At 34.6% G+C, this 144,179-nt stretch overlaps 5 protein-coding genes, 1 long non-coding RNA gene and 4 other non-coding genes across 10 annotated transcripts; 6 read left to right on the top strand and 4 right to left on the bottom strand.

Moving 5' to 3' along the window:
* Positions 1-15,433: 15,433 nt before the first annotated feature.
* LOC135071974 (slit homolog 1 protein-like) lies at positions 15,434-44,265 on the top strand. The gene is made up of 11 exons (XM_063965880.1): positions 15,434-15,792; positions 23,223-23,323; positions 28,589-28,773; positions 29,282-29,450; positions 32,516-32,625; positions 34,945-35,057; positions 36,874-37,010; positions 37,799-37,951; positions 38,948-39,128; positions 40,569-40,708; positions 40,970-44,265. The coding sequence occupies exons 3-11, from the start codon at positions 28,600-28,602 to the stop codon at positions 41,242-41,244; spliced, it is 1,452 nt and encodes a 483-aa protein (XP_063821950.1). The 5' UTR covers positions 15,434-15,792; positions 23,223-23,323; positions 28,589-28,599; the 3' UTR covers positions 41,245-44,265.
* A 7,149-nt stretch (positions 44,266-51,414) lies between these two features.
* Positions 51,415-54,426, top strand: LOC135072280 (uncharacterized). The gene is made up of 3 exons (XM_063966220.1): positions 51,415-51,560; positions 51,965-52,187; positions 52,490-54,426. Exons 1-3 carry the CDS (start codon positions 51,499-51,501, stop codon positions 54,299-54,301), a joined length of 2,097 nt encoding a protein of 698 aa, XP_063822290.1. The 5' UTR covers positions 51,415-51,498; the 3' UTR covers positions 54,302-54,426.
* An 11,505-nt stretch (positions 54,427-65,931) lies between these two features.
* On the top strand, positions 65,932-82,192 carry LOC135072279 (troponin C, isoallergen Bla g 6.0101). Its single transcript, XM_063966219.1, has 6 exons — positions 65,932-66,150; positions 66,287-66,314; positions 68,048-68,191; positions 70,019-70,138; positions 74,197-74,328; positions 82,020-82,192. The coding sequence occupies exons 1-6, from the start codon at positions 66,148-66,150 to the stop codon at positions 82,052-82,054; spliced, it is 462 nt and encodes a 153-aa protein (XP_063822289.1). The 5' UTR covers positions 65,932-66,147; the 3' UTR covers positions 82,055-82,192.
* Trnat-agu (transfer RNA threonine (anticodon AGU)) lies at positions 70,536-70,609 on the top strand. Its single transcript has one exon. It is a non-coding gene; the product is annotated as a tRNA-Thr (tRNA).
* Trnat-agu (transfer RNA threonine (anticodon AGU)) lies at positions 70,844-70,917 on the top strand. Its single transcript has one exon. It is a non-coding gene; the product is annotated as a tRNA-Thr (tRNA).
* On the bottom strand, positions 71,074-71,147 carry Trnat-agu (transfer RNA threonine (anticodon AGU)). The gene has a single exon. It is a non-coding gene; the product is annotated as a tRNA-Thr (tRNA).
* Positions 74,778-81,010, bottom strand: LOC135071968 (uncharacterized). The gene is made up of 3 exons (XM_063965874.1): positions 79,951-81,010; positions 79,381-79,563; positions 74,778-78,739 (listed from the first exon to the last, which is right to left on the bottom strand). Exons 1-3 carry the CDS (start codon positions 80,306-80,308, stop codon positions 78,675-78,677), a joined length of 606 nt encoding a protein of 201 aa, XP_063821944.1. The 5' UTR covers positions 80,309-81,010; the 3' UTR covers positions 74,778-78,674.
* Positions 82,193-93,327: 11,135 nt separating the features above from the next.
* On the top strand, positions 93,328-96,247 carry LOC135072277 (troponin C, isoallergen Bla g 6.0101-like). Its single transcript, XM_063966218.1, has 6 exons — positions 93,328-93,402; positions 93,492-93,519; positions 93,866-94,009; positions 94,887-95,012; positions 95,294-95,425; positions 96,062-96,247. The coding sequence occupies exons 1-6, from the start codon at positions 93,400-93,402 to the stop codon at positions 96,088-96,090; spliced, it is 462 nt and encodes a 153-aa protein (XP_063822288.1). The 5' UTR covers positions 93,328-93,399; the 3' UTR covers positions 96,091-96,247.
* Positions 93,890-136,510, bottom strand: LOC135072278 (uncharacterized). The gene is made up of 3 exons (XR_010257391.1): positions 136,398-136,510; positions 135,764-135,911; positions 93,890-93,975 (listed from the first exon to the last, which is right to left on the bottom strand). It is a non-coding gene; the product is annotated as an uncharacterized LOC135072278 (long non-coding RNA).
* Positions 94,584-94,655, bottom strand: Trnah-gug (transfer RNA histidin (anticodon GUG)). Its single transcript has one exon. It is a non-coding gene; the product is annotated as a tRNA-His (tRNA).
* Positions 136,511-144,179: the final 7,669 nt, after the last annotated feature.

Below are 144,179 nucleotides of genomic sequence, written 5' to 3'. Positions count from 1 at the left end.
CAAATATTAAAATTCAGGTAATCTTTTACCAGGCTTGAGTTTGTGCTTAAGTTATATGCTTGGTTTGAACTTTGTTTCATGTAGAGTTGTACTCATTTTGGTAAAATTTGTGCATTATGTGTTGATTACGAAATTGGTTATGTACCTACTTGGTGTTTGGTATATATGCCAAAATCAATGGAATAGTGACTAAAATTCATTCATACAGCAGTAATTATTATATGAAAATAAATTTTAATATAAAAATGGGTAGTGGTAACCCTGAAAATAATCCCACCCACTTGACAATCCCGTTGCCAACTCATACAGCCTGCCCTTCAAAGGTGCGTTCTCACTAGAGCACAATAATTGTTGCGTGCGTGAGATCTACTTGTACATCATGTTTATCTTTTTTTTGCACGTAGTGTACAAATGGCGGATTTAATAAAAATAGGCATTCCACCAGCCAACTACATATTAGTCACATGCTGCCTACGAGCATCAAACTCTATTTTGACAGACATTTTAGAAGCTGTCCCGGTATTACAAGACTCTGTCTCACATTAGGTACTTGTCTACATTATTATAGCTTTGTCGTCTACACAATTAACCCATTTAGACCTACCGTACCCTATGTGGTACGGTAAGAAGACAGTTGCAAATCGCATTTAGCAACCGAAAAAAACTGTGCAAATTACAAAAACATGGCTCATTTCTCCGGCTTTGAAGAGAATGTGAGCACTGTATTCGCCTTACGTCCCGTCCCCACCATACACACTATTACACACGGCTTCCTTTGAAGCAGTACAATGACAAGCTTCGGGTTTGCTGAAGCCATTCGTGCGACTCTGTCTAGTGTCTACCCTTATGGTTCAGTCCTCTCCCACTTTTTGCCTCACCGAATGGCTCTACTGGAAATGCGCCTTTATGTTGCAATATTATCTTTCCATTTGACCAGGCTAACTGACAGTTTTCAGTGACGGAATTTGAGAGGGTGGATGACCGTACTACACAAACAAGAGTGGACAAGAGTTCGTACTACACATTGTTTATTTTATGAAACCGACGCAGTAACTTTTTGTTATCTTTACCTATTTTTTGACGGCAGCTCTACCCAAAATGTGTCGCTTTATAAATACAAGCTCGTTATTTTATTCTCAAATATTTTACATAGTTCATAAAGTACAAATAAAATAAAGCATTGCAGAACTTAAAAACCTTAAAATCATAAAACGGATTTGAGAAAACTAAACTGAATTGAGTTCACACAAATTGAGTTCATCAAAGATCATTTTATCAAAAATGGAGTTTTAACACATTCGAAACATTTTCTTTTTTGGTTTTAATCCCAAATAACGGCAACCCGAAATGCAGACTAGTTAACTTTACGCCCCGAACTTTCATCGGATGTTCTAAAAATAAAAAGGTCAACTTTGGCATTCCGCCGACCTTCTCGTCTCGTTCATTATAACATTCGTTTGCACGCTTTTATGTAATCTATTTTTGCTTAATAAAGTTAAAGCATTGCTCGCTAAAATATTTTATGCTAATAGATGAAAATATTGAAATGGCTAGGATTTTTAGAGGACTTTTTACTGAAATAGCCGACATTCGGCGGCTTGGTGTCTGCGATAATATTTTGCATATTATTCGATACAATATTGCTATATTATCCCAAATATATCCGCAGACAAACAGCTAGTGATGCATTCATTACTCTTTACAAAGGAAAAATACAAGTTAATGTACTAAGGTTTCTAGTATCTGTTCCTTAACTATTTATTTCTGTAAATTTTACACGTACCGGAAAGCGCAGCGTAGGACATCCACAAGGTGGACCGACGACCTCATAAAGGTAGCGTGAAAGCGCTGGATGTAGGCCGCCACCAACCGGCTATTGTGGAAATCATTTTGGGAGGCCTATATTCAGCAGTGGACGTCCTATGGCTGAAATGATGATGATGATGGTCCTGTAAAATTGCACAAAAATGCATTTAAAAAAATATAGGGAGAGTGAGAAAAGCTTTTGTTACTCTGTAGTAACTGTCTGAACTGTTTCAGACACGATATTATTGTATATACTTTGAGGTATGTATTTATACAGGCCGTCCAAACTGCGCAACCAGTCCCTCGTAACACATAAAATAATAACCCAGGCCGTCCAATTGAATAATTCTCACTCATAACCGCTAATAGAACCAATATATTTCTATAACCCTTATAATACGTCACCGGGACAAATTCGATTGGATATTAACGGGTACGCTATTTTCACGGCTAAAAGCTTTTACATCGTGAAAAATATACACAAGCTGACATTCTCGTATCAACGACATTACGTTGCGTAATGCGGCCGTCGTTGACCGGAATAAATCCAATTCAGTGTGTTCCCATACCCGGGAGAGGAAAAGTGGCATATTTAGAGACAGTCAGGGAACAAATAATTGCTTTTGCCTGACACAGGAAATCGAGTTATGCTGACAACGTGCTTCGAATTTTCGGGATTCTATGTGGGGAAGAGACAAAAACGCTTTAGAAATCTTGACATTGATATTACAATGTTGAGAATAGTTTACAATTGACTGTTCGATTTTATTATTTTCGTTTGGAGAAGAGAAAATTACATAAATGTCATACGCCATACATAAGGTATAGCTTTATACTTTATGGAAATAAAAATAAATAAAACTTTTAAGGCGAGATAGGTATATAAAATTATATTCTACTTTATATTTTAACTTAATATTATTGAAGTTTGTAGTTTAATCAAAATTAGTGTCACGAAAATAACTTACTTTGAAAGTCTTACCTACCTTTGTAACTAGAAATTTAAATTATATTTAGGTATATAATTTACCGGTCATGCGCCGCCCGCATCTTCCGATCTTTGTGGAAATCCTTGGGGAGGCCTTTGTCCAGCAGTGGACGTCATTCGGCTGAAACGAACGAACGATATAATTTGAATTTCACTATGTAATGAAGTTGAGGTTATACCTTCGTACCTACTTATTTCAACCGCGAAGCTGAAAACGGAAGCGGTAATACTCGTTATTTATTATTTAACTGACCAAAAGTGTACCGTTCAAAATAGCCTTATTACAGACCAGAGAACTTTCCACGATCTCAACACTCCTAGGATTTTTAAGGTAAAACGTTCCGTAGTGCCCTCCAGAGAGCTATCCCGACTCGTGAGTTATTGTTGAAGAGCAGGTGTGAAACTTCTAAATGAGCCCTACCTTTCCGAGTAGTTGTTTTAGAGATGAGTTGTGAACTAAACAACTCATTAGTATTTTGATGTTTACTTAAAGTTGGCATTAGGCTATTTGCCGGAATGTTGGCAACTAGTTTGAATTGAGGGTCAGATTTAGCCAGGTAAAATTAATTAATTACAATTTCTGTGGTGAAATCAACATGTGTTAAATTGGAACAATAAATTGGTAAAATGACGGCGCTACTTTTTAACGGAGTAAAGCGTAACAGATAAAGTTTCATAAATTACAAATTTCGGAAGTCAATCGAGTTCGCTCGTTCAGTTTAATAAAAAATTTAAAGCTGTATTTAGTTCACGTGATATTTTTAAATTTAAGCCTGTTGAATTTTAAATTTCAGGACACGTTTCCAACTAAAAGTACCTATGTAAAATACTTAAACAAACAGCATGATTAAAATTTTAGCTCAATATATTTGCTGAAAAGATGATAGTAATTTAAAATTTAACGCTCTGTCATCAATGGATGAGGCTGTCGAGAATTCTCGTGTCCCCATGTGATCATTGCCGGCTGTAATTTTAATTGGTCATTGGAATTTTAACGATGTATTGGTATGGCGAGTGTTTTCATAAAGTAAGTAGTAAGTAGGTACATATTAAAATGAGTTGAATTTCATAAAAGCATGAGTATTCGTTTATTAAATACTTTTAAAAAATCTGATATTTTTAAGCTCTATTAATCTAAATTATGAATGCGTGGATATGAAAGTCAAAAAACTCGAGCTTAGTCACTGCTTCTTAAGTCAAGAATGCATTACATAATAAATATTATTTAGAGTTTATAAATTCGTAATCTTGTCACATTACACTAAAGTTTTCTACCTAAACATGGAATATCTTGCTTCTAGTTAAAATAAATTAGTGCAGTGGAATTATTCAAGGAGTGCACTCAAAGGACTCAAAACGCAATACCTTCTTTGGCGGGCAAACAAGCGGCTGTGGCGCATTTGCAACGGCTAAATGTTTTGATGGCATTCCGTAATTGCATCGCAGGTAAATCGCAGCGACAATCACTATAGAAACAGTTTATTGTCTTTGGAAAGGCATAAGATCGTGAGTAAATAAACAGTATTTATGTATGAATTGTTGGTTTTGAACTAGACGATTATTCTTACAAAACAGAAGATTTCCAAAGATATTCATTTCTCACAGATAGATGGACGTAATAAAAAGTACTATTGTTAGTACCATTTTTGAGTTTTTTTTTTATTTCAACACAAATAGAGTCAAGGGTTCTGAAAATATCGCGGCACAGGCGATGTTTTTGTTGGATAACAAATAATAACAAGTGAAGGTCTCAGCTATCGAATCTACAAAAACTTGTTTGTCTTGGCGTGAAAATATAAAGCTAGTCTAGATTTATTTTTTTCACAATAGGCCCAACAACAGCCTGAACCTATTTTTGGTCTCCATGGCATCAAATTCAAGAGCAAAGTTAAACAAGATACACAGTAAAGGTTCTGAAAATAAGCGCGCTATTGCCAACAAACCACGCCCCGTTCGTGTCGCGCTGCGTTCGCAAACATGGCTCCGATGTAACTGATGCGTATCACTGTGTTGTGATAAAACTGGGTGCTATTTTTAGATTCCGTATTGAAGTATGTATTCAGCACATTCTAAGGTTCTAAATAAGAAGGTAGCTTACTTTTATATCGTTTAGAATTGATTTACTCGTAGATCTATCTGAATTTTTAAGGTTGTTACACATGTAAAATTGTAAAGTTTTTTAAAACGAGGTAATAAGTAGGCGCTTTTTACTTGTTAAAGTGTTAACGAAGATATTACATACATTTACGAATGCAGATGGGTTTTTAATTGATATTTTTATTCCAAAAATTCGTCGCAAAATACGTGCGCTACAGCCAAAACAAGCCGCCACTCGCGCGCTCTCAAACTTGCCTGCTATTGAATGCTCGACATTTCAATACGACCTGAAAGTCGAGCTGCGAAACTGTTTTCAATTCTTGCGACGCTTCTGATAATAGTTTTGCTTCGGAGAAAAATTGTTTATAGTGAAAAAATATTGGGAAACATACCGGGACTAGGTATTTTTCTAAATTAAAAGAGTAGGTACCATTTGGTAAATAACATATTTTTTAAGTGTAAAAAGACTGATTAGAAATGTAGGTTTGTAAAGATGTCATTGCCGTACAAGCCAAAAGTAAAATTTTTCTTTTTGAATCATAAACGCGGCAAAGTGCAGTATTTCTCTGTGATAAAATATGCTGACGTTTATTATTGAAAGCTTTACCAGCTTCACGTTTCGTGCTTTGTTTTTATCGAATGAGTAGATATGGCTCAAAAATTGCATCTGCCTCGTATTTTTAGAATTCCCATTCAGGACGCGGTATGAAAACAAAAGTCTGGGTGTTTATGTTTTATTCATCGGTCAGTTTACGGGACCGTCGTTGTGAGCGTGACGTGGGACAGGAATACTGAAACATCCGACTTTTTCAGTGACACGCGAAAAAAAAACTGAAGTGATCTTGCTTTACGGCACATATTTATTCGCAGGAGGCAGAGTTTATTTTGTGATTAAAAATTGGGGACTTGCAGCGGATTTTGTTTTACGGCATTCGTCATTTTTTAATCGTTTCAGCGTAAGTCGAGCGAGAACATACACATTCGAAATGGAATCGAATTGTTTTCCGTGTCATGTGGAATTACACGAAAACAATGAGTAAAGCAATTTATATTTTTCACGTAACTTGAAAACTTTCATGTAAGTAGTTATTTTTAAGAAAGTAGGTAATTTAGGACTTATATTTTGTTAAGCCTGTAAAATAATGTTGTCACTTATTTTGATTACGCAACTTACTTCATGAAATATTCGGTAATAAGGTAAACAAGGAAGAAAAAAGCAAAATCGTGTTTATACGGAGCTGAAAAATTTCCGCTTCTTATGATGCCGTTGCCAACTAATGGGCAGCTTCTGGTGTCGGGAAACGTGGTGAAAAAGAAAATAAAAACAATTTCTTAGCAGCCTCGCTCCGTACTGGGGCGTGACATTTTAAGGTGTATCCAGGATCGACTACGTCTTGACCCACTTCACAACTTTTGAATTTTAAATTCGTGCTCACTGACAGAATGGGAAATCATTGGGGCAATCTTGTTTTTTTATGTTCTTAGTCTGTAGTTCCTTACAGAAGAAATAAAATACATACGGTGTTTAACACACTGATATAATATTTAGCGACTAAATTATCACGTAGGGGAGACCTAGGAGAGTTGTGACAGAGGTGAGTTGTGACAAGGACGATTTCTCCTTACTTAATATAGTTAGGAAGCTGGAAAAAACGCTTGTTTGTCGCTTTTAACACGCTCTTCTTGACTAAGTACCTGCGGGCGGCGCAAGAGGCATGGTTACGTAAATATGACGTCTGTGTACAAAAAAATGCGAAAAGTAAGTTTTTCGTCAAAATTTTATTTCAATTTAAATCATGTCTTAGTATATGTGCACTGTTGTGTTATTTTTTCTCAAGTTGCATGGTTATTCAAGTCTCAAAATGTAGCACAGATATTTTGTGTGCGCATCGTGTTTAGAAAATAAAAATTATTATTCGAACCAAGTCGTCATTTTAAACACCTAGGAGAGTTGTGACAGCCTGTCACAACTCTCCTAGCTTACTTAATTTTTCTGATGGGCCATTTCCACGATGTTTTTAGATGTTTTTTGTGTGTTAGTAGGTTCATAATTAATTTGAATAATTGCCTGCTGCTACTTTTTTGATTTTGAATGCCTAATGACTATACATGAATACCATATCTGATAATACCATATCATATAGAGGAACTGCTTGCTGGAGTCGAAATATAGGACCTGACTTATGAAGACGTGATTAGGTTAAAAAGGGTTAAAGTTTAAGATATGCTGCGACCTCTTACAATCTAAACGTGTAAAGATATGTTAAGAAGAAAGAGGCTTATCAAGTAAACCCAGAAGGCGAAGCTCCGTCTATGGATTATACCACCGAGACTATTTTATTTTTACAGAAGACGAAGAAAATATATTAAGTGACTATTAGCTAAAAAATATAAGTAATTAAAAAAATCCAGTGTCGTGGGAGAAAAATGAAAGCTGGAGAAATGGGGCTCAATCTGCGTAACGATATCCTATAACTATTTGTTTTAATTGGACTAAAGGATGATGAAAGTACTTTTTTGCTAAAAAATAATATTTGATTGAGTATTATGGTATTTTTATATCTAATAGATCAAATACAATGCTGTCACAACTCACCTCGGTACCTGTCACAACTTACCTCGGTGCTAGGAGAGTTGTGACAGAGGGAGTGGTCTAAGATTTTGGTGATTTTCTTAGAAACCCTAATACTTTAGTTAACTTTGGTTATTGTTTTGAAAACAGAAGGAATGGTGCTACATTAATTTGTATGATTCATAGCTGTGGAATGTTTTTTGAGCGAGATATGGCCTCTAAAGTAAAAATTGTCACAACTCTCCTAGGTCTCCCCTACAAAAGTTAAAGAATAAGCACTTAAGAAGAACATTATGCTTAGATTATGATCTCGTGCAAATCCCATACAAAAATTTCTGAAAAACACCACTACGAGTAAGTAATGGTTTTACGTATGAAATTTTGTGAAGCTCAAAAGGATAAAATGTCAACGTAGAAGGAGAAATAAATACCTTTCTGAGTAAAAGGTGAGAGACGGCGACAAATTAGGTAAGACGCACAATAATGAAATGTTCTTGGTACATGGAACGTTACGTAGACCAAGGTTTTCTGAGAAAACCTGATTCTTAAGATAAGTTAAGGTTCAGTTGCCAATAACACAATTGAGCGAATCGAGATCGGTGAACCTATTTACTCCGAAGTTTGAACATACCGTAAACTTTTTGTCAACATTTTTATTTTATGTACTCACTGTACTTTTGACCACCCTCCGAGTTTTACTGAGTTTTACCTCCCCTCGTAGGGAATTAGATATGTATGTAGTTATAACTAATAGTTAACTTTTTGTCGATCTGCACCACATTTTGACTACTTTTGACTGTCATTGGATATGTAGTAGTAATAGCTAAGTTGCCTAAAATAGAAAGTTATCAACATAACCTTCGGAAGTTAAGCGATGCAACTTTCTGGGACGCCTCATATAATATTAACGAATAATCCGGTCTACATGATGTTGATTAATTGAACTTTGGGCTTCTTTGGCGGGTAGGTGCCTAAATTAGAATGTGTACTAAATATCGCCCTTTGTTGTACAGCTATTAATATAGGGCTTTCAAAGAGGTGCTTTCAAGGTTATTACGAATTATGACGTCCTGACAGATTGCGGTCATGGCAGCTAATGACTGATTATGATACAGAGAACTAATAACAGCAATTCCTACTGAACATGGTTACCAAAATACAAATTCTAAAAATAGTTGTAATGACAGATAGGTGGAACATGTCGGGAAAGGCCTCGCTACACCGGCTCTCACCTATGCTCAGCGAGACGGAGATGGTGGATTTTTAGTGGGTGGAGACGGGTATGCAACTCAATGCATTTTTACCACCGAAAAAAAAGGGTAGTTACTAGCTATTGGACAAAATAAATACCATTTGAACGTCGTTATTAATTTTACTTCAAACAAAAATAACAACTTAACGCCTTTAAATCTATCAGCTGGAATTACTTAGTTTTGACATAGAAGTGCTATTTTTAATACAATAAAATTACTGCCCAATAACTCGACTACTTCGTCCAATGACTGGATTTTCGCTATTGTTTATTTCTGTTAATAATAATAATATTATACTGAAAATCCTCTTCTCTCTCCTTCAGGTATTTGTTGAGATTAAAGACACTAAAGTGTCTGCAAACTTCGTAAAGTTATACCGTCATTTGAAGCTTCTCAATCTCGATCCAAGTTGAGAACTTTCAATCAGTCGTCTCACCTTACGACTAGTTACGACTTAACTCGAAGCGCTTAAGCTAGCTGATATTCAAGATACAGTTAGGCTAGCAATTAGTGGTACTAGTAATAGAACTAAAGCTTCAACCACACCAACGCGTGCAGATCGCCATCGCCAGCGCGATCACGGCGCGATCCTAGGCTAATGACAGGTCGTGCGAACTGTCATGGGTCGCGCGACCTGTCATTGGCCTATGATCGCTCCGGCGATGGCGATCTGCACGCGTTGGTGTAGTTAAAGCCTTAGGCATACACACACTACGAATTTATCGAAGCGATTTAAACGCCATCTAACAAAAAGGTAAACTGCTTTATTAGTATTTATAAAGAATTTTAATAAGACACTTTGTAGTAGTTGCCGATGTATTTTTACCTACTTTGTTTTGATTGTCCCAGTTGACTTGACCACAGATCGGCTTCTATTACATTATTTGCTTACTTCTTTTTTTAGCCTACGTTCACGTGTAGGAAAAACAAATGACGTCACTCGATTCACGGAGAAATTATGGGATAATTTGTTTAGTCACGAGACGCGCTGGAATTAACACAATATTGTACACTGTAACTCTTCTACGTGATTAAGCCTTCAGGCTATAGTTATAAGTATTTTATTAGAAATTGTAACATGACCAAGCCTTCAGCAAATTTTCAGTATTTAGTATGTTCACAGGGATTTTGAAATCGTTGGCATCCTTTTATTTTAAGACTCTACTCATGACACATAATGCATTCCCCAAATATGAGACAAATCTAATGAGATTTTTTGTCATTATTTTTACTATGTATTTGTATTAGTGTGCTCTTCTTATGATGAGTTTAAAACTATTGTATAGTCTTGTACACGTACAGTCAATATCATGTCAGCAGATTTGGATAGGATTATGTTATAAAAAATACATCAAAACCATCGTGCTCCTGAATCCACATAGAATAGAGTCTTATCAAGCCTATTTCATACCAAAAGTAAATAATTCACATACAACTACGACTACAAAGTATTGGACATACCTAAAAAACCTTCTGCCTTTTCTTATTTTATAGCTCCTGTAAGACGTCCCAACTTACGTCATGGTAACGGGTAGACAAATTATTCACATCTAGCCTACAGGGACGACTATAAATTAGGTGACAAATCCCTCACATACTGCCCGTCTATTTACCCGACTGCTCAAGCAGTTGTAAATTAGAGATCACAAATATTTCAGCAGATAAATAAAACAAAGTAAATGAAATAATTATGTGTTATAAATAACTAAAACCCTAATCCCCTTATTATAAAAAAGTTGAATCCGGGACAGAATGCGTAATATGACAACAATCAAATTTTGTATACCTCGTATATCAAGCTTTATAAACATAAAAATATCCACCCTGGGAAATACGAAAAAATATAAGCTCTCCTATGGGCTTCAGAGAAGATATTGAAAGTGAGTAATATTTCTACGTCTTATGGAACTATCTTTACGTCATATGTAGGTAGGTAGGCTATAGGAAATATTTCCATTAAGTACTCACTTGGTAATTTTCCATATCTAAAGCTTTAGATTCCAAGATAAATGTTAAAAAATTAAGACACCTTTATGGCAAAAGACAAGCCAAGTTAGTAAAATCTCAAATATTTTTCTTTATAACTCCAGATGAAGTATTTGCAAGTATAAACTGGGAACGGTAGGTGTTCAATTTACATTTTTTCTGAGTTTGTTTTTATAACTTGTGTGCACCGTATCAGGAAAGTTTATAATTGCATCTGTGGCTGTAAAATGTATGTTTTTAAAAGTTACCTGACGAACATTCATTAGTATAAGAACCAAAATAGAACTTATTTAAGTATGAAAATTAGCTTTTCCCACCTAGGGCGTATGAAAAATTATTACACTGAAAGAAACGTATTACTTATAACGGAGTGAGACCATACTTTGTATAGGTAATTTGCTATTCAATTGGTAGTTAAATAAATTCTCGTAGTATTTTCCAAGAAGTTGTCGCGAGCTCCACACGCGATTCTAGCACTAGCGTAATCGCTTCGAACATCGGTTGTGCTTTTACAATCTTAGGGTTAGACCGAGCGGCCTTCAGATAGGGTTAGCACTGAATTATTCACAGAAGTCCGGGTTTTTAGGGATATCCGAAACCGGTAAAGTGCAAGTTGGACTAGCTCGAGACGGGTTCCGATAAATATTAAACACTAAGGCTGGGTTGCACCATCTTACTTTAACTTTGACAAATGCCAAAAATCTGTCAAACTCCATACAAAATACACCGGTTATCATTATAGTTACGGTCAAAGTTAGGTGGTGCAACTCAGCCTAAGTATGTAATTTACGCTGCATTTTTAATGACCAAATTCCACCATATTCCGCTTATTCCACCATAATAAACAGCTTTCACCACGCAAGTTTATAGCTCATCTCCTTCATAAGACTACAAGATGGGGCGGCAGAAGTAGCGGTTTTGGCCATAATTGCATCGTTTTTGGCCACTCTATTTTAACAATGCAAAGCATTATGAAATTACAAAAATATTGATATACTAATTTGTTTTTGTACTTATTAATTTCTACTTTTAACTATTTATTCATATCACTTTTATTATAATAGTCGTAGGACTTTATGATACTGATTAATTTCAGAGTTAAGTTAGTGGTCAAAAAAGGTACAGTGGCAGTAGCTACCTACTTACATAAGTAATATAGTTACTGTTGATAACCCTGGCTAGCTGACGTGTCGTGCTTCGCCTCAGTAAGACCTGCGATCAATAGACGCTATCTGCATCTAAAATTGTCTATAAAAGCTGTTCTCAAACGTTTTGGTAATCTATCATGAGTGTATTGTTGAAACCGAATTATCTTTACTATTTCAATAGAAGGCATTTTCGACTTACGAAGTTCCGACTAAACCAAGGTATATGAATCCCGATTTAAATACGTAGGGGACACCGAGGACAGTTGTAACAGAGTTGAGTTGTAACAAAGTCTATTTATCTGCACCTATAACAGTAAGCGAGCTGAGAATTTCACGCAAACAGTGGAGTGTCACAAAAGCAATGAATTCGCGAAGTTGCTAACACGATAAACTGTCATAGGTTGAGAAATATTGACTTTGTTACAACTCTCCTCGGTCTCCCCAACAGTTATACGTAAATTGCAGACAGAATTAAACCATAATGTCGGGAAAGAAATATGATTCCCTGAAGTACGGAGAGCACGTTAAGCCGTCGGTTTACGTCAGACGCCATAAAGTCGACACCGGGGTTGTGTTGTCAATTACAACACACGGTGGAAAAAGATCATAGCAGTTAAAGCTTTGAGTTACTCTTATATCACAGCCGTTATAAAAACCACAGTTTGCGAGTAAAAGAAATATGAAATTTTACTCGTAGTCTTTAAAGTTGTATGAAAATTATAAACGTTTGAAATAATGTAAGAAAAATCGGAGTGAGGGTAATTTTTTTTTCCTGCAAACGATGAATTCTTACAACGCACTTCCTTTATAATGAAGGGGCTGATGAATAGATAGAGCACGCTTAATCACTGAGTGAATATCGAGTCACCACACCGTGAAAAAATGTTTTAATTCAGTTGACCGTTATTTACCTTCTTTTCAATCAGAATAATCGGACAGTAACTGTGTTGTGTCAGGTGTTTGAATCTTATTAGTTAGTTATCTTTCGCTAACTTAGTTCAAAAATATAAAAAAAAACTGCATGCTTGCTACTACGATAAGTTTGTAGGTTATTTCTGCACAAATGGGGTACAGCTAGAATGTTATTCAAACATTTTGACTTCACGATAAGTGTAGACTTATACATACAGGGTGTTAGGTAAATGGGTATATGAGCCGACACTAGCCCATGTTAACATGGGCATATAAATGGTATGGTGAAGTCAGAAATTTGATATCATCATTTTAATTTTTTTAATTTACATACAAAATAAATTTTATAAAATCCGATTTGTATGAAAAATAAAATAATTAAAATGAAGATATCAATTTTCTGACTTCACCATACCATTTATATGACCATATTAACATGGGCTAGTGTCGGCTCATATACCCATTTACCTAACAACCTGTATATATATAGGTAGCTATATTTTGACAATTACAAGATGTCTGGAAGAGATCGCTTCATAACGCTAAATTATGCCATCTTTGGTATATTTTCATTATTTTCTTGTTTTGTGTGGTACACAATAAAGTATACTCAACATCAAATAAATCGCACCTTCCGCGACGCGGACTTTAAAGATTTTCTTCTGACATAATCATGGTGCCCCAACAATATTGGTGTTATTTGAAAGCCCAATAAATATCGTTAAAGAAAAACACATTCAATTTATTAATCAATGATTAACATATACCATAAATGTGACTTGAAAAAATACCTCACTTTGGGCTCACCTCTGGGATCAATTAGACCATTTTTTATGGTTATAAAACCAAATAATGATCTCACGTGTCCTCTTTAACAGATGGATAGCGATTAATCTCAACTTAACAGTTTTATACCCATAAAAGTTGGCTCAAGCGTAACTACCTATTTTTTCAAGAAGTGACTCTGGATCCTTCTAAAGACACATTTTTATGGTAAAAACCTTTCCCATAGTGAAATCAAGTTTGGAACTAGGCTTTTAAATAGTGCCAATATTGGTGGGAAGTGGGGATGCATACGTTTGAAAGTGCTTGTCGCGCGAGGTGCGATTTATTTGACGACGAGTGTATTTTTCTATCTATTTAAGTACATACTTACCTACTCTACTTTCGTATCCAATTTAATGTTTTACACGATTTTAACCAGTTCCCTAGCGCTACACCAGTAACCTGTTAAGACATACGAGCGCCGTCGGAATTCAGGCAGCAACTAATTCGTCGATGTACCGCAAGTCGGCGCGGATAATTTTAGGCGGGATATCGATCCACGTACGGCCATGCTCCCGTAGCGCGGAAGTGGCCACCGATGTAAAGGAATTTCTAGAATCTAGAAGGTGTTATTTCGTTATTGTATTTTCGTTGTCTATCGTTATTAACTAGTCGCTTCTCAAATTACATTTTTAATAAACAACTTGAAAAAATCGAACTGCCTAAGGCGGGAATCGAACCCACGCGGCCGCAACAGCTAATAACTATGAAGAGATAAAAAAATACATTTTCGGTAATGTAAAATCCCAGCTCTGCATTGTCTTTTTTTTTTGTTAGTAGGTACATGACGTCTAGTTTTCAAAAATTTACACAGCGTCTTGTAAAATGCTTATTTATTTGCTTCTTTTCCATTGGAGATTTTTTTTGTTTCAGAAGTGAAAACTTAGGCACCTACTATCATTCATACTACCTATGATTAGTTAGATTTATTGTTTACACGATATTACATTACTAATATTAATTTCTCCGTTACCTACAATACTTCTATAGGTGGGTATCTACAAGTTCATTAATCTCTGTCTGCACACAGATTTGGGAGTTCCTTGTGCGAGATGATTTTTTGCTTCGGCGAGCACAATAAGTCAGTCTGCTCGACCTATATCAAATTTACTTCGTGTAGAAGCTGCTAGAGATAGGTATCATTGTGAAGACTATCTTTAGACGCTTAACTTAAGACAGCTTAAGTTTCTCTTGGATAAACTCCTCACTGATTGGCTTTGATAGTGGCCGGCTGGCACTGGCTATTAAGAGCTGCAGTGGTGGGAACGAGAGGCGGGAATAGTACCGTATGACTTATAAAGAAACTAGTGGTCACTGCAGTATAATTTTAGAGAAAGAACAGATGATAATAAGACTGTGTTGTTATTTAATTCGGTTACAGGCTATCTCTACCACATTGCAGTTTTAACACGGTACAATACAAGTCGTCCTAAAAAGACCACTCAATTTAATTATGGGAACTCTTAGTTTGCATCCTCAGTTTCAGATGTTTGTTAGGTTAATTATTTAAGTACGTGACTGGCAATAAAAAAGAGTCAATATTTAAAAAATACTTAAGCAATTACAAACATCTTAAACTTGTTTTTTTGTTTACATCGTTTTTAACATTTAAGTATTTATAGCTGTCGTGCCCATTTTGAAATAAATTCAAACACCTTTTGTTAAATTATAGCTTAAGTTTATAAAATACACGATGATTAATGGCATAATGGAACAACATGCAATCGTGATTGCCAGTCAAAATAACGGTCTGTTTGCCGAAGATTTATTGTTTCCGATTTCTTCAAAACTGCTGACGTCACCCCCAAAAATCCTTTCCAGAACTCGTGCACTTGAAAACACGAGTTCACCGACTCAACACGATTCAAGAGCGGCATCCGTGTCACTCTCACAATAACGCGACCTAAACGGAGGTGGCCCATCAAACTATAACGAATGACAAAGGGGCCCGGTCACTCGCGGGCTATCTGCGCAGAACTCACTATGAATCCCTATAAACAATAGTGCCAAGTGATCTTCTAATAAAGACTGTGTGTGACTAAAAAGGTGCTGTGATAAAATCGGAGATACATAAAGTGCGCGTTAAAACCACTGGTTGGTGTGGATGGTTTCAAAGGTTCACTCTGTGGCTGTGAAAGACAGTGTTTTGTTTTAAGTGAAGTAAACAGGATACGATCTATTGGGCGAGACGGCGGTCACGTGTAGGTGAGTAAGTTAAAAGGTTGAATTTAATGTTACATAACAGTGATTGCATTGTAAACATTAAAAACCTTTTGTGGCGAACAAAACTGATTAGAACTGTTAATATTGAAAACAAAAACCTCTAGAAACATACAAATAAAATGTAAAACATTGGGATACTTATAATACTGATAAACGATTCGTGCGTATTTCCATAACAAAATGGCTCCAGGATGAACGTCTAAATTGCTTATTGAGACCTCAGAACTAAACATCTGAGGATGCCCTTGAAACTTCATATTACTTACAATCATGGAAGCACTAAGTATGTAACAATTAGATGTAACACTGCTGTATGCTTAAAACAGAATTTTAATTACTTACATTAATTGATTGTTAGGCGTTTATGCCTATTGCATGATTGTATAAAACTAGCAAGCGTGCAAGCGAACTAGAATCTAAAAAGATTTGAAGTAAGCGCCCCCTTTCACAAGGGGCATTGTATTTCACGCGAAAGGATTTTGGTATACGAGTAGAGCTCGTTCTCAGAACTTTAACTAAGAAGCACTTCATTAGTTAAGCAAAGAAGACTTAGCAATATTATAACCTGAATATTCTATTAAACTTCCTCTAGAAATTATAGAGCTGTCCCTACAGCTTTGGGATATTTTCATCTATAGAATGATTTCAATAGAAAAAATCTACCGCCTTATGTGAGACTTCTAACCTTTACCTTAACTTTTTAAGACTGGATTTTACACCTTTTTAGACACCATCTTATTTTAACTTTGACAAACGTCAAAAATCTATCAAATCCTATACAATAAACACCGGTTACCGTTAAAGTTACGGTCAAAGTTAGATGGTGCAACCCAGCCTAAGTGTTTGTTCTTAATATAAGATAATGAAGCATGTGTATCCTAGTTGAAACAAGTGGTTTAATTTGGAATTATTATAACCGTATTTTTCCCAAAGTGAAATATCATGTTTCAGTTATAAATGAAAATTTCCCAACAAGCATAATATTGGTGTAATGAAGGCTATTTACACCGAGCCCTGCCTTAATACTCAAGTTCAATGGAGCAATTTGGAGAACATTTTTGCGCTAATACCTTTTCTGCTTGAGTGTACAATAGAAAGTATAGAATTTTATCTAAATAAACTTACTGAATTGTACTTCGAAGAATTTAGTTAGAAACATATGTGATAAACTTTTCTTGATGAACTTTTATTGATTTCTATAAGTGACGTTGCTTCAAACTATCGAATAAAACTTATGCAAGATTTATTCTAGATTTCACAAACATTTTTATTTATTTGAGCATAAATAAATACTTTCTTTTAAAAGCAAAATTGCTCACACCATGACTTTAGCAGAATCGATGTTTTAATCACCTGTCAGCAGTAAATGATAGGTTCCAAGAAATTAAATATTTAATAATTAACTTTGGCACCTGCTGCTTAATGTCAAGGTCATGTTTTTTTCTTTTTGTCTACACTATGATCATGAAAAGGAAAGATTTGATTGATTTATTGTTTGTATTGAATAAGCTTCAAGACAACTGGACCAATTTGGAAAAATTATTTCACCGTTAAAATCCACCGCGTCAGCTAGTTTAGTACAAAATTTTTCAATCATGTAATATGCGACTTATATTCGTTTTACAAAAAGGGCATTAATTAGCAAAATTTCATATCAATAACTTATATTACTTCCTATACGTTTAGATACATTTGTTTATTTAACAAAGGCTAACGTCGGCCAGCGTGTATTCCGAGGAAGTTTCCCAGTTAACGACAAGTTAGCACAAATTTAGACGCGCTGTTAGCAGTTTGCTACGCTCTATACTCGTATGATGTTATGAAAATTGAGTAACTGTTGCTGAACTTACATGATTAATTAATATACTAAGTTTCGCATAATTTAGTTTAATGTCCAAGCTATTGCAACTGCTGTGACCAGTGAGATCCTTGGCCATATCCTTGGACATTTTACACTGCGCTTCTAGTCCCAAACTAAGCAAAGCTTGTACTATGGGTACTAGACAACGGATATAAACATACTTAAATACTTTTTTTTGTAAATACATACTTATTATACATAGAAAACACCCAGTCCAATGTTCATGCACACAAATGTTTGTACTGTGCGGGAATCGAACCCGCTACCTCCGGAATAGTAGTCCGTTTCGAACCACTACACCCGACAGATTGCAGCAAACTCAAGGAATTGATTTTTATGTTGTGAGTTACCATTAGTTTTAGTATAAGTACATTCTCATCAACTCAAGGCATTTTTCTGTAATATATTTTCATTAAAACCATGTGCCTAACTAAAACCTTTCACTTAGCTACAATTTGTCTGAATTGACATCATAAGTTATCGTAAAAGATGCACATTAATTTCAGTCATCTTTATAAAAATATGTAACACTATTGTCACAGAACACATTACAACAATACACATTCCCTGTTCATTTCGAGACAGTCATTCGTATCTCCAAAGTGTCTATTCGTACTGTTACATCCAATAATCGTCCGGCAAACAGGACTCGTAAAATGCAACGGCCTGTCCGTATTACACGTCTCAGCCATGTGGCCCTCGTTTATTGCTTCAGGAATAAGCTTCATGACAATACAGACATTTTCAGAGTTGTATTACAAGTTGCTGTTATTTTGGTGTTGTGGTAAATTAGTTATGTTGCCGAAACTGAAAAGACGGCTGGTAGTTTCTTGTAATAATTTTCCAGTTTAACATAGTATTTAATACCTGACTATTTATTTCTTATAATACATATATAACTTTAATGATTATAAATAATACTATAGTGAGGATATTGAAAGCTTCAACTGGAGTTCATTATTACGACAACACAAATTAATGATTGGAAGAAACAAAATTAAATTAACTCCTTGTTGAGGTTGTAAGCTGTCCCACAATTAATTAAAACTTAAAAAAAAACAAGAGTTCATATAAAATGGAATTTGTAAAAAGTTTCAATATCTGTTGCAAACAGATTTGTCTTCCACTTGACATATTTTATTTGTGGTTAAAAAAGTTAAAAGTTCTTCGCGCCTTTTTATCGGTACCGTAAGCATAAAATTAATAAAAAGTTGAACAAAATTGGAAAAAAAGAAAACAGAATAAACTGTACAGATTGTGAAATTAGTAATTAGTAGTGTAGGTAGGTCTTGAAATGTGTCCAATTTGCAATCAGCTTATTTAAATCTAAACTCTCTTTTTGATACTTACCAGATCCTCATTTCAACCCCCGAAATGATGGTGATGACGTAAGTTGTACTGATTACGACCCAGCCGAGCAAACACAAATGATACAAAACTCACGATCGACATCTTTTTGTTACGTAAAGAGTAGGTCTTGAAATGTGTCCAATTTGCAATCAGCTTATTTAAATCTAAACTCTCTTTTTGATACTTACCAGATCCTCATTTCAACCCCCGAAATGATGGTGATGACGTAAGTTGTACTGATTACGACCCAGCCGAGCAAACACAAATGATACAAAACTCACGATCGACATCTTTTTGTTACGTAAAGAGTAGGTCTTGAAATGTGTCCAATTTGCAATCAGCTTATTTAAATCTAAACTCTCTTTTTGATACTTACCAGATCCTCATTTCAACCCCCGAAATGATGGTGATGACGTAAGTTGTACTGATTACGACCCAGCCGAGCAAAGACAAATGATACAAAACTCACGATCGACATCTTTTTGTTACGTAAAGAAAGGACATACTCGAGCCTCCGCCTCGAGGATCAAATGAAACCGGGTTTTTTAAGCTTGGGTAATTTGTCATCAAAACGTTTGAACAAGGTCAGCCGGGTGTGAAACTCGCAGTTTAACAATATATTTAGGGTTCGTTTGCCAGGATTCGATAAATTTAGAATAATAAGGACTACTTCTTCATTCACGCTTAGAAATACCGTTTTGAGAAGGTGAGAAAATAAATTGATTGTGAGACGGGAACAGTGCCTATAATAACGGGTAAAATTTATCCAATATGTACTTATTATGTATTATTAGCTATTAATTAACTACTTACTATGAAAAGAATAGGTAACTTGGCTTTACTTCAAGAAAAAAAACCGGCCAAGTGCGAGTCGGGCTCGCACACCGAGGGTTCCGCCGTACAAACGTAGCGGTTTACAATTTATGACGTATTAAATCAAATTACTTACGAGATTCCGTTGCGAGTAGTGGCGAATTTCAAAATATGCGGTATGATTATTTTTTATTTATTTATTTTTCCTATATTTGCATTATAGGTAGGTACCTACCTCAGCGTTTTGAATTTTTGCGTTGATTTAGAATTTCTCACAGTTTAGAGGCAATTAGATTTAAGAAGTGTTTGATATGAATTTCAACTTTAATATCTCTACGCGTTCATGTGAAAAAGGGTAGGTAGTAAGTTTATAATTATTAAAAAAATATTTTATGTCATGTAAGCAAAAATAATATTTTAAATTTTATATAACTTCAAATTTATCATTTTCGCAATTTTTCCTTTATCTGTACTATATAACGTTGCTTCGTGCCGAATTTCAAGATTCTGAGTTCACAGGAAGTACCTTGTAGGTTTTGATTCCCTAGCGTGTGACGGAAATTCGTCTAAGGTGTCGGTATAAACTGCTGTATCTTTTGATCGCGTTAACTTAGAAGTTTGATTTTTTTACTTCTTAAAGGGACAATAGATCTAGGTATTTGGTATAAATTTCAATTTGATACCTTTATTCGTTCGTGAGAAATAAGGTAGTAAGTTTCATTTTATTAAAATATTTTTATTATATTATATAACTAAAAAAATGAAATTTTCGCAATTTTTCCTATATTTGCATTATATGACAATGCTTTATGCCAAATTTCAAGATTCTGAGTTTACGGGAAGTATCCTGTAGGTTTTGATTCCTTTGCGAGTGTCGAAAATTTGTTGAAAATATCGACATAATCGGCTGTATCTTTTGATTGGCTTGGCTTAGAAGTTTGATATTTTCACAGCTTAAAGGGACAATAGACCTGAGTATTTCATGTGAATTTCAGCTTGATACGTTCACGCGTTCTTGAGATAAAGGGTCTTGACAGACGGACGGACGGACAACAAAGTGATCCTATAAGGGTTCCGTTTTTTCCTTATGAGGTACGGAACCCTAAAAGCAAGTTAACTTTCAAACAAACTTTCCTACGGGCTTCCTTCAATAATGTTTTTGTCAGTGAAAATTGAGTTCAAACTGCACCCATTGAACTTTTGTTACAAAAAGTTTGTCCACTTTGGGAACCTTTTTAACCAGTTCCAAAGCGTGTCACCGACTTTTCTTTGTAAAAAGAATAATCAAGTACCCTCTTAGCATCCCGGCTGTCAATGGTATTTTAAGGTAAGGATTTTTGATATTGTTTAAAAAAGAATCCAGAGCCTTGTGTGTTTTAATAATAGGTAATAGGTATTCATGTTCCGCAATTGTCATGTACTTAGTTTTAGATGTATCAAAACTTAATAACAGTTATAGAAGATTCTGCTGAAAATCGATTTCCACACATGCGAAGTAGCAGGCGTAGTCATATTAATAAATATAGTTTGCATGCATGCAATAATAATTTTAGGTTTAATGGCTTGCCCAATTTATAGTTACTTGTCACGAAACCATTGACTTAATACAGAAATTACGAAATAGGAATAAATTATTATTTATATTGAGCAGTGTTACAACATAATTTTCTTCTGACTTTTTTCTACGCCACTATTACATGAAATTCGATTGATACAGGGTGTCATAAAAGTTAATTTTAAAGTTTATAGTAGTCAAACCAATGTTCATATTAAGGATTAACAGTCAAGTGTGAAACTGAACTCAAGATTTTGCTTTATTACTTATTTTTAACCGACTCAAAAAGGAGGAGGTTATATGTTCGGCTGTATGTATGTTTTAGTGCTTTCTTTTCAATATTAGGAATTATTACTGCTGACCAATAAAATAACCACGACACTAAAAGAATTCAGTGTATATTTTACCATAATAGAAAATAAATATCATTCCAATTCGTACATGCGTAGTAATTCTTTGTTCCATTAAATCCACTCAAAGGAAGATATGAAAGAAAACCTTTCACATCTTAAGTAGTCCCCAATAAAGATTAGGATTGTTTTATCTACTGAAATAGTCTATCAACTATCTTGACCTTTATTCTGTCTAAAATTGGTAAGAAATAGTCATAGATATTTTGGACCATAGTTGCCGAATAGAATAACAAAGAAAACGTATACTTAATAATATTATAAAGCTGAATTTCAGTTTGGTTGGAGTTAAAAAGTCTTTGTGCTGGTCATTTATCGATAAAGGCTTTAGGGCATACACGAATTACAAGTAGCTTTGGGCAGTTTTGCATCAATGAAAAATGTTTCAAAGAGGGAAAAAAAAATTGTAATAACATATTTTCACGCCTATGAAGTCGCGGCACATCTATGTTGATAAAATATTTTTTTTTCAGGAAGATTTTCCACTGTTATCTACTCGCAAAAGAGGTCTGAATTATTGATTATTACAGTTTTTGGCAACACCCTGTATAAGAGATATTAATAAATGTGTAATCAGCTATCTTTATGACCATTTTCAAAGTAGTTGCAAGCTGTTCTAATTAACGGTCAGATCGCATGTGCGATAAGTATAATGGTTAATTTTAAACTCGTTAGTTAATTACTGGTTAACGTTAGATGTAAACATGTGACAACAAAACTGTTTTTATTACCGATTGCTTTTAAATTTTGTTGTGAGATAAGCACGATTTGTGTGAATCAGCTTTTGTATTCTCTATTTTATGAATTTTTAGATTAAGTTAGGTTGTTCGCTTAAAAATACACCAAACCACTTACTTTATTTTTTAGCCAATATTTTACGTTTTTAATATAAACTATTAAAATAATAAACATCTTTTTCATTTAAATTACTAATGAAAAAGTTAATTAATCCTGTGTTTCGTTTTAAAATTTTACATTATCAAAGTTGAAAGTTTATGTTCGTACAATTTTCTAGTAACCCTAGAGGTCATCTAGGTTTTAAAATTATTATTATGCTATAAGTTGTTAGACAGTATAGATTACTAATTTGTTATTGTCGAATTTTGACTGAAAGTACTAGAGCAAACAATATTTTGCCAAACAATTTGAATTGCGTATGATACCACAGAATAATAATATATTACCATTTTTATACCTTTGAATGTAAGACCTAAATAGTGCGTTTCTAAAGCTTATTGGTTTCGGTAATGCTGTGTGTTAAAAAAAGACACGGTGGAGCTTACATTATAAACTATCGACCTAGACCTTTGCTAAATTAACGAGCTGTCGTCATATTTAGTTTTCAAGTGTTTCTACAACATCTTCGTCTTCAAATCTCGAATATTACCTTGGACTAACAAACTCAATGTCTCGTTGTCCCCAGGGCGGCTGTGGTACACCGGCGAACATGACCTAGTGCCCCATGACAGCGGCACTCCTCGCGCCACGCACCCGCTCGCCGACCTGACCGCACACAATACACACGTGAGTTCTTTTTTTAAACCGGGGTCTATTTAAAAAAATAATACGGCAGTTCTTTTTTAAAACAACAAAAAAAAAATCTCACTTGAGAAATACTGGCAAGATATTATCAAAAAAAAAAAGAAGACAACAACTTTTTTGCTGATGTCGCTTTCATCGATTCCAGCCAGTTGCATCGAGAGAAATAAGTTTGTACTATAAATTGTTTTGCATAAATCTACCTACCTACCTATGAGTAGGATTGAAATAATTTATTGTCAGATCGGGATTTTAATCTGACCTACGCATATCCAATTTTCTTCAAACAATGTACATAATTTTACAGTAGCTCACGTTTAATAAAAAATCTCACTGTCTTTAATGTTTCGTAGAATTGGAAATGAGCAATCCGTTCTCATTAAGCTGTGGCGCAAACGCAGTTCCATTTACGGAATCGATACAGCAACATAATTGGGGATTTGTCCGTTTGTTTAAAACATGGAGTCGTGCAATCCCATTTGTTGGGGCGCGATCGGCACCTGTGGAATGAATTGGGTCACAGAGCTTTGATGGAGTTCGTAGCTTATGCAGGCGGTTTTTGTAAAACTGTGCGTGGGAGTTTAAGCCTTATTGCTAACACAACGTAAGTAATACTTTTGCCCTTAAATGAGTGATGTTTTGTTATCAAAAAGGTTGATTAATATACAGACGTGAGATTTATACACTTGGAATAGAAAAATGTTTAGGTTGCCTTTTGCAATTATCTCAGGAAAATAAGAAGGAAGTTATTCTAGGTACTATTATGTATTAACTTCAAGAAAGGGTATGACCCTTTCGATTTCTTGTCGAATAATATGGGTTAATAAGTTTTCAACCAAAATATAGTATTTTTATTTCACAGCCAATTTTAATTAACTATTTATTTATGCAGAAGGTGCAAAGGAATTTCATCATTCAGGCGGTTGAAAATTATGAGTGATGAAAATGAATTTTCCCCTTGTTTTATTTACTTAACCTTAGCAAGTCTGACTCAGTTATAAAAGGTCGGGCTTTCGAAGTAATTAAATGAGTGTTAGATAAGCAAATTATGAAAGGATAACGAGTAACAGGAAGTGAAACTTGGCGTCCTTGACCATTCAGAAATAATGAACTCTGCTAACGATTACAGTCATTTTCTTCGAAAGAGTTTCGGATTTTATTAGGAGAGAATTTTGAACCGGTAACTGGTCGAATATTTTAATTTTTCTTCATTCTTCAACATAGATTTAAATGAAAGTTAAGTTCGTATTATGAAAAGAATCGTGATTGATTTCAAATTCAAGCTTAGATTCATACCTGTGATTGATCTATTCCTATTTTATGATTTATTTGTAAGTTTATTTTAAAATTGGCTTATAAAATTTCTATTTTACATCATTACATGTTTCTAAATTACATCGTTTCAGAATATGGAATGAGTTAATTTAGAATTATTATGATTATACCAATAGCTAGAAGTTATAAAAATAACACAATGACACCTGTACCCACTCTAGATCCTTGTTGATGTTGTTCATAAAATCTATAAAGTAACTAATGCAATTTGTTACGTTTTTACGGTTTTAGCGATGAACCTAAATGAAATTACGACGGTTATTTACAAAATAAAGTAGGGTGAACAAAAGCGTAAAACAAAAGTTGGACTCTCTTGTTTATAGCATTTAGGGGCCCACATTTTGTGCCTAGGACCCAAAAGCCCTCTGAGAAATACCAACTTATCAACTTTGAGCTAGATTTTTCGCAATTTTTCTGTCTATTGTGTGAAGTGTTTTTGTTAAAGAAGCGAGGGTAAAAATTTCCTGACAGAATGATGTTCAAGATGAAGAGTTGTAGAATTCTCACTATGACAAAGCAAATTATATATGCTTTTATTTAACTTGCAATTCCATACACTAAGAGTTACCTACTTTAAACAGTTCCTCATACACTTTCATAGATATAACTGACATTTTTAAGTTATTAATAGGCTATCGAAACTTTTACTAGCAAATGGTGAAACGTCCATAATGTATTTGGTTAAGTCAAAGCACTATAAAAATATTCTACATCATTCCCACTACTTCAACATGTATAGTGAAGAGTTTTCCCACCAGTCACACTTAATCAATTTAGCTGGAAATTTCTGGGACACTTACTTTAGTTAACTTGCTGCTATTCGAGACTTTTCTATGTTGAATAATCACTTCGAGTAATTTCATTTATTTTCACACACTTCAGCAATTTTCATCAAAATCTAATGGCATATCAAGCTACCTGCGGTACCTTAGATAGTTTATTACCAGATAATTAGAGATAAATGTAGATGTTGACTTTCTTAAATAGTTTTTTTTTGAGAGAGTGTGGAATAGTTTCTCGCTATTTTGTACGAGCAAACTGTAAAAGTACGTGAGACAATATTTACAAAAATGATGATTATGATGATAGTTATATACAAACCTTAGATAGTTAGATTCACTATGTTGTTTATGCATTGTAAACTGCTGCGTGCTTTCCTAATAAATAAAATAAATCAAGTTTTGAAGTAACTTTCATAATAAGTGGTGTTTTTGGGAGAAAATTCAGTTACAGAACCCTCAGATTCAACCTATTTACCCTTGTCCGTCTTTTTATTAACCTGTTTTACCGCGATTAGGGCGATTTTTGAAGGTTCTCCAAGTTACAGGTTTAACTACGGTCCGTAATGAATCACTTGATGAGCCCGGAACAATAGCAATTGAATTAGTCAAGACTGTCGACTTTGCAATCCATGAACTTAATTTTCAGCTGTAAATTGTCCTCAATTTAGGTCAATTGGGCCTCTTTTTCTTGAGTTGAATGGGCGGGTGTATTTTTGGAACAGTATAGCATTTATTTATGTTGATGAGTTAATGATGATGTAAATGGATTCTAAAAATACTTTTAGGTTTACCTTAGAGAAATAATATTCGAGGTTTACACAAACGAAACGTTTAAAATTGAAACCCTTTATCTACTTTTTAGGATATGTACAGATATGTACTTTGTCCAGCAGTGGACGTCATTTGGCTGAAAAGAAGAAGAAGGATATGTACGCAGACATTTTAAATGTAATTCAATCCATATTGTCAATGTGTATCATTCCATTTTAAGGACCAAATAAATATTTTTTCTTTCTTCCAAAATGGGTTTTTCGGGACATGGAAAAAAAATACTTTTCAGTTTGTTTTGTTAATTGCAGGCTTGAATTACTCTGATGTTTCCGAAATTTTTTTTTGTACTTTTGCGTAAAGCCGCAGTCAGTCCGATTCAGCTATATCTGATGCACCACTGACGGATTTCGGATTCGACACCACTAAAAATATGATGTCAATTTAGATACCACAATCGATAGAAAAAGAAAACAAAGTTTGAACATACGAGAAACTAAGCTGTGCGACTTCGATTACGCGTGAAAATAGTTTGAATAAAAATTCCCGTTTTTGCAACATTTTTCTTTACTGCTCCGCCCCTATTGGCTGTAGATATTGTTATATAGCCTAAAGCCTTCTTCGATAAGTGGGCTATTCAATACAAAAATATTTTTTCAAATCAGTATTTTATTATTCGTATATGTTACAGGAAATGTATGAAATCCGTCATTGTATACAATTCCTAGGAATTGTATAGAATTCCTAAAATCACCCGGAAATGTGTGATGTAAATTATATTACACACATTTCCTAGGAAATTTAAATTTACTATAATTTTACCAGGTCTAATTTAGCAACCTTTTCTGCTGTCTTATAGAGTTGTTAAGAAACTAAAGTTGCAAAGTCAGTACCTCCATTAAGTTTGCTTTAATTGTACCTGGACGGCTGCCAGACAAGGCTATTTCTTAATCACTTTATTTTCAAACTAACGACTAGAGTCTAAGTTTTCTTTAAGCCACAGTAAAGTTTATTCAATTTCATTTCTAAGTTTTGCGATTTTAATTTATATCTTTTTTTAGATAACCGTTCTCTTTTATCATTATTAAAATTGTTGTCTACTTTTTAACACATGTCCAAATAATGTTTAACTTATTTGTAGAATAAAGAAATTGTGTCGAAGGTTATAACGTACGAGGACTTAAAGCTATGATCAAGAAACTGAGACAAATTGAATTGTATAGATTATGTACACGAGGCCTGAAGAAATATAACAAGAAGAAAAATATAAGTAGGTATTCCATGGAGGCAAGGAATTAAGTATCTACGCGAAATTCTTTTGTTTCAGAATTTCTAATTTTACCAAAACAGTACAAAATGAATTTTAAACTTCTTTAGCAAATTATAGCTCACGTGCATAAAAATAAACGAAACGTCATGATAGGATTTGCCAAAATTCCAGCCAGAAATAATCAATTGACTAGCTAACTTGATGAGCCCATTCATATTCGGTTTATTAGTATTCCCCCGCCGTTTCTATTCCTTCCGCTCCCCATACAATTTATACTTGGAGCTCGTAATATCAGCAAATAGCGGATATAAGGAAAAATGGAGGGAAACAGAATTTAAATATTCATTAAGGGGCACTCACCAAAAATATTGTTTTCACAAACACATTTAGAGCTGCACTTAAATTCTTTCAAACTCGATACTTCTTGCTTTACAAAAGTTAGAAATACGAGTACTTAAAGATAGCTATTATAGCTTGTACCTACAACACAAAAAAAGTCTTTCTCCAGTAAATTGAGCTTTATATCTCTAGTTTAAGGTTCAAAATAATTGTAGATTTGTTTGGTTCGACTCTACAAGAAAAATAAGAATTCTTGCTTTACGCTCCCCATAAACAAGGTGATGGTGTTTTTATGTGGTTGCTTGTACATTCGTTATAAAATTGTTGCAGCTGGGGTACAAGGATTTTCTAGAGATACGCAAGTCATTGCTGAAATATTATCTCGCTTGCCATTCTTCTCTATTATACAACGAGAATATTGAAGCTAGAATGAGTAAGCAAGAGCTGAAAAGTGTGTAGTAATTGTGCAAACAGATTTCTGTTTTGATTTAGGTATTATGATATAAATTATCATAATAAAACAAAAAAGAAATAATATTTAAGGGCAACACTACAAAAAATTTTTTAAATTCATCTCTTTACTTCTGCACTGATAACAAAATGTTCATCACGACCCTTTATTCATTTATCTGACTCTTGATAAGCCTCAAATATTAAGTACGGGAATACTGCTAGGATTATCTTAAGTAACCTTCCATGAATTTATTGCTTTTAAAAATCTAACAAATACACTAATGAAGCCCATTCTCCTCCCAGGTAGCCTAACGATGTTGGCGCGCTGGCTGGTCGCCTGCTGCGTGGTGCTGTGCGCGCGGCCGGCATACCCTCAGGGCGCACAGCAGTGCCCCGCGCCCAACACCATGACGCCTTGCAGCTGCACCGTCAAGAAGAACGGGCTCGACATCCTCTGCGAGTTCACAGAGCAGCAGCACATACAGAAGGTGAGGCTGTCACTGTAAGAAGTAAGCTTGCTCCAAGTGTATTACATCTTAGAGGCTGGTACACCCTCAGGGCGCGCTGTAGTGCCCCACGTTCAACACCATGACGCCCTGCAGCTGCAACGTCACAAAGAACGGGCTCGACATCCTCTGCGAGTTCACAGAGCAGCAGCACATACAGAAGGTGAGGCTGTCGCTGCAAGAAACAAAGTTTACCTCCTTGGAAGTAAGGCTTGTGTGTGTAAACACGAAGCGAAGGTGAGATAACTAATAGTCAATCGTTCGTGATTTCAAACGACTTTCCTGTTATAATAAACCTTCCTGTTTTACGAGTAGGTTCACCCTCAGAACACCTTTGTTTTTTAAACAGAAAGCTTTTGAACTGACGTCGTAAAGGGGTTTATTATTTATCAATTACCAAATCTGACCTTGCCCTGGCCTTGGCTCACGTCATTAGTCACATGGAAACAATATTAGTCGACATTTGAATAAATTATTGTTTTGCTTGCAGGCTATGAACACACTTCGCTCCAAACCGATGATAATTTTCTACTTGAAGCTGCGACACAACAACCTGGCAAAGCTACCGGCGTATATTTTCTTGGGCCTGGACATCCGCCATCTTACAGTTCACAACAGCAGCTTAGCTGTCATCGAAGATTCCTCGCTGAGTTCCATCGGTAAGAGTTTACACGTAGTTTGGTTTCAGATGCTAAAGTGCATTCAATAAAAGGCTATGTGACTTTTGATCTAACATTATTTTTTAACCGACTGCGCCAGGTTACGTTTTTAGATATAGGTAAGTATTTGCATTCGTTTGCTGGATTAATATAAACGACGCAATAGAACGAATTAAAGGCCTATTCAAACCTGAGCGATATTCGCTGCCGCTGTAGGTAGAGGTACATACCGCGCGGGTTTCGCTCAGGTATTTAGTATCAAGTACCTATCGCGGCTAGAGCGACCTGAGCGATATTCGCTGCCGCTGTAGGTAGAGGTACATACCGCGCGGGTTTCGCTCAGGTATTTAGTATCAAGTACCTATCGCGGCTAGAGCGACCTGAGCGATATTCGCTGCCGCTGTGGGTAGAGGTACATACCACGCGGGTTTCGCTCAGGTATTTAGTATCAAGTACCGCGGCTAGAGCGTTTTCACTGCCGTAGACGGTAGCGAATATCGCTTAGGTCTGAACAGTATTATTACCGCATACCCACTGGGTTTTCTCTGCCGCAGACGGTAGCGAATACCGCTTAGGTCTGAATAGGCCTTAGTTAATAATTTTCTCCACCATTCGACTGTTAACACAGGCAAACATTTTTGCTTAGTTTAGGTATACTACCTTAGTTAACATATTGTTACTAACCAAATAATTTCATAGTCCCATTTAAGTTTCTTGTATTTAGGCTAAGTTTTTATTCAATAAATTTATCTTATCTTATCTTAACAAATCAACCAATTTCCTTGTCAGCGGACTATAATCTACCAGATTCTAATTAAATAAAATCGTCAGATATGATAGCCAGATCTTTACAACTATTAACATAACAATTTGGCGTGTAATTATATCGCTCACTCATGCAAATTGGGATTAACCAGCAAGGCTCATTACGCGCTGGAAAATTCCCTGTAGTGGCTACGATTATCGGAAAATATTGAGCAGACTGCGGTTGTGAACTGAACACGCTATTTTAATTGATGTTTGTTACTATTTGGTTTAATTTTACCTTTAATTATCTATCATTCACTAAGCCCAAATCTCCAGTCTAATATTATTTAGTAGTTACATCATAAATAACGTAAGCTAACAGCAAACCTAGCGGTAAATGTCACTTACGTATTTTTTCAATTCATTAGGAACAGGAAAATGTAACACAGCAGTGTCTTTTGTCCAAATTACATACATCACAAGAACCCGTTGTTTTATGCTGGTACTTTGTTTAACAAGGATGTTTGACAGACACATTGTGTTGTGAAACAAGAGTAATGTAACATTTATTTTTCCTGGTGTACGTCAACATAATTATACATTTTTTTCATCGTTTTTGGTTATACCTACCTAATTAAAAAAAAAATTAAAAAAAATGTAACAGGTAGGTACAAAGTTTTGTTTTATCTCTTTTTATGTATTAAGCCTCATTTATGGACCATATTTATTTATATATATAGGAGAAGTGGCTAATAGATCTTTAGTCAGCCATTTATTTTGCCATAGTTTTACTATTAGTTAAATTAAAACGAATGTGAGATCACCAGTAGACTACTAGCGATAAATAATAACATTAACTTGCGTGTACGTACATAATTTACAAAGGCTATATTTATGGATGAAGTCACTCAGACAGAATAATGTCACTCACATAAAAAGGATAGCAGGTTTTTGTCACTAACATAGAGAAATATCCAGTAAAATAACGGAGTGATGCCGTTTTCTCTGCCGTGACAGTGATGAAACGCTGTAACATTCCTCAATTTCAGCAGGACGACGGGCAAAGCCTGTTAATCTGCAAATAGCTTTGATGTCAGCATTCTGAAAGCGATAAAACATAACAACGGCTTTTGGCATAGAAAAACAACCGGGATAATCCAAATGTGTCAAAAATAGCGCGTTTGAAACACCAGTTTACTGTATATTTATCTGTGTGCTTACCATGAGTTTACGTTAGGTGTGCTCGCTAGCGACTGCGTAAAAAAATGACATTAATTGTATGACATATTGTGCAGCGCCCCTAGCGGCTACTTTTAAGAAAAAAATGCTTCATAGAGATTTTTGACGTATTCGCTAGCGAGCACACCTAACGTAAACTCATGGTAGGTACACTGAAAGTTAAAACAAAAAGGTATAGGTAGTATTCATTGTAGAGTTTTTACGCGTTCCTACTCGTACTTTGTGCATTTGCTATATTGCTATTCGGTACTTAACTATGAAATAAGCGTATATTAGGGAACATTAAAAAACAACTCATTCGACATCTGGATTTTTACAAAAGTAACATGACAGTAATTATAAATAAACAGTATTAATTACGACTTAATTATGAAAACAGAAGAACGAACTGCTCTTTAAAATGTAAATTTAATTTTCAGTGGGAGGCTGTATCGAAAGTAGGTTCATTAAATGAACCTGTCACTTAGAGTCCGAATTCAAATGGTTTTCAAATAATTTATTCGTTGATCCAATATGCATGTGATAGCTGAAAGCTGCGATATTCTAAGCTTAATTGACTCCAGCTGATTGGTTAATAATGCAGGAATCCGTTAGCTCGCCTGTATAATCTAATCGGGCTCGTGTTCCGAGATTGTTTACTCTATAGTTAAGTGTTGATTAAACTGCACCGTCTAACTGTGATTAATGACAAGGGTCAGATGTCGCTGTAGGTCTAGGAAAGTTATTTGATTAGGACATGCAGTTGGTGATTAAAATTTATTTTTGACTGTAAGTAGAGGCAACGACACATTGAGCTAATTTCAGGCAGCTAAATAGGCGCAATTTTGAAACAAAAATGTTAAATTCGTATTTTAGAGTGTATTGATACAACATTGATACAGATCGTAGTTATAGCAATGCTATGCCAAGTAAAGCATTTCAAAGTTTTGAATAAGATTTAGGTGGTTCTTAGGGGACATGAACTTTGAGAGTTGACGGGAATTTTGCAGAACAAATTAAGCTTTCATCCTAAAGAACTATTCCAAAAGAATTTAGATGGAAAATCATCAAAATTGTTAACCAAATCGTTATTCCCACAGGAAACAAGCTGACGCAACTGGACGTGTCCCAGAACAGCCTGGCTACGATCCCGACCTCGTCGTTCACGCATCTCAACCACTTGCTCATCTTAAACATGAACCACAACAAAGTATGTTTTTTTTGTACTCTTATATTTGACTGAACAATGCATCTATACCACTTTTATCTTGAGTCATACTAGTAGACATTTCGAATGCAAGAGTCTAATGCCCGTTTTCACCATCAATGCCTAATTTTTAAGGGACACCTATGAAAACAAAATTCATGTTATGTGTTACTATAGGGGCCACTTAAAAATTAGGGGATTGATGGAACCCCTTTTGGTAATAAATGGCCAGAAAAACGGAAAACTCTCTTTAGAGGATGTCCGACCGGCCCCTTCACCGTTCGGCTATCATGGCTTTAATTTTATTACATTACTAGTTAGGTACTCCTCCAAGGTTTTCCACAATGCACGGTCCTGCGCTGCCCGCATCCAAGCTCTTCCCGCGACTTTTACCAGCAGTGGACGTCATTTGGCTGAAACGAACGAACGAACGAACTAGTTACTACACTCAAACATGCAACTACCGTGCCACAGAAGTCTTCCATTAAAATAGTCATCAAAATCCACGTCACTGATAGCAGAATTACCTATTATGTAAATATTTTTCAACAGAAAAGTTGCGTTAACTCCGTAGCATGTTAATCTTTGTTATTAATAGTCCCTAAAACCTTAACTTAAGACTTCAGTCATTAAGCCCGCCGTGTTCATTTAACTCGCTTTAATGACTCCCATAATTGCGTGTAAGAGAATCCCTGAACACGATGTCTCACACTTCGGTAATTATTTACTGAGTGATTTAACTTGCATAAAGTTCTATTGCCGTTACCAACCGGTCAAAATAGAAATCATTGCAGGAGGCTGATGTTCAGCAGTGGACGTCCTGTGGCTGAAAAGAAGATGATCAAAGTTTTTGTGATGAAACGGAGGCAGCCATTGCAATACAAACATTTCTTTACCTACAACGGAGAAGCTTTTGTCTTGCATCTCACCTGATAAAAACTGATCCCAGTTTAATATACATTTTGCTTTTAAAAGTTCATGTGATTTTAGTGAACTACCAGAAACATAAATTCGTAACAGACCATTAGATTATGAAAATAAATGAAAGTTAATATTGATAAGCGCTTTTACAAATTATCACATTTACTATTATCACCGAAAGCAATGTCCTGGGACTGTGAACTATTCTAAAGATCCGATACGATATTATCAATTTCATTTTCATATAACACTTTATTGCTAACAAACTTCAACCATTTTAGCTTAGAGTTGGGGTAACAAAATGGCATCAAATATTTAACCTCAAAGTCCTCAAACCTACCCGTTCTGTATTCAATTAATCTGCCTGTCAGTTGGTTAGTTAGTTACAGAGGCTGAGTTGCTCCACTTAGGCTGGGTTGCACCATCTTGCTTTAACTTAGACAAACGTCAAAAATCTGTCAAAATCCATACAAAAAGCACTGGTTATAGTCAAAGTTACGGTCAAAGCTAGGTGGTGCAACTCAGCCTAAGCTTTGACCGTAACTATAACTATAACCAGCGATTTTGTATGGAGTTTGACAGATTTTTGACGTTTGTCAGAGTTAAAGTAAGATGGTGCAACCCAGCTTAGTATTGCTTCAGTTATTTCTGAAGGTGCTCGCTGAGAGCACTGGCGTGTAATATTAACAAAGCTGAAATAGATTTTGATTGTTAATGGTTTTGACAAGATGTTCAAACTCTATTTTTGCTTAATGATGCAGAAATTGATGAAACTTTAGAAAATGAAGCTTACAAAGTAATATCCACGTTGTGTCTTTTTCATCTTGAATCTGAATTTTGTAAAATTATTCAGAAAACTCTCAAAAGGTAAGTAACAAAAGTTAGTCTATTGAATTTATTGAGCTTATGATACGGGATGATAAAAAGAGGATAAAAGGATGAAGTCTCTAAGGTCACAATCTTGAAAGGATATCCAAGCATAATGATGTGTTCATATGCTTGGATATCGACTCAAGAATGTTTGTAATCTACGCTGAGTTTAACTAAACATTTGAGCTTCATTTCCTAAAACCGACAATAAAGTAATCGTATCGTCCTCACAAAACATTTCTCCTACACTCATTTAAGGCTGGGTTGCACCATCTTACTTTAACTTTGACAAAATGTCAATAAGCTGTCAAAGTAATAAACTCCAAACGAAGCAATTATAGCCAGAAACTTAGGCAAAGCTGATTTATTTTCACTTTTTCAAAAAAAAATGTTTTTGTTTTCGCGCTTTATTTTTTTTTCATTTTTTTTTAGGGATAGTACATTAGTAGAGCTACCTCCCCTTTTAGTTTGATTCACCCATTCTGGGACACCCTGTATAACTGTACATACAATATGTTTGTTTGTTCAAAGGTAACCGCGGTGCACAACCGCGCCTTTATGGGGCTAGACACGCTGGAGATCCTGACTCTGTACGAGAACAGGATATCTGTCGTCGACGGCGAGGCTTTCAAGGGGCTCGAGAAGTAAGTACCTCCTGGAATACCTTTCAAGACTGCGTAAATGCATTTTATGTTGGAAATTTTCTTGTATTGCTTTACTAAAGCTGTTTGCGCACTGTTAGTCAAGTAGGTTTTACTCAAGTTTGACGTTACTCTTAGGGACTTTCATGCAATTTATAATCGGATACGTACCTATAAGAAACAAATTAAAATAACTAAGATTTTGCTTGCAAACTACATATTTATTGCCTGTTTCTAATGGTCTCCCGATAACTTCATACTACGCGTAAAATCCATTGATTTCAAAATTTACTAAAATACTGACGATTTAAAACTATGAAAATATATTCTTTTCAAAAAACATCATATCATAATCGTTTAGGGCCTACACAGGCACAGTATCTATACACGAAAATACACGCACTTGCCACGTAAAGTGCCCATTACATTTTATTGACAGATAAAAAATCTCGTAACAACAATGTTACCTACTACAAAAAATCGCAAATCGTAGCACATTAACTTGACATATTAGTGGAGTTTTATATGTAATTCAGGATAAGCACACAGTAAAATAGAATGACAAAAACCCCAACGTTTCAAAGTGGTCTCTAAACATTATCGACTCGAAAACAAAATGTTTGCAGTAAAGCCACACGCTGTCCAATGAAACGTGAAATACTACGATCGAGTACGTTACAGTTTCAACAAACGACTGTTTAACACCAGAATGTATGGAGCCGGGTGTCCCTAACGGTTTTAAAGCAAAACGTGTCACACTTAACTGGTCAACATCAAATTATACGACAAAACCAATGAAAGGGAATGTGGCTATAGCCCTTACAAAATAGATATACTTGCGTGGAATGAGACACTAATAAATAAGTTCATAGTTTAGTTGGACGTTAAGCATTTTTTACTGTTGTAACTTGTTGTTAGAAGCGACAATAGCCCAAAGATGTCGGGTCAGATCCAATGAACGCTGGTTTGAACCGCTCGGCACCGCTGGACTATTGTGGTGAAACCGTAACACAAATTTTTAGCTAACCTCGAGGGATAACAAGACTATTCTTCGAAAAAAAAAACTGTAATCGATTTTTTTTTATTGTCAAGTCTATTGTATTTGAATAACATTTTGGTCTTTTAGGTACTTACCGTTTTTCTACCGTCTTATTGATTTATATTATAAGGAATTCCAATTAACTTTATACATTTATTTACTTGTAAACGTATTAAGTATCTTAATCGAAAATATTGTCAGAGCTACTGGCAACTGGAAGGAATAAATTACAAGTCAAATTCAGCCGGATCTGTCTGCACGAGCTCTTCAAATTGCGTCGCAAAATGTACAATTTGCTCAAAGTTTTATGGCGGCAGAAATGAGATCGCGGAGTTTGTTGGACGTTGCTCACCGACATGCCGATACTTGGGGAAAATTGTCAAGAAAACTCACGTAGGAAATATACGAGATGCTTTTTGATGTTGTTAAATCAAATTCGCAATGAAGAGGTCTGTGATTGCTAAGAGTATCTATACCTAAAGGTAGGTACTCTCAGTATTAATACAATTTATCTTTCCAACTAGAAAGAGACATTTTATTTTGTCTGTGATTGATGTTACGAGTACTACGAGTATTTAGGCAGAATAATCAAAAATTGGAAAATCTAAAATGTTTTGATTACTTAAGTTCTAAAAATAGTGTAGAACCTATTTAAATGTTAGGTACCTAAGAAGGTACTCGTTTTTGTCAAAGAATTCTCAAGTCCTTTAAAACGAAAGCTGAAACACAAAAACTTTCAAATGCATTGCAATGGCGCTTAACCGTTTATCTTGTTCTTAGGAAGCTGAAACGACTGAATCTTGGCGGTAACGACCTGACGGCGGTGCCGCAAAAAGCGCTCGCCTTGCTCGAGAACCTCAAGAAACTGGAAATGCAGGAGAACCGTATCGCTACCATTACGGAAGGAGACTTCGCCGGTATGATTTAGGAATAAATTAGATTATTACTTTTATTATACAGGGTTTTTGGTGAGAATTTCGGAAAAAATTAAATAAAACAAAAAGTAGCTCACTTAGGGTCAAATGGGCGAACTTGTATTCTCAAAATGACCTTACCTATACACCCACGAAGTTTGTCTAACCTTCCGCCAAATACCCTGTATACTTCTCTAAAGATACCGTCTATTGGGATACTGAAATAATATCGTAAACTTGATTCTTTGTATTGAGATATTTCATTCTGTTTTTATATTTTGTCGTACCATACCGTATACACGTGTATCGATCGACAACTACTGAAATCTCAAATTCAGACCAGCAACATCTAGTTACTCCAAAGTCGACATAATATTTTGTCTATTTTTTCCAGGAAATGAAAGCCAAGAATCCAATTCTTATTCGCTATGTTTTGATAAGTATGTTTTTCTACAGAACGAGGGAATATTTGCAGACACTGCTTTACTTATTACCCAGAAAACTAATGTTATTAATAAGCAGCTGAGCTTGAAAAAATCCACAACTTTTAAGCACAAAAAATATCAAAATATCTGTATAAAGTGCTCGTGATTATGTAACTATAAAGTTCCACGTCTTCCCTTGTAACTATCCGAATAACTTCCAAAGCAAATTGAAACGTGTCCCGAAATTACTTCGCCGACATAACATTAAAGTGCCGTCTCATTTCATTAAATCCTCGTCAAAATTAGCAACTTCAACTCTCAAATAAAACCTGAACGGAATTCATAATTAATGCAAATTTGTTCCAGGTTTGCGTAACCTAGATTCCCTGGGGTTAGCACACAACCAGTTGCGTGAAGTGCCGGCTCAAGTGTTCTCCCATCTGACATTTCTGAACTCTTTGGAACTCGAAGGAAACCTAATTCAGAGGATCGATGAGAAAGCTTTTTCAGGACTGGAAGGTAATGTATTCTGCCTTCGCATCTTTGATATCTGAGAAAACGATTCGGTTTAACCAACAATATTTAGATGCGATATTTCAAATCGACTATAAATACAGCCTTTGTCTTTGTTTTCTCGTAATGTAAACTATTCTGCTGTGGTTTGTTATTGAAGGTTGTGTAAATAACAATACACGTACAATACATATTTTAGTTGTAACCGTTACGTTTTGTAGAAACATTGATTAAAATATGAGAACTGTTTTCATTCTACTTAGTTAAAATATTTACGGAACTGTAATTAGAAATGCATAATGTTATAATGTAATCACTAACATAACGAATACCTAACATACAATGAATACAAAACATTGTAAACTTTGTACAGGTATTCAAAATTTTGCGAAGTCATTCTAGCTTTCAGCTAGTTAGAATTCAAAACGGGTTTTCTAATTAAAATTCTAACGGTGGGCTGGCCAGCCTACGTGGCATTCCGAAAAGAATGAATTCAGCTTTTATCTGTGTGCTTACCATGAGTTTACGTTAGGTGTGCTCGCTAGCGAGTACGTCAAAAAAATCTATGGAGATTTTACTTCTTGAAAGTAGCCGCTAGGGGCGCTGCACAATATGTCATTACATTTAATGTAATTTTTTTACGCAGTCGCTAGCGAGCACACCTAACGTAAACTCATGGTAAGCACACTGTTGTGTGAGAGTGGTTTTTAACCGACTTCAAAAAAGAAAGAGGTTCTATGTGGCACTCGGCATGGGGCACACTGAAAACCAGAGTCGTGGCCTTCCTCAACGTGGGCCACGGCATATGCTGAGTGGGGTCCCATTGCGATGGGCATCGCTGTGCGACAGGATGCCACTGCTCAGTTTACTTTCTCTTCCATTGTATATTTTATGTGTTACCTCTGTCTTTTTAGGGTTTTTTTATTTACCTCTTTTGTCTTTTGTGATGTCCGTTGCAATAAATGTTTCTTTCTTTCTATGTTTTCGATTGCTTTTTTTTAGAAAACCTTCAATATCTCCGTCTCGGAGACAATCGGCTGCATGAAATCCCCTCGGAGGCGCTTCGTCCGCTGCATCGCCTACGTCACTTGGATCTTCGCTCCAATAACATTACCTACATCAGCGAAGACGCATTCACTGGATACGGGGACTCTATCACGTTCCTCAACCTGCAGAAAAATATGTAAGTTTAAATGATTATTTATTTATTATTATTATTCCTATATTATTATTCTACTTCTAATATGAGGGAATCAAAAGTGGCTCCAAGTGGCTCGTGTACCTATTTTCGCTAAAACTTGGTTTGTTTCCTTTTGATAAAATCACTCAAAAAGTTATGAATATTTTTTACAAAATCAGTCGTTAAGACACTTTAGGCAGGCACCTACTGAAGCTAAATTAAAAGGAATTCAGTTATTCTGTATTTGAATGAGGAATAAATTTTCTTTCATTACCTCAGCTTTAGGATTAATAAATATTTCTCTGCCTATTTTGTTTGAAATAAATTGTGCTCTTTGACTTATTCATCAAGGAAATTATGCCGGCAATGGTTCACAGCTTTTATGATTTAGTTCATCAAGCAATGAACTTTTTTGTATTGATATTGATAAGAGTTATTTTTAGAATTTCATCGAATCCCCCGCATTTTTTCAAAGCGGCAATATCGACTGCTTATTCAGCCAAAACCATAATTTTGAACAGAGGCGAGACTTTTCTGGTTCAATGAATTTCTTTTAAATGAGCGAACGATAAATTAAACCCTTATTTTCCGTACTATTCCAGTAACCGTTAACCACATTGTCAAAAGTTTCACTTGCAATTTTGCTTCTCCGTAACGAGTTAACGACTAACTTCATCCTTTGTAGTGCTTCCCTAGTAACCCTGCCCACATTATAATAATTCATAATCAAACTAATTTTCCCTAAGAGATCGCTTGCACCAAAGTTATTTTTAATGGTGAACGCACTCTCACGATAATGGGTGAAACTTCGAAAAATTCAATTTTCTAAGAGTCTGCGTTAACGACATAAGTACTTAGTAGGTACATCTCGTGTACTTTAATTAACTGCTACCTACGTGAAAAATAGCCTATAATATAATATTTGATCTACTTAGTATGAGATTCGATTGGCTTCTACAATATATTTTTCTGACGTATAAAGTGATATAACACAGGTTAAAATGTTTGATCAAGTTTTAAATTATTTCACAGTAAGGGCACATACACACCAAGCTTTTTCAGGCAGCGTTGACGCGCGTTTGCTGCGCTGCTAAATTAGATTTCTTTACTTCATAGCATTGATTGCGATAATATCGCGTACACAGCACGTTCCATTTGCATCCAACTATTCGCGGTGTACATGGCCCTTAAGCGATTGAGTCCCAGATGGCATTAATTAATGTCATAATAACAATTGATTATCTATTGTGTCTAGATTCGCGGAGCTTGAAGGATTAATGAACTTCAACCTTGTTATGGACCACGTAACAAAATTGCATCGCAAAATCGCTTAAAATTCGAATTTGGCGAAAAAACGCCGATAGTTACTGGAGATCCTTCAGAGTTTGGACTAACGCGCTGGCGTTACTTGAAACCAATTTATGTTGTTTTTTTTTTAAACAGGATTCATCAGCTGCCTACGATGGGCTTCGACAACCTGAACTCTTTGGAAACCCTTAACCTTCAGAACAACAAGCTGCAGCACATTCCTGAGGAAATTGTAGAGCCTATTTTGGATACTCTTCGGGTTGTCGATATAATGGGTTCGTATGATTTTTAATTCATGAAACTAATGTTATAAGTTATTTGAAGAAATTATAGTGTTCATGAAAATATATAAATAACCACATTTATTAATAATCCAGTCTGCTGCTAGTTTACATTACTTTTCGTGTTGGATTATAATCATTAATAATATTCCACTTATTGACCTTTATGATAATATCTTCAGTAATTATAGATATAAACATCACTGTTATTTCTATTGAGAACCTTGATAATATTGTTGATATGTATTCGTTTAGATAACCCGTTGATTTGCGACTGCGAGCTGGCGTGGTACGAGGCCTGGCTCGCCGGTCTTAGGGACCGCGACGACGAAATGATGCAGAAGAAGCGAACCGTCTGCACCATGCTCAACGAACACAGAGAGTACAGCGTCGCCAAGATGCCTCTAGAAAAGATGAGCTGCAAGAGGAAACCCGCCTACGGACGACCCTCCTCTGCAACAACCAACACATGCCACGCCATCAGCATCGCAGCCAACGCACTTCTCGTTGCCCTCAACCGAAGACTCTAGAATAACCATTAATTTAACCCTTCTTTAGTCCTATTTCAGTTACGCGAAGACCAACATTCGGGCTAGCTGTGGCCGGATAGCCCGAACAGAAAGCCTTCGCCACGTAAGTTCTGTTCAAACTTTGTAACGTAATGAATTTGTGCAATAAATACGATACATATCAATTTTGGGCTGATAAAACAAAATAGTTGTATATTGGAGCGGTAGCTTGATAAGGAGTGGTCTAAAGTCGAGTAAATTAGTGTGATACGGTATTTTTACATATTAGAAGACCTCTTACGGTATGCCTTACCTTAGAGTATCTAATGTACCAAGAAGTAGGTGGACACGTTGATTACACCAATCGTTGATAAGTATCACTGGGGAAGTGTCTAAATTTTGTAATATAGAGCTTCGAGAAGCTAAATTAAATAACAGGAGAATAAATTCGTGTTATCACGAATAATTGCTCTTTTTCTAGCACAAACTTTTAGTTTGAAATTTACAACGCCCTTGATATTGAAATTTTAATATTTTTTTATCATTTACCCCCGCCTTTACGATTGTATTATAGTAAGCTTTTATGCATTTACGATGTTGACTATTATAATATTATATCTATAATTCTAAGCATAAACGAGTATGAGGTGTTTTAAGCTATATTTATGTACAATTTACATCTATCTCCATCGTGTTAACACTGTTGTTAAGATTTTACTCTTCGTTATAATTTGTTATATACCTTCGTTTATTTTAAGATCTTGACTACTTGAACTTTGACGGTTTCATTTACTGACTCTACAGTGCTTCCGTATGCTCTACTCTATTTTATTTTTTACAGATTTCCACTTGAAGAGTAATAGGGCAAAATTGAGTAGCAGAATAAGTTTAGCGCCATTTTCTAAATTGCTTCACAATAAAAGTCGATATGCGTTATTCTAAATTAAATAGAAACTGCGATGATGTTCGATTCGATGTAGACTAGGTGTAGGTAGTTAAGTGTTAGGTAATTTTGTCGGATTAAATATGTTGATACGTTGTCACTAGTAAATTTCTTGATATACTCTAAGAGGTAATTTTGAGAGCCTCCTTGGTTCAGATTTGTTTAAACAAAGCGTTTATTCGTAAAGCTTTCATGAGCTATGTTATTTTTGCTTTACTCATTTTCTTTGATAGGTAATGTTTCGCAGTAATTAAATTGCTGTTAAAATTTATCGATATTAGGTAGTCGAGTAATAAATGTGACTTTAGACATCGTTTGCTAGCCTGATCATTTTGCAAGTTTAATTATAATCTATTTCAACGTCGCCAATATAATAGGTACTCAATCAAATTTGACGCGACATAATATTCAACAACAAAATAATTGATAGAATACAAAGCTATCATTTGATGCATTAGGCAAGAACGTGTGAAAGTGATAAAATGTAACCAAAAACATATCCCTTAGCCTTTATGTGTAAGATGATAATATTTATGAATGTGCTAAAGAGAGAGATAATGGTAACCAACATTGAATTTTGGGGTAAAATAATCGATAATACTCAGGTATTTTCGATTAGAATTGAAGGAATTTGGAAGACCAATTTATAATACTTTTTCTTTGTCCTCTTCCTTCTCTAGGGTCATCAAAGTGTGAATGAGAAATTTGAATGTATTTGAAGTATGAAAAAATGCTGTCGAATGTGTGTAGGACGCGAGATCGAATACTTTGTATTCAATTTACACATGTTTACACATTTTTTATACACTTCCATTATTTCATGTTATCTTGATATTTTCACTTATATTATAGTCAGTACACAATTTACACGTTTCAGTAGAATATGCACAATTATACACATATAATTAATATATTACGCACATAAATAATTATAATCATAATATTAAGAAGCAGAGTCGAAGTAACCTGATAATTAAGGAAATCTCATTATATACCGTCTTAACAAAAATTGTAGTGGAAATATTTTATTCTATATCATATTTTGGTGTTAAATGTCGTGTTACATATTTAATATGTGGAATATATTTACTGCTTCGTGTCTATTTAGATATAATCTGACGCAAGTTAAAATTAAGACTGTCGCATAGTTAGAAGGATTGGATAAACGTGTGTATCTTTTACATCATTATACAAGTTTCATAACATATTGTAATGTAATATTATACATTTATATTCCATTTTCGACATGGAAATAAAATGGGAACCAGCATGAAACATATCGGGTAGGTGGGGAGCTTACGATGAAGTTCCCACTGGCCAATATCTGCATATCAATATAGTAATAAGTCATTTTAACCTTTACCTATATATCTATTGTTGTGTGTTGTATAATATATTATTCACTGTTGTACTACCTACTCATTGTTGTAGCATGAATGATATTGGCTTAAAACTGTTGTAGTTATTCACTCTTGCTGTAAATATAACTCGTTATTTATTTTGTGATTGTGACGTTATTATTTGTAACCAGTTATTTGTAATTATTAATGTGGTCTTCTTTGATCTTTCAATCAAGATTATGAGAATATATGTACTAGATTTTATTACAAGCATATGTTACGTTTTACCTATTCATCACAATAATTTATCAAAATTGTTAAAAATCAGACGTTTTGAATGGTCGTTTCGTGGTTTTTAAAGATCTAAGTAATATACTCATAGATGGGTATGATTGTATTAGAAAAATGAGAGTTTGATGATGGAGATTGTATTTATATGATGCTCATAATACGTTTAAGATCCTGAATTAGACAATTGTAGAATCATGAGTATTTTAAATCGAATGGTAACGACAACGGCAGACCAAAGTGAAAATTTACAGTCAGTAATTTAGACAGTTCATTGGGAAAGTTAACACCACGAATCTAAGCTAAGTAATTTGTATATTCTTCTGTATTTGTCTGTTAACCCGAGTTTATAGTCACATTTATTATTTAAATAAATGTAATTGTAGGTAATCTAACTCTGTAATTGAGATTTTACCGTAAATGTGTATTTATTTAATTTCAGTTCAAATATAAAAATAAATATAACTCAAACTTGTGTTTTATTTGCTTACGTCACTCCTGAAAATAATATTGTAGTCTATTTATACGAGTAGGTACCTATGAAGAGACATAATGCTCATGCAGGCTATCTATCGGTAACCCTTGTGATTTTGTGTCATTTTTTGGAAGATTTGTAAAATATTTAAGCATTGTAGCCAGGTTAGTTAGGTATGGTGATAATACAAATAATATCAATGGTTTGCTTTTGGTTCAAAATCCTATCGTTTCTTTGTCCAAAAATGTTTGAATACCTTATACAAAAAAGTAAACAGAAAATTGGCCTACAAAGATTCAGGACTCAATTGCTTCAATAGTTTTGTTAAAAAACAACTAATGATATCGAAATATTAATACTTAATAGCCTCACATTTGTTTAAAATTAACGTTACTTAATCAGTTTAAAAATAACCAACTGTACGGTAAACCTTATTAATTAGTTTGGAGCTAGTTAGTGTGGTAATCAATGAAAACCGCAGCATGTTAACAAGGTCGATAGTCCATTAGCGAGGGGCAGGTACAGCCGATTGCACGTCGAACCACCCCGGAAGTGCCGGCGAAATATTAAATGAAAGGCTAAAATGTACCTCATAATTTCAATCATAGGACGTCCACTGCCGAACATAGGTCTCCCCCAATGATTTCCATGTTGATCGATTGGTATTAGCGGCATGCGTCCACATTAATATTATAAAGGCGAAAGTTTGTGAGTGTGAATGTTTGTTACTTCTTCACGTCTAAACGGCTAGAGTGATTTTAATAAAATTTGGTATTGAGTTAGCTGACACCCTGGATTAACACACAGGCTACATTTTACGGTGGGAAAACCGCGGGTAACCACGTGGGGGAAAGTTTGGATTGTTTCTTTTGAATAGGCTCCAAAACTACTGGACCTATTTGAAAAATTATCTCACCATTAGAATCTTTTATACTTGGTAAACATAGGCTATAGAATATCTTCCAAAAGCTGGTACGGGGTTTGCCGGGTCAGCTAGCGATTTTATACAGATTATGATGTGGGTGGGCAAGTTATTGTGGCTGGCAATCTAGATCTAAATATTAATATTCAGCCAATCCAAGCTTCTGAAAACATAACCTACAGCTTCGCTTTGTAATAATACTTGACTTGGATTACCCAAGACTGAAAGCATAATCCACCCCTTATAATTCCTGAAATGTGTAATGACGTAAATGATTTTAAATTAAGTAGCATACTGCGTTACTTGCGTAAACACTAGGGCTGGGTTGCACCATTCTAATTTAACTTTGTCAAAGTCAAAAATCTGTCAAACTCCATACAAAAAGCACTGGTTATGTCAGTGGTTCCCAAACTTATCTAGTCTACTGCCCACTTTGAGAATAAATTATTTTTAGCGCCCCCCATTTTTGTAGTCAAGAGTCGAGCTCAGTCGATGTCTAAGAGTCCTCCTAGTAGATGACACCTCCCAAGCCTCTACACAACGTCCCGATTTTTTTTCTGGGTCTCTTACCGCCCCCCTTTAAGCCTGCAGCGCCCACAAGGAGGCGTTATCGCCCACTTTGGGAAAGACTGGGTTATGTTATAGTTACCGTTAAAGTTAGGTGGTGCAACTCAGCCTAGGCGTTGTTCGCGTTACAAGGGCTCATTAAAACTTTTGTCCAATTAACATAATGCCACTTCACAGAAGGTCGCTAAATTAATGCCTAATTATGCGAAGGGCCACATGTTTGTTTCAGATGAGTGATATTTGTTTTGGGACTCGTACGGCGCGGTATTTGACATGACTTAACTGTGTGTAAATCAAAAGATATTTTTATGGGCACTTTTCTCTTAATTTTTTTTAATGAATAATTGAATGAATAATTTAACTATGTTTGCCTTCACAAGTCTAAGTCTCTACTTTAACTTTATCTATAACCTTAACCGGTGTCTTTGCATAGAATTTGACAGACTTTTGAGTTTTGTTATAGTTAAAGTAAGATGATGCAACTCAGCCTTATACGAGTATTGATTACCGTTACCAGGAAAAAATTTGAAAAATGTAAACGTACAGGCTCACGGACTCGATAAACCGTAACTTTATACCCTACTGTCTTTATAATAAGAAGGAATCGAGTACATAAGTAGCTACTATAGTAATTATTAGATACCTACTTGAAAATTTCAAACACTAAAATAGAGTGAAATTAACGTTTTCAGATAGCGTCTACCTCATTACAGAATTCCCTCTATTAAATTATTAAAGCAAACCTCACAATATTACGGAAGTGGCTTTTCTTTGGTTTCGTGGCGGCAAACGAGACATTAAAAGTCGTTTAATTATTCGCGCCCCTTTAAAAGAAGCTATAAATATTAGCGTATCTGTGTTATGAAGGCTATAAAACTCCGCTATTACTCCGCGGTGACAGCTGATTTATCACATTTCCTCTGAAAGCTTAGCGGGCGTTTAGTTCTGCGATTGTGATCTTTACGCTTTAGCTCTGAATGTTCGCGTTTAACTAGAGTAGTTATCGAAATGGATCTACAAGCATAAAGCACAGGCATCAAAATCCAGTCTGTGGAAATGAGATCACCTCATCAAGATAAATAATGTTCTAATGACAAACTTTGCTCCATATTTGAACTGGGCTAGAAAAAGTGGGATAGCTCATTTATGAAATAGAGTCACAAATATTTTGAAAAAACAAAGTTGAAGCTTCGTGCTATTCTTACCTGGGTTGGTATTTATATTTGACTGAAACAATAACTTTTTGCGAATTTAGTGATTTAAGTAAACTTTTCTCGAAATGTTTATTACAGAAAGTCAAACAAATAGGTAAGTACTAGTGACAATTTAAACTACTGTTTACTCGACTATTAGTGAGTTACTCGATTAATGTTGAAAGTCTTAATTTCCACCAACAATTTACTCCGAGACACCATAACCGAAACATAATTTATGACGTTCAAAATGGTTTCGCAGCTCGTTAAAATGTAACAGAGTTTTATTAAAACTATAAAACGGACGTTTCACCACGTTGGGGTGCGGCAAAAATTAACTCTGGTCGCCGGGAATTATTTATACTTTCCAACTGGGATTAGCAGGGTAGTGTTTTGTTGTTGTTTCTCGCATTCCATGGTGGTGTGCTTAATTTGCTTTTAATTGTTATGTAATAGTACTACTAGGACACAAGGTGGAACGACGACCTCATAAAGGTACCAGAAAGGCGCTGGATGCAGGTCGCCACCAACCGGCCATTGTGGAAATAATTTGGTGATGAGTATCTATCATAATACTATTAGAAGAGGGCTGAGTTGTTATAGTTATGAAACAGAGAGTTTTATGAATCACAATGCACAAGCATTAAATATTTTTAATGGACGACATATACCTAAATTTATACATATAATATTAAGACAGTTTTTAATGAGAATAATAAATCTAGAGTTAATACAGTATAAATCTAATCATTCACATACTTATCAATCGCTACAATTATTTTAACTTCATCAAAGTAATATATTTCGTAAACTCATATGCGTGTTTGCAGGCTGTTACATATGTGTAGATTTCAACAAACAAAACAGTTAGTTATTCGTGAAAAGTGGAAATTTCAACGCACACCCGGCCACCCGTGGTCTTAGGCCTGGGGACAGAGGAGTGGTTATCTACGAAAATAGTTTCACCGTGTAGTTTTTTATGATGATATCTCATCTATGTCACGTAAGCTTTATGCCCGTTTATTTTTGGTTCACGATAGTCGAAACGAACTATATAAATGCTGAAACTATTTTTATGAAAAAGTTGTTCACGAAAACAGCTTTGACCCTAATTAATTGAATGGTATTGAGTGTTTGAAAGTAAAAAAGGGTCAGATGGAAGAAAAAATAACGTAAGATACTTTCTGAAGTAGGACTCAGAATTAAACAGTCCGGATTTAAGTCTTATTTTCATTTGCTTTACTTTTAATTTAGCATTAAAAACGTTGTAACGTTCTTGTGTACAAGATACGAAAAAATAATTTACATTTGTGACGGACGTCATTTATTAATTGACACTTGAATTATTGAAAAATTACTATGCACATCTTTTCTGCAGCTTTGCATGCACCTAGGTTATTAGTTCGAGAGCCCATAAAGCACGTTATCCCCCTGACTACGCAGCGGTGATTGCAATATTCCCGGCATTTGCCATCACGCCCGCCCGCGCCGCGTTGATGAAAAATATGTGCCTCGTCGGTGTTGCTTTTTTGCAATTGCAGCTATAGTTCGGGGCGATGAGTTCATATTTATGCAGTTCAGCTCATCGCCTGAGAGCAGCTTTCATTTAGAAGAGCAGATGGGAGATATTGAGCCGTATTGGTTTCGCTATCTGCAACGTAAGCCGAATATTGGTTTGTACTAAAACGAGCGTGGGTGTTGTAATACAGTAATTGTAACCGATGCCTAATACGAGTGCCTGTTGATTATTGAGTTAATGTGAAATTTGACTGTCACACGTAATTAAGTAAGTCGATCTACCGAAAATTGTTGGATAACCTGGTGTTAGACTTAATTTAAATTGGGTAGTATTTAAACGAGTGACTGTAAATGTATGTTGTAAGTGTCAAAAATAATTAATGTGGGCTAAAGAATTACTAAGTGAGCGACTGAGTGCGAGTGACGAAAAATCAAAATAACAGCAACTTACAAAAAAAAATTGAGTTCCTTAAAATACAAAATGAGAAGCTTCATAATATTTGAGCGACCTAATATTTGATTGAGTGTCAACGTTAGGTCCTGTATTTTTTTCAATATTTGGCAAATGCTTTTTTTATACTGAGCGGTATTTTTAACTTTAATGAAGTGTTTCGAATGCAAAAACTACTTTGAAAAATACTATTATGAACAGCGTATTATGAGCCCAAATTTAAATAAAAAATGATCTTATGAAATAAATATTTGACGGAACACTATTCTAGTAGCGAAAAAAATAAATCATTAAAATTTAAGGGTAGGTAATCAAATGAAACAATGTATCACGAAAAATGAAATAAATTTGTATTTTCTTAAATCGAATCAACAAAATAAAATAAGTCGCTTCTGTCAACCCAAAAAAAAGTAATCTTATTAATAAGGTTCATTGATTGGTACCTATGAGGATTGAGGAGCTCTACCTACTCATCGTCACTGTATGATAAGTGCTGGCTTGGACTTAGCGGGCCGGCCTCATTTTCTTTTTTGTCCAATAGGTATCAGTTTTGCTTCCAGTGTGGCGGTGTTGTTAGTTTGAGCTGAATTGCTAGACCCAAAACGTGTTTGCATATACAATTATACATATTTTGTTAAAAATTCGGGACAGTCGCCCCGCCCCCATTCGAATTCGCGCGCTGTAACAATCTGTAGTTTTCATTAATAAAGCGTATCAAAATAAAAAACATGAGACCTGAAATATAATATCAGTAACCAATAATCATTAATAAAGCAGCTCACAAAACTTTGCTTAGTATTAACTTTTTTGTAGTTCGTTCAGTAAAACCTCAATTAGAAAAATCTAATGTATCTTCATATTAAAGTTGCCCTCTCTGTATTTCTAGTCGCTCACTTAGTAATTTAGTCGCCCGGATAGTATTTTTATGTCTGAAATGTAATAATCAAAACCCACATTTTGTAAGCTCGTTCTGGATTTTATTATTGATCAATATTCGTCGTTAGTTTGGTAAATTTTTCGCTTACTCAAATTCATACCGCTCAAGGTATTAAAACAGTATGCCATCATCAGTCGCAAAGTTTTTTTTTAGTCGCTCGTTTTATAATTCCCCATTTGAATTAATAGTTTCTTCACCAGATGCGTTTATAGCTCAATCTAATCGAAGTACCTAGAATGTAGTCTTTAAAAATCTCAAATTCTTTTGTTTTTCAAAGCATCAGTCAAAATCAAAAAGTCAGCCTCACCTGCAATTTTATTAGAAGTCTGGGAATTAATATATTAAGTTGTTTTCTAATAAACAATTGAAATTTTCCAATTAACTACTAAGGCGAGCAGCGTCGATACAGAAAACTTTATCAACAGGCTTATCAGCGGATCTCTGGTCTTACTTTTAGTGCTTTATAAGTTCTTCTTTCGAACATTTAAGTATTCACCTTTGAGAACTTTGTGGATGAATGTTTTGAAGTTTATAATCCCAAAGATTTTAGTTATTAATATCAAAATTATCTAAAATCTTTTGAGCTAAAAGTAAGGGCATCTACTTAGAGACGTAAAGGTATTCCTTTGTGAATGAATATTGTTAGAATAGGTACCTTTAGTTTGTGTAGTAAAGTTAACATTACTATGTCTGATAATAAGGCTTTGTATTTGTATTAGAGCTAATTTATTTCATTTTAGTGGTCTAGTAGAAATTAAATTTTATAGGTATGTACGCTTTCTAGGGTAAGAGTTCCAAAAAGCCTTATCTATTTAAATATAGTAGAAGTATATTTAATTCTTGCTGAACTATTCATAATCCCATTTCCCTACTTGCCCTTTTGAGTATCATCTTATTTTTGGGAATTCCCTTTATGACACTAAAGGGGTAGGTACCCATGAACGGCCGCCATCTTTATGAAAGAATGACTTAATTAGAGAAAAGTTACTTTAGTAACACTTTATATTTGGTGATGGTGATTGTTGGTAAACGGCAAGGGTGCTGAGAAACTTCATTTTAAAACCCAGATGTCTCGAAGGAAAACAAAAACATGGCATGTCCCTGTTCCTTGAATCTACTTTTGATTTAGACAGGATTATGTATACTCACCCAGCTGACACCGTTATAGCCTACTTATATTTTGCAATACCTACCTAAGCGATATCTAATTACTTTATTTCAGTAAAATCTTGTGAAAACGTGTAATGAGACATGTCTAACTGTATGAGTAATGAGTATACAATTTTATTTCTATGTATGTGTAAATAAGTATACACAAATCATTTTGGTTCTGGACAAACATTATCATGTATATGCCCCTGGCCGTCAATAGATATCGAAGGTTATGGACGACCGGTCAGTTTGTTTGACCAGGTAATCCCATACACAATCCCTAATGGGCTGATATAGAGTTATTGTCACCGTTATCAGGCGCTGATTACACGAGCTTATTATCTATAGTTAGTTAAAATTGCGCGGAACGTTCGGACAGTCAGTGTCATTTGTTTTGGCAACTTTCGTACGGATGCTGGCATTTTTTGTTGATTATGATCGTTGAATGAGTGCCGATGATCTCAGGGAATTCCAATTTGTGGGTTTACAATGCAATTGGCCACGTCAAATTTTTTCACCAAATCTAATAATGCGGTCAACTCAATGCTCAAGTAAGTACCTATACGAACAACCTGGATTATTCGTCAGTTTATCGGTATTAAGGTTAATCAATTACTCTTTCGTTAGGTTTTCATGACAGAGTCTACCTTTGACTTTATGCCTTTGATTGTTTGAGTTTTCAGAGTTTTATAGCGACTAGACGACTTTTACTTAACTAACCTCTATAACAGTCGTGACTAAGCCTAAGTTGCACCACCCTTACTAACCGTAACAATAACCACAGCCGGTGTTGTTGTATGGAGTTTGATAGACTTATTACGTTGTTAAAGTTAAAGTAAGATGGTGCAACTCAATCTTAGTCATGAGTAATATTTTTCACTTATTTTCAAACCATTAGGAGTGGTTTCGAAAATCAAGTTGAGGTAAATAATCCTTTTTATTTTGGTTTTTGCAGGAATACATCATGCAGCCACGGCTGGCTCCGCTTGGTGGTTCAAATTATCTTCGGAGCCATCATCGTGGCGAGCTTCACTATGATCGTCCTCATGGCTGTCAAACGACCGACTACTGTAGTCTCTTATACGTCGACAAAATGCGAAATTACAAACTGCCTAATCGAATGTTCGGGGGTGATGTTCGATCAAAACGAAGAAAGTGACGTCATTTCTGCTGTAATGGTAATGTATTAATTTGTGCTACTATTTCTGGATCTTGTCGTTGCCATGAGGCTTTTATTATGTACAGGCAAACAGAAATGCTTTTAACGAAATTACCAATTTTCACTAATTTAATTACACACGAAACCACTTAAAGCAATTTTTCACATGAAATAATATAATATTATTTAGCCATTTGTATTGACTTCATAGTTTTTATTAATTTTTCTTAAAAAAAAAGCTATCATTGTTACCGTAAATACTGTTTACCTTTGGAAATGATAGTAGAATTCTAATTAATTTATGTTTTTCTTTTGTTACAGGAGGCTGGAATGCAGTGCCCAAACACTAGACTCTCCCTTCAACATCCCATATTCCTTAATGAAACCTTACCTGTTCGCTGGATGAGCAGAATGCCACCGAACATTCACAATCTTGAGATTGTAGGGGGAAACTTACGTCATATTCCCTCTACATCATTCCTTGGGCAATTTGCAGGCAATTTGAGAGTTCTTACCATGGAAGATGTAACTATTTCCCAGTGGATGTCAGATACATTTGTCGGATTATCCAAGTTAAAAGTACTTTCCATGAGAAACTGCACTTTCGAAATTATGGAGAGAAATGCTCTAAGAGCTTTGCGTCGCACTGTGCGTACTCTCACCGTGATCAATAGCGGTAAATGGAACCCAGCTTATATTACTGGAAGCATTTCCGCAGATCGATTAACCAGAGTCGATCTTTCTTCAAACTATTTTGGAAGGTTTATAAGAGCCCACACATTTATGGGACTCAAGTCTTGCGAATTTCTATTTTTAAATTCATGCCACATCACCGCTATAGGTTTGGGAGCTTTCGATTCCTTAGTATCCATTAAATCACTTTTTTTAAACGACAACTTTCTTATAACAGTCCCACCAAGTTTATTTAAATCTATTTTGACAGTCGATTCCCATCCAACGATTCTCCTTCATGGTAATTCATGGCAATGCGACTGTTTGCAGGAAGATCTCATTAAAATGTCAAAAAATGGGTTAATTCCTATAGATCCAACTTGTCATCGTCCTACAGAAATGTTCGGTAAATCCTTCACAGAACTTCAAAATTACTGCAGCACATTTTCCCAGGACAAAGAAATTGAGAGCTTAACAATGCTTTCAAAGGATTCTGGTGTAACTTCTATAGACCAATCATGTAGTTTCGGTGAGGAGCCATCAAATAATACATCCCTCAGAGTGGTTTCACCAATTGCATATTTTGACTGTCCAAACATTAGTTTTATTAATAATTTCAAGGAATCGCGACCATCGCGATCATTGAAGGATGTATCTGAATCTGACTGGTTGAAACCTACATTCTTACTCAGGAACAGTGACGTTTCAGTGATGCAAGTTGGTTCGTCAGCAGCTCCTAATGGGTATGGACTTTTGTGGTATCAGTCCTCTTGTCCAAACGAAGTATACTGCCTGAGAACAATACCTACTTTCTTACGGGTCTATAGATATAATATTCTCCCAACTACTGAATATACGTTTTGTCCCATCGATTTGACATCAGTTGCGATTCCAATGCATAGTTGTGTGACTTATAATTTATCGGCGTTGGAAGGATCACAAAATGTTGTTTACAGATACTTTCAGAGCCCTTCTATTTTGTATATTAGCATTGGTGTGGGTTTATTAAGTTTGTGTTTAGGCGCGATGTGTGTTTATATGATAATAAGAAAGAATCCCAATTTGCTGAAAGGCAGTAAGAGGTTAGTCTTCGTGAGACATAGGAATGTGGATGCGTTGGTGTTACCGCCGAAAATTCCTTTGCGTAACACTGATAGTTTCATGGAGGATGATATCTTTTCGAAAAATGATAAAATATTCACTGTGCCAGATGATAGTAAGCTTTATGTCAATCATTTTGTAAGGTCGAATTCTGTTCGGAGTGATAAAAGCAGCACGCCCACTTACATTTCCGCGATGCAGCCGACAGAGGCGCAGCTTGCTGAATGGCGGATAAGGCACCACTTTGAAAATAACTCGTCTCTTATATCTATTAGTTCAGATATATCAACATTTTGTTGGGCGAATGATCTTACCTCAGCTGAAATCACCACAAATGTTGTTTACGAAAATTTAAAGTAAATTGATGATTGTGACTGAAACTTTTTTAATATACAAAAATAATAAGTATGTATAATAATAATTAGTATTATTAATATTATATGTAATAAAGTCAATGTCAATGTGTCCCTCTAGCTAGACAAAGCTTCACTGTAGCAAGATCAGTCATGATTTGAAATAAAAATCGAATGTTACATTGTCTATAGAACTAGAGGTAAATTGTTTATGTTAATATTAAAATTATTCTATTTAAATACCTATTGTGTTAATTCATTTGATTGATTGAAAAAATAATTATTAGACTTATATTTTTAAGAAGTCGGCATAGTAGTTTTGCACTTTAATAACTTTGTTTGGTATCACCATAATAATAACCCAGTATAATATCGCCTAGGTAGAGTTATGCCCACTAATTAGTACAATTTAATTTAATTAAGGGATTAGCTATTAGCCTGATTGGCTATAATTACAATGATGTAAGTTCTGTTAATACCTTGGACACGTCCTAGTATTTTGTAGGTACATTAGAACAATTAAAATAAATACCATTTTCTTATTTCACCAATCCTATAGAAAAAGCCTTTTTAGCATGTTTGAGTGCATTCATCTTGTAGGCACTAATAAAAATTTGTGTAAAGTACATACTTGCTAGATATTATTTAAAAAAAAAACAGACGAGAGCACTTCTAGTTAAACAATGTTGCATTTTATGTAGTAGTATTAAAAGCGAATTTGCAACAAAATATTCAGTCAGATGTGCTTTTCTAGTACATTTTCTTCAGACATTTGGAGTCAAATTTCTCGTCTCCATAGACAGACGGCACATTGAGACAGAGGATGCCGGCATCATACTTCACGAGACGCCGTCGGCAACGGCTCATTAGCTATACTACAACGTTATGACATACGCTCGCATCGGTAATTTATTACAGGGCAGACTGGGCTGGGGTTGCCAGTGAAATATATGAAAAAAGTTACACATAGATACTGTAGGAATTTCAGGTAGGTAATGTAGGTATTTTAAATAATGTATTCTAAGATAAAATGATTGTGTTGCAAAAATATTTCGTCATTAACCATAACCATAGTGAATTTTGTATTCGTGGAAATGAGTGAACTGGTTTATTTATTAGATTTTTTTGTAGGGAACGACTTAGTCGCCGCTCTACAGGTACCTACTTCAAACAAGTGCCTATGAGTCTTGCGTAGATGAAAATTTAGTTTTAAACTTTACGAGTATTACTTGTAATTATACTTAAATGCTGGCAAATAGTTTTAATAAGATTAAAATAAATGTTTTAGGTAATTTAGAGGTTCGTGTTACTTCACTTGAAACATCCGACAGCCCCTTTTAAGTTCTTAATTTTAAATAACAATACTTTAACATTTGGTCATAATCTCACTTTATTTTGGTACCTTTGGTTCAACTATAAACAAAGTTACACATTGTGTAACAAATTCAAGCAACAGGGCATGCGCTGGCGACAGATCGAGCGACTGGTCGCGTCGTGAATCAATCCCATACAGCTGTTTGACGAAATCTATTGTCATCCATTGGCGACTATTTCGGTAGATGCGCGACAATCGGCTGCAGACCTTACAGTGCAACAAGGCTACGAATGAACACGAATGGGGGCGCCACTTGCAAACAAACCTTTGAAGGCCCGACGATTTTGCGTTATCAATCTTGTAGTTCCAATTTACATCACGTTCATTTAGACGTTTGTCACGGTGCAGAGTTATCTAACTAAGCTTGATTTATACGCGCGTAAAATGTATGCAAGTACCCGCTAGAGTAATGTGTGTTGAGAGACACAAATCATCAGAGAACATTAAGATGCCAAGAAGGGGGTTTACAAATAGGCGCTTTTAGCTACAAGGAGCTTTTGACTTTCAGTAACTCCCATAAAGTTGATATTGCAAATAAGGCTTATATTTATAATAAAGTGCACTCATATCTTCTTATTTTTCTAGAATCCATTCAAGTACTCGGATAAAAGTTTCAATTTTATGGAGGGATTCAATTTTTAGAGCAAGTCGGTACTTTTTCATGTTGAAATAAATGATGCTATGATCAAAACAAATGATATCTTGTTGGTTGACATAAAAATATTTACAATCGTCCCTTGAAAATTGGCAAGTGAAATTAACGCATTGAAATAAACACTTTCTATTTTCGCATGCCAATTACGACTAATGTCTTGATCTAATTAAAATTCTCGGCCTTCATAAAAATCGAAGTTGGCGTGTCACGATGGACCTACTTACCTATCTAATTTTAGGGTAAGAATACACTACAAAGCTTTTAGGGTCCTAATAATTTTGGTGAATGAACAGAAATGGAGCAGAAAATAAACGACTAATATCTTTACTTTTGGTTAGCGTTCAACAAAACTCTGTTCTGTACTTACAATTAAGCTGACCCACACTACTTTTAGTGTGGGACTGGCACTTTTAGACTGGGTTGCACCATCTTACTTTAGCTTAACCCAAAAACGTCAAGAAGGTCAAGTTTGTCCCAGGGAAAGTTAAGCTTTCATTGGACCCGCAACACGGAAGCATAAGTACAACAAACGCTATAGCGTGGTGTTACCCTTAGCTATCGACACAGCATGACAGCTAACAATAGTTAGAAACGGGCTACAATCGAGATTGGCACCCCTTGTCTTCCGCCGAACAATACCTTGGCAATGACATTGCAGGGCTGGCAACAGCGTGATTTCGTCATAATTAACTCGGAAATCAAAAGGTTATGTTTTTAAATGGCAATGTTTTACTTCTCGATTGATCTTTGTAGGAAGCGGGCTTCGAAACTGATTAGACAAAATTCTTTATTTGACTTGTTAGCATTGTAATTTGAACTTAACTCATTTTTAATAAAGACAGCCCTTTTAAAATCAAGCTTAAGAGCCCGGCAAGCGGAGAGTCGTGGCTGCGATTCCTACCTTAAGCAATAAAATTTGATTTTTGCATATTATTAAAAATTAAGCTCGTGGATAATATTGCTGCTCTATAATAACTTCTAGATACATTCTAGAAAAAAGTAGCTTATTTGGTAAATTCAAAGTGTTCTTGGCATTGTTAATGCCAAGAATTCGATAAAGGCATTTCAGATACGCGTTTCATCTGCGGAACGCATAAGTGAAAATCCATACGAATGTTAAACACTATCCCAAAATTTTTTGTTTCTTGTATGAAATTAAGCGGTTTTAATTAGCTATACTGCATACAGACATAGCTCTCAGAATTGCTAAAATCAAGTGGCAGTGGGCGGGGCACATAGCTCGTAGAGACGATAGCCGTTGGGGCAGGAAAGTTCTCGAGTCGCGACCGTGGGTTGGAAAACGTAGCGTGGGCAGGCCTCCTACTAGGTGGACCGACGATCTGGTAAAAGTCAGATCTGGTAAAAGGAAGAGCCTGGATGCGGGCAGCGCAGGACCGTTCATTGTGGAAAACCTTGGGGGAAGCCTTTGTCCAGCGAACGTCATTTGGCTGAAACGACGATACAGCACAGACTAATTAAACTCTTCGTGACACATCGACCTTTCACACATGAAACCGCGGGTAGAAGCTAGTGTATTTCTCTTATATAGTTTATTTCCTGATATTCAAACTAATTACTCAATAATATTCTAAAAGAACAAAGCAGCTTTTACTTTTTACAATTTTTCATATTTTGATCTTCAAAATGTTTATAAAATAAATTGTTAATTAATAGTTTAATTACCTTTTGTCTGTCTTCCAAGAAACGAAAATCCCAATAGCATATTGAAAAGGGCTGAGTGGCAATTAATATTTATGTTTGCTAAAATTTTGTATTCATTTTTCCTCTAGATTGGTAGTTACATTTTTGTTTTTCTCAGAATTTGAAAGGGATTTAGTCAGAAAAAAATATAAAATAGAGCTGGAGCCTTACCATTTGTATTTGAATGCTAACATAAATTGAATGTCGAGGAAATACAAACAAAAATATCTGTCGAAAGATTAGCTTTACTAATGTACTCTAATGTCGCCTAATTATCGAAATTAGGTAATTAAAGCTCACGTTTTGAAAGTTAATTTACGAGTTATTAAGCGGTTCCTATAATTTTCTGTATTCTGAGTTTACTAGTAAATATTGATTTAAAGTAAATGGTACATATATTATAGTAATGGTACATAGATAAATATTTTTCTTTTTTCCCCCACGTGACTATTTTTTTGTGATACGTCGCTTTTTCCGCTAATTTTATTGTTTGTATTTTCCTGTTACTGACTGATATAAAACTGATTTCCACGAATGCAGAATTCCATGTAGTTGATAATATCAATAATATGATATCACTGCAAATCATAACATCACATACATAAACATACGAGTTATCTCGTCTAACCACTGATAGGCACATTCCGTCAATTGAATGAATGGTCAAATAAGGCTGAGTTGCACCATCTTACTTTAACTTTGACAAACGTCAAAAATCTGTCAAACTCCATACAAAAAGCTCCGGTTATTGTTACTGTTACGGTTAAAATAAGGTGGTGCAACTCAGCCTAAATAAACCATGTTCAAGGCTGATAGGAGAAATTACATTGTAAATCCACCTAGCTCCTTCTAAATATAAATGTTTGTTTTATCTACTGTATTAATTGAGCAACACCTGTACAGATGATTACTGTGCGAAGATGAAACATTAATTGGAAGTGCGCGCGCGCATTTGCCAACTGCAGTGCGCCTGCGCCGTTGTAATGTTTTGCATTTTAGGCTGCGCGTATGTTAAGACGCATGTTTGGTAGGTTAGAAATAATATTTTATTTTTCTCATGATTCAGTTCAGTCTTACTGGTCTTAGTAGGAAGTTTTTACTAGAAAAGACTACGCGTTTCTTGGCAAGTGTATATGGTCCGATGATCTCAAGAAGAAGTGCTAAGGCACCACCGTTAAGCGAACGTCCAGCAGTGTAGTCAACCATAGGTTAAAATGTTGACGATGAAGAAGATATGGCTTTAAATGCATTTAATAGGGTTAATTAAATGTGGCTGAAGTGTCAAAGTGCAGTGTACCTACCATGAGTTTACGTTAGGTATGCTCGCTAGCGAGTACGTCAAAAATCTCTATGAACATTTTGTTTCTTGAAAGTAGCAGCTAGGGGCGCTGTAGAATATGTCATACAATTAATGTCATTTTTTACGCAGTCGCTAGCGAGCTTACCTAACGTAAACTCATGGTAAGCCTACAGGGCACATACATAGTACGTAGAACTGACAGCCAATGGAGCATCAAGGTTCTGGAGTGGAGGCCATGTACCTCCACCCACAAGGTGGATCGACGACCTCATAACGGTAGCAGGAAGGCGCTGGATGCAGGCCGCTACCAACCGGGTGATGTGGAAATCATTGTGTTCAGCAGTGATTCTGTGGCTGAAATAATGATGATGATGATGAATTAAATGTGACCCATTCTCTTTTTTATCTTTTACTACTGTCAACAGCACATCAGAAGCCACCAATATTTCCATGGCAGTTCGTGTGGTGTGCGCGCTGCCTTAATAACTCTCTACGCTTGTTTTGATCCGCGTAATCCGATAACACTGATCGATTTATAGTGATATATCACTGCAGTGGGCGTTTAATCGCCCAGCTTTGTCACTGGACTAATGTCAATGTCGAGGTTTCGGTTTTATTGTGCTCGTTTCAACTTGGGACGGAACCAAATAGGTAAATAAGGTGTAAGACCTAATTAAAGTGAGTTGTAGTACATCCAGAAGTGGAGCTTGGATCTGAGCTAAAATTAGGACGTTAAATTGGTTTGTACACGCATTTTACGTTAATGTAAAAGCGTACGCAAGACCCGGGGATTACCTACTGCGTGTAGACTTCGATAGAAAATTAACGCCCGTATTCTCAAACGAAGCTTGCTTAAGAAGCAGCAAATCGAAGACACAGCGTTGAATAGAGCTCTGTGATAGTTTCGTGTTATAGTAATGTTTGTGAATGAGGGCGTAAAATATTTAACGGACTAGGTATATAGAACGCACACATAATATCATAGCAACAGTTTGGCAAAGTGGTGACTTCTGAAATGTGCAGTTTATGCTTAATGAGACTAAATTAAATTAAATATACTAACCCTTTCAGCACGAGAGAAAAATTTGACGTTTTCTAAAAAATCGCGTTAGTTTCTGGGGTCTTTAGGATCTTAGTAAATAGAGAAAAATAGCGAAAAAATTTAGGGGGTGACTTTAACCCCCTAAACCCCCCCGCACGATCATATCAATCCGTCATGAACCTATGAATAGCTATTTCATTACAATTACAATTTAAACTAATTAAAAAAAGACATTTTAGATATAAGGAGCTTTATTGTTCTTCATAAAGACATGATATCGTAATTAGATACTAATTTCTGCAAAAAAATTCAAAAATAGCTCATGGCCCTAACCTAGAACTCTGTCAAAACCTGAATTTTGGGGGTAGTAGCATCTTAAAATTGAACATGAGCTTTCGTTTTTAGTAATAACTTATATTTTTTGAATCCCAGATGTCGAGGCTATTATTCAATAACAAATGGGGTTAGATATTTTCATAAAAGGGATCATTTTGGTTCATCTATTGGTACTAGAATCCTGGTATCCTCTCGATATTTTCACTGGTGGCTGTATTTTCTACAGCGGATTTGTACTATTTGGTGGTTATGTGTCTCGGAGACATTCTTGAGTTTATTCTAGAGTAAATCTGATGTTCAGGCCTTTAAAAGATTCGAAAGGTTTCCATTACTTACATTACCAAAAATTCAAACATCGTCCCGACATGCACGCTCGTGCTGTAGAACTTTAGGAGTACCTGGTACTCGGTTACATCTATTTTTTTATAACCTTTAACCGACGACGTGCGGTCTCACAGACCGCTCCGGTTTTCGAAATTTCTGGATTGCTATGTTCTGCTTACTCCCGTGTCCCGAGCGTCTCAGTACCTTCGAGTTTAGTTGCCCAAACGCCATTACAGGTAGTGGTTACATCGACGAGGGCAGTTTTAATAAGATAATTCAATTTAAAGTTCAACAGCGGTCTGTGGGACCGCACGTCGCAGACTACGTGACATTTTTGTACCATACTGAAACTTGCGTTTTTGTTTTAGACGACTCATTTTTTGTAAAAATGGTGGATCCTGGGCCACCACAACCTAGGAAAAGACATTTTCTAATGATATTGATATTTGAACATAAAAGATGGTAGTCTGTAAAAAAATACCGCAAAACGGGTAGTAAAGCAAACAGTGACATGTATTCTAGGCTCTGACATGCTAAATCAGCCTGATGTCATTGCACCAGCTGCAAAAAAGACGTACATTTTTGTCCACCTAAATTGAAAACGAAATTTTCTTACAGGTGTTACCTATGCATACCGAAAATGCTTGGCATGCGGTAAAAAAAAAATCCTGATTGTGCCTAATGTTTACCCTACGTCAAATATTTTTTGTGCATGAAATGTACGTGTCATTTAATTTTATTTTGTTCATTATGTTCACTATATTTAGGAAGGAGTATAGTTTTTCTTGCTTTGATTAAAATTTTCAAGTTATATAGGTATTATTGAGCTCTAGTGTAATTTCAATGAAATTAAAGGTCAAAAAGTTTTAGCCATATTTAAATAAAAAATATACATTGATTCCTCGCAAATTATACGTATGTTTATTTGTAATACTATAATGTTCTCAAAAAATATAAAACCAAAGTACTTTTATACAAAAAAATATTACTTTTTGAGTAAACAGTATAGCGGTCCCACAGACCGCACGTCGCAGACGGCGTAACAAAAAAATCACGTCGTCGGTTAAAGGATAAAATTAAAGTGAATTATATTTTTTAAGGATATAATTTAAATTAATACGCACAAAATTCATTGAAATCCACAAAAGAAGTAATTTAAATAAATTAATACTTTTCACGCCTCCCGCAGTCAGGTACACGTCCATCTTTGTCACTCAACACAGCACCGACTGAACGCCATTTAAAGTTTTTGTATGAAAAATAGCAAATATATCGAACCGTACGATCGATCGGAAGCGTCTTGGCGCGGTAAAATTGATTTACCAATTCACTAGATTTTTTCAAAGTCGAAAGCACTTTCGTATTATTCTGTGCTGAAAGGGCTAAGGTATCTTTTTAATTCCATTGGTATATGGTACGTTTGAGCACCAGAAAATTAAGATACAGAGTTATCTCCAGAAAAGTAATAGCACGTAAATTACATTAAAGTTGATCAGAGTTGTAAAAACAAAGCACTTATGGTAAGGTAAGGAATGTTTTGTTAAAAGAAGTTGGTAAAAGAAGATTTGATTTCAGAATTAGTGAAAATCACACGGGAATATTATCCAATAAATAATGACTGAATTTGGATTAATTCATGGAAGAAAACATACCTGCCAATTAATTATTGATGAACTCTTCAACTAATCCCTGTAAAATAGTGCCCTCCAGAATAGACTTATATTTATTGTACATTTCATTTCATAAAAGGAAATGGAGAAAATTAATAAGTTTTTCTTTCTCCATTTTCTCTCAATTCTTTACACCCTCAATAAGTTGCATGAATACAGAAATATATTTTAAAAGAGTAGTAAACTAACTAGTTGTCGTGTCTAAAAATAAAGACAGCAAACAATAATAAAACATGAATGAAGAAGACCTTTGCTGCCAGAAAAGTTTCAAGTTAAAAGCTCCTGTTTCGACACTTGAGCTTTGACGAGTCCGTTCTTGAAATGTCACTGTTATATTCATATTTTGTTGAGCTTTTTTAAGCTTTTTGCTTGAGTCCTTACTTAAAAAATTATGCAATAAAATACGCTATAACTTTTCATAATATCTTTAAGGAACTTATTGATAATGATCATCTTATCGTAGTTTGAAAGCCTTGAACCGACATAAAAAGTTATGGCAATATTTTGTTAGGATAGATCGTCATCACCATCGTCTTTTCAGCCATACCTATGCAGGGACTAGCAAGGACTTTCCATGCTATAGGTACATAGGTTTCCTCCAATGATTTTCAGATCGGCCGGTTGATAGCACCCTGCATCCAGCGCTTTCCTTTATGAATTTTAGATAAGCAATTTTTCCTTTTGAATAACGTTCACATTAAACACTTTTCGATCTTCTTTATTTGTAACTAGCTTTCCGCCCGCGGCTTCACCCGCGTGGAATTTTATCTGTCACAGAAAAAAAATATCGCGCGCGCCCCTGTTTCAAAAACCGGGATAAAATCCTCTATCCTATGTCCTTTCCCGGGACTCAAACTATTTCTATGCCAAATTTCATCAAAATCGGTTCAGTGGTTTAGGCGTGAAAGCAAGACAGACAGTCAGACAGACAGAGTTGCTTTCGCATTTATAATATTAGTATAGATAGTGACATTACGCAACCAAAAACATAGTGTGATATATTTTATATGCTATGGTGGCTATCTCGGGTGCAGTGGCCGCGCGGCCAAATCAAAAGGCTCTGAAATGCCACTGATATTGAAGTACCCTTCATATCAGAGTTATAACTTAGTACTTTTTCTGTCATGCACTATGGAATTCAATGAGTTGCACTCGACTCGCACAGAGCACATTTTACAACTTCGCGCTGTAGCGTGTGGAGTTTATGACTTAATGTACGTCAAATTACGAGTACCTGCAGTAAACGGGGATTATGTAGAATGTTAGTTAGCTACTTTATAATCCTGCTACTAACAACAACCTAAGTTACATGCATATGTTGGGGTTAGGTAAGGTTAAGGCGGAGATCTTCCAAATTATATCGCAAAATATGATAGTATAGTTCATAGAACGGCCGTACAACCAAACTGTGGAATGGACTGTCGTCTGCGGTGTTTCCGGACGGATACGACCTGCAAGCTTTCAAGAGGAGAGCGTATCTTTATCTTAAAGGCCGGCAACGCACCTGTAACGCCCCTGGGTCTGCGGGTGTCTATGGGCGACGGTAATCACTTACCATCAGGTGATCTGTCTGCTCGTTTGCCTCCTATCACATAAAAAAAAAAAAAAAAAAAAAAGGGTCTTTATTTTTACACTTATTCAAACCGAAACTCTAGTTAAATATTGTTTGCCTGTAAGCTACAGATAAATATTAACCAAAAAATTGATTGGATCTCAATTTAATAAGTAAGGTATTCTTATTGTAACCTTTACAATAGGTACTAATAATATCTAAGAACCGAAAAAAAAAAAGTTGTTATATGTCAGTAATACGAATACCTACCTGGCCAGCTTGTAGGTTGAGGGTTTGGGTCAGAGATTATCTCACTTAATTTTTCATTCGTCCAGCTATGATCTCACTAACGGCCTCCACGAGTAGGCAAATACACTTATGAATCGAGGGCTTTACATTAAAAGCTCCGAAACCCAAACTGACCCGTTACAATCCAAACAAACAGTAAGTATTACTGTTGTTTACCTTAAACAACTATTTTAAATCTGCATGCCCGTTGGCAGCGTCGGAAAGCGGCGATCGCAACAAATATGTCACTGTCCCGATCGGGCGCACCTGTCTTCCCTGCGCAACCCTCATTTAGAACATTATGTTCATTTACATTACGTGTGCGTTGCCTCGGCGGGGTCAGTGTATGATTTTGATTCAGGAATTATTTTTAATTTATAGAATGAAAAAAGTTTACGTGGCTTTCAGCTATTAGGTACAGGTACCACGTCATCATGACCACTAGTATACTATCATAATTATGGTTTAAGAGTATCAATAAACAATGACACCTGCTGTGTACCTACACTGGAGTTGGACAGGCTGTCTTCAATACATCGGGCGATTTTAACAAAGTTATCACAGAACCGCTATTATACTACTCAGCATATTATTATATCACCTACAGAAGGATGTTTTATTACATAACATAATTATACACTACCTTTATCTCAATACAAAATAGTTACTAACTTAAGTAAAGTATAGCTAGTAAAGTAAAAAAAATATTATAGTAAGGTTTAAGATCGTGATTAAATTGGCTGAAACTTTTTAGCTTTTTTTGAATTCCAGACAAGTACAAGTAGTTTCATTACAGTACAAAATTGAATGAAGTCAACTTATTTCTCGTCGAGCGCTCCCGAATGGCATCTTAACAACATCTCGCTGCATCATAGATACGCTTTTGTATTTTATGAAAATGTCACGTTCACTTTACAATGTAAGTAATTCCAGCATACCATGAGACTCCCAACGGCATTATAAATCTTTGAAATCATAAAAGACTGGAGTAGAATCTCAGAACAGCATGATAATATTCATATAGCTTTTATAATATTAAACTAGCCGTGGCCGCGACTTCGTACGTGTGAAAAACCCTTATCACCTAGGGGTAAGAAAATAGTTTACGTATTCTCAGATCTACTGGTAAGAATCGGTCAAGCCATTTTAGAGGAGTTTTGTTACCAACGCTGCGACATGAGAATTTTATTTATTAGTTTACGCACTTCGAGCTTATTGTTGTTTTTAAAAAGTGGCAGTCGTCCAGGGCTGATTGGAAATTGATTATATCCCAAATGGTTTATGGTCAATTAATTGATTTAGTGAAATGCGTAGTTGGCCTGCCGTCGAGAGGCACATGGTAGTGGACATCCGGCATTTGCATATAATGTATAGTGGCCTTAACGAGCAGAACTCTTAAAAGCGACTCGCGCCGCGCGACATCGTGAATCGCGGCCTGTAACAGGAGATGAACCTGTGTCCCCGTGAGACCGAGCCAACCTGGGTGACATCGGCTCGCGGTTTCGATCAGTCGCACAGTCTATTCAGATAAAAGGACTCGTGTTCCTACTCCTCTGGTTCACCATAGCATACTCTTTCATCCAATTCCTGTGAACAAGTGATTGTGAAAAATGGTAATTAGTATTTTTCAAACTTAGTGTTTTAAAAAAAAGCTGTTGTGGTGTTAATGAAGATGAAGCTTTAAAAGCTCTCGTGTGTTTGAAAGTTCAGTTTAGAGTGAACTAATCCTTTTTTATTTGTGGTTTACAGGAAGAACTTAACAAGGACCAAATTGCCAGTGAGTATTTTTTTAAATTTTGTTATTTGTATAACAACTTTATTTTTCTTACAAATTAGAGCTTTATGATGCCCGTAAAGTTATTTTTATTTCCAAGCCTTATTAGTTGACAATAACTAATCACTTTATTATTTCGGAACTCATTTGACCTTTTAGTTATTTGTGCAGTTAAACCTTTATAGGTCAGTGGATTACAATGACCATCTGATTATGAACTTTTTGGCTTTGAGTTATGGTTGCCAATCAATTGAATAAGTATTTAAAGCTAGCTTGTCCGTTGAAGGGTGCATGTTCTAGGTTTTATAATTTATAGATGTAGAATACCCCTTACTCACAGTTTATGTTGTAGCTAAACACTTTTCACCTTTGACATTTAACTAAAGTTAATTAAAAAAGTTTTACGCACGAAATAAATTACTTCATTCCAAGAAAACACTTGAAATCCCTGTGGTTTTGGAAACATTTTTAAAAAACAATTTCAGTTTCTATTTACGTACACAGTTACATATTCATAAGGCCATTTCACGGAATCTTATTACTTGTTTCTTTTAATAGAGATTTATTGAAGCAGTCGCTTGTTGAGTAAGAGTAATATTTTTCAGTAACTGCTTTCTAGTTACGAGTATTTTTATTACGCCTGGGCCACTAGAGGTGAATTATAATGACAGATGTTTGGCTCATTTTTACAAATTGTAGGTATGAACAATTAATAAAACAAATGAGTTTATTTAATAGAAAGCTAGATGCTTAAAGCTTGGGTTAAGGAAAACAATGAATACATTAGGTAGGTACCTACTTTATATGATAGGAAGCTATAAGCTAAAAGCTCGGGTCAAAGAAAAGTTGGCGTCGACTGTCAATTTGCGATTGTGTTACCTTGTTACTCATTTGAATTTAAAATTACTCAACAATATTCATAGTATTCTAATACTAAGTCACTAAATGGCATTTGGGTAAGCTTGCTGTTCAAGTAAAAACCGTCTAAAGCAATTTGTTTTTACAATAATCGGAGACTTTCAGTAGTGTTTAACAATTCAGTCTGTTAAATAAAGCTAGTTTGGTATTTCTTCATAATATTCGTTACAAAGGCTAAAACATCTTTTATAATATAACAAGTTGTTGCTTTAAGAGTTCATAAAATGTTTTTAGGACAGGTAATACAGTAACAGTAAAGATACAATGTAAGCGATATCTTAATAGCACTTTGTTTTATTTATTGTCTGATAAAAATATATAACGGCAGCTCATTGTGTCGTTATTTGGTATAATGTTGAGGCAATAGGGACCTAAAGGTCAAATGACCTACAAATTAAATTAAGTTCTTGTTTTAAGGGCAGTTTCAATTTACTGTGGTTTGTGGTCCTTTATATTTTAGAAATCAGACGAAATTACGTGCGTCCTCGGGACGATGAATATGAGTAAAAAATTACCTACCTACCAACATAGATTAAAAAAACATTATTTCACCATTCTTATTGTATCCTATACTAAATTAAAATCCATGTCCATACAAAGAAACCAATACTTCATTACCAATATTATGGTCGAAGAGTGAAAAAACATAAGTGTACTTATTTGAATTCTGGGAAATCAACTAAAAATATTTATGTCGGGACAGCGCGCAACGCTATCATTATTCTAATTAGAAAGCTTTGATCGATTGTATGTCAATATTAGGCCAATCACAGGATCTTATTACAAACTATTCCAAACTAAATAAACTTTTCTTGCAGTCTTGAAGAAGGCCTTCGAGGCGTTCGACCAGGAGAAGAAAGGCTGCATCGGCACCGTGATGGTGGGCACCATCCTCGGCATGCTGGGCCACCAGGTCTCCGACGAGACCCTGAAGGAGATCATCGATGAAGTTGACGTGGACGGTCAGTAGATATCTTATTACATAGGGCACTTGAAGGGTACAGGGGCAAAACAAGGAACGTCCCTAAAATTCAAGAGTATATTTTTGATGGCAATATTTATTTGAAATTATACAAAAAGCGTAAAAACAAGTAATAGTCATATGTATTGATATTAGTAGTTTATAATTTTAAGTGACACATAAGAATATTTTAAACTTTAATAAATTTAAATGTTCATTACATAACTTTTTGTTTTTGTGACATTTCTTGTTTTGCCCCTGTACCCTTCTATAGCTTGACCACTAGATCTATGCCGCTCCTGGCAGCATTTCTGGACATTTCTGGAGGTTTTATTTCACGTGCGGTTACGGACTCTTTCCACCTCTCGTTCTCACCGCTGCAACTCCAGGATAGCCAGGATCTACAGCTTGACCGCCAATAAAAACCCAACCAGTGACGGTCAAGCTTGTCCCGGGGGAAAGTTAAACTATCATTGGACGCGCAACGAAATTAATCAGAAGAACATAGGAGGAGTTTGAAGTTATGGACGACCTTACATTCGCGAAAATAAGTAACAGATTTTATCTTTGACATCTACGACTAAATTACAGAGAGAACCGTGCTTTCCGCAAACCGCATTTCGCTGCTGACTAAATACTAAAGCGGCACAGGTCTTGCGGTCAAGCTATAGATCGTTAAGTTTCTACCATTCAGATTCAGATGCCGAACTGTCGTGATCCCAATATTAGTTAGAATATTATAGGCAGCCTTTACATGGGAATCTTACTCTAATATTATTATGCGGACCTTGCTTGCTTTCTAGCCCACCAAACCCCAAGCGGTCGCTTAAGACCGCGTAACAATTGATTTCTGCTGTGTCTCAATTCGCAGGACTTGAAAGGCTTCCCTTCAATTCTAGCATTTCTAGCTAATAATGTATATTTGTAAACGGACATTCTAGCTAAATATATTTTAGTTTGTCACCGAAAGTCTTTATCGCGCATCTAGCTAATAAAAACATACTATAACCAACCGTTTTTATTCTTTCCATACCAGTTATATAAACTTAATGCAACAAATTACGCACAGTATTTTTATCTCTCAATAGCTCAATATTATCGCTCATTACTCTTTACTCGGCAATCGAATCGATACAATTTATCGCGTGTTATCGTGGCGTGGAGATAAACAATTCATCAGTTAATTTTACGTTCATTCTGGAATGCTGATGGCTATTTGCTGATACTGTTTATTCTATACTTTCGAGTAATATTACACTAAAGGCAATGTAATTAGGTGCCTTGACAAAATAAATTAAGAATGTATCTTAAAGAGCCTTAAAGAAATGTAGATTTTAGGATTATTTTGTGTTTCTAGACATACTCGTAGCATTAACTTTACACAAAATATTTACCTCTATTAAAGTTCAAAGTTATTAAATATAATATACAAATATAAAAGCTTTATGGATTACCGCTATGTAAAACTACAGTAAATTTTCCATACATCCCAATCAACAATGGATCAGAAAAAACTACTCTAAAAGCAAATTATCATGGATGTTCAATGTAGGCGCACAACGCAAAATAGTTGCTCGCAAAATTTTCTGCTCTCACACATTTGAAAACCAAGGTCGTATTTGGTAAGAAATAAAATAAAAATTCGTATACAAATTACTTTTTATATTCGTATACTAATTACATAGCTTTTTCACATGCGAATTTGAATGTTAATACCTATTTAAAATTATTAAATTATAAATGGACCATAGGAAGAGGTTTCTTAACGTCCATTTAATAGCAAAGTTAAAAGAGGTTGTTTAATTAAAGAATCATATCAATATTTCAGGTTCGGGAGAGCTGGAGTTCGAGGAGTTCGTAACCCTGGCTTCCAGGTTCATGGTTGAAGAAGATGCGGAAGCGATGCAGCAGGAACTTAAAGAGGCATTCCGGTTATACGATAAGGAAGGTAAATACATTGAACTCTACAAATTATCTACGAAGAAAGATTTTACCTAACTTATAAAATATTGTAACCTAAAAGTTACAGTATTTTTGCTGAAGTCGGTTAAAAAAGTAGTGATATTGTCTAATACTTAGTTTATAAATTATTCCAAGTTTAGAAAATACCCCGAAATAACTGATTTTATTGAGGGATAAATCAACGATAGTTTAAACTTCAGTATGTGGTGTGATGACAAAATAACGTTCACAATTTAAACAAAAATATAATTGCAATAGCTTTATTGGCATCAAGCCATTAATATTACTTGGGATTTTCCTTTTTTCGTTAACATAATTTCTACCGCTGAACACAGGCTTATGAAATGAATGTAGCTATTGTTTTTGTCTGGCCACGTATCAGAGGCGCCGTGGCTTAGTTGGTTAAAGCGCCTGTCTAGTAAACAGGAGATCGTGAGTTCGAATCTCGCCGGGGCCTCAATAGTTGTGTGTTTTTTTACATAGTCTGAGTTGTACCACCTAACTTTAACGGTAACTATGACGATAACCGGTGCTTTTTGTATGGAGTTTGACATATTTTTGACGTTTGTCAAAATTAAAGTAAGATGGTGCAACTCAGCCATACAATTTCTTATGACTCTATGTTGAAAATTTTTCTTACATGCAGTCGGCTGAGGGATTCTTGAGTGGTTATTTTAAAGCGGAAAGCAGAGGCGCCGTGGCTTAGTTGGTTAAAGCGCCTGTCTAGTAAACAGGAGATCGTGAGTTCGAATCTCGCCGGGGCCTTAAACAAGTACTGTGGGTACATTTTTTGCTCAAAATCCCCCTCTTTTGAATAGTTTGTAAGCGGTAAGTACCATTTTCCTATCATCATCATTTTGTAAAATAAAAAACATTATAGTACTTCAAACTATTTCCTAGTAAAAAAGAACACATCAACTGAGGCCCCGGCGAGATTCGAACTCACGATCTCCTGTTTACTAGACAGGCGCTTTAACCAACTAAGCCACGGCGCCTCTGGCGGCGGCGTCAAAAATAGCCACTTGTAAACGTTGCTCGGTCCACTGCATGCAAACTGCGGAATTATTTTAGACTTTAAAAACTCCCACACGATATTCGATAATCTTATTGTTACAAGATAATTAAAGCTAATGACTTTGTAGAGCACAAATACCTACATTCCCAAACTGATAAAATTATTATGAGTTTATACGACCAGTTATTCTTGAGATTCTATGCATTAGAATCAAAAATTTTTATAACAAAAAAATATTACAACTGTCCTAGAAACGCAAAAGGATATTTCAATATGTGTGATTTTACCCAACTCAATTCGCACTTATGATTCTCAAGGTCTAGGCAAATAAGCTTCTGAGTATTATAGACGCACAATTTTGAACCTAGAGCAAGAAAAGTTAAAGTTATATTTAAGAATTATAAATATTAGATTGTCATCAAAATTATGTACCTAAGCAAAGGAAGTTTTGGTATACAATTTACAAATTAATTTCCTTTCTTGGTAGTCACTATAATAAGTAATATGAACAAATTACATTTGGCACGGTCGAAGACTCTTCAAAGTAAACGCATAATCGTACATCAACAAATCATCACCGTAAATTGTTACGTAATAATGTATTATGAGTTAATATCTAATTGTATAAGGATGTCGTTACATAATATTACATTGTACAAGTACATTATTATATTAAAGCCTTGAGCCGTCAGCAGCACGCTTAAGGTTAAGCAGATTAATTTCACAAGGAATTAATCTGCTAAATATTAATATAGCTGAAAACGGTGCTTGTAATATAAATCAGTATTTGCTATTAACAAAGGTATCTTCCATATTACATCCATACTACAATAAACAATGATTTGACTGGTAGCGCATTTTCTTACATAACTTTTCAATTCCTATCATTGGAGGTCCGAAAATATTTCTCATACAATTTGATACCATAATGATCATTCTTCATAAAAAATTTAAAACCTACATATTTAAAAACATAATCATTGATATTCATAATATCACTAATCATACACTTAGTTTTTACTAATATTTGTTTTCATATATTTTTCTATACTAATGATCGAAACTCATAATCATTCGAATAAATAACTATAATATTCATAAATGTGATGTATCCTAATATTTGTTTTCATAACTTTATTACTCATAAGTGTATTTATCCATATTATTGAAAATCATGATGTCTATATTCGTATTAAATCGTATTTTAACATTAAATTAATTTGAAATGGTCCAAAACAGGCAATATTTTGTAAAACTAACGTGACAGAAACGAATCGCTGCAAAACCGACTCCACGTAGTCTTGTCTGCCCTACCCCTAGAGTGTAATTTAAAAGCCGGAGGCGCGGAGGGAGGGCAGCCCTCGCCCGCTGTAACGAGGCTCAGGCGCCCGGGCGAGCTGGAGCGGATGAGGTTGGTCGCCGAGGCGCCGAAGGCGCCGATGGCGATCCAAAAAGCCGAAGCTGCGGAAGCAAGCGTGGGCGCCTGAGCCTCGTTACGCAAGGGCGGAAGGGCTGCACATCCCGCAGCGCCGGAGACGAGGAGATACCAATGCATGCTGCATGCTTGCTTTCATGCTGCATGCTCTGCATGCTTATCTACTCTATTAAATTATATAGGATTTTTTAAAGATATGAGTATGTCTGTTATAAAGTAAATTAATCTGAACAACAACATTATGAGTTGAAGTATGTTCTTAGTAACAACATTATTAATTAAAACAATATGATCAATGAATGTTATGAAGAAAAAAGTACTGAAAATAAAAATTATGTATTTTAAACGGTTCTTGGTAGTGACAGTATTGATAAAAAAATTATGATTACTAACTGTTATGAGCTCCGATGGTAGTAATAAAAATGTATGAATAAAAAAAGTATGAAAAATAAAATTATGAAGAGAGATTATTATGAACAAAAATCGGTAGTAAGACAAAGAATAGGATATAGAATTTTATGTGAGCCAATATAGAAACGATTTGACTACATATTTGGCAGCAGAAATTTAAAATTGAATTCAATCTAATAATTGATCATTCTGTTAGGAAAACTAAAATAAAAGAAGGCAATAACAATGAATTATTATAGTATCGTTGTGTAAACTTAAGGTGTAGTGCTGTGGGTATAAAGATGACATAATACACATAGGTAGATGTACTATATTTGTAACTGGTCACAAATATTTCTAAAGTCGTTTAGAATAATTAGTGATTGCGACAGTGATAATTAGCGTCATTTATTAAAAGCATACCTTGGAGTATTTATAAAATGTGCATCAGGTGCATCAAGGCAAAACGTATTGCAAAATCGTGTTTGTTACCAGATAGCGTGGGAGGGTTATTATTCGAATGCACTCTATATTTCACTGGGAGAGTCAGATCTCTTTACTTTGAGGTATTTTCAGTGTTATTTATAGGATAAATTAGTATAGGATAAATGATATACTTTTACAATAATTATGATATTGATAATGTTTGATGTAGTAAAAATCTAATAAAAATGACAGTCAGTACATACTGCATCTATTTGGCTTGTAAAAGTATTAAAATATTCACTTATTAACTATTGTCATGTATTTTGTAAGTCTGATAGAATTCGATGTGACATAATAATAGAATGGTGGTACCTATAGTAGGGCCTTTAGTTTGGTTGGCTTTGTTGTGTCACAATGGCCAAATAACCAATTAAGAAGCTAATACTGTCCTGAAGTAGACTGAATCTATCTGAAAGAAAGTTACAACGCTATTTTCTCAGCTTTGACATATTTTATGTGAAATCAAACCATGACGACAAAGCATTATAAATGGTTTGTAATAAACCTTATTAACTACCTACATAAGAACGGAGTCCTGGATTTTTCTGTCCTCTTATACGCATCATCAGATCATTTAGTATCCACTGCAGGAGCAAGATCCTTTCTAATTTACTAGAGGCAAATTGATGATTTGGCCTACACTCCCCACACATGGCCAGACTGGTTGAGGAGGCAACTCCATTTATGCGCATATTTATTCATTTGTTTCTTTTCCCAGGTAACGGCTACATCACGACGGCTGTGCTTAGAGAGATCCTAAGGGAGCTGGATGACAAGATCAGCGCCGAGGAGCTCGACATGATGATTGAGGAGATTGACTCTGACGGCTCGGGAACCGTTGACTTTGATGGTAATTTTATTACTTTTGATCTAGTTTGCACTCACCCTGACATAGGTACGTGTCGTGTATATTGAGGGCATTAACACGGCTAATACGGCTTGGCTTGTCATAAAATTGGACAAGTAATTAATTTAACTACGGGCCAAAAAGCTGTCCTTTAGTGTACTTTATCCGTCCACCCACAAAGTGGACCGACGACATCATAAATTTTAGCATGAAGGCGTTGGCCGCAGGCCGCAGGCCGCTACCAACCGGTCAACATGGTAATCATTGGGGGAGGCTTATGTTTAGCATTAGACGTCCTATGGCTGAAATGATGATAATGAAGAGAACCATGCTATAATATAGATGGCAAAAATGGGTGTACCTAATAGAATCTACCTAATTGAGGCGCGGCCGCGCGCGTGTTTGTGTATGATAGGGCTGGATACTGCGGGTTTCTTTATTAAAACACAATCTTCAGATAACACACTTGTGTATTCGTGGGAGCCGAGACGAGAGAGAGAGAAAACATTGCCATTACACAAAAATTAAATTCCACAGCTTAGTGTTGCCATGCAACATACTGGGGCCCCAGGAAGGGCGAAAATATTTGATAGTTACACAACATTAATTTTACTATTAATTAGTAGGTAACTAAAGGTAAGTTAGACTTATAATACTCATCACAGTACACATTTTGTACAATACATAATGTAATTTGTTACATCTTGTAAGTAATCATAAGATATTATGCACATGTAACTAAATTAACAGTAGGTTCATTAATTAGTCTTAACTTCTAAAATTAAGTGATAACATTTTACAGATTATCATCTATTGGCAAGAGACACACTTTATGTATGCCACGAACATGAGTTTTCTTATTAGATGTCATTACTTCTACTGCTCTAACTTTTGTGTCATGCCCAGGGAAAACATTTATAATTCTAGCCATAGGCCATGACATTGAAGGAGTGTTATCATCTTTTAAAATTACTAAACTTCCTACTTTTACATCATTGCAATCTGTTCTCCATTTTGGCCTATTTTGCAATACATTAAGATACTTCTTATGCCAAGTTTTCCAAAACATTTGTTTTAAATTAGTACATAATTGCCAAAATTTTAATTTATTTCGCGGAACGACAACATTCTGTTCCGGATACATAGTTAGAGGAGAGCCAATAATGAAATGTCCTGGTGACAAATAACAAAAATCATCAGGATCTGATGACAGAGGTAGAAGGGGTCTCGAGTTGAGTATTGCTTCTATCTCTGTTAACACAGTACTAAGTTGCTCATAGGTAAGTACAGTTTTTTGCAGAACTCTTTTTAGGTGATATTTTGTGCTTTTAACTGCAGCTTCCCATAGTCCCCCGAAGGTAGGTGAGTAAGCGGGGATAAACTTAAAAGCAATACCGCGTTGTGTTGCGAAATGATGTACTTCTGCTTGGTGACTCTGGGAAGTGTGCAATTTGTAAAGCTCAGCTAGATGGGACCGTGCACATTTAAAAGTACTAGCATTGTCGCAGTGAATTTCGGCGGGCAATCCTCTTCGTGATATCAGCCTTCTTAAGCAAGCGAGAAAGGTTTCAGTGGTTAGATCTGAGGCCAATTCCAAGTGGACGGCCTTCGTCGTAAAACAGACGAACACGCAGATGTAACCTTTACCAACTACAGATCGTCTCACTCGCGATAGCTTGACATCAATAGGCCCGGCGAAATCCACTCCGACCTTCTCAAAGGGACGGCTGGTCGCAGTGACGCGAGCAGCTGGCAAGGACCCCATCAGCTGTTTGGCCACAGTGGCTTTTTGTCTGAAACATGTAATACACTTATGAGTTATCTTCTTAATTTCCATTAAGCCGTTTACAATCCAATACCTTTGGTTTAAATGCGCAAGTAAAAGCCTAGGCCCTGCGTGCAGTAACCTTTCGTGTTCACTTCGTATAAGCAAGTTAGTGACAATAGAACTTTTCGGTAATATTATGGGATGTTTTTGTGCGTAAGCGATATCTGCGTGATGAAGCCTACCACCCACACGTAAAAGCCCTTGGTCGTCGATATGGGGGTGCAGATTAGCTAAATTTCCCTTAACATTCTTGCCATTGCGCAATAAATTTAATTCAGTTTGAAAATAGGTATGTTGTTCGTACTTTATTAATAGCATTAACGCATTGTTAAGTTCTTGTGCACTTAAAAATGATGCATTTAATTTTTGTTTATTTTTATTTAAATTATTTAAAAATCTCAAGATATAAGCTAACAACCTAGTCATTTTATGTATATCTGAGCAATCATGCAAACGCTGAAATATAAATGCAAGCTGATCGAAATCGTCACACACAACGTTACAGGAGAAGGCTGAGCAGAGTTTCACTTCAGGTAAGTCGACAGGTAGACCCGTATAGCAAGAGGAAAAGTCAAGCTTGCTAGTTTGAAGAAATTGAGAACCATGCCACCACAAATCACACCCTAGCAATTCACCTGGCTTGGTTCCGCGACTTACAAGATCCGCAGGATTGTCAGCTGACTTCACATACAGCCAGTCCCATTGATCGCAGGTTTGGCGAATGGCAATTACTCTGTTTGCAACATATGCTTTGAGCATTGTTGGATCGGTACTAAGCCATGCAAGGACTATTTTAGAATCGGTAAATAAGTAAACATTACTAATTTTAATTTTTGTTTTAAGAACATCATAAACTTTAAAAATTAACTTTGAAAGTATGAGTGCAGCATTTAGCTCTAACTTTGGCACAGTCATACCTTTCTTTTGTATAGGATTGATGCGCGACTTCGAGCAGAGTAATTGCACATTCACAGTACCTGTGGGGCTGGACCAGCGAAGGTATACGCAGCAGCCGTAGCCAGTCGTACTGGATGCGTCTGCGAATCCGATTAATTCAGCTGTGTCAACGTCTGAAATGCTTAAATTTCTTTGTAATAAAATTGGTTTCATTGCAGCTAAGTCAGCTGTAAAAGATTGCCACTCCTGACACACCTCAGGTTGGGGACTGTCATTCCACTCTAATTTTTGCAGCCAAAGTTTTTGCATTATAGACTTGGCTGAGACAATAATAGGACTAACAAAACCCATTGGATCATAGAATTTGCCTATATAACTCAAAATAGTTCTCTTAGTGATTTTGTTTGAATCAAATGGCTGTGGTGAAGATATTATGAAGTGATCATGCTTCACATTTACTGTAAGACCTAAAGCCTTCATATTAAAGTTGTCTTTTTGCAAATCAAGACTATCAAAATGCAAGTCATTGATTGGTATATCAGATAGAACTTGACTGTCATTGGAGCTCCATTTGTGAGTTTCAAAACTACCTAGTGACAGTAATCTACGCAATTCGTCACGTGCCGCAAACACAGTTTCGAGATCATTGTGAGAAAATAAAATATCATCACAATACACATTATTTTTAATTATGGATGAGGCTAGAGGAAATTCGTCCCTATATCTATTTGCTAGCTCATCTAAACAGCGAGTGGCAATGTATGTACTGCTTTTCAACCCGTACGTTACAGTATCTAATCGAATGCATTGCACTGACTCGGTGGGATCGTCCCTCCATAGTATATTCTGAAGAGAAGTGTATTCCGGATCTACTTTTATATTGCGAAACATGCGCTTGATGTCAGCAGTGAAAGTATAATCACCTAATCGAAATAACAATATTATGTCAAATAATTCTCTTTGAACTACAGGCCCATTTAATAGTAAGTCATTTAATGATACTTTATTGCTTGACTTCATAGATCCATCAAACACAGTTCTGAGTTTAGTAGTTTTACTATTGTCATTTATTACCGCATGATGTGGCAGAAAATAAACAGGTTGTTTCATCAAATCATAACTTTCAATGTCTATGTAGTGACCATGATTTAGTGCTAAGTATTCATGAATGAAATTTTTGTATAGCATGAATAACTCAGGATTTGCATGTAGCCTTTTTTCTAAATTATAGAACCGTTTGAGAGCCAAATGAAAAGATTCGCCAAGGACGTCATTAATTTGAGGTAAAGGTAACTTTAAAGGTAATGCAACTTGAAATCTACTGTCTTTCAACTGAACGGACTCTTTAAATATTTCCTCACACTGTTCATGCTCAGAAGAATGCTCAGGATATACTTCTGGGACCTTTTCAGTACTCCAAAAGTTAGCAATAGTGTCACTCAACCCTAACTCACATTTGAGAACAACTTTGTGGCATTGTTTAGGTAATTGAAAAGGAGAGACAGTACCTGCAATAATGTTTCCAAAGTGGGTATTGGTTATGAATAGCTTAGCTGAATTATCCTTTGTGGCAGTTGACGAGTAGTTGCTGCTTTGTTGCTCACGAGCCAGAGACCCAGTAGACTCAGGCGCTTGCGTGGGCAACGCCGTCAGCTCGCGAGGTGCCCCTCCTTGGCTCGGTATGAGCACCTGGAAAAATATGTCAGCTGCCATTAGCATGTGAATGTCACTTGGTTCACTGAACTGCTCATCGGCTAAAGTTAAGTTGGGAGGTATTTTAAAATCATTTAATTCAATCTTGTTTTGAGGCAATTTACATGTTATCTGGTCAACTACATGACAATTTACATTTATTTTAAATGGACTTTTCAAAGAGTAGACTTCTAATGGAATGCAATATTTAGTGTAACTTTTTGCATTAGAAACTCCAATGATTTTGGTGTTAGTTTGCTTAGGGGTGTAACCTAAGAGGTTGACCACATGAGAGGTAACAAATGAAACTTGCGAGCCACTGTCCAGCAAAGCTTTGACATGAAGCTCTGTGCCATCCTTCGCCACTAATTTAACTCTTGCTGTGGGAAGAAGTACATTGTTATTAGATATATTGTTGCCTGTTAAAGAAACAGGGGGTGCGGGGGCAGCTTGATCGCTGTGCAACAGTGTGTTGTGAGGTTTCTTGCACACTGAGCACCTAAAATGGAACCTGCATTTTCCCTGATGCGCACCAAGACAAATATTGCACAGTTTATTAATGCTTACAAATTGCATTCGTTCTTGTGTAGGTGAAAGTTTAAACTTTTTGCAAGTGTATAACTTGTGATTGCACTTACAGTATCCGCATGCTGCTGTAGTCATGTGAGTCACCACCACCTTGTTGTTGTTGCTGGAAGTGTGACCCTGCTCAGTATTCTCCAGCGCCATTGCTTGCTTCTCGATGAATAGCAAGAAATCTTCAAGTTTGGGCTCCATTTCCATACAGCGCCCAAGTTGGTACGCCTTTGCCGTTGAGTTATCTAGTTTGCGGATTAAAATACTTAAAAGAATTGCGTCCCAGTAAATGACATTAGGGTCAATGTTTTTAATAGCAGCTATTTGCTGACGGACTACACATACAAATTCTCTAAGATTTGTGGCAGAAGGCCTTGGAATTGATTTCAAATCTAATAATTGCGATACATGTTCTGCAGTGATTCGGTATTTATTTTCGTACCTCTTGCTGAGAAGGCCCAGAGCTACATTGTAGCTATCTGCAGTAATAGGCAGATTTTTGATGAGGTCGAAGGCCTCATCACGCAAATACGAACGCAAGTAATAAAACTTTTGAATCTCGTCTAAGGTATTGTCATTGTGAATCATGGAAGTGAAGATATTAATAAAAGGAACGTATTCCGTAAACTTACCATTGAAAGTTTGGATTGTAACTGGCGGTAACTTAGTTAAATTATGGTGAGGTGACTTGGAGGCTTGCATGGAGGAAGTTGACATCTTTTTTTTAATTTCTGAGTCTAGCTTTGTTAGAATAGCGAAATAGTTGCTTTCAGTTATTTCGACGTTTTCGCTGTCATTTTCATCCAAGTACAATATCTCTTGGTTGAGCTTTTCGTACGCTGCGAAAGATGTTTCAAGTCTGACACGTTTTGCTTCTAAGATTTCGATTGAATGTGAAGATAAATCTTGTTCACAAACTTGTAGCAATCTTGTGATCGTACCTTTTAGGTAACCTCGCGAAGCAATTTTCTGTTTTAATCCTTCCTCCATGTTTAAACTTCCTTTTCACCACAATGGATAAACTTCTCACACAAATTCACGCTTATAACTATGCTTAACTTAAAATAGTTACGTCAATTACAATAATTTAACCGCTTACAAAAGGGCGAAACACAAAATGGCGGAAATGGCAAAATTGGCGAATGAACTGAGATTGAAGGTGTTGCACGTAGCGTTGGTCGTCACGTGGTGCGGCAGATGAACGAATGTTGAACGAAGGGTGAACGAATGTGTTGCACGAAGTTCTTGCCGTCCTGCTTGCACTCGGTCTCGTTGCAAGTTTTGCGTCCTTTTCTTTCTTCGGCGATGGTCGACACCACAATCGGCACGAATCGGGTTTGCGGTTACAGCGCCACCTGGTTGCGATTTGTTGCGTGCTGCTTGATTGGATGCTGAGCGAATTGCGACCCAAACGACGAATGAACGAAAATGGCGTCCTTGTTGTGCTTCCCAAATTGCGAATACTTGCGTTTCTTCCAAGTGGTTTCTGGTCAACCCACAGATCTTCATAAATATCTCGAAGGACCATGAGGCGCGGCCGCGCGCGTATTTGTGTATGATAGGGCTGGATACTGCGGGTTTCTTTATTAAAACACAATCTTCAGATAACACACTTGTGTATTCGTGGGAGCCGAGACGAGAGAGAGAGAAAACATTGCCATTACACAAAAATTAAATTCCACAGCTTAGTGTTGCCATGCAACACTAATCAAAATAACATGATTTAGGGGAGATATTTTGCTTTCTGTAACAACCTTACTTAGTTACATCATAGTTTACAATTACATCATGCGACACTATAATAGCGTACGAGTATAATAATTATGAGTAAATAGTGACTGACTTCTTATTCCGTTGTCTAAGAACTGTAAAAATTGAACCCAATAACAATTTAAATATTTTACTTTGAATGATTATTAATAAAAGTAGATTCAATATTTACACTTAACGAAATTTATTACATTAGCGTGGGCTTTCAAGCTGTTTGTTTGAAATAATAATGTTTAATTAGGTGTCTGTATTACACCCACGTCATTTATGTAAATGCTCCGCTTTGTGAACGGTTACAGAATAAATATTTAAGGCATAAAATGTTTTTGTCCGCGTCTGTTATATTTTCACAATATTTATTAAGGTTATTTATGCTACTAGCTTCACCCGCGTAAATTTAGTTTGTGATAGATCATCAGAAATTATAGCCTATATGTTATTCTGGGTTATAAACAATAACACTGTAAAGTTTCATCAAAATCCGTTCAGTAGCTTTTGCGTGAAAGAGTAACAAACATCCTGACATCCAGACATCCAAACTTTCGCATATAAAATATTAGTAAGAAAGTAGGATATAATATTAGTAGGATTTCATAAACAGAACTGTAAATATTTCAGACATAACGTGGTCGTATCCGCGTCTGTTATACATATTTTCATAATAAGGTGTCTATTGTATTTTTGTGCGAAATGTTGAACATATTTTATAGACGTATACAACATATACCACAAGGTGGACCGACAACCTTACAAAGGTCGCAGGATGGCGCTGGATGCAAGCCGCTACCAACCGGTCCTTATGGAAGTCATTGAGGGAGACCTATGTTCAGCAGTGAACGTCCTAGAACTGAAATGATGATGATGATGATGAAACGTGTACAATTTAATGTAACTTCGATGGGTATTATAGAGTTTTGTTTTTTGTTCCCAGAATTTATGGAGGTCATGACAGGCGGTGACGACTAACTTCAACCAACATCCATCACCTTATCCAAAAGAACCATCCAAACCCCACAGATGTGGTCGTAATGTTATGTTAAAAATTAAGTTATTGTTAATTTATTGTTAAGCTATTTTTAATAAACCAACATTTTTCATAAGTAACACAGCTTTGTTAATGTTTTCTTATTCCGTATTTATGTAAGATATTTTGCTTGACACCTTGGCAAGTGGTGAGAAGCGCCATAAGACACAAATGATTGGAAATAAATATAAATAAAAGCAGCAGGTATACTATGAGATACATAAACAGTTTCCTTTACTACTTTATTTTCTAGTGTTACGATAATTATGTTCAGTCAAATGGCGACTAAAGAGTATTTCGTTAAAAGCGTCATGTAAAACATTCAGTAAATTATTATGACAAATGCTGAAGACTGTGGAAGTGGTAAATGCAACTTTGTAAATAAGGCTAACAACAAACGTGGATACAGCTAAAATATATCCTCTAAATTAATAACACTCTAGCATAGCTCTATAATGCACAATTTCTTTATTATACAGGGCGATTGGTAATTAGTGGCGAAACCGATAACGGGAGGTAGTCTAGGGTTATTCTGACAGATATCACTATGAGACCTACCGTCCTTATTTAATTCTTTCCAAGATATTCCTACTTAAAGAGTGTAACCGAAAATTAGCAATAAGTCCTAAAAAATATGTGATTTTGGCCTACTTTGTTTTATTTTGCAACAAAGATAATTCTAAATAAGTTAATTCTAGATTTAGTTACTTTGAAAATAATGTTTTGCATAGTTTGTGTGAAATAGCTCACAGTACTTAAAGAATGCTGTGGCATCGTCTGTACATAGCCTTACTACTGGCAGTCATACCGATTCTTCCAGCGTTTACTACCGAGCTATTTCCACGACATGTGCTCGAGAAATTATAACGCGTTTGCGAATGAGCTATAAATATTGCGAATGCAATTTTACGTCACAGAACGGTTGTAAGATGTCTTAGAAATGCAACTGTATTAGAGCAGACGGGATGTCTGTGACTTTGCTTGTGTCTCGGACATTTTAAGATGGAATTCAATACTCATCCAGACTGTTTTAAATAGTTTGAAATTACTAATTGACATTGTATCTCACTGCAGACCTGTTTTGCTGCTTGTTACTGAGTATTTTTATAATTGTTATTGAACTGTTTCTGAAAAAACATAAATTGATTTGTCCTATCTAAAATTAGATTTAGTTTCCAAAGTATCGACAATTTTAAATTTCACTGTTGCAGAGCTTAGCAGCAGAAAACGAAAAAGTTTTATTAATACAAAAACTTAAGTTCAAAGATATACTACTAGGAATCTTTTATTAATAGCTTGTCATAAACAAAAGACAAACTAATCAGATAAATGTATACAAACTTTTTAAATGAAAATTAGCCGATTTTTCGTGAAATCCTATTAAGCATTTTCAGAGAAACCCTCTTTCATCGTGGGCACACTGTGCTTAACCGTTAAAAGCTCAAATTAGTGAACGTTTCTGCGAACTGGTATGTTTAAATGAGAACTGTATAATTTCGGATCCTTCGAATCCCGGAAGCTTGCATACATTATTCGCTAGGAAGATGGATGGTGGAGCGACGTACTCGTAGTTCTATTTTGTTTCACTGCAAACCATTTGCAAAGCTAGATAGAAGTAAGGCAAAGAACATAATGATGGATCATGGCATATTTTCGTTATCCGGGGTTTATTTTTTTAAATATTTTAATGGTCAGTTCACTGACTCTACCCAAGTACAAGATCTAGTATGCAAAAACGATAGACGAACACAGTTAACTAAATGAAGAAAGGAATATCAATGAATTTAATGATACGAGATATCGCAAATACATTGAGTAACCTGTCAGTATTTCTCAGAAAGGACAGTGCCAATCGATGTATGGAAGTTGGACCAAGTGCTGCCCAGACTGAAACTATAGTGCATTTTGTTCCTCAGGCCAATACTAATTTGTAAACTGGAGCGCACTGAAATCTATCCCTGGAGTTAAGAGAAAAAAAGAGTTTTGTTTTGAATTATTTACATACAAAATATCATCGATGTATACCTACTAGGCATAAGATTTCGCGATTTTGGCATTAAATAACACTCGCTATGTTGAACTTAACCATACTGCATCCGTACACCTTACTTTAGTACGACTTCGACATTATTTATAAGCGATCAAGCGCTGTTTCAGTAGTTTAGTTAATTGACCGAAATCAATTATTTCCAAAATGGAGCAAGAAGTTTTAGCTTACAATAACTTTAATAATCTATTCTAATACACCAATAAATTGATTTTTCGTAAGGATAGAGAACTAAAAATTCTTGCATCATTTTGAAAATAATGATTTCTCTCAACTAACCAAACTATTGCAACAGCGTTAGATCGCTTATAAAGAATGTCTAATGCCCGTTTTCACCATCAATCCCTAATTTTAAAGCGACCTTTATGAAATATTAGGTAATACCTAACAGGAATTTCGTTTTCACCAACACATAAGGGACACCTTAGGCCTTATGGGATCACTTTAAAACAGGAGCCCGATTTTCGGCCGCCTAAGTGGTAGGTGACAGTTATATTGTCATAATCACGCCTATTCGGCAAAATGGAAACTGAATGAAATGATTTTTTTGAAGCTTTTTATGCAATTGAGACAGTGGAAATACTTTTTCACTCAAGTTTATTCAGGCGGCCACATAATACATAGAGTGAGACAGGATTACATACGGTATAGATAGTAGGTATTGGTCACTCATAACTTATCTCATAACCAAGCTATATTTCTGGCTTCGTTTGTAGTCCCTAGAGCCCTAACAATACATTATAATTAGATATAATAAAAATTTGATAGGAAGGAGGACTGCACTAAGGCTTTCTTGGCCTCAGTGGGGGTAAATGAAACACAACGCGGACGGTTGATATCTGGTTTATTACTGTTATGCTATTGCTTTGTATACAAGATTTACACAATTCAATGTGTCCAGTCCAATGTGCCGTCGGTGTACAGTGCCTACGCTGCACGTTGAGGGTTCATGGGCCAGTCGGCTAGCACGTAGGTCGCGGTCGATGCTGACGTGCTCGTACAGTATCCTTGTGGGCAAGTAAAATTATAACCAATTTATCTTTTTCCTTGAGGGAAAAATTTTGCTTCATTTCTTTTTTCCATTGTCGTTTGTACCGTTAAATCGCACAAAACTACACACAGAACTCAACAAAATATCTATCAAAATCAATATGTACATTTTTATCATAGAGAAAAGTAATACATAGGAAATAGAGAACCCTCTCTGTCAAATTTTTGAGCCTACTAATTGACAGCCTGGTGTTAAATTCCCTGTACTTAACCTACGTACGTAACGCTCACATACATACATAGTACACGCACACATACATACATAAAGTCCACGCACACATACACACAGTTCACGCACACATAGGCCCTCATAACCTTCAAAGAATTATTGTTTTTATGATGTACAATGTAGAATTTTTTCAAATCCATTATTTTGAAAATAATATTTATCTTTATGGTGTACGTATTGTATTATTTTCAAAACAATGGATTTGGAAAAATTCTACATTGCACATGGAAATGCAAATAAGTAAACAAAAACTTTTGAATTTAATAATTTTACTTTATTTATGAACACACATAATATTGTACACCAATAGCGTCTTCTCGCAAAGTTTTCAACAACACTAAAAAAGCATTTGCACATTGAGAAAACTCAGATCACTTGTGAACATAACAGAAAGTTTCTTCGCGATTCACGAAGGAACGAACAAAACTCCGATGAACCAGAACAGCAGCAGGTACGAAGGAATGAACTTGAATTTGACTCGACGACTCTTCAATACTATAATAGGGCCACAGAAAACTTAAATAATGGCTAAGAAAACAAGAATTCATTTAACATAACAAAAACAACACCGGCCATTTTGGAGGAAAAACAAAGTTGCCATATGTTAAATAGTAATTTCTACTACTCTATTATGTAAATTATAACAAAAATGTCAATGTTCAGTTTTAAATTAAAACAAATTAATTTCATTTAAAAAAAGATTTCACATTGTAATTAACAATATTCTCAAATATATTTTAATTAAGAAAAAAATGAAAATATGAAGGAAACAGGAGCAGCGACATCTAGAGCGTTTTAGGGTAGTTAAAAAGTATTTGAATTTATTCACCGATGTCGCTGTTTGGAAGCAAGTTTCACTTCGATGACCGTTGTATGGAAGTTTCCACACCCTGATTTTTATTTTCATTTATTGTGGTGCGCAGCTGTCATCTTGACATTTACTTTTTTTAAGGCAAAGAAATTACATTATGCACCCAAACCACAGATTACATAATAGCCCAAATATCTTTTTTGTCTTTAATTATAACTCAAAAATATAAAAAGACATCAGTTTTGGTCAATTATTTCTTAGTTTTACTTTTATTTCATTTGTTTCTGTGAAATACGTAAGATATTCCCAATAAAATATTTTATCGGAAAGTACCGGTTTTAAAACGTCACTAGGCGCACGAAGAAACGCCACCTGACAAAAGAGTCCCTACTTAGGTTTACTATAGCATGGTGAAAACGAACTTAGGTTAGTGGGCAGTTTAGGCGATCGTTTAACCAAAGTGATATTTAGTTAGCAAACGCTTAAGGGATTGATGGTGAAAACGGGCATAAGTCGCACTAAAGTAAGGTGTACGGATGCAGTATGGTTAAGTTCAACATAGCGAGTGTTATTTAATGCCAAAATCACGAAATCTTATGCGTAGTACGTATATATCGATGATATTTTGTATGTAAATAATTCAAAACAAAACTCTATTTTTCTCTTAACTCCAGGGATAGATTTCAGTGCGCTTCGGTTTACACATTACTATTGGCCTGAGGAACAAAAGCACTATGGGTTGATTCTGGGCAGCACTTGGTCCAGACCCTGGCACTATCCTTTAGAATATGTACAATAAATTTTAATTTTGATACCGATATAATTCAAATGTCTGTCAAAGTTCTGTTTTCAGCATTCTAATAGAACCAGAAAAGATAGCGTTTAAGACATGGACCTATAAAAAAAGTCGGACGGATTCTCATCAACAAAATACTGTGACATTAGGATACACCAGCTTGCCTGTACGTACAGGCCGGCACGCACACATTCACACCCTGACGCACCACTTCGAGTGCAAACTTCACACAGTTGACACATTTAGACGGCGAAAAAACAACACGAATACGACATGTCTTGTGTGATGAAATTGTGTAAAAACCGTTCTGTTCGAACAAACAAAAATTAAGGAATCACATTTCACAGGTAAAATAATAATCCAATCACTTATTTCCCGACATTTAAATATTGAAATTAATTGAAATCAAATGTCATTCACTCGAAAAAATAATACGTCAAAGACCAGTGTTCTCAGTTATTTACGTGGGACAATTACCCGAAATATGGGAAATTAATAATAATTTTAGGACTTTTTAGTTATTTATTACGCATACTATAGAAATAAAATAATTTATCATAATAATTGTGTTTTAATGGGATATATTTTCATAGGCAGATTTGATCCTTCCCAAAAATGTGGAACTGCGAAATTCAAATTTTCTTACATTGATTGCAAGTCAGTGTCAGGTTGTATGTTAAAATCTATCAGAGATAATAATAATTATGTTGATGATGTATAAGATTATGATTATAATATACACACGATTCGTAATTTGTAACTGCGTGAACCATTTTTGATCAACATTATGTACATACCCTGACACTGATTTGCAAACAATGTAAGAAAATTTGAACATTGAAAATTTCGCGCCTGCCTCAACGCATTCACCTTTCATCCTTTTCAAATTCTGTCTACATTTCCAAGTAACATATGCCGATCTATGTTTTTCTTAAAATAAATGGGTAAAATGTTTTGGCTAACATGGCATCCCTAAATTCACTCACACAATAGACAGACGTCAAAATTTTGCGTCACAGTTTTGTTGTAGCGCGAGTTCCGTCCGCCTTTTTTTATAGGTCCATGGTTTAAGAGTCACTTTTTAAAATCATCATCATAAATTCAACGAAACACACGTAACGGAGACAGTCCGATCTGAGATAGTGCGGATTTATTTCCGTACGCATAATAATCGTTTCTGTGTGTTGACCCACCTCTTTTGGACCGCCGCCAGTGTGCACCGGCCCTAAAGTACGTCTGTGACATCACTTGGCATTCGGTCTCGAGAAAGCCATTACAACGAATGATAGTATGTCTCAAAAATATGCTCAGTATCCATCCATTATAGATGACCCACGCTGAACTGTCCCACCAAACTCAATGACAGGGGGGCGCTACCATCGTTCAACTATATGGTTTCCAACATGGCAAAAATCGGAACCAGCGATCCGGTATAGACGGTGGCGCCCCGCTGTCAATGTCATGCACAGGACAGTTCAGTATTTTGGAACTATAGCTAATTTATTGTTTGAGACGTCTAATTTGGATGGAAAGACGGATGTCATGATGTCTGATTAAAAAATTTATGAAGCTTGAAACTTGAATTTCGTCCAAAGAGAAATTTAAAAAAAATATTTTTTGTGCTAATGACAAGTCACAAATTCTGTTTAATAACGAGAAAAAAATAAAGAAGGATCTTGCTTTTTAACATCCAAATAGGTAGGTAGTTCTAAAATACTATCGAATACCAGGCCAGTGATAAAAGATCCGATAGTTTATGTAGCATATTTTAATAAAGATAATTTTGTAGCTGTTAGTTCTACGTGGATGTTAATATTATTGCCGCTTCCATTAGCGCTGTACGGGGCGATGCATGCTGCCAGGATGAAATTGAATTCATTACTCCATTATTAGTGAACAACCCCAACTTTGTATTGATTTCAAAGTTCATGTTAGACCAAAGAAATTGTATTTGGGACTATATTTACTTACTTTGCTAACGCCCGTATTCACAAACATTACTATGAGTTCTCACAGTGCGCGTGGACGCACAGGGTGATACACGAACCAATTGCAGACCTCTATTAAACGCTGTGCGTTCGATTTGCTGCTTCACTTATGTAAGCATCGTTTGTGAATACGGGGCGTAAGCTGCGACGTAACATCTAAATAATTATGCACCTTGAGTAAATAGAGATAAAAACCAAATTACTGTGTTTTATTTTTAAAACCAATAAGTCACAACGCAGCGTAAGTAGTACGTTAACCTACAAGGTGGACAAGACCTCATAAAGGTAGCAGAAAGGCGCTGAATGCAGGCGCGATATGGAAATCATTGGGGGAGGCCTATGTTCTGCAGTGGACGTCCTGTGGCTGAAATGATGAAGATGATGATGATGATGAAGTCACATTATAGATCATCCAACTAAGTATCACCAATTACCTAACCTGATACGTGCTCGTCGCACTAATTTTTCCCCAGTGCGATTAGATTTTGCCATGCAGGAAGTTTTGTAGTCTGGTAGGTACACGAACAGTGAACACTACAAATTACCAGCATTATAATAATAATAATAATAATAATGTTAATTCAGAAGTAACTAACAATTATATCTACACTTCAATAGTAAAGAAGGCTTGTAAAATAAAAAAGCGTATGCTTATAGTATAGCGTACAAAATGTCGTCGTACATTATGGATATCCAGTTTACACGTAATAAGGCAGGCGAGAGCAGCGCACGAAGGATTTCCGCCTTATAAATTATTGAAGCTCCTTGTAATTTGATTGGAAAAGAATTCTAGCATCTATTTATTGGAAATATATCGAGGACGACTTCAGTGCTGACTTCAGTACTTCAGTTATATTTTATGTCTTCGGGTTTCTTTTAGGTATATGATGTCTTAAAAAAAAATACATTAACTACAACTGGTGGCGGATTTTAAAATAAATTATTATGGTTGTTACTTAATTTGTAGTTGGCTCAGCACAACACATCACAAAAGAAGGTGAGATAGTGTTATAGAATCAAGTACTTATCAATCAGACTTATTGTTTGCCAATTTATTACCAAGATTCATGAATGGATTTAGAGGTTTGGGTTTAAAAATGTAAGAAAAACAACAGGTAGAGTCACTTCAGAAGGTAGGTACTTATTTTTTGCTCATTCATTAAAAAGGATAATCACTTAATAATAGAACCTTGTGATATAACGTCCTGTTAATAACCTTTAAGGCCCTTGTAATAAGATCTTAAATCTAGAGCTTAAAAAGCTTTGTACAGCCTCGACTCTTTCTCACCCGTTGGAGTAACTGGAGTGATTAAGAGCTTTTTTAAACTGAACAAGACATGTTTCCTACTAAGTAAACAGTAGTTTCAAACTTCAGCTTTATTTTTAATAATGAACGTACCATTAACCACTCCAATAGATTAAACAAAGAGAGCTTTACTTTGAATTGGAAGACAATGGATAAATTATATTGTACCTACTCAATAGTAAATCGGCATGAATGCAGCTTTGCCTTTGTGAATATTGTAGGTTCGTATAGAATTAAACAATAGGTAAATAGTAAGCTTTATTCCCATTCATTTCAAATCAAATCACATCGTTTATTTATTAAGTAGGATACCAAAGAGCACTTTTATACGTCCCAACCTTACCACTGCTTCGGGACCATAATTTGGGCCAGTGCTGAGAAGAAGCAGCACAAGAAACTCTGTCACTATTGTCAGCATTCAAGTTTTCATTACGAAAATTCTAAATTAACTGTGGCAAATAACACAAATCATTAGGTATGTAGCCACAGGAAGTCTTAGTTAGTATTAATAGAGATAGGAATTCTTAAAGGCATCTTGATAATAGCTAACACCTAAGGTCGATCTATTACACCCAACCCTTAAAAGATAAACTAAAATCAACGCAACCATAAGAGATGAGAATGGACTATGAATAACAAGTTTAAAAGCTTCAAATTCAAAGACAGTATTTCAATTGTCCCGTGCTATCCCGTCCCAGCCCAAGACCTGATGATGTCATTTCCGACAGGTTATTGCGTCCCGTATCGGGAAATGGCGCAAGCCACGTAATGGAATCACTCCAATAAGCCCCTTGGAACACGGAACGAACGCGCGAGTACTCAAAAGTAGACATTAGGGGCTATAATGATATGAGAGGAAAGTCAAATTATTTTTTATGAATTTTAAGTTTATTATAGCCACGATAGCCCAACGGTGAAGTGGTCGGATTGGCCGACTCGAGATCCGAGGAACGCGGGTTCGAATCCCACCGCCACTCGAATTGTGGTGAGCCCACACGTAACACAAGCTTATTTAGCTTACCACAAGGGGCTAACGGGACTATTAGTAATTTGTGCAATACAAATTCCTAATAATCTTTAAAAAAATGTAAATAAATTGGACATTGGAAACTTGGTCCCAAACTAAGCATAACTAAAAATGTCCTAGAAGGTAAGGTATTTATTGAATCTTAATTTTTTGGTTTGTTTGTTGGTGGTGGTGATGGATAGTTGTCTTAGTACTTATGGGTTCTATCGATACTGTTCTGTAAATTAGGTATGCTTTTAGGGATCAGTTTGGGACATTATTATGGAATTCAGCTAATTGTAATTTTTGCAGTTCATTAATGTAAAGGTCAATCACTACCACTATCACTACATCACTACATAGTTCTAAATCAAATTCGCTTTCCACTGTCTGTCCCTATGTAGGTATGCTTAGATTCTTCAAAAGTACTTACGCAACGGATTCTGGTACAGATTTTTTTAAATAGATAGAGTGATTCAATAGAAAGGTATGTACGAGTATACTTAGCACCCGTGTGAAGCCGGGGCTGGTCGCTAGTTTGTTATAAAAGAATATAAAATGCTTTAACAAAATAAAACTAAACATGAATTTGTATAACTGGTTACAATGATAGCCATAAATACAAGAGACATCCCAACGCATAACCAGACACCACCCGGAAATCAATCATGCGTACTTACTTTTTAAGTGCATACGAATTCCGAATCATACATTATAGCCGTTTAAGTGGCATCGTCGATTTATTAATAGTGCTCTAAATCTAGCCATGTCAATATCATTGGCTGTCACAGGCCTAGGATTCCTAGCTACGACAGAGTAGGGGTGCTCAACAGTTTGATTTATATCAGCTTTAATTCAATTTATTTATACAAAAATACTTAGATCTATATTTTTCTTAAAGGCAATTTAATTGATTACCTACGTAGATAGTTAACCAATAATGCCAAAACACTTTTTAAAACGGAACACGTTTTGGCTAGGGAAACTCATAACATTTGTTTTCAATTAACTGTTATTTTAGAATTTTTATTGCTTTCATATCAATTAATAGTTAATTAAATTGGCTAACTATAATGATAATAATTCAGTGAATGCTAGATAAATCCATGGGATAATCACGCTGGGACAGTTAATTAAATGTATTTTAAATGGTTGATGGTGTGAACAACTTTTTTGATTTTTTTTTTCAAACAACTGCTACTTAACCCATTAAATAGATCTATTTTTTTACTAAATTAAAAAAGTTAGATGATTAATATACATCAAACACACAGCGTCTAAACACAACAATTTGCTGATTTGTGCATTAATTAATTAAATCACAGTTAGTTAGCACTCACATAGTACAATCATTCAAATTACTGCCCAATCCGAAAATCCCTCTATCAAACTGGTAAACACTGGTTAATACTGGAAATATCCGACAAGCGGCGGCTCTACTACAACATCCCGCTAAACCAATCAGCCATGCACGAGATTAAATGGCCCAATCTGATTAAACCTGGGAATTGTTTACTAAATTTAAAATTTTGTAGCTTCAACACAACAATAACGTAGTTTGTGCTATTTAGGCAAAGTACCTATTGAATATTAAATTAATTTTAGGAAAGAGGGTTTATGTGTGCCGTAGCTACAACATGATTGTGGATATGACTCAAATAGTTTTTTACAAAAACATGCATGCATTTCAAAAGAATCGACATGAAATTTTGTATTTCGTATACAAGGGGAGTGGATGAATAAATTAAATCATAAACGTGTAAGTAAAGCTACCTGTATCAAAAATTGTGTTTTATACTAGTGAAACATTTAACGGAGAAAGCACTTATGAAATTGAATAGCGGGACCGGCGCTAAAGCGGTTAAAGCGGAATTAATTTAGCGTTAATTATGCAAATGTTGCGCACCCCTGAAATATTCTACCTAGGCGGAAAACATCGATGCCGTGATATATAAACGGCCTACATTCAGAAAATCTGGATCAAACTGTGATACACAGACTGAGTAATCAGTGCAATTCATTAATTATTAGCTAATTAATTCAAACAAATTAAAATGGTTGGTGTTGTTTCCTTATAAGGATTTTAAGTTTATTAGTTTGAATTTGTGGTTAACGTGGTGTTTTTTGTTACATGTGCGGTTAACAGGATGAGCTTGACAAAACCCAGTTGCAGCGTAAGTATTTTTGCTATTTTTAATTTTTTTGGGTAAAGCAAAAATTTGTAATTTTCCAAACTTTTAACAAACAAATGAAAAGAAATTTATGTAAATAAAAGCAATATTAAATTACAGAAATATTTTTATTAATTTAGTATGAGTGTTGTGACCTATGCACTGTTTTCAAAGAAATAAATACAATTAAGTAAAACAAACATTGTATTTTAGAATCAATTAATTATCATTTTGATCAGGGAAATAAATAAAAACACTACAATAAAATTCTACTCTACCTGTTTCTTTAAACTGAAAATAAATGGGTTACTTATAAAGAATTTCCCTAATATGAATTCATCTGCTGCAGTCCTCAAGAATGCCTTCGACGCTTTCGACCACGAGAAGAAAGGCATCATCAGCACAGACATGATCGGCACCATCCTGGAGATGTTGGGACACGAGCTGGATGAAGACACGCTGAAGGATATCATTGAAGAAGTTGATCAAGACGGTAAGTCATTTTTTTTTTGTAAGACTTGAAAATAATAGATGCTTTAAGAGAATTTCACAAGTTGTAAATATTGAAAAATCTTTAACTTTGGACTCACAACAGTTCCAAAGTACAATTTTTCAAGAGCTCTACATAGAGTCGTGCTTTTTGCAATAAGCGCCATCTAGCTAATTAAGTACTGAATATCTACCCGACGGTAGAGTTTTTGAACTGAGTTTTACGTCGTAGTGGGTGTGGAAAAACTACACGCAAAAGCTGATAGATGGCGCTGCAAGTCGCAAAAGCTGTACAGACGATTTTAAAAAATAATAATGTTTTAAACATTTTAATTCATAAATTCATTTACCTATTTACAGTTTAGATGCAGTTTGTATTTTTATTTCCTTAAATTATTCCATAGGCGTTTACAAAGCTGTAATATAATAGGGCGTGCTATGGCTATTTTTATTTCGATTTTTTTTTGCAGATTTATGAAATTAACTATATAAAAGAATATTAGAACATTAATTTTGTTGTAAAAAATAATAAAAATAAAAAACAAAAATTATGCCTCTCCGTGACAATGCTATTGCATTGCCGTGACCAGGATTCGAACCTGGGTTACTACGGCCACAACGTAGGGTCCTAACCACTAGACGATCACGGCTATCGAGGCTTGAAGAAAGACGGTGAAATTATGTATTGGTTTTCGTTTGCCAAAATCAAATTTTTTAAGCTTTTGTTAGAGGTAGAGACAGAGATTATTTTGTAAATTAATTCAAACGACAATATTTTATTTCTATATTTTCTAGTTACATCATGAAATTTAAAACCAAATGATTTACTCTTATTTAGAGAAATCAGACACTTTGAAATAAATAATTTCATAAAATTCTAGGTTCGGGAGAGCTGGAGTTCAGCGAGTTCTGTCAACTAGCAGCTAAGTTCCTGACAGAAGAAGAAGAAGACGATGAGGCCATGGTCAAAGAACTGAAAGAAGCCTTCAGATTGTACGACAAAGAAGGTACCTACTTACACTGTTTTAAAATCATGTAGGTAAGGGCTTATTACAAAAAGGTAAACGGGCGTTGAACATTTGCTTAAATTGACGTGTTTAACGTCTTTTCAAGTTTTTTTGTAATAGTTCACACCAGTAGAGTTCACTAAATAAGACTACTTTTGGTTATTATAATATGGATTACCTATTTGTAAATTTCTATTTTTTCATATTTTATGAACACGTGTTAAAACGTAGATATTGTTGTCACTTTGCCGTCTCTACATAAAATTAGCGATTTTCCTCAGGTAACGGTTACATCACGACAGACGTACTGAAAGAAATCTTCAGAGAGTTAGACAACACTATCACAGCTGATGACTTGGACAACATGATTGAGGAAATTGATTCTGATGGTTCAGGAACAGTGGACTTTGAAGGTACTTATTTTAAATAATTCATAAGTTTATACAATAAATAAATATTATGATAGTTACTTGAAAAATTGGTAAATCATATCCAATAATTGACTGATATTTATTTTTCGGCTAATTATTATTAGTTATCAATTATTTTTGTATGATTACAAAATTATTTATGTGCTATTTAATAGTCGCCAGGTAACGTTAAAATATCGACGTTTTGAAATTTATTTTTTTGTATAAAACTAGAACTAAAAAACAGTTATTCAACAAATAAACAATATGATAGGTATGTACTTGAAAAATTGGTAATCAATCCAACTGACTGATATTTATTTTTCGGCTAATTAGATATCAATTATTTTTGTTTTTCAATTTATTGAAGTATATTAGATACGATCAATATAATTGTATACTTGACTAATTTAAACTTATCATTAAGACAAGCCAGAGTCACAGTAAATGGGTACCTTACTCCCCTTATTACAAAAAGTTAGACTCTGTTTGAACCCTGGTTTAAATTGACATTTAGTATGGAAATGTCATTTTAAACCAACGTTCGTCCCGGGTTTAACTTTTTTGTAATAAGGCCCTTGATAAGTACATTTACACCATCATTATGTCTAACTTAAATTGTTTTTATCTTTGTTTCAGAATTCCTTGAAGTAATGACAGGAGAATAAACTAACCTAGGATTATTTTACTTATTAATTATTGTAAATAATTATTTATTTTAGTTTTTAAGGCTCGACCAAAGTACCTTTTCGAAGTCGTCAATGTATTGTTGAAGGAGTTCAGAGAAATGTACTTTGATGATTATTAAGTTAAAATTAAAATAAGATACTTAACAGCTACGCGTAGCTGATATTTTAATAATTTTAATGAAAATCAATTAAATAAGTCAGAGATATAATTTGTTTCATTCTTTATATACACTATTACCTACACACAAAGGATAAAATTTATAAAGACGTCGGATGAATTACTGATTAATAAAATTAAAACGGAAATAATTAAAACAATTTAAAATATTATAAAATAAAATGCTGTTTTAAACTTAATTGAAACAAAATACTGACATTATTACTAGATAAGTCAATTCCTAATGTCAATTACTTATTTATATTTTTACTATTTCTCGTGACTTTAATAATAATATTTTTCCGATCGGCCTATCAAATTAATAAACTTATTTATTATCTAAGAACAACTTACACAATAACATAATCAAAGAATACAATAAAAACAGAAATAAGGAACTATCGGACTGATTTTATTTATGGTCTTTAATGAACTGGTGTACTTATTCTGTCTGGATAACTTTTTTCAATAAAATACTATCTGGACTTTCAATTGGTAAAATAAGTTTATTTTAAATTGCCTGCACAAAATATTTTTTCTCTTCAATAATGGTATGACAAAATTATCAGAAGAAAATAAAATATTATTTTCATATTATTTAATAAGTAGGCGAGTCCTACTTAAACTACCTATCTATCACATAATAATATTAACAATGCAATAATATCAAATGAAAAATCTGATGATTAAGATAGCATTTGTTTTAGAGTTTAAAATAATAATTTAAACAGCTTAGCAGTTTGAATAAAATCAAATATATATTTATCAATAAATTATTAGATAATAAAAGGGGAAAGCAATGTTATCGATGAGCTGTTACTTACCGGTCAATCATTTTTTACTAGTTCCCAATAATAAATTATATTGTAGTTATTTAACATACGAGTAACATACAACGCGAGATACAAATTGGGAGCAAAATATCAGTCTCCATTCCTGTAGACCCGGATTATAAACGTTTAAAAACATTTAACTAAGTAGGTACCTATCTATAAAGATCTTTTCAAGCTTGTTTGTCCATTTTTTCATGCTCACCTATTACCTAATCACCGTAGTTTGGCGCTACGTAATTGGTGTGTTAGTTAAAACAGTTTATTATTTCAATCATCACTCACGCTGCCGCTGGTGCTGTAATTATTTATATTGTTGTATTAAATTAAAGTCTAGATTTCGGACTACTTACTTATTGTCTGCGCCCGACATTCTTTTGTGCTAATTTCAGCATTGCGTGATTCTGATCACATAATGTTTCACAATGTAATTATTCCGACAATTGCTCTGCACCCAGAACGTGACTGTATAGAAAAGATAACATTAAACGTTTTTAGTTTTGTCACAGCAAGGTGCTGTGGTAAACATTTGCATAAAAAGTTCTGATGGATTTCACTTCACTCAGCCTAGTAACTAATATGTTACCTGCGTCTAAGTTATAGTTTCTAAAGCTATGAGCATGATTGAATCACTCAAACATAATAATGACACAGCTAAAAGTACACAGCTGATGTGTTTTTGTTTTCTTTATAAAAATTAATGAAAAAGATAACCAGAGGGTTTTTTGTCAAAGTGGCCAGTGTTGAGGTAAGGTACCTTTGTTAAAATGTCATTACAAAATAGTAGTGAAATTAATATCATGGTCTAAGCCTCAAACAATGCCAGCTATTTTAAAATGTATGTGTTCTATGTCCTTGTTTTAATATTTTATTTTTTAGAACCTAGTTTTGATTGCAATAAATTTTCTTTTATGATTTTAACTCATTAAAGTAATTGTAAATATCAGTTGGCTGATTTTCCCTAAGGGCAAAAGCCCTTTTATGTGTTACATACCCAGGAAACCGCACGGGAGCGAAAGTTTGGAAACTGTGGTTTGAACTAATGGCCAAGGGATTCTGCGGTTAATACGTAAACCTGACATGCCTTCCTGATATTTATAATGTGAATCATTCGTACTGAATTGATTTATGGTTTACCTAAATTGATAATCTTGCGGTGAACATGCATTCAAGAAAAGATTGCGCGAACGCAAGGGGCACTGATGGCAGAATTGTAGAAATGCTCGAGTTGGTAAACAGTGCAAAACAATTAACTACTTGATGGACAGATGACTTAGGTGTTGCGAAAATATTGCAAACACTAGGTATGTAATTCACACATAATCACTTGTAGTACGTTTTTAATGAGGAAAGGTTTTCGGAATAACGAATAAGTGTACAGCCTTTACTACAATTACTACTAACAGTCATCCCAGACTTCGTTCATCCTGTCAAGTTAATCGAAATAATCACTGAGATCTCTTATTTAGTATAGAAATATTTATTATTTAAGTCGGGCTTAAATCTATACTTGAGTGTCTATAAAGTCTCTAGCTTCGTTTCATAATTTGGGCCTGAGCAAACTGAGTTCCGTTTGACACCATAGCATTTTAACGTGCACTTGACTAAACGTGTTTTGTGATAGGGTAATTTCCAAACACCCTTTATAATTAAGATTGCTAAAAGATGGAAGCATTAAATGTTCTATGTACAGTAGGGTGTCCCAGGCTAGTAGGGCGAAAATTTTTTTTTCGATTTCTGGTACGCATACCCTTTAGTTTTTTTCTATTTGACCCTAGCAACTAAAATATCAAATATTATTAGTATCGGATAACTATAACCCGTGCCGACTTGACGTCAAACTTTTACCAAAATGTTTGTAGGTATGAAGCTGTATAGGATACTGTAGATTGTGGAACTTAACATTTGTTTAGTAAATACAACGCTGTTTTAGCTGCATATTATTTTAATTAAATATCTATTATTAAAAAGATGTTAATAATTCGTAAATTTTCTTTTGAAATATCGTTTTTACAGTCAGGATCTGAATTACCCTACTGACTACCTGAAAGTGTTATTTTTAAGTAATTTATAATTTTATTGCTGTTGTTCCTACTTAACAATGATTTCGCCATAAAAGTTGTACATTAATTTAATCGATCTTTTCGCTGTATCAAGTTTTTAGCGCATTGAAAAGAAGCATAATTAGATCATGGAGTAGGACTCTCGTTCATGAAACTGTCAGTTTGTTTGTTGATTGAACAAGACTATGCTTTTGATTAAAACAAAGTAATAAACAAGACAGCCACTCCATCTATCAAATACCTTAGATGCCGACAAAATTTTGGACTCTAAAGCTATTTTTGAGATGGTTTGCTTGCGTTTTTTCTTAGACTTTTCATGGCCATTAAAAACAAATATCCTCAAAGGTGCTTTTACCGTAAAAATACATTGCAGCCATGGATTGGCGTCTGGCATGTAGCATAAACAAGCAGACGTCTAAAAAAGCTAATTTACCCTTGTTAGGAATTTTAAATTGAGAGGTTAGTAACAAAATTTTAATGAATTAATTGCTCTCGCCATCCATCGCGCTTGATGGCACCTAGACGCCGAATCTTATTTTTTCTATCTGTCAGAGAAAGCTCTCGTCAGTATTTACGTGCCTTTTTCTAATAAATATGTAATGCAAATTCATTTCATGCCTTCAAACAGAACTACCAAAACTACTCCATTAGAGGGAACTTTGAACCGGTAATTTGATGTTTTATAGCCCACCCTATTAAAAATATTCCTTTTTTTTAGAACTGTGTAATTGCACTGACATGTTGGCTGAATGAAAATAATGCATTTACGAATTAAACAAACAAGTAATAATAGGCACTTCGATACTTTACCTCCCGCGCGGCCAAGTAAAAAGTACTGACATTATCGATGCAAGTCGGCACGGGTTGCCGTGGTTCTAGGTATACAAAATTTTATATATTATTGTTTTGACACGATTCAAACATAATTAGAGGGTATGCGTTGAAAAAAAAAGACTTTGATTTTTTTGGGACACCCTAATGTACAGCACATCATACTTCACATTTTTTATTGCAATATAACTTCTATTACAACTACTTAAGATGGTATAATATTTAACTTAATGTGCTGTCGTATGTTTATAATATAAAAATATCTAGTTATGAGTCCGCTTACACAATAACTGTTGCATTATTTCCCTTTGGAAATTCGGTGAGAAACAACTATTAAATGTGTTCACAAATTGGACACGATGTCTTGTAACAGTTCGTTATCAAAATTTAATAGACCTGTTAATAATTAAATTTTAAAACAAAGTTTGGTAATCCGGACCGTTTCCGAAACTCATAGATTTAAGTATTTCTATTTTTAATTATATTATTATTTTAGAAGATATCGTAAACGAGTTTTGGAATTAAAATATAAAATACATATTCAAACAACATGTGAAATACAAATTGGTCTTATTATAGTCTTTTTCACCTAAGATGATCCGTATGACACTTTAAGGTTATCCATATTACGCATACTACATACGCAGAATATTCTTGAAAAAATATTTGTATTTTATCAGCAATATAATAAAAAAATAATTAACTACTTGTCTTGAAATATATAGTAAAATCTGAGTCTATTGATTATATTTTAATTAAATACGATGTAAAAATATTTATTATTTAATGTACGCAATGTGTGAAACGGAATAGATTTAGTGCTGGGGTATTTGTTGAATAACAAAATCGATTATTTCCGCGGTTCATTAATCGATTGCAGTGAATACTAAGTTATTAAAAACATCACAAAAATCAACTATATTTTTCGATTGTTGACTTTAATAAGCGCATTGAAAATAAATTAAAGTTTTTAATTTAAAGAAATAGAACCAGTACTTTTTAGGAATCGTTTTTTTGAACATGAAGTCTATGGAATTTGAATATTATCAATAAAAAATGTTACAATAATATTTGTAATTAAAAAAACATGTTTTTTGTTAAATAACACCTATACAAAATATTTATCTAAAAGTAGGTTTTACTAACTCTTAGAAAAAAATCGATAGATAAATCGCTATGGTTTAGTTATGTGACATCTCTATAACTTTCAAACTCGAAACGTCATACGAATCATCTTACGTGAAAAAGACTATAAGTACGAGTAATTACTTTAAACGTATCAGTTATAGTAAAAACATTTGACATGTCTTGTAATAATTTGGTCAAAATAACAAGATAGTCTTTTACTACAAATACCTAGTTAATTACAATCATTATCTGTTTAGTATTATTTAATTAATGATCCCGAAGTTATTTTTACTGGTTTTTTTTCACTTTCATGAAGATTGTTATTTCAACACTAACAAATTTGACTCTATCTATTGCAAAATCACACCTACAAACAGGGATGCAACAGTGTGTTTTTATTTACTGTCGTTTTATTTGAGACTGTAAACGTGAAAATGTTGTTTTAATTGCAGACAATCATGCAAACATCTTTTAAAAATTGACATTGATTATAGACTCTATACGTAAGAAAAATATTAATTTACTGTACCCAGCTGGAAAGCAGTTTCGAGACATTGTTTCTGGAAATCTCAATGTATGCTGAGTGTACCTTACTTATAAAAGTAGGTATGATTTCCTTACTGAAAATTTTCTCTCTTTTGATGTTTTGCTAGTGTACTCTTTACCAAATATATAAATTAGGTATGTATGTATAATCTACATTTTAGTTAGTATTGATATCAGTCAAAACTTGTTCACTCATTGCCCAAGGAATTCGCTCCATGCTTGTCTAAGACCAATGCCGAATGTATAGTACCTAGCCGAAGGCTACGCTGTCAACTTGACACGACCTATCAGATTATTGACAGCCGCCTTATTAAAATGTCATAGGGTACAAATTAGAGCACACAGAACCATGGGCATATTCTTATGCACGAATTTGCTATAGAAATGAGGTCATCGGAACAGGAATTAGGGAAAGGGTATAATATCTGAACCCGTCGAAGTTAATCGGACGACCGTGACTGTAGTAGTTATTATTTATTTATAATCACAGACAAAATCACTACTTGATGACTTTTGTCTATAATTAAATTAAGGAATAGGATACAATATCATATTACCTATCGATCTCAATAAGTAGACCGTGAAAGTGTTATGCCAGTCATGCCCACTAATAGTGGATTATACCTGGGTACATAATAAATAAAAAATGCTCCCGTAGCTATTAAATCCTTGGCGATCCTTTAAAGAGATTAAAGGCACTTAGTTTGTTACATAAAAGCCATTATAAATTTATAAAGTGGAGGTAGATATTTCCAATATTGTTAAAATCGCGTTTCCGTTATATCGACTTAGATTTTTAACGAACAGATTATTACTATTAAATCAATAAAAATAGACAGGCTTAAAGATAACTAGCGGTTAGTTGTTTTTATATTATAGTATAGGTAGTAGCTTTCCGCCCGCGGCTCCGCCCACGTGGAATTTTGTCTGTCACAGAAAAACTTTATCGCGCGCGTCCCTGTTTCAAAAACCGGGATAAAAACTATCCTATGTCCTTTCCAGGGACTCAAACTATCTTTATGCCAAATTTCATCAAAATCGGTTCGGTGGTTTAGGCGTGAAAGCGAGACAGACAGACAGAGTTACTTTCGCATTTATAATATTAGTATAGATTAGTTACCTACCAATCGTAAAAATATGACATTAAAGCCCTGGTAATTTATATGCCAATAATTTATAGAACGCAATTTAGAAAAGTGCCGGAAACCATTTATTTTATTTTATTTATTATTTCATTTATATACGTTACCCAAAAAAGACAAATGAAAAATTGACATTTTGACAAAAATAAGTTTATAATAACTAGCGTTTGGCCTGCAGCTACAGCTTGACAACTGGTTGATGAAATGAAGGTCTTACAAGATACCTAACTATTTAAATTGGATAAAAATATATTTGAAGTTATATCATTGACAAGCAAAAATCCAAACGAAAATAACTCTACCAACATTATCACGTGACATATTAATCAGTGAAATTCCACGCGGGCATACTCGCGGTTCGTTACTAGTCGAGCATAAAACCTGCTAACATAGCTTACGACGTTGTTGTCTTAAGTTCATGACAGGGTTACGCAAGAGCTCACCTCTGGCCTAGATATGCCACTCGGCTTAGCGCCGTTCATTCATAAACATACGGCACATGTCTAGCTGAAGATAATAAAGTAGCTCCACTGCCCAACTTTATTATGTTATTATGAAACGATTTTTATAACTGGATCCAAACTCAAGACATTATTATCAATTTGATTATTTACTGCATTCTTGTTCTCGGCCTTTTTAGCCTAAAGTTTAAGTGCCTTAGTTCGTTTCAATCAAACTTTAGTCACGAGTTTAAACCGCGATCTGACATACAGACAGCGCCATCTCTTGGTAGCAAAAGAAACTAAATAAGGTGCCCGGTTTCTCAATGAGTTTATGGAATGTAAACTGTCTTTACTGGATCTCACATTCTTAATCTTAATAACTTTTGATATGAAATACAACAACGCCACATAGGGCCTTTTCATACCCATCTCGTATTGCTTGAACCTGCTCTATCTTATTTAATGGTAGAGAGTTAACAGGGCATAATGTTATCTACATGATAGTCATTGTTTGGGTATCTGTACATACATAATTCATTCATAACGCCCAAAACAAGGTTAGGAAGTTTGTAGCCAGAGGGAAAATTTAACAATGAAATTGTTAAATCTATGTTGTTATATTATCCTACTTTGTTATAAGTAATGTAGATTAAAACTATTGTTGTATTTATTAATATTGAACCCTATTTACCGATTCAGCAGATCTACACTAGTATGTAGTTACGTCTCTAGTTAATAGACAAATCGCTCTATGTCGCCATCTTGTTGTCTGTGGTAATCTCTCTGCAATAAAACTGCGTCTGCTAAATTTAAACTATTTTTATTTAAATTCATCAGGTTATGGGCCCAGGCCACCTGATTTTTGCCATAAAAGTGAACAGTAGAATAAAACAAATAGTTTAACAGTTAGTAAATTGAGAAATACGCAAAAATATTGCAAAAATTTTCACGTGGTTCCATCTTTAAAATTCAGCAAAAATGTCGTCAAATAATACAATGGCGTTAATCGAAAAGCTGACAGGACGAGATAATTATCCCACTTGGAAATTCGCAGTCCAAACATATCTCGAACATGAGGAACTTTGGTGCTGTATAACGGCGAAGGAGCCTGTTGATTCCAGACTTGACACGAAGGCCAAATCGAAAATAATTTTACTTGTACATCCTATCAACTATGTACATATTCAAGAGGCCAAAACTGCAAGAGAGGTATGGAATAACCTCGCCAAAGCGTTCGATGATAACGGTTTGACACGCCGTGTTGGATTGCTAAGAGATCTGATCACAACCACTCTTGAAAGTTGTCTGAACATAGAAGACTATGTGAACAAAATAATGACCTCCGCACACAAGCTAAGAAACATCGGGTTTGAAGTAAATGATGAGTGGCTTGGCACTCTATTACTCGCTGGCCTGCCCGAAGTGTATCAGCCGATGATAATGGCACTCGAGAGCTCTGGTGTAAGAATAACAGCCGATTCCGTGAAGACTAAGCTTCTGCAAGATGTTAGAAACTCTGAGTCCAGTGCATTGTTTGTGAAAAACAAAGGGAATCAGGCGCAGTATGTCAAACAAGGTCAAACTTTCGATAAGAATAAAAGTGGTAAAGGCCCAAGGTGCTTTGTGTGTAATAAATTCGGGCACATAAGCAAAAACTGCAGAAACAAGGAGAAGAAAGACGCAAAATCAAGTGAGAACTCCGACTCTGGTTATGTCGCAGTGTTGTCTGCATCCACAAACAACGACAGTAACTGGTACATTGATTCTGGAGCGTCAATGCATATGACCAAGCACCGTGACCTACTGTATGATGAAATTCTACCTCCGATTTCCACAATAAGAGTGGCCAATGACATGAAGCTCTCCGTAAAGGCCTGTGGTAAGGTGAATCTGAATGTGGTCAATACGCAAGGTAAAATAGAAACCATCCAAGTACAGAATGTGCTGTATATTCCAGAGCTGGCTACTAACCTACTCTCAGTTGGTCAAATCATTAATAGTGGCTGTAAGGTAGAGTTTGACACGCAAGGTTGTAAAGTACTAAACAAGACAAAGAAACAAGTTGCGGCGGCTACCAAAGTTAACAATATGTACAGGCTAAATACACCTAGAGATTTGGCATACATATCTGCTACTACCGAAAATGATTGTTATCTATGGCATCAAAGAATGGCACATTTGAACTTTGAAGACTTGAAGAAAATGTCAGAAAGTACTGGAATAAAATTAGAAAACGCAGATAAAGTGACATGTGTATCATGCATGGAAGGGAAACAGACAAGATTTCCATTCCCTTCAGAAGGTTCAAGAGCAAAAAGGAAGCTAGAACTTATTCACTCCGATGTCTGTGGTCCAATGGAGGTACCATCTCTTGGAGGTGCTCGCTACTTCGTAACCTTCATTGATGATTATACCAGGAAAGTTTTTGTATACTTAATAAAGAAGAAATCAGAAGTATTTCAAAAATTTCAAGAATTTAAAGCGTTTGCTGAAAATCAACTTGATTCGACTATAAAGATCTTACGCTCAGATAATGGTACAGAGTATCTAAGCAATGAGTTTCAAAACTTTTTGAAGAAATCTGGAATTTTGCATCAAACCTCAGCTCCGTACACGCCTCAACAAAACGGCTTAGCAGAGAGAATGAACCGTACATTGCTGGAAAGAGCTAGATGTATGCTGTTAAATGCAAAACTTCAAAAACAGTATTGGGCAGAAGCAATATCTACTGCATCCTACATTACAAATAGATGTCCTACAAGAGTTTTGTCTTTTGCAACACCGGAAGAAATGTGGAGCGGTAAAAAGCCAATTCTAACTCACATGAAGGTATTTGGTTGCGAAGCATTGGTTCATGTTCCAAAAGAAAAATCAAAGAAATGGGATACAAAAGCAGAGAAAATGATATTTGTTGGATACAGTGAACAGACTAAAGGATACAGGCTTCTGGACCCCAAAACGAAAAAGGTATTAATAAGCAGAGATGTGGTCTTTTTAGAAAACTCAGTTAAACAAGACTATGTATTATTACCTTTATCAGATTCGGCTTCAAGAAGAAAAAGTGAAGAAACTGTCATGAATGACACTGTCATTTCTGATTATGACACAACTGAAAGTTTTGATACTACAAAAGATGATTCAAATGATTTCTGTTTAGATGAATGTTCTCTATATGAACCTGAAGAAAATATAGATAAAACAGAAATTATGTCAGGAGTTATTACAAGATCTAAAGCGAGAATGAATAAAATGCAAGGTAATACATATGTATGTACAGATATGTCAGAAGAACAAGTCCCACAAACATACAATGAAGCAATATCTTCAAATGATGCTGCAAAGTGGAAACTGTCAATCGAAGATGAGTTGATGGCACATGAAAAGAACAAAACTTGGCAATTGATTGAGAAACCTGAAGGAGTACGGGTAATTGACTGTAAATGGGTCTTCAGAATAAAAGACAAGCCATCTGGTCCACTATTCAAGTCAAGGTTATGTGTCAAAGGATGTAGCCAAAAAGAAGGAATAGACTACAAAGAAACTTATTCTCCCACAGTGAGGTATGATACTGTTCGAGTTTTACTTTCAGAAGCAGCTCAAAACAACTTTGAGATTGCTCAATTTGATGTCAAAACTGCATTTTTGTACGGAGATGTCAAGGAAGATATATACATGACTCCACCTGAAGGCTTGGACCTGGATACAAACTCAAATTTGTTGACCCTCACACTACACTAGAGAAGAGTACCGGTTCTGCAGACAAGAATATACCATACAGAGAGGCAGTTGGGTCACTTATGCATCTGGCAGTGGTAAGCAGACCAGATATTATGTATGGAGTCAGTCTGGTGAGTAGATATCTCAATTTTTTTGATCATACACATTGGAATGTTGTCAAGAAAATAATGAAATACTTGAAAGAAACCAAAGACTATGGTTTGTGTTATAAAACATCACAGCAGAACCAAGTAGAGGCATACTGTGATGCAGATTTTGCTAAAGACACGTCTACAAGAAAGTCGTTGACGGGATATGTGTTTATCAAAAACGGCGCAGCAATAACATGGGCAACACAACGTCAGCAAAGCGTTGCACTTTCCACCACTGAAGCGGAATTTATGGCTGCCTGTTCTGCGACAAAAGAAGCTTTGTGGTTGAAAAGACTGTTATTAGATATTGGTAAATTCAATCAGGATTCAATTTGTTTGAATATAGATAACCAAAGTGCAATTTGTTTAATCAAAAATATTGATTACCATAAGCGTTGTAAACACATTGATGTCAAATATAATTTTATAAAGGAGAAATATGTAGAGAAACAAATTGATCTCAATTATGTTTGTACTAAGGAGCAATTTGCTGATGTATTCACTAAAGCTTTACCTAGAGACAAGTTTCAGTATCTTAGAAGTAAAATTGGTATTATGAAACTTGCACATTACTAAAACTGTTAATTTTTGGTGAGAGTTATTAATATGTCTTTAAGTTTACTTTAGATGCAAAATGTTATTTGTATTGATTTTAAAGTAGTTATGTTTTAAGAACAAGGGTTCAAATTAGGTGAGAGTGTTGTATTTATTAATATTGAACCCTATTTACCGATTCAGCAGATCTACACTAGTATGTAGTTACGTCTCTAGTTAATAGACAAATCGCTCTATGTCGCCATCTTGTTGTCTGTGGTAATCTCTCTGCAATAAAACTGCGTCTGCTAAATTTAAACTATTTTTATTTAAATTCATCAGGTTATGGGCCCAGTTATATTATGGTCAAAATAAATTTCGTCGTTTATGCTGATTTAAAGCTTTTTACATACAAACATTATTTGAATTTTTTTGTAATCATAAGTTATTAGTTAAGTAATATAAAATGACTAAAACTTACTGACACTGACATTCCATCTTGTTCTACTTGGATCTAGAAAATCTGAGTGTGCAATATAATTACATCCTCTATGATTTTAAACCGGATTTGGATTGATGGAGTAAAACAAATCACGAAACTGGAATCCGTATGGTGTCATTTCCTTTGAAGTTAATAAAAAAGCTTTTAGAGTACCAAATTACTGTTAATTTAACTTGAAAAATTGCACTCGACTTTAACAATGGAATGCAAGGTGATTTCTTAGTACTCAGCTAATTTTGAAAATAAGAAGATACGAGTACGTACCTATTCTTAATTGACCATCTATGTCTAACGAGGCCAGAGCGTGCAGCTTTAACAAAAGCTAAAACAAAATCCTAACTCTATGCAAGCTTTGTGGTAAGCTTTGCACTTTTGCAGGCCTTTTTAGCAAGCATTTAAATTCTCGTAAACATTATTGTAATTTATTTTAAAAAAAATTTTTTTTAAACCTCTATAATGCATTATAAGTCATTAAGGATATTTTTGAGTAATTAAGTTTCAATGCTGCTAATTAAAAAAAACTTCAATAGAGCCATTTAGTTCTACGTTCAATTGTAACTTACTTTCAGGAAATAATATTAATCACAATTGAAGGGGTGAGTGGACAAAGGTCTTAACTAACAAAATGAGTTACGAGTGTTTGAAAATGTTAATCTGCTCATACCACATTTGAATCCTGAAATGTATGAATGCTTGTCAGATAACACCTTTGTTAAGGTTTGACACATAACAAAATTGCGTGTTTTAAGCTCATCAGTCGATTTTATCATCACTTAAAACCTATGTTCATGCAAAAAAGTCGATTCTTCAGTTTTGTCAGATAACACCTTTGTCCACTCACCCCTTCAATTGTGTAAGAATGCTTTGTTTGACTGGTTGCTTTATAAAAAAGTTTTTATTTATTATACTTAATGTAAAGTAGTAAATTACCAACAGCGTCATATTCAGCCAGTCTATTTTCGTCGTGTCCTAAACCGCAAACAGTTATAAAATGGCTTAGTTAATCATTCGACCGTTAAATGCAATTAGTCAATGAAAAAAGTTCATTCCATCAAATCCCAAATAATCTAACGTACCGTGACATACAATTCTAGTTGCCAACGTTCAACAATGAAACGATACTGTGGAGCGTTAAGCTAAAATCCATTGTGTAGCAAGGTGAGTTGCCAAATGTAGAGCGGGGATGCAATGGTATCCGTAAGTAACCGAAACTATTGAATACGGTATCCGAAACATAATGCAGCGTAATTAACTAAAACGATTAGTTGAGTTAAAAGTGTGAAGTGTGTGTAAGTGATCATTATTAACATTACATTAAAAAAAAATCTAACTCTTGTGCCTCTAAGTCACTTACAAACGATAGATTCATTCTGATTACAAAGAAGTTATCACAAGTGTTTTTTTATTTAATGACTTTAAATTTTACGTTTAATTAGCAAAACACATGTGACAATAATTTTCATCTCTCACTCATTCCACAAGACACATGAGATAACTAATATCTTTGGCATAACAGTAACTGTATCTGTATCCGCAAATTCACTCTACCAACAGCAGTAATGCAGAATAGAAACATAACCCGAATTGTTCTATAGAAGTCTGATTTTTTACCTAATCATTTTGTAACGAATACATTAGAAACGTTTAATGGAAATCCAGTTCAATGAGAAAACCGCCCTTGATCAATATTAGGTCTACTGTGTCGTTAACCTATTGGAAGAATTATGCCTTAGTTAGTAGTTAAACGATGCATACTCGTATTTTTTATAAATCTTTGGGTTATTTTCATTTTAATTGTTTTTCTTGTGTTACAGTTTGACCTCCAAGGAAACCCAACTTGTGGCATGTGTGTGAGTAGCCCTAAGATCAATAAATATGGAAACCAATATTATTTTTTATATTTTAAATTAGTCAGAAGTAGGTACGATGCAGTTTGAAGTATGTACCTATTCAAATATTTTATAGTAACGACGAAGATGAGTGACTAAAAACGTGTTACAATATTTCTAACAGAAATACCACATAAGTTTTATACCGGGAAAATGTGTTAATGAACTAGGTTACTTGAGAAAACTTATCTTAAAAGCTTTTAGCAATCTGTAAGTAATACCATAAACTTGGTTAAATCATCGAAAAGTACGGAAGTTTATCCTTCTTGCTACAAGAAAGGATAACGAAATTGCAGGAAAAAGGATCGGTCACTTTAAAGAACATGCAAAAAGACACAATAACTAATAAAACATCTTCAAACATGGGTTTGGGTTTTCTATATCTTCGATATTATAGGGTAAAACTTTACCGGAGCTGGTTTTATAAACCATCCAATTAAATATAGGTAGGTATTTAAACTTAATATTACACATAGGATAGGTAACGATGAAAAGGATTTAGATCCGGTAAAAAATAAACAAATAATAGGCTTATCTCACCTAATACGCCGATTTATGTAATAAAATGAAATATTGCCAGCAAGCTATTTGTATTTTGACCTAACACTAAATAGTTATTGGGCATTACATCAAGTATCTCTAAAATTTATTATTTAAGTGAAAAATAGAGTGTTCCTATGCTCTAACAAGATAATGCTATAAATTACTTCCATTCAATCAATCAACTGCAACAATTGTAAGTAATAAAAAATTACAGCTCGTGATAGGAAGTCATTAACGATTTATTTGTTTATTAGAAGAAAACAAACAATGTAACGACGGATAAAGTTAAAGAAGCTACGTTAGCAATAATTAATAAATTAAATTATTTATTGAGCAGATAAGTAGTATATTGTCCAAGTAATAAGCTCACTATTAACAATGAAACTATTTTTTAGGATTTACTTAGGTATGATCTGGAATCCAATTTATAACAATGAGAATTTATGATATGTTTAAGTTCTAAAGATAGATATATGATGATATTTTTCCTGCTTTTAAATTAATCAGTAGTACAGAAGGAATAATGATAAAACTATACTCAATTCTTAGCGTGCGCGTGTCATCTATAATAAATTTTAATTAAACATCACCACTATTTTAATCAACAAAATTAAATAGTTTAATTCATTAGGCCTTTAGGACTAAAATTTTACTAATTAACAGTCAAGTTTGTCGAAATTTTAAAGTTATAAATTTTTGTGAAATACGTTTATGTATTTGGTTGGTTAAATTTCAATTGAACCCAATAGTAGGACAAAATCTACGTCTGAGATTGAATCGGGTTTCAAGCGTTGATCTCTCTCGTCCTACTCTTTTTGACTGTTGGAAAGTTTTTAATCCCTTGATTAAATAATGTGCTCTCAACTGTAGAGAAGACACTTGAAGGCTTACGTTATAATTAATCCACATATTACGTGACAAACCGGTTTTAAGTGTTACGTCCCTTATTAATATAATGATATTGTTCGAAATAAAAGCATTTATGCGCATGGACCTATAAAAAAAGGCGGACGGAACTCGCGCTACAAAAAAACTGTGACGCAAAATTTTGGCGTTTGTCTATTGTGTGAGTGAATTTAGGGATGCCATGTTAGCTAAAACATTTTACCCATTTATTTTAAGAAAAACATAGATCGGCAGATGTTACTCGGAAATGTAGACAGAATTATTCCGTGCCATTTTAAAAGGATGAAAGGTGAATGCGTTGAGGTAGGCGCGAAATTTAAATGTTCAAAGGACATCATCCACGTTTCATATATTTTTGGTCCAAAATCAAAAGTGCCGGCCAACAAAAAAAAGTTCTGTATTCTGACAGAATACGTCTGCCTTAGCATTTGTTACTATGGCACCAAAGCTGTAGCTCCACTGTGCGTCGAGTATTTGAGATCTAAAAGTCATCGATTATTCATACATTTTTTGTTCAAAATCAAAAGTGTCGGCCAATAAAAAAAAAAGTGCTGTGTTCTGACAGAATACGTCCGCCTTAGCATTTGTTACTATGGCACCAAAGCTGTAGCACCACTATGCGTCGAGTATTTGAGATCTAAAATTAATCGACGATTCATACATTTTTTGTTCAAAATCAAAAGTGTCGGCCAATAACAAAAAGTGCTGTCTTCTGACAGAATACGTCCACCTTAGCATTTGTTACTATGGCACCAAAGCTGTAGCACCACTGTGCGTCGAGTATTTGAGATCTAAAATTCATCGACGATTCATACATTTTTTGTTCAAAATCAAAAATGTCGGCCAATAAAAAAAAAAGTGCTGTATTCTGACAGAATACGTCCGCCTTAGTATTTGTTACTATGACACCAAAGCTGTAGCACCACTGTGCATCGTAGTATTTGAGATCAAAGTCAGTCGTTTCATATATTTTTAGAGCTCAAATACTACGATGCACAGTGGTGCTACAGCTTTGGTGCCATAGTAATAAATGCTAAGGCGGACGTATTCTATCAGAATACAGCACTTTTATTTTTTGGCCGGCACTTTTGATTTTGGACCAAAATGGATGATGTCCTTTTCTTACATTGTTTGCAAGTCAGTGTGTCAGGGTATGTACATAATGTTGATCAAAAATGACATCATCAATATATTATTATTATCTCTGATAGATTTTTTTTAACATACAACCTGACACTGACTTGCAATCAATGTAAGAAAATTTGAATTTCGCAGTTCCACATTTTTGGGAAGGATCAAATTTGCCTATGAAAATATATCCGTCCTTTGAAAGCTCGCAGATTTTTACTGGCCACGGTTTTCACAAATCCTACCTACACCGCTTCAAGATCATAGACAACCCCTACTGCCCCTGCGATGACTCCAGCTTACAGGATATTGACCATCTCATGCGAGACTGCCCAATATTTAGCAGACTCTGGCATGAGCACGAGATGACATGCAACAATTTACGGATTGACCCCTATAAGCCACAACAAATCATAACAAAATCCCAACCAATCGTCACGTTCATAGCCCTCATTAACTCAATAGTCCATCAACTCAAGGGGATCAACAAAACATAGCTTGTAAGCTACGTAGTGTTGGATCTCTCTCTCTTTTCACGTTTGGTAGCAGACTGTATCCATTAGCAGACTGCAACTAAACGCCCTTGGAGCTCAGAACTTTCGAAGTTCAATAAAAACTGTGAGCACATTATTAGGTACTTTAACCAAAATCGAAAAAGTGCCGAAGACAAAAAAAAAAAACTGCAAATGACACTACGTTTGCTTGGGATCCAATCGTTGTCGTTGTTACAATTTCTTATTATTTGAATCCAATCATTTTTCCATATTTCATTTTCATTAGAAAATCTAGTGTACAAAATTTAATAAAAAAGTAATTTTAAAAGAAAATGCCTAGTAATGCCGTAATAAACAACTAAAAAGTCTTAAAATTATAAATTCCCATATTTCGGGTAATTTTCCCACGTAAATAACTGAGAACACTGGCCTTTGACGTATTAATTTTTTCGGGTGAATGACATATGATTTTAATATTTTAATGTTTATAAAATCGGGAAATAAGTGATTGAATTATTAGTTTACCTGTGAAATGTGATTCCTTGACTTTTATTCGTTCGATCAGAACGGTTTTTACACCATTTCACCACAGAAGACATGACGTTATTTGTTTTATTTTTCGCCGCCTAAATGTGTCAACTGTGTGAAGTTTGCACTCGAAGTGGTGTATCAGGATGTGAATGTGTGCGTGCCGGCCTGTACGTACAGGCGAGCTGGTGTATCCTAATGTCACAGTATTTTGTTGATGAGAATCCGTCCGACTTTTTTTATAGGTCCATGTTTATGCGTTTCTGAAAATAAATAACAGTTTTATTGCTCAAAACCTAACTTTACAGTTTTCAAAACAGAATTCTATTTTCTATGAAATAAAATGTTAGCTCACCTGAAAATAAATAACAGAATTAACATTCAAAGCTCTTATTCCGTTTCATTAACCGATTTAAAACAATATTAACATTTTATCGGTAATTTATAAAATACATCTCCATGACACATGACATGCTCGTGTGACATGACATTTTACTCTTAAAGAAAAAATAAACCAAAGACAACCTCAAAATAGGTTTTCTTTACATCTCCCCCCCTAGGAGAGAACAATTATTTTAAGTAATTGTTCATTCATTATGCATTGGGTATAGTTTTGTAATGTGATATAAATTTGATTCCGATTTCTGGTGGCCGGTATCTACTTCATAGATTGTATTTGATATCTTCTTCAAAATTTTGTATGGACCAATTCTCAATTCATCCATCTTCTTCCTATTCAATCGATTTCCGTTCTATCTCCCTCTTCCAATTTATAGTCTTCTCTACGCTGGTCGAATATCTTCTTATTATAATTGTGAGATTTTATTGTGTTTTCCAGAGCTATCTTCCTATCTCTTTCCAGGTCTTCTTTAGTACACTTCGATTTCAATTCTATAGGCAAAATGTTCACATTATCCCCTTCCAAAAGGTATTTTGGAGAAAATCTTGTGACAGTATGTTCTGTCTCATTGTATTTGTCCACACATTTTTGTGCAATAGTACTCCATGCTATTTTCTCACCTTCATTTATTTCCCCTATTCCACTGTAATCCATTGGTCAAATCCATTAATGGATTAGATTCCTCTTCTGGGTACACTTTAGTCCATCGATGGACTTGTTTCCGCATCAGAGTATACCCCAATCCATCAATGGATTTGATTCCGCTTTTAAGTACACCCTAATCCAAGAAATTTTGCACAACTGTTTTTAAAGTAGGAGTAGAATACCAACATCTTTTATCCATCCATTGGATTATACATTTTAATTCGTGATTTATTTTATTGAAATATAAATATATAGATATAGAAAATACGAACTCATTTATTTTTAAAGGGAAAAGCCCAGGTACATAATAAGTAGTGGGCCATTTTCTGGAAGAGTTAAAATGAAATAACTAAGAATTTCAATAATAAAGGGTAAATTATTTTTGTCGTTTCAAGGCTTTAAGTTTTTTTATTTGTTGAGAGAGGGTTGTAATTTGAAATAGCTTTTTAGGGTTCCGTAGTCCTGACAAGGAACCCTTATAGTTTCGATATGTCTGTCTGTCCGAGGTTTTGCTTAAAAACTACTGGCACTAGAGAGCTGTAATTTTGTGAAGGTATGTTTATTTATCACGCCGACAAAACGGTAGAATAAAATTTTGAAAAAAAAAACATTTTTTTTACTCCCCTACATGTAAAGTGGGGATGATTTTTTTTTCATCTTCTACCCCATCGTGTGCGGTATCGTTGGATAGGCCTTTTAAAATGGCTTAGGGGTTTCTAACACTATATTTCGATTTAGGGATCTGTTTGCAAATTATTAAACTTTAAAGTGCCAATTTTTGTTCGAGTAGGGCGTCCCCCCCCCCCCCCTCTAAAAACTAAACTGGTTGCTTTTCATGAACTTTCAAGGAAAACTATAGCAGTTAAGTAAGATAGATCACTTACTTTAAGAGTAATAGTCATTTGACTCATGTATTATACAATTTCTTAAACAGTAAAAAAAAATGAAAAGTGACTTTCGATGAAGTAATTGCTTGCTTCTGAAATATATTGTGGTAACGACGGACAACTACGGAACCCTACACTGCGCGTGGTACGTCGACACGCACTTGGCCGATTTTTTATATTACAGAAAAGAGCTGTCCGTGCTAATATATGGATTAAGACCGCGCGCCTACTTAGGCCAACGTGATTAACTAAGTCATGATTTTAATTTTGATTTTTAAATAATTAAAATACCTGGGCTTTTCCCTTTAAAAATAAATGAGTTCGTATTTTCTATATCTATATTATTTATATTTCAACTAGCTTTCCGCCCGCGGCTTCGCCCGCGTGGAATTTTGTCTGTCACAGAAAAACTTTATCGCGCGCGTCCCTGTTTCAAAAACCGGGATAAAAACTATCCTATGTTCTTTCCCGGGACTCAAACTATCTCTATGCCAAATTTCATCAAAATCGGTTGCGAGGTTTAAGCGGGAAAGCGTAACAGACAGACAGACAGACAGAGTTACTTTCGCATTTATAATATTAGTTGGGATAAAATAAATCACGAATTAAAATGTATAATCCAATGGATGGATAAAAGATGTTGGTATTCTACTCCTACTTTAAAAACAGTTGTGCAAAATTTCTTGGATTAGGGTGTACTTAAAAGCGGAATCAAATCCATTAATGGATTGGGGTATACTCTGATGCGGAAACAAGTCCATCGATGGACTAAAGTGTACCCAGAAGAGGAATCTAATCCATTAATGGATTTGACCAATGGATTACAGTGGAATAGAGGATTTATTTTATTTTACATCTTATTTTATTGACTAAAGTTTGATTAAGTCGTTCATTGAGTCCATTTGAAAATGGTGTGTCCACAGCCGTGAAAATCAGTTTTATATTTTCCTTCCTAAGAAATTCCTTAAATTCTTTGGAATTTATACCAGGGTATTGATCCGTTAATACCATATGTATGTTGTAACTTTGTGTTACCTTCTTCATTAGCTTAATAAAATCACCGGAGCTTTGACTCTTTGATGTAGAAATATAAGCATATCTTGTATAGTGATCTACTAGAAGATGTAGATATTTTTTTGTTGACCGTGATCCTCCAAAGCCTCCAATAGTATCAATAGATACAATTTCAAATGGTCGTGTTGCGGGACCTAAATGAGACATTAAACCGTATTTTGGTTTTCTCCTTGATTTATTCTTAATACATATCTCACATTCATCACAAATTCGTTTTATATTTGTGATGATATTCTTTGCTGTGAAAAATTTAGTTATTTTATTTATCATCTGAGTTCTGCCAATGTGACAATAAGAGTCATGAACATCCCTTATTAAATTTTTACTTAGTTCCTCCGACAGTATAATTTTTTTCCATCTTCTAGTCTTTTTGTAGTAAATTCCTTTTTCTTTAATAACTTCTCCTTTTTGTAATTCTTGATTTCTGTGTTGGTCATCTTTTATATCTTGTAAATTTATTAAATTCACTATTTTTAAACAATCATCAGTGTTCTCAAAAGGTTCTAGAACTGGGTGTCTGCTCAAGCAGTCTGCCTCCTGATTCGATTTCCCTGGATTATATTTTATTTTGAAATCATATTGGGATAAATAGTACATCAAATCCCCTAGTTCTTCATCAGTCCTTGCTTTGATATTCATATTTTCTAGTGGTTTATGATCTGAGTATACTATAAATTCTTTTCCCATAAGCCAGTGCTGCCAGTATTTTAGGGCTTCTTTTATTGCCAGACACTCCAGGTATATTGCCTTCTTCCTTTTTTGGGACTCTGTTAATTTTTTTGAAAAATAAGCTACTGGCTTCATATCCCCGTTTTTATCCTTCTGTTTCAACACCGCTCCTACGCCCTCGATACTAGCATCCGTGTAAATATTTATCGGTAGTTCAGGGTCAAAGATATTTAGAACTGGTTTTGAACATAGCATTTCTTTTATTTTATCAAATGATTTCTGGCATTCTGCCGTCCATATGAATTTTACATCTTTTCGTAGCAAATTGTGTAACGGGTCCAAGATGATTGCACTTAACTTATCAAATCTCTTCAATGAGCCTACTAGAATCACTCCAACATCGGCTACTTGCTTAGATAATATTTTTTGTAACTGTAATATTCAGAGTAAATCAATAATTAATTGCCTTAGTTCAGATCATAGTGGACAATTGGCCACATTTGAACACCATCATGTCCCTAGTACAGTGGTTGTTGTTTGTAGGCCAATAACAACTAACCGAATTGACAAATTTAAGAAAAATATTTGTGAAGGTATTGATAAACTTGTAATAAATGACAATAATGTTGATAAAATTTATGAGGATCTATTCAGTGTAGTGAGTGAGGAATTCAAAACCACATTCCCACAGAAAAAGATCCGAATAAATTCTGTAAAATGTAAATTTGATGACTGGGCTACAACCGGCATTCACAAGAGTAGAAATAAAATGTATGAATTATATAGTCTTAAAGCCGATACGCAGGATCTGAATGTTATAGAATATGTTAAAAATTACTCAAAAATATTTAAAAGGGTTTGTGTGGCTGCTAAATCAAATCATCTTCGAGACATGATTTTAAATTCTAATAATAAAGCTAAGGCTACGTGGAACATAATAAATAAACAAACATGTAAAAATAAATCGAAGGATAACACTTTCTCACTGAAAATCGGAAACGAAATTATAAATTCCGATACAGACGTTGCAACCACATTTGAGACATTCTTCTCCAATATTGCGTCTGAAACAACTAAAGAACTGAATTCGTCACCAGTTCTTGCAGAGTCTCTTTTAAAATCTAATGTCACCGAGTGCCAGTGTCTGCTCCAGTTCAGGCATATAGATTGTAATACAATAATTAAAACCTTTAGAGAATTAAATATGAAAAAAACTGAGGACCTTTGGGGAATCTCCGTCAATATAATTGGAACAATTATTGACAACATAGCTCCTCACCTTGCATTCATTTTTAATACATCGCACCCTTAATAATGAATGGGCACAACTCCAAAATTCAGTTTTTTGGGAAAAGCCAAAAAACCAATCGGCGGATCGCGGTTTTTTACATAATTGGCTCTAAAATCTTTATTTTATCAGCTACAACTTTCAAATTAAGCATACTTCATCACTGGTATCTGTTATATAATTTGACATAAGACATTTTTGAAAATATTGATTACGAGTATGTAAAAAAATTGTTTAAAAAAATATTTCAAAGTTAGGCCTTTATTTTACTATTTCTGTTGTTGTGATTTTGGGTATTACTTGTACTTGTGCCCATCTAATCCTTAGGCTGAATTGTTTTATATGGCATATTCCCTAATATTGCTCTCTAATATTTAAAAATAAGTGTATTATTCGATTTTTATATTGATTTACGCCCAATAACATTGGGGACAGTTATTGTGCGGTATAGTAGCTTATAGCCAATTCAGTATAAGAGTAGGGTGCTGAATACTATAAAATTGTTAGATATGTCGAATTAGATTAAAATAAAGACTATTAGCTATTTCTCTGAGAAAACCGACATGAAAATACTAATTTTATGCATTCAAAATATTTTTACTTAGATAGATAGGGACTCTTACCCTATAAAAAATATGCTTTTTATCAAATAAAGAAAAAACCTACAAAAACTTTTTCTGCAAGGTTTTCTGTTATGGATTTGTTCAGGATAATCACTTATTAAAGTCCAACAGCCAGTACCTTGGTATCTTTTTTCCACTATCCTGCTGTCCTGGTGGAAGGAACCGTTCTCCTTGTCCCTTACTATAATCACCCACATTATGTGGGAATCAGTTCAAATGGCTATTGTAAAAAATGCAATTTAATACTCAAATTGGCGTGTGTAATTTTTGAAGGATTTTAGCAACCAATTTTGAACACAAGAATATCTATTCTGGTGTTCTAACATTCCCCAAAAAATATTTTACTACTAAAGCACCTTAGCCATGCTTCAGATTCAATTTGTGTTATATAGTTTACAAATACAGTCTTTTATAAGAGCACGGATTTGCAGTCCATCGAAGATAGCTGCTTTTAATTTTTCCGTACTCATCATCATTTTGCTTTTGATCATTTTAGTGATTAGACATCTTTGGCCCTCCAAATAGAAGCCCTTTACGTCCTGCTTGACTTCAGTATTGCAAAGAGTCTAGGTACACAAGGTTTACGACGATATTGGACACCCAATATTTATTATTTTGTACAATTTTTACCCCAGAGTATGCTTGGTTTGTTATCACAAACTCCGTGATCTTTTTTCTTTGATTTTGTGTACAATATTAGCCACATATTAATAAAAACGATTTGTGGTGTTAACACAAGATTACATTACGAACTCATATTTTTTAAGACAAAAAGCACTTTAGAACTTAAATTTAGACAAACTGAAAATTTCAAGGTCTAATAGCTGATCAGTAAAATTGTAGTAACTTAATACGTGAAAAGATAATTTTAAAATAAGTTCGATGTATCCTCAGTCCTCAGAATCTGAGTGATTAATTAGCATCAATTTATGTGACCGTAATAAATCAATGAATATAATTAAAAATTATAACACTAACATATTAAAGTAATTCACCTTTTGGCTGACTAGTGCGTTTATTCATGAAATAAACAAAGAAAAAGCCAACCCAAGCCTCGAGCGAACGTTAATAGCCTTAACACGTAGGTATGTCTCTTATTTTATAAATCATTAGTTTATTTGTCGGGAAGTATTTCATAACCACTGCTTTATTTCTTAGCATCGCGATAAAACATTATATAGGCTCCTAATCAACCAATAGGTATGAAAATTAATACCAAGAAGCAAATTACTTTTATAGGAGAGTTGTAAATTTAACTACAAACACCCATCCATGGTCCGCCTAACTAAAGTTAAAGTTATATTTTATAATTTTCTATGATTAACGGGACTTTATCAATGTAATAAAAATGAAAATGTAACTTATTATTAGAAATATATGGAATTAATTAGACTTAGCTCACTAACACTTACTTAAAAGTTTGTCACACAAAGGCACAACTCCAAATTGGACCACAGTCGTGCCGGATTCGACAAATATCGGCATGTCTCTGATTCAGCCCTTCTAGCGGGAAGATAGATGAAAGTATGGAAGGGGCACAAAATGTAGAACTCTTTTATCTGATCATTGTTTTCGATTTCTGTGAAAGCCATCTTGTAGAACTGACGAAAATATGCCTCTCTAGTACAAAAAGTAAAAAACCAAAAATTTTGAGTTGTGCCCCTATATTATTAAGGGTGCGACATGTATTGATCAAGGTTGCTTTCCTAGCTTAATGAAGTTAAGTAAAATAATTCCATTATTCAAGGCTGGCGATAAATGTGACCCCTCTAATTTTCGACCGATTTCTATTCTACCAGTACTTAGTAAAATTTTTGAGAAAATTATATTCCACCAACTTCTATCTCACTTTATTTTTAACAAATTATTACACAATAAACAATTTGGTTTTACGAAAGGTAGAAGCACTACTGACGCTGGGGTAGCACTATTGAAACACGTCTTTGATGCTTGGGAGAGTAGAAAGGACGCTGTTGGTATTTTCTGTGATCTTTCAAAAGCGTTTGATTGTGTAGACCACCAAACCTTACTAAACAAATTGCGACATTATGGTGTTTCGAATAAGTCACTTGATCTGTTGAACTCGTATCTCACAGGCAGAAAACAAAAAGTTTGTATTAACGGAACTGAGTCTTCTGGAGCACCTCTTACTATGGGTGTGCCGCAGGGATCAATATTAGGACCTTTGCTATTTCTTATTTATATTAATGACCTTCCTTACTTTGTAAAAGATCTGTGTGATATTGTGTTATTTGCTGATGACACATCTCTCATTTTCAAAGTTGATAGAGGTAAAGTAAATTTTGACGACATTAATGATACACTCTCACAGGTTCTACATTGGTTCACTGTTAACAACTTATTGTTAAATGCAAATAAAACTAAGTGCATTAAATTTAGCTTACCTAATGTGAGGCAGGTTTCCACGCAATTAATGGTGAAGAATGAACCATTAAATAGCATAAATTCCACAACATTCTTGGGAATCACTTTAGATGCTAAACTTCAGTGGGGTCCTCATATTGAAACTTTGTCAAAAAGGCTCAGTTCGGCTGCTTTTGCAGTGAGAAAGATAAGGCAATTAACTGACATTGAAACGGCAAGGCTAGTATATTTTAGCTATTTTCACAGTATAATGTCATACGGCATATTGTTGTGGGGCTCAGCCGCGGACATTGAAACTGTGTTTGTTCTGCAGAAGAGAGCAGTGCGGGCCATTTATAACCTTGGACCCCGATTTTCCTTGAAAGAATTTTTTAAGGAAATTAACATACTGACAGTAGCTTCACAGTTCATTTATGAAAACCTTTTATATGTTCGCAAAAATATAGAGCAATTCACGAAAAAGAGCGATTTGCATAACTTTAATACAAGAAACAAAAATAAACTTGCCGTTCCAAATTTCAGACTGCATAAGATTGGGAATTCATTTATGGGGAAATGTATTAAATTATTTAATAAATTACCACAAACTGTTGTAGAACTACCCATTCATAAATTCAAAGCACACATTAAAAGTACCTTAATGAAAAAGGGCTACTATAAAGTCGATGATTATTTAAAAGATAAAAATGTTTGGGATGCGTAACTGCCTAGCTCGCATAAATATTTATAACTATGAATTTTGAAAACCTGTAAACCTTTGAAAAAGAGGCTGACAATAGTGTCTGAGTTTCTTGCGCTGCTTCTTCTCAGCACTGGCCCATTTATTGTCCTGAAGCAGTGGTAGGGTTAATACTGGGACGTGTAAAAGTGCTTTTTTAAAGCCTACTTACAGAAATAAATGAGTTTTACTGAGTTTTACTGCGTGGTATGAATTTATGATGAAAATTTACTTTCCCCAGGAACTGACGTACATTTTTCCTTGTTTTAGGAACTGGAAAGTCCTTAACAGCTGATAAATAATCTTTCAATGGTCTGACCGAATTGTTTTCCACTATGTGACCCAAATATTTTGCGTGTGTTTTTGCAAAAGTACAATTAGAAAATTTCAATCTAAAGCCTTCCTTCAGTATTGCCTCGAGTAGTCTTGATATATGCTCTTATATATGTGATCTTCAAATGTTGTAGAAAAAATCAAAATGTCATCAATAAAATTTACCGCAAAACCAGAGAGTTCGTGTTTTCTTATGATGTTTCCCAATATTCTTTGAAAAATGGCAGGTGCCGTCTTTAATCCAAATGGGAGACACGTCCATTGATAGTGGCCTTCTTGTGTGACGAATGCAGTTTTGTATTTATCTTGTTTTTTCAAAGGAATTGACCAAAATGCTGAATTTATGTCAAAAGTAGAAAAATATTCACAATTCACAGTTTTAATCATTAAATCCTCTATTAACGGAAAAGGTTGAGATTGGGGAACGACAATTTTATTTAATTCTCTAAAGTCTATACATAATCTCGTTCTTCTTCCATCTTCCTTTTTATATGCTAAAGTTACTGGAGCAGCAAATGGACTATAAGATTCCTCGATTAAATTGTTCTTTAATAGTTTTGCTATCTGACCTTCAATTTCTGTTCTATCTTCAGCCGTGCATCTGTATGGACGTTTGCAGCAGTATTTATCTACCATCAAGTCAATATGAGCTTCATAATCTCGTACAGTACCGATATCATATTTATCCTTTGCAAAAACTTGATTGTATTTCTCTATCAACCTATCAATTTCTGATTGTTGGTATAAGTCAAGATGATTTACAAATATCTCAAATCTTTCAGCATCAATGTGTTCATTAAAATTTATTTCACATTTATTTATATAACTGTTTTCTGGTTTTAATACTCCAGTTTGTAAACCAACATTTTCTTCATTTTTGTCACCTAGTACATCAGGAATCTTGACATTTTGTTAATTTAAACAAACATTATGCTGGTAGTCTTTGTTACTTAAGTCCTCTTCAATACAAGTTTCATCTCTTTGTTTTCGATTGTTACCCTGTATGATGTTTAATTCCTCATCTTGCATTAGTTTGAAATTCTTGATACAATCCAAACCAATCAGAAAATCGTAGTTAAAATTCTCATTATCTATTACAAAAATATCCATAACTCTCTCAATATTATATATTTTTATTTTAAGTTTCACCATACCTTTTGTTTTTTTCTCACCATTAATAGTCTTCAAGTTTACTATTTGTATATCCTTTTTGTCCTTCCTTGGTTGTATATTTAATAACTTCGCATTAATTAATGACACATTTGAACCCGAGTCATAGATTCCAGAAACATTTAAAGTGTCATTTAATAGTAACTTTACTTTTATTAATGGTGGCACTTCTAGTTTTTTTGATTCTCCTCGTTCAGTTCAACTTCTAATTCCGAGTTATTTACAGTCTTCACAACTGATGTTTTGTTTTTATTCTTAAACCAACAATTTTCCTCAGAGTGATAACGTTTCCCTTTCTTTTCTTTCACACAAATTGAGCATGGTTTTTTCTCTTCAGTTTTTTTTGTTTTGTGTCAGAATATTGTGTAGTATTTTTTTTGTCGTATTTATTTCTCCCGACAAGATGTTCCAACTGTCCAATATTATTGTAAAGATCCTCCGTACTTACTAAAGTTCCTCTATCAATTTTGTCCGCCACATAATTGGGTAAGCCAAATGCTATAAGATCTATAAGTGTTCCAGTATCAATAGTTTTCCTTACTTCCAGTATCAGTTTTTCTTTTTTCAAGGCATAATCAAGCAATGAACCTGCTTGATACCTAAACGCGAAAGCATATCTAATGGGTGACCATCCTTTGTTTGCAAAAGTTTCACAAAAATTTCTCTCCCATTGTTCCCATTCTGATTCCACTGTAAATTTCATTATCATGCAGCTATACCAATCTATGCTGGAATTTTCCATAAAATTCTTCAATATTTCAATCTTTTTCCTATCCTCTTTTATTTGAAACCGTTCACATTCTTTATTAAAATTCTTAATCCACTGGTAGGGATTTAAGTTTCTGCCAGTGAACTTTTCAATGGTAAAATCTTTTGCAATTTTCCCTAAATTCTGAGTTTCAGATTTAGTTTGTTTACTCTCAAGCAATCTTTCCAACAATTCCTCTAATGTTTTATTCGAACCGCTGGGCATAGGTTCAGTGTTATTCGTTTCTTCAGAAATTTCTTCTAAGTAAAAATCATTAAACTGTAAGTTCTGTTCCTCATCCAAATATATATCTGAGATATCTTTTGTCAAGGTTATCCAAATTCTCCTTATTTGATGTCTTTTGATCAATGTTTTTTTTACCTTGACATAGTTAGACGTATTACAGATTACTTGGTGTAGGTTTACAGGTTGGTACTCTTGGGGCATTTCAAAAACCTTTCCTTCGGGTGTACCTATTGAGGTAATGTAAATGGTGTTTGACTTTCCATCTGCCGTTGGCTTCACCATAAAATCAAATCTCAACTTCTCCATTTTTCTTGAAATAATTGCAGCGAATGTTAATTTATAATGATATTGTTCGAAATAAAAGCATTTATGCGTTTCTGAAAATAAATAACAGTTTTATTGCTCAAGATAAAGATAAAGATAAAGATAAAGATACATTTATTTGTTCAAACATGTGTACATAAGGTGTTAAGTCAGCGTTTAAAATGGTATCAACATGTCGTACCTTTGCGGTGTACAAATTAAATTAAAAATAAAATATCAATTACAATAATACTGCATAATCAAATCAAATTAAAGTTAAAGTCAATGTTGCATAATCAGATTAAATGGAAAAAAATAAAATATTAAGAAGTAAATCAAAATTTGTCACTTAGGAAGTCCGTCAGATTATAATAACATTTTTCAATTAATAAATTTTTAACCTTCATTTTAAATTCATACAATTCTAATTTTTTTATTGTTAAGGGGATGTTATTGTAAATTCTAGGTGCCATACATAATATACTTTTACTCATAAGAGCTGAATTTGAGGGGGGCATCCGTAGTCTTGAGTAGTCGCGTCGGTTGCGACTGACAACATCCTCTAAACGAATAAAAAGTGACGGATTGGCCTTAACAAACAGTACTATTTCTAAAATATATATTGACGGAAATGTTAAAATTTTATGTTTTTTGAAAACTGGCTTACAACTATCAGCCGCTTTCATTCCAAACATTGCTCGTATACAACGTTTCTGCATTTTAAAAATAATTTCTTTGTCAGTAGAATTCCCCCAGAAAATAACGCCGTATCTCAAATTCGACGCCACTAAGCCATGGTACGCCAAGAGCAGAGAATCAACGTTTAGTAGTGGAGCTAACTTGTATAGTGCGTATGCAGAACTACTCAACTTTTTACTTAGGTACTCTATGTGTGTCCTCCAGTTCAGTTGTTTATCTATGAATATTCCTAGAAATTTTGCACTGTCTACTTCAGAGATTGTCATGTTATTGTATATTACATTTATGTCAGGTGCAGATATTATTCTTTGTCGGAATTTCATAACTTGTGTCTTAGAAATATTTATTTTTAAATTATTATTGTCTAACCATGAAATTATTGATGTCAAAGAATTATTAATGTCATTTTCATAAATGTCAGGTCGCTTACATGCTACAGTCAGAGTACTATCGTCCGCAAAAAGAGTCATAGGGTTGTCAGTAGATCGAGGTAGGTCATTAATATAAATTATAAATAATAGTGGGCCCAAGACACTACCTTGTGGTACACCATATTCAACATGACGTTCATTTGATCGATATTCTACTTCCAGTTTCGAGTTATCGTTTAAACGTGTAATGGAAGTATATTGTTTCCTGTTGTCTAAATAAGATTTTATTAGTTGTGCTACATTGCCTCGAATACCATATGTCATGAGTTTGTCAATCAGAATGTCATGTTTTACGTGGTCAAATGCCTGAGTCATGTCACAAACATGGACCTATAAAAAAAGGCGGACGGAACTCGCGCTACAACAAAACTGTGACGCAAAATTTTGGCGTTTGTCTATTGTGTGAGTGAATTTAGGGATGCCATGTTAGCCAAAACATTTTACCCATTTATTTTAAGAAAAATATAGATCGGCAGATGTTACTTGGAAATGTAGACAGAATTATTCCGTGCCATTTTAAAAGGATGAAAGGTGAATGCGTTGAGGTAGGCGCGAAATTTTCAATGTTCAAATTTTCTTACATTGTTTGCAAGTCAGTGTGTCAGGGTATGTACATAATGTTGATCAAAAATGATTCACGCAGTTACAAATTACGAATCTTGTGTACATTATAATCATAATCTTATGCATCATCAATATATTATTATTATCTCTGATAGATTTTTTTTAACATACAACCTGACACTGACTTGCAATCAATGTAAGAAAATTTGAATTTTGCAGTTCCACATTTTTGGGAAGGATCAAATTTGCCTATGAAAATATATCCCATTAAAACACAATTATTATGATAAATTATTTTATTTCCATAGTATGCGTAATAAATAACTAAAAAGTCCTAAAATTATTATTAATTTCCCATATTTCGGGTAATTTTCCCACGTAAATAACTGAGAACTGGTCTTTGACGTATTATTTTTTCGAGTGAATGACGTTTGATTTCAATTAATTTCAATATTTTAATGTCGGGAAATAAGTGATTGGATTATTATTTTGCCTGTGAAATGTGATTCCTTAATTTTTGTTTGTTCGAACAGAACGGTTTTTACACAATTTCATCACACAAGACATGTCGTATTCGTGTTGTTTTTTCGCTGCTTAACCCTCAATTTGCATGGTAGGTCCCAGGGACTCCATGTGAAACTGTTTTGGTTCATAATTTTTTTCAATACGCGAATAAAGTGCTGTGCGCTTGAGTAGCTTCCTTTGGTGTCGTGGCCAACACGGGGGCGAGAGGTCATCTGCGTGCGCATCACAGAAAGTTGAGTAATTGACACTTGTGGAGTCCCGTGGACTCCACCATACACTTTGCGTAACAAAATTTATTATTATGATATTATGTTTTATTTTTTAAATTATGGTTTATTTACGGTTTGAGTGGATCAAATAAGCATCAAACAGTCACAATACATGATTTATCAATACGTTAGATGGAAATGAAGCCTCAGATATGAGGGACTGGCAAGAAAGTGTAGAAGAAAATGCAGGCGATGAAGAAAAAAAAGAGGATTTAACATTTTACTTCCCGAAAGATTTGTTTTGATGATTTTGTATTTTGATGATGTGTTTTGATGAATTAAAAGAAAGACTGCTTATTTTGAAATTCATTTCACAAAAATATGCTTGTATTGTTCGAAAAAGTTTGGCAGGCAATGTGCTGCTCGTAGTAGTTACTAAGCCATTGCACGTTTTTTCGTGTTAATTTTTTTCTAACATTTTACATATTATTTATCAAGAAGACGGTTATGTCCACATAATTTAGAGAGAAAAAAAAATTTGGTTAATTTTTTTTCTAAGTTTAAGAGGTACAAAATGCCTATGTCGATTTTTATGTGATTTTTACGACTTCATGAAAATTTTATTTTTTAAATGAATTTTAATTATGTTTCCATTTCTGTTGTTTCCAATTAATAGTATAATAACTATATTATGTTACCAAATAAAAAATATATTACTTTTGTAAGTATTAGTATATTTTTTCTTCATTTGAAATATGGAGTCCCTGGGTCTCCACCTTACACTTAACGTAAGTTTTAGTCACCATGCAAACTGAGGGTTAAATGTGTCAACTGTGTGAAGTTTGCACTCGAAGTGGTGTATCAGGGTGTGAATGTGTGCGTGCCGGCCTGTACGTACAGGCAAGCTGGTGTATCCTAATGTCACAGTATTTTGTTGATGAGAATCCGTCCGACTTTTTTTATAGGTCCATGGTCACAAAATATAGTACACACGGGATTTCTTTTAACCTAACTTTACAGTTTTCAAAACAGAATTCTATTTTCTATGAAATAAAATGTTAGCTCACCTGAAAATAAATAACAGAATTAACATTCAAAGCTCTTATTCCGTTTCATTAACCGATTTAAAACAATATTAACATTTTATCGGTAATTTATAAAATACATCTCCATGACACATGACATGCTCGTGTGACATGACATTTTACTCTTAAAGAAAAAATAAACCAAAGACAACCTCAAAATAGGTATTCTTTACATTAATAATTAATTTTCATTACGATTATTACGAACTGTCCGGTATTTGATGCGCAATTAGTTAAGTTACATGACACTTTTAGCAAGTTATTAAGAGTTTTTCAACTTCCCAATAAAATTCGACACAAGCCGGTATGATTGTAATTCCTTTTTTTGTGTTAAAAACCAATAAACGTTTTATTATTTATTTATTTAAAGAGGTTTGATTCGATTTTTGTGTTTCATCTAGGTATCGGATCCAGGACTTTTGGACTGGAATCCAACCATTAGACACAGAGAAGCGTGAAATCTGTTGTGACAATAAAGATACTTATATACCTACAGACGAGTTCTCATCAGATTTTAATGATTTTATTGCAAAATGACTCCAATTTCAACTACTTTAGAGACGACAGTGTATAATAGCTTGATATAATGTAATCAGTGTATAACCAGGAACTCTTTACTTGCAGTTTTTGCACTATAAAATAGCACCCACCAATTAGATTGCAAACATTTTTTCCTGTCACTCGCAATTATGATAAACATAACTTGATATCCAATTTAAAAATAGCTTGGATATGACTTTGAACAAGTGCGAAAGTATAATTATTTTTAAATTCTAATGAAATTGCCCCCTTAATTGCAGTTAACGTGTTGAATCAAGGTTTGTGGGTGTGGGTCCATTTGTTAAACAGTTTGTTTTAACAAGCTGTGAAAAAACTGAAAGGTATGCGAAAGTATGTATGTAGCTCTATCTGTCTTATGTTTTTCACACCAAAGACACTTTTTTTTGTTTTTTGTAGAGTAATGAAGATAAAACCTTGGAGGGAGAAGGAAGGACAAAATAAGTTGATTTAAGTTGCAAAAAGTAGGTGAAATATGATATGGAAGCGGAAGGAAGAGATATGAAATAAAAAATAAAACTAACTATTAAAGGGATTTCGATATAAGTACTTATAGGAGAAGATTTTCTGTGGAAATCCCAATATCAAGGTAAGGTATAATTAAAATTACCTTAGGGTTACTTTATATAATAAATCTTGGTGCTCCAGATACTTTCATGTCATCTATATTTGTAGCAAATATTATACTGCAAGCGAATCACTATAAATCAAAGTAATAAACTCTAGATCACCTCATTGACAGTACCGCTCGCCTTTACACACCTTCTTGTCAAGCCATAGTTCACCTAGACTGTTCTGAATTATCTAAAAACACTCAAAAGTGAACTCTGTACAATTGACTTTAAGGTTATGAAAAAAACCACAAACAGCAAAATTAAGTTGTTAATGAATTCAGTCTCACCTTAGTAATATTAAGGCTATAATCGTAAGTGTTAAGAATTTGATCGTATATAACAGTCGTATACAATTATTTTGATATATTAATGACCTCATTATCATATTGGTCGGTAATAAATAACCAACAATAAGCGTTTTGATGGAAGTTTATTACCATACTAATATATTTCGTTGTGACTGACCTACTTACTAAATGTATCAACATTGTTAGCGAAAACGTAATGATTTAAAAACGTTTTGTTTATTACTATCAATATTTAAGTATTTATTTCTTTGCTCTACTTATTACAAAAAATACTTAAAACCTTACTCTTGATAGTGCTATGATTTACACTTGGGATAAAGGTTTTTTTTAAAAGAACATATAATTTATTCCCTGAAATTTTCCAACCTGCAATATAGGTTTTGTTAAAAACTGATAGGTCAGAACGTTTTGGAAAATCATATAAAATATAACATCTTGTATGTCTAAGTGTCGTTCTCGTAACATTATGAAACAAAGTAATTATTAGGAAGGCAAATAAAAAAATAAACACATAATTAATTATTTTGACCAGCATTTAAAGCAGACACGAAAAAAATATAAACAGAAAAGTAATAATTGTGATTCGGTAGCTCTAAATTTTACTCTTACGTACGTGGAACTGAATAAGAAACAGTAGAAAGTTAAGTAAAAGTGCATCTGCAATTAACAAGTAAATATAAATAAAACTAAAAAAAAAAGAATTGCCCGAGCATTTGATATTTATGACTTAAGTGTTTGTTTATAAAATAAACAATTTGTGAGTAGTAGGTACCTATTTCAAATCAATCAAATTCCGAAAAATAAAATATTAATTGCAACAGTTTTGATTGCAATAATATTTTTTGAAGCTTACGTTAAAAAAATAATTTGATTCTTCACTATCAGATACTTTTATTATTATAATAGACGGACAATGAGGTGAATGATCTTTATGATTTCCAATTTGCTAAAGTTTTAGAGAACTGTAAAAAATACTATTTGTAAGTAGGGTGGGTGCACCAGTCCCACACCAGGAAACACTATTAAAACCACAATAGTACACCATTTCTAATTTCACATCAAAATACTAACAATCTGTCGAATTTCCCGCCACTTTTGTTACGTTTGGTAGCACTGCCGTACTTCTACCAATCATTAATAAAAGCGACAAACACGACTTGGTACGATCTGGTCAACCTTAGGCATATTGCGACTTTCCACATTGATTGTTAAATAAAAATAAACCTTACAGCTATTAAGAAAATTGGAATAAGCTACTTGATTCTATGATAGACAAGGAGTAGTTAATTCTTTTTTTTGCAATGATTGTTGTAATAATTGAGTCACAATATCAAAATTACTTTTAAAATGTCGCTTATTCGATTTGTTACTGGTACACCCACCCTACTTTACACAATATTGTTTCAATGAAGCTACGTTCATTTCAGTCAAATGACTGCTGGACAAAGGCCTCCCCCAAGGCTTTCCATGACGACCACAACGACAGGCTCTTCCCGCGACCTTCACGAGATCGTCGGTCCAACTAGTCTGCCCACGCTACTTCATCATGAAGCTTCATGTGCTCTTTATTAATAGAAGTTAACATTTAAAATATCTTCTACTGGACAGTAGTCCTAAACGTTAAACATTGTAGAAATTGAAATCGCCCTGCTTAATTTCTTCTATTTAATTTTCGCAAAACGTTAGTACCATATCGTGGCCCATGAAAATGACATAAAACGGTATAATAGACCTTTAAGGTAAACCCGAGATATTTGTTCGCGATCTGGATCAGAGTGACACAACTCCAGTGCCTTAAACAATGTAACAGCTATAATAGATTTTGATTCGATGCTGTAAAGTTAGCAGGTAAACATTTATGTGCAAAATCGTGTTGAAACATTGTTAAACAAATGAAATAATATAAAATGACACTTAATTGCAAGTAAATAAATGCTACAGTGATTAGATTGGTGTGATAGAAATTAAATCGAATGTTACCCACACTGTACAAAGTATGGGACAACTTTTACTTTTAGCTATCAACTTGGTCCTCAAAAATTGGATTACAAACGGAGGTTTTTCTACAAACCGATTTAAAATAAAATATCTAATACAAGTTCACGTAACTAGTATATTAAAAGTTTACGAATACCAACTCTTTTCTGGAGGCATATTTCTGAAGGCAAAGAATTTCCATTCGCATGCGAATTTCAATCACATTATAAGGATTTGTCTTGTGATTTCGTGCACGTACTGAATTTCGAATTCTTTAGGAATATGTCTCCGAACCCTTTTTATTAGCCCTGGATTTTACCGTAAGAATCGTGATCTTAGAGTCAGGAAACATGTATTGTCCCAATTCCTACGTATAGACCAGAAGTCGAGGCGGAACTACGGGTGGCCTGACAGTAACAACTCTTTTGTTAGCTATCAATTAGGATATTTACCTCAGGGAAAGGGAATATGGAAGCAAATGTTTGAAGCTAGCGTAGCTCCTATAAGAATATAAATATTTTATATGGAAAGGAATTCTTCTTATATGTATCATACTAATAAAATACACACACTTTAAATACCTACTCACTCAATAATTCGTTTATTGAGAACATTCACATTATAAAATACCTCTTGTGGTCAAACTAATATTAAATAATTATTTGATATTTATTCAAGCGGCCAAATAAACTTTGAAGTATGTTTGTGTAACCATACAAATAACAAACACTTTAAGTATATTATAGCGTGTGTAAAAAATACTAAAATAATATAAAAATACTCAAAAGATAATTACCTAATCAATCTTTGTTGTGTCATTTTTCAATAAATATGTAGTTAAGTAGTGTATGTTTTCATTGAAGTGACGAACAAACCAATATTTTTGTTTACCTAATAAATGGTTCACCCTATGTTGTTAGGCCTTTAAAGTGGCTGCGTCTTTTTAATATGTTAGAAGATCTCTCAACAACTTTAAAACACTTAAATCTATATCTATAATAAATCTGTAGAGAGGTCAATTCTGTACATGAAATATATTTTCAAAATAACTATCAGGGGGTGATAGTGATCGATACTGATGCCAAAAATGCAATCAGTAAAATTTTTGTCTGTCTGTCTGTCCGTCTGTATGTTCCTTATAGAAATAAAAACTACTCAACGGATTTTAACGACACTTGATACAATTAACATTTAAAACAGGATATTGCAAAATTCCCAAGGGAACGGGAGTTAGCGGGAAAAAACATTTGTATGAAAAAATCTAAACCGCGTAAAATAGATGAAGGGGGTTAAATGGGATCCACGCGTACGAAGTCGCGGGCGGCCGCTAGTAAGTAATAAATCCATATGGATCCATGGATTTGGTCTGAATCAAGGTGCGCCCACCGAGTAGCAAGTGGTATTCACGTCCCTCCAATCTCTATGGTTATTGCTGAACTTTCTACCTAATCATTGTGTTATGCACGCCTTCCACGATAGTTAATCTATTGATATTCAAACAAGGAAGGCACTGTTCCGTTGCGGGGCATCATTAACAAGGCATGCTAGACTGCGGCGGGAAATTGTCCGAAGAACCATCTTTATTATCAAAATGTACGAGAATGACGCTTAAAAAACGATTTAAGTTGCGAGTTCTTTTGATAAATTAAGAGCGGTTTAATTCTGGCAACTTAACATGCACTGCTGAATTTAAATGTAAAGAAAACATTTTTTTTGTCTTACCTATTAGCACAAATTTTGAACGCAAACAAGTTCGAATTATTATTGTACCGTTTAAGTCTATTTCTATTCCAATAGAAAGAATCAGTGGCTGCCAGAAAATCTTGTAGGCGTTCGTTCATTGGACACGTTTTAAGAAAAGGGACATCGGCCTTGCCTGTGTTCACTGAAAAACTTTTTTCCCCTATTAAACTGCAACATTCGAAGGATTTTTGCTAGCTTTTTGTACATTAGGAAATTTAAAATATCTTTTGCATGTGTTCACAAATTAACTGCACATTTATTAGCAAAATTTTCGTCAAATACCAAAACATTGACCAATTTAATAAGCAGGTAAAATGCGAACGGATGCTGTCGGCAACACAGTGTTGCTCTATTTTAGTCCCATGTTATGCAAAGAGGAACCTAAATTACACACTTTAGGCCGGAACCTATGATCACTACCTACGCCCACGCCGCGCCTGAACAATCATATTAAATTACTAGGTTAGAGAAGGCCTGGACCACTGGCCAAGCTTGTACAAGTAAACAAAGAAAATTAAAAATATTGACACGCGTTTGAAGACTTTGAAGTCGTTTGTTGATCACTCGTTATTATGTTGTCCACGCAGACACTTGCGAACTAATAACATTGATACTTTCTTCGTCTCCTAGTTTTTTTAAATAAACATATATTTGAATTTTAAGTAATTTTACAGTTATTATCGGAGCTTGTTGGTTTCGCACAATTAAACGAAGCCACGACTCGGACTGGCCGACTCGTGATCCGGGGAATGCGGGTTCGAATCCCACCGCCGCTCGACTATTGTGGTGAGCTAACGAGTCACTCGTGATACAAGCATATTTAGCTTAGTACGAGGGGCTAACGGAAGTAGGTTATTAGTAATTTGTTATTACACAAATTACTAATAATCTTAATATAAAAAAAAAACTCCGAACTTGATATGAATTAATTCATTTTTCATCATCAACACTTAGAATATCTGCAAAACAGTTAAGTATGTAACAAGTTGTGGACATTATCTTAACCCATGATTATTGATTAACTTTAAAATGCCTTATAAGTTAGAATTTTCTTCGCAATTTTCCATAACCCTTAGAAACTTTGATGTAACCACCTTTTTAACATCATATTATTATGTAGGTATTATGTGGCAGCATTCGAGCGAAAGTGATTTTAAACGGATCAGCTTCTAAAGATTAGTCACACTACCTACTGTGGTGTGATTTATTACTCTGACTTTACTTCGTTTACAGGTGTTACTCAAGTGCTTTTGTTACATCGGTATTGTATAACGGCGCGCTCGGATTGGTCTTACTTTTAGTTAGTTCTTGACATCATTACACGGTTTATTTTGGCATTGTCTAGTTCATTAACACAATTAAATCTTCTACGTGAATGGCACTACAGTTACTACTACTAGCTGCAATAGATTGTGTATAGTAATGTTCATTTGTTTTTGTTACTTTTTCACAAACTAGCTAACAAGTTCACAAGTTCCCTTATGTGTAAGACCTTGATTAGCCTTGAACTACAATTAAAATAAGACAAATAGTAGAAATAATAATTAGTTCATCCTACTTTTTATCAGCAGATTTACACTCTATAGCAAAGAAAACAGCAACACATAAATAAGGCATGAAAGATAGCAAGTTTTGTGGAATGCGAGACGAGTGTGAAAAAGTCACATAATCAGATGTGTCATTTTATTGTTTGTATTTTTAATTTTTGTAGCATCGCACCACAGCTCTACCAAATCCAAGGTATCTTCAACCTAATGAATTTCAAATGCTCCCTAATCACTTTCAACTATCTAAACTCTTATAAAAAGTGATTTAAGTTCCAGATGTGTCGCATAAATCAATGTGTCGCGGTGCATACCGATTGGAGACGCAACGCTGCGCGCGCGCCGCTCTATCTGATGGACTGACGAAACTTACATTCTTTAGATTACTTGAGGCACTTGAAGTGTGGATTTGCATTTTTATCAAACTGGATATCTGATTACTCGTACTTAGTTTTGATATCAAATAAGTAGTGTAGATAAGCGCCAGTTTCAGATTGTTGTTGCAGTGTCAGGTTCATATTCTGTAAGAGACATTTTAATGTGATGAGCAAGAGCACTTTATATATACAAATTCATTGACAATACCTACTCTACGTCTGTATAGTTGTACTAGTTTGTATACATTTAGGTACATAGATAGGTAGCTAATTAAGAATTTATCTATCATCAAGTCAGTTCTGCAGGCCTGCCCAAATGCCATTTAACGATTGTAGAGTTGTGTTCTAAGAACAACGAATCTTTCTATTAGCAACAGTTATGTCCAAGTACTTACTGCAGAATTATGTTATTTAGTAATTTCCATAAACGACCTATTTCAATTAGATCTCAATAGGTAGTATTCATGGGAACAAATATGTGCCATAATAGCCAGGTAGTAATAACTATTAATAGCTAATTACATAGCCTATGGTATTTCAATTGCGAACAAAACGTGATCTTAGATCTACCTGAGTCTGATCCAAGATTGTTTTAATATTTTGCAGTGAGATAAATTACACAATACTTACCTACTTTATTTATTCGTGTTATCGGTGTTAGTTTTCCGGATTTTCCCTCTCGATTTTTCACCTCATTGTGCAAATTAAAATGTCACTTTCTGTATATTGTTTTTCTGATGACGTTATCATCTTCATTTGCATTTTTGAATAACAAAATTATTTAAACGCGGAACGCACGATAGAAAAATCCCAAGATAAAAATAAAAGAGAATCGATATTCGAAAAAAAATTATTCTCGCCGGCCAGTGCGCTCTGCCGAAGTAGGTCGTAACTCTTTTTCTAAATGGACCTACCTATCGTCCGTTTAACAATAGAAAATCAATTAATGTTACTGACGCAATCACTAAACATTCTAGCAGAAGCAAAAGCGCACCAACGTTTTGTTTTCGATGCGCTCGACCCGGTAAAATGCATAAATGTTTCATGTTCTCGGAATATTGAAAATATTTTGCATATTGTATAGTGATTTATTATGAAGAATGAACTATAAATAATATCAATTAATTTTAAAATTAAAACGTAAATAATGCGGTGGTAGAGCATTATTATTATAACCTTCATCTCATTTCCCGCTAGCATCTCTTTGCATTTTGGAGCGTGTCTCATCGGATTTCATTCAATAGGTACCTACCTTTTCTTTTATGTGAACTTAAATTATCTTAACGGTTTCCTAATTGGCTTTTGCACGTGCAATCATAATTGAATCTAAATTATAAGTAATCGACTTTACCAATCCATAATTGAGTCGACGTTACAAGTGCAAAATATTTCACCACGATACTATTCATCCATTTTGGAAGTTTATTAAGTTACCTAGTTACCTAGACTTCGTCGTAGACCTGTAATGTAACATTTCGCGCTCCACTGGGCGCATTGATAAAATGACACCATTTTTTGCGGCCCAGCTTTCGTCGCAGAGATGTAACTTGCAAAAAGTACAATATTTAGTAGTTCTTCGTTACAACAATAATGTTAAACAGTGAATTGTGCAAGGTTTTTTGCAATAAATTTTATTTCCAATAACTTTGATTAAAAAAAAGTAATTTTAGTTAGGTATTAGGCAAAAAATGAGGTTTCCAATACGAGTTAATACAAAATAATTAATCTGTAGGTATGTATTACTTTTGAATATCGCACTTTTTAACTTTACAAACTGACATAGATATTTAGGTAGTAGAGAAAAATTACAAAAAAAGTTTGTAGTTTTAGTTACAGATTCATACTCGAATTTTTAGCATTAACTCATAATACTATGAATAACATAATTTTTTTGCGTAGTGTTAAGATGAGTTTTACCCTTTACTTCCTCACTATTTATTATCAACTCATATAGAAAGCTTTCATCGTATAACGCAAATTTTAACTGAACGCAAATTAAATATTATTAATTTACAATGTAGTGCTAGTTGCAATAATGTATGCAGTCTAGCGAAATGTCTTTTGAAATCAATAGGGCCTAATAACTAGTTGCGATGATGGATTTTAAACATTCACAAGGAAAAACTTCCGTAATATTGCCGTAACTAATAACTACTTGGGTTTGACAGTTACTTTTAGTTCTAAACAGATTGCATTTCAATCTAATAGGAACCCGTTTGTAGGTGTTATTCTATTAACGGTTATTAAGTAACAAGTGACTGCAGTTCTACCGCGTGCAGTTTTGTTTTTATCGGCCTTTGTAGAGGACTGGCTGTTACATAAAAAAACTCATAAAACTCAATTTATTTTTGCAAGTAGACTTTTAAAATGAACTTTTACACGTGCCAGTATTAACCCCACGACTGCTTCGGAACAAACCATTCTTTTAAAGTGTCTTTGGAAAGTTGATTGGTTTTCCATGTAGGCAGTCCTACGTCGGACGAAATAGAAGAAATGGTCGACTAATCTAACTAAAATAAAACCAGAATGCATAATAATAATATTATGCATGTATAAATAAATTCCTTATCGAACTTACAATTTTTATCATAACAGGAAACCGAAGATCTTTACAATTTTTGACGTTCTTTATGCCATAAATGCAGTACTACAAAGGATTACGAGTAGGTTATACCAACTTTAAATTTATTGTAAAAAATATACGAAGATTAGTAGCATATTAAAAGTTATCCAATATTATAATAAAATATTGGCCTTTCTTTACCTATTAACGAAGTGTGCAACTTCGATATACTAACATTCAGATCGAATTCCTTATACTAGTTATATCAACACCAAGTAAACGCGATAAGGCTAATTTAAAACGAACTATTAATTACACTGCCTAACACTTGGTAGAGACTGACCATTATGTTAAACACTAGTTCTTACGAAAGTGCAGCTACAAACTTGTGTAAGCTAACAAAAAGCTTACATGCACTAAGCACGCAAATTCTTAGGAATTCTACAAAAACTACAAGTAATAGGGCCTTACCACAAAAAGTTTGAACGCGCGTTTAAAAATAACATTTGAAGTGTGTTGGCGACAGACCTCTTTTAGATTTATTTATTTTTTATTATTTTTTACTTTTCTATTTATGTTTAGAATGTTTGAATTTTTTATTGTTTTTTTTTTATATTGTTTCTTGACAATATGGCAGTATTTCGATTTTATTCGACAAGAAAAGTGCTCTTTTGTGCAATATAAAGTTAAGTGAAGTGTTATTGTGAGTTTCATTCAATAGTAGTCCTGCCCTGCTCCCTCATAGTCCACAACCATCGTTTACAAAGTGTTAAAATTCACTAGGTTCAAGGTGCGCATTAAAATTTTTATGGAAGGGGGTAAAGTTCTAAGTTCTAATTAATTGAATCAATTTTACTCGTATTTAATGAAGTTTTCGAATTTCTATCTATAAATGTTTCGAAAATATTAAAACACGATCGAAATTTTTTTCTGGAATGCTTTTTCTTAAATATCCCAATATTACAAAGTTCTACATTATCCCGTATGTGAGAGAAAGTTTCGACATTGATCCACACACATCTTCAAAAAAAAAATGTTTGTTAGATACTTGTTCAAGGAACAGCCAAAGTACACCGCAAAGATATCGCCGACGCGCTGCCACAGATATTCTATGTAAGACGACGCAGACGCAGCGACACCGCTCCAACAATGTACCACCGCTGCGAAATGCATCATGTGCTTTGACTCGAAGACTTCCTAAGGATAAACTAATGCCAAATTCTGCTACGTAGAGTTTATCTGAAAAACCTTTTAATGATTATTTATAGAGTTACAAATATACATATTCAAGAACGTGCAAGCAAGCGCAATTGTACCAATCTAGGTCCGAATGCTTGTTCGCTAAAGACAAGTATGATAATGATTTTGAGTGTCCATTCATTACCAGCTTTTACGGTTACATATTAGTCTCTACTGCCATCATAATAAGAGCCTCAGGAATATCTGATCGCATAACTGTGAAGGTACAGACAGCCAGTCGCTTTGACCCATTAAGTCTTGATTTATATCGAACTCGGGAAACTTCGGATTTGAACAGAAGCAATCTTAGAATGAGTAGAGATTGCTTTCAGGCAAGGTTTTTACTCTAAAGTGTTCCCTTTTCCACATTTATTTAATGGAAATCATTACTTATTGCTCTTAAAAAGTAAAAAAAAATAATTATTTAAGTTCAATGGTGGAGAAAATCTTTAATCCACTATTCGACTTCTAGGTTAGGGACATAGGTAGGTATTCAAAAAAGAGAGAAGAGATTGACACATTTTTTTTAAATTTTGCCTAATCCATAGAGGTATGGTAATCATCTCAAGGTAAAAATATGTATACTGTTGATACTTATTTTACCGTCGGTTTTCTCAATAACAAGTAACTATGAAGACGGACCTCTAAAATCAGCAAAAAATATTTTGATTCTAATCAACATTCTATCTAATCTAACAGGCGCCAGAAATGCTGTCAATCAATATGCAAATTCGTCAATAACAAGGAAGTTTTAGGTTTAAAGACAAAATTAATTAAAAGTGAAACTGACGTTGTATTCAAGAATTGCACCCAGCGTATCATACACATTCATTAGAATTAAATAAAATTAATTAGTACGAGAAATTATTTACAAGTCTTATTACTTGAAAACTCATTCAAGTATCAATTATCATGGGCTAAGATCCTTTTGATAGTTTTGTAATTTAAATTAAGTGCCTTTTACTGTCAGCTATTAGTTTAATAAATCCATAAACTGATATTTAGGACCCTTTTTATGCAGAACAAGGTAGGTACTTGACTGCAATCGCATTTGATGTTAAGAGAGATGCTGTCTAGGATGGTATATATCTACCCTGTAAGTGCTTATTCACTCTCGCCTTGAAAAGGCCCGGATTATAGTGTTCGGAAAAGATAGCAAAGTGTAGCCCGTAGAAAACCGATAGAGATGTTATTTTACGGCAGTGGTTAAGTTCCTATAGAGAAGCTTCAACAAGGGTGGGGCGGTCGATTAGTCTACACACTGCTCCGTGGTCCTTTTGACTCAGAAGTTCTGGAATCTATTTTTTAGATCTAACTCTATTTGACAATTTTATTCCTCTCAGTGTTAATTCGGAGGTTAGCTAAAATATTAAGCAATACCGACTTGGATCAACGTGATCGTCGTGAAAAGTACGTCAGACACCACCTTAGCTAGGATGTGCGCTGCGATAAAATTTTGTCGATGATTTTAGACGATTATCGTATTTATAAAATGGGTCGATAAAAGCTCATCGTGGCGCGCATCGTAGGCCTAGCTTAATGTTGTTTGATTTAATCAACACTACAGAAGAAAACCTAACACACGAAATAAAACAAACTTTATTAATTCAATATATTTCGCTATTAATTCATCATCATCATCATTTCAGCCATAGGACGTCCACCGGCGCTGAACATAGGCCTCCCCAAATTATTTCCATGTTGATCGATTGGTAGCGGCCTTTTCTTCATACGTTAAAGAAATGAATTCGATTGCATTGGACTGTCACTGTTATCTTGTTAATATTAGGTTGTCTTTTATTGGCCTCGTGTAAATAGTCCATTATAATAGGTTAAAGTAAGATTTATAACCGTTTTAAAGTACACTAATTCTACGAAATTTTGACATCAACAAGACTTATGAACGGTTTCATTGCTTTAGGCGGCTATGCTTAAACCAATATTGCACACTTTCATTATTTTATGTTTACTGTATTAATATTGGAATTATAGCGATAATTCATGTGTTTATAGGTATCTATTTTATTTTATCTTATTTATACCTATTGAAAAGCTTTCTGTCAGAAGACGAAGGCATAAAAATTATGCAATAAGGTATGTAACTATAGTCCCTAGTAACTAACTAGCGCCCGTATTCACAAAAAAAGCTTGCTCAAGTGAAGCAGAAAATAGAACGCACAGCGTTGAATAGAGCTCTGTGATTTGTTCGTGTGTCAACGCGCATTGTGAGACCTCATAGTAATGTTTGTGAATACGGGCGTAGGCTTTGTTCACGTGAATGTATAACTTTGTATTCCAAAAATATAGCTTGTCAAACTTACTCATATTAAGATGTAGGTACAGATCAATCAATTTTACATCTGCTACTTTCAAAAAGAATGATTGTGTATGTAATTTATAAAGATTATTTCTCAATATCTGTACAAGTTATAATCTAAATATGGCCAGGGCGTGGTCCAGTTGTTTCTACCACTTTTATCTGAATTGGACCTTTGATTTATATGTCCTTGATTACGATTGGTTCCGTCAAACTGGTAGCTTGACCTAATAATTTAAATTATTGTTTATTTTTATTGTATGTCCATTACTTATTTTTTTATTCAGAATGTTCTTTTTGCAAGTTTTAAGAGGTTTATCAATGACGCGTATTCGGAATGTAAATATTTTTTATAGGTACAAAATTGAATTCATGGTTGGGTTTAAAAAAACTGTTTTACATAAGTACCTAACCTAACTACATATTATCTATGTAAAACTATGACGTGAATTCTTGATGGCAAGGTCATAAGGTGCATACACAGTTTAGGAAATAACAACTAACAACGGTGTTTTAATTGTGAAAATACAGTGGTTTGAAATTCGTTATGCTTACGAGTATGTACCTACTGCCTATCCAGAAATCCATCCGCTTTGCAATGGAAGGAAGTCGAATCTTAACTTCGAACTCCTCCTATGTTCTTTTTCGTTGCGGGTCAAATGACAGTAAACTTTCCCCCGGGACAAACTTGACCTTCACTGGTTGGGTTTTTATTGGCGGTCAAGATCCTGGCTCACAGGAGTTGCAGCGGTGGGAACGAGAGCTACGAATAGTCCCGTCTCCCGTGCCTATCCTGAAATAAGTCTAATGCTCACAGGATGGTATTCTGTTTGTAATAATTTAATTTCGGTCAGTAGGTTGCAGAGGCAACTAACCAGTAGCTGTTTCAAGATCTTTCAATTTGGCTTGATCTACATCGCCTTACTTGGAAGTTACAAGAATTAAATACTGACTAGGTATAATTAATTCTAATCTGTTTTAACTAGCATCTACAAACTACATACTTACCTACTTAGGGTGTTCAAGGGAATTGTTCCATCCTGAATAAAAAAACCTTTAATAAAGAAGTGAATCTTAAATTGTTATCTAAATGCTTTAGGTTAAGCGCTACAGGGGCGTTTTTTACTAAGTTTGAAGAGATGTAATCCTCTTTTATTCCTATGTCCAATTTATTTGACTGGATGAACGTAGCAGGTTTAGTCCTTAGATTACAAACGATCTTTTATTTAATACCAAGGTGTTTTTCTTCGTTACATGTGTTTTTACCCGACTGCGCCAGAAGGAGAGTTATGTTTTTGTTCCCCTACACCCTGTATTTCCACGTTAATAACTAACTAATAAATCCAGCCCCACTATCGACAGTGAGTCAATGTCGGTGACTTACTCTCAAAACTGCAGTCCAATTTGCATTTGAGATTGCCCCCGTACGGTTCTGATAAAACTTGAATAGCAACTTTTCGGTAACTTTAGCGATAAATTACAATTCAGTCAGTATTTAAATTGTGTTCTGCCAATAACATTCTTTGCAACTCTCTGACATAAATAATTTTAAATACATTTTCTGTAAAAGTAGAGCGTGTTAAGTATTTGTGTGTAAATGAGATCAAATTCAACCTTGCCAATAAAATATTTTGTTTAATTAGTAATTTGTATTGCATAAATTACTCATAGTACCATTAACCCCACGTGGTAACCTAAACATGTGCTTGTGTTACGAGTGGGTTCACCACAATAGTCCAGCAGCGGCGGAGTTTCGACCCCACATTCCTCGGATCACGAGTCACTTTCATATTTAGGCAATTGTCGCTTAAGTGTCTTTACTACAAAAAAAAAGAATGACACGTGTACCACCAGCCACACCCTTTTATTTGCCTCATTACCGAAAGTTAAAAAATGCAAGAAATGCGCAGGTTGACAAGTCTCGTACATTCAATGCAAGGTGAATGTTACGAATGCGCATAACCTGGCAGGTCAGTGCGTGACATTGACCCTGTTCGAGTGATCTATCGTATGCTGTGAATGTTATAATTAGTGTATTGTCGCGCCTACCTCATTAGGCTTGAATTGGATTAGTTAATTGATGGGTGTTATAATAAATTGGCTTAATCTCGACAGCCTTAGGTCGAAAACTGTGTTATCTGTATTATTATCTACAACGAGCCTACGGCAGTATTCTACGGCCGTCTATCTGTAGGTATGCTATCTATATCAGCCTTTGAGGTTCGTCTTCTAACATAGGCCTCCTCTTTAACCTTCCAGGTGTAGAGTTTGTTTAATTAAGGCGTGTAGAGTT

Source organism: Ostrinia nubilalis, chromosome 5 (genome assembly GCF_963855985.1).
Source record: "Ostrinia nubilalis chromosome 5, ilOstNubi1.1, whole genome shotgun sequence".
Taxonomy (NCBI): domain Eukaryota; kingdom Metazoa; phylum Arthropoda; class Insecta; order Lepidoptera; family Crambidae; genus Ostrinia; species Ostrinia nubilalis.
The sequence above is the reverse complement of the archived record's forward strand: the minus strand, read 5'-3'. Positions and strand labels throughout refer to the sequence as shown.

Coding starts and splice junctions, on each gene's coding strand:
- LOC135072279 (XM_063966219.1), top strand. Junction 66,315..68,047: donor TAACAAGGACCAAATTGCCA/GTGAGTATTTTT, acceptor CTTTTCTTGCAG/TCTTGAAGAAGGCCTTCGAG. Junction 70,139..74,196: donor CCGGTTATACGATAAGGAAG/GTAAATACATTG, acceptor TTCTTTTCCCAG/GTAACGGCTACATCACGACG.
- LOC135071968 (XM_063965874.1), bottom strand. CDS start 80,308: ATGGAGGAAGGATTAAAACAGAAAATTGCTTCGCGAGGTTACCTAAAA. Junction 79,564..79,950: donor TACAATCCAAACTTTCAATG/GTAAGTTTACGG, acceptor TCCGCAAACTAG/ATAACTCAACGGCAAAGGCG. Junction 78,740..79,380: donor TACAGCAGCATGCGGATACT/GTAAGTGCAATC, acceptor ATATTTTTCCAG/GTGCTCATACCGAGCCAAGG.
- LOC135072277 (XM_063966218.1), top strand. Junction 94,010..94,886: donor TGAAGAAGTTGATCAAGACG/GTAAGTCATTTT, acceptor ATAAAATTCTAG/GTTCGGGAGAGCTGGAGTTC. Junction 95,426..96,061: donor AGGAACAGTGGACTTTGAAG/GTACTTATTTTA, acceptor TCTTTGTTTCAG/AATTCCTTGAAGTAATGACA.
- LOC135072280 (XM_063966220.1), top strand. CDS start 51,499: ATGCAATTGGCCACGTCAAATTTTTTCACCAAATCTAATAATGCGGTC. Junction 51,561..51,964: donor GCGGTCAACTCAATGCTCAA/GTAAGTACCTAT, acceptor TGGTTTTTGCAG/GAATACATCATGCAGCCACG. Junction 52,188..52,489: donor ACGTCATTTCTGCTGTAATG/GTAATGTATTAA, acceptor CTTTTGTTACAG/GAGGCTGGAATGCAGTGCCC.
- LOC135071974 (XM_063965880.1), top strand. CDS start 28,600: ATGTTGGCGCGCTGGCTGGTCGCCTGCTGCGTGGTGCTGTGCGCGCGG. Junction 32,626..34,944: donor TAAACATGAACCACAACAAA/GTATGTTTTTTT, acceptor GTTTGTTCAAAG/GTAACCGCGGTGCACAACCG. Junction 35,058..36,873: donor GCTTTCAAGGGGCTCGAGAA/GTAAGTACCTCC, acceptor TCTTGTTCTTAG/GAAGCTGAAACGACTGAATC.